Raw genomic sequence first — 123,642 nt, 5'->3', positions numbered from 1 at the left:
AGGTTATTTGGGGAGTCTAAATACAGAACATAGGTGGGCTTTTCTAAATGTCATTCAAAACTGTGCTTGCTGAGTAAATGAGTGAGACATTTACTGTTTCAGTGAACTGAACTGGTGGTTGTGTGTTGGCAATGAATCTCTGCTGAACTGCGAATTCAACGCACACTGGTCCAGGGTCTCAAATATTAAAAATCTATTGTTGTAATCAGATGAAGTACTGATTAATCTCAGTGGTACAGAGTTTTGCTGAGTCATTAGCTGACATGAATGAAGGGCAGTATGTGCCTCATCAAAAAGCAACTATAGTGTAGGAACTGTAAAATTTTAACCAAAAGTCCAAAATCTCTATGTGCACATTCTTTTTGCTATTGTACTGTTCGTGATTTAAAATAAATATTTTTTAAGTATTTGGGAGGGAGTTATTTTAGTACTCTAAGAACACACAGGTAGGTTTGAAAAGCATGTTTATTTTGAACCTCTAAAAAATAACACCATTTATCATAGCTAGAAAATGGAATATGGTTATTTATGGTGAAAGGAGGGTTGTTCATTTTCCCCCAGTCACTCAGGGAGGCTCAAAGAAAAATATTTGTAGCTCCAGTGAGGGCCATGAAAAAACAAACAAAAACAAAATGAAGTCACCCTCCAGCCACAAAAAATAAAGAACAGTCCCTAAGTTTAATGTTTACCCTGAAGATAAAATTCTACTTTATATGAATAAATGCTTCTTTGTGTGATTTTAGTAGGGCTGAAGATAAAGTCAAGTTCATGTTTTGTTGTTTATTAAGTTATATTTCAATGGCTACACTTCTTTATGAAATATTTCAGCATTTATGATTACTTTTTCTATTTGGATGATTGGAAAAAATTTGGATTTTAGTAGCTTTCCATGGCAGATAGTCTCTAAAATCTTAGTTTGCAATGTAATGTTAAATGTAATAAGTTATGTTCTATCTGACAAATGTTTCACCAGCACAATGGTATTTTTGTGTCTTATAGCTTCATGTGGGCTCAGCATTTATGATCATGACACAATTAATAACTATGGTATGTGTTTCCACACTGACAATAAATGAATGAATGCATGAATTATTTTTTTTTCATTGTGCCATGCAAGCAATTATGCTCAGCCCACATAGGCTTACAAGACACCACAAAGTCAAAAACAAGCCAAGGCCAAGTCCAACGTACTCATTTTCAGACAGCATTAAGAAGAAAGAAAATGGATAATGGAGCAAAGCAACATATGTGTTATTATCATTATGTACAACAGAGTTTATGGATCACTCACACAACACATTTACTGTGTAGCACTGAAAAATCAAGATACATGCTTATTTAAAAATATATATCTTGCCCTCTTTCCCAGGTGAAACTGCCAAACTTAAACGCATCAGAATTCAATAATCACTCTAACTTTTTGTCCTCTGATCACCAGAAGATGTCAGGGTTTAGGCAAGCCATTTCATGGAACATTAAATCTCTTTAGTCATCTTTTTCTTTCTTTCTTTCTTAGTCATATTTCAAATTTAACAGTATATTGTACAGACATACATTTCATCATAAAACACCGAAGAAAAATCATTTTAACATCACATTTGAAACAACATCAAGCACGAAAAGAAAAATAACATTAAACAAAAACTGACACATTAAATTGTACAAGGGAGACACAGAGCAGACCAATATTTAGAGTAATCTGAAGCACTCTAGCTTTATGGATGTAATATTTGCCAAAAGGTTGGAGTGCATGTCAGTAGATGGTGGGCCTGCATTACAAGGCCACGTCTTCCAAACTTTGTGTCTATTATAATGTCTATAGATCAACAGAGAAACTTCAACCCAGAATTCCCGTAAGTCATCAGGACATGTGCATGTGGTGTTGCAACAAAAAATAATTTCAATGTTCTGAATTTTTCCCGTGCAGGCAACTATGATGTAATGTGTTTCATTCAGCAACTTTTATTATGCAAAGAATTTCATCATCAGTGCGCAACCCTTTTACGAGGAAAAACACACCGACGTTGTGATTGGTCGAGCGTGGCTGTCAATCAAATAACTGTGTGCGTCATTTCCGTTGTCAGGTGGTGCTGTCGCTGTGGAAAGATGCGATCAGCGAAGAGCGGAGGCTTTTCCTTAATTGCTCATTTCGGTAACAGAGGCTAAACAGCCCGAAACCAACCCGCTGTGGTCTCTCCTGTTAAAGCGAGAAGCTCCGCACATCCACCACAGCGTTTACTCAAGAAATATCCATGTTGTAAGCCGACAACGCAGACTTTACCCGGCGGTTTCGGCTCGAGGTAAGCGAGTTGGCGACTACATTGCTATCCGGCAAAGCTAGCCAGCTGTAATATTACCTACTTTGTTTAAATGGCCTCCCGGCTGCTCTGTAGCCTCCAGCTTGGCGTTAGCTAACCTCGCTCGTCTGTGGTCGTATTTAAACATCAGTGGCACGTTAGAAAACACGCTAAAGTAGTCTGAACCGAGCTAACGGCTGCTCTGTGTAGTTTGCACCGAGAGACCAACTCCTTGTTGTGTTGTGTGCCCCTTTGTGTGGCCGGTGTGCCTGAATCGTCTGTGGTCGAATAATTCAGTCGTCTTTGTTGATGTTATAAGTTTGTGCGTGCACTCAGACGTTCGTTTTATGACACCCAATGTGAATCTACATCGTTAAATAATACTTGCGGTCATTTAAATGGCTACCTAAACCAAGCGTTGCCTGTTACATTAACGCACGCTGTGAAATGCGGTTCAGAATGTGTGATTGTAAACGTCCCAAGACCGTTCAATTGTAATTGTTGTGGGTAAAACACATTAGCACCTGGCTACTCGAGTTATTAGTTGTCTGTGGAGTGGTTTTGCACAAGTTGCAAGGCATAACGTCAGCGTTTTTACTCCACGACTCGTGTCTCGTTTACAGTGCTCGCTGTTAGAGCTGAGCGGTGTCCAGACCTTGTGGTCGCAAAATGGCACCAATCAATGTGTGACAGTCTGCGTGCATTTCTGATTATTTTGTCTTGGGAATTATAATGTGACCTTGTGTACGCAGATTTGGTGTGCGGTCAAGGACGTTGTTGTTGCAATGTTGTAGTCAACAGTGAGAAGTAGGCTTGATGGGGGTAGATGTGTGTAAGAACTGACATGAATGACTGACATTTTATCCAAGCAGCACGATTGAAGCCTGTGTGTGACCTTCGAGTTGCTTTTCCTCTTTGTCCTTACTCTTGTGTTTGATCTATTTGTGGATGTATTGATTTGGATCATACTATCTCTCTGGCTCCAGATTTTGTTATCCACTTCTGTGTTTACTACCTGCTTTCTTTGTCCATCCTGATACTACCTTGATTTTGCAATCAAGCTGTTCTTGCAGAGCCAGACCAGTGGCATGGAGTCTGAGTGGGTGGATCTTGAGACACCTACGTGGTTGTTTTGTTCAGATACTATTTAAGGAGCCCACATTTCTCGTGGGCACCGGCAGCGTGTCTCTCCTCCTTTTGTGTGATATGATTCAGAGGCTGTATCTGTTCTTGTCCTCCCTCCGGTACAGTCAGAGGCAGAGGCAGTCTTGCTTGCCAGATCACTGGCTGTGCAGTAAGGCACAGCAGTGTCAGAAAAGGATAGCTGTGTGCTGTCATTGTGCTGATGTCATTTAGGTCAGCGTGCATTACTTGGTTGCATTGACCTTTGCTTTTTAGATGTGTCAGGGGTTGGCTCCGCAGCACTATAGCTGGTGTTTAGTAGGTAGATGAATGGCCTTGGGTCCATTTGCTGTGTGTTGTGCATCAGTTGGGTCAGTTCAGTGTCATAAGCCCAAAGTGCATGGATTAGTATGTGACTGTTCAAATTATGTAGCTGGAAAGAAAATGCATACAACATACAATCACAAATGACCTTATTAGAAATGTGGGGAATTGCAACAAATGAGATGCCTGTTACAGGGTTCCCATGTTCATGGAAAACCTGGAAAGGTCATGTAAATTCACAATCACATTTTGCAGGCACCGAGAAGTCCTGGAATTAGTAAAAATCTTTGAAAGTTTTAGAAAAGTCATGAAATGTTGTGTGTAGTGAAATTGTTAGAATAATCTGCCATGGATACCCTTCCACCTAACGTGACATAACAGAAATTGTATTTTCTATAGCTGTTGGTGTGTGACGTAGTTCTAATATATGTCGATGTGTGATGTTTTGTTTACTATCACTTACATTTCTTCATTCAAGTCATGGAAAAGTTTAGAAATTTTGTCCCTGAAAATGTGTGGGAACACTACTGTTAGTTTTGCCTCTTTCTGTTTATCTTACTAAATTTAGCAGCCTTTCTAGCACTCCAACAACAATTTAAAATATATTAATCTGGCAGCCCTTGAAGCGATAAATTTGATTCTGCCAACCACTTTGGACACTTGATGAAAAAGTTAAATAATTTCCTTCCCTTATGAATTGCAGTAGCTGATTATCCATTGCACGCTCTCTAGAGTAAGATGCTCTCTTACTATTGGCAGCGTGACTTGGTGTCACTCTGGCTTGTGCCATAAATGCTGTCAGAAAACCTCAGCTCATCAGACTCAGTGGGTGATGACTAGTGGAGATAGAGACAGATGGGCGAGAGACATGATGATGACACTGTCTGCTGTCTGGGATCACAAAAAGCCTCATGGAAGTGAGAATTCATACCAGCCCATACTGACTGCCAACTGTCCTGCCTCCTCTCTGCCCAAAAACGCCAACTGGCGAGTGGCGCACGATTAGTTCTGAAACAGGAAGTAGGCCTAATTCATTAAAAAATATTACATTTCTCTAGTTTGTTCCACTTGCAAGTTTTTTGGGCTTTGTTAGCTCTCCACGCAGTGTCTAGTTTACAAGTTTTATGAGGGGTTTTGGATTTTATTAGTCTGAATCACCTCTCTTGTATAGCTGGCTAAAATATGCACGACACCTCTATCAGTTTGTGACATTTTTACTTCATATTTGTCAATTTGTGTTGCGTTCTTGTGGACGTAACTTTAATTAGGGGATTTCTTTCAGTTGATAAGGTCAACACATCAGAGGCTTGAGACACATTTTTCTCACTGTTATTGTTGTTGTCACCTGTGCGTTTAGGCCTGTCTATCCAATGGAAACTCACAACGACAGCAGGGTGAATCATTCCTCTCGGTTCAAGGCACTACTTCCCTGTTACGGGAAACAGATGGGGTTTCATCACATAGGAACTCAGTATCAGTAAACAAAGCATACCTCTCGCTCTCTTGATTCTGGGAGGTAGGTCTGCAGTGGCGGTTAAAGTAGTTTGTGTAATGATGATGTGTCACACTGTGTCACTGGTTCTTCTGGCATGTGAATCTAGTTCCCTTATCATAGTGTAAGGGCTTGGCATTTTTTTTTCAGCCTTGTTCGAACACGCATGTCCTTTCAGAGGGAGGTCTGCGCAGATAAGCCAGCTGTACAGATTTTGAGATAAAACACGCAGATTAAGAGCGGAAGGATTTTTCTAAAACCACGTCCACTGCAGCAGGAAAAGCAGGAGATTGATATGTGGCTCAATCTGAAGACTCAAATTAAAAATGCATTTGTTTAAAATTCTGTGCCAATGCAATGTGTTTACATGACAGCATTTCCCATTTAAATTGCAGATTGCGGCACATTTGCATTGCCTGTTGGGGTGATTGAATCTGAGGTGTGACCCTCGACGCTAGCAGCCATTATTCTGAATGGAGCCGTAATGGCCTCACATTCACACGGAGGTGTTGGTAAACGGGTGGGAGGGATATTTAAAATAGGCTGGGAGGAGCTGCTCTGAAGTTTACCTTCTTTCTCTTCTGTTCACTAAGCAGTGCACTCTTGTCCAGCCTGTGGTGCTGCTGCTAAATCTCAGGGTATAGTCTTTATTTTTAAACAGACTATTTATGAAACCATTGTTTGGTCACAGATTACTGATTCTATTTTTGGTCATCGGTTGAGAGTTTGTGTCCTTGCAGTCACATGTATGCACTTAGCCTTTAACTTGACTATCTTTATCCTGTGTACTAATCTGATTTATTCCCCTGTAGAGCTCCAGTATGTCCAAGCGGCGCTCGTCGGAGAGGGGGTCTGGAGAGACATCAGGCAGGGCCAGCAAGCTGCAATGTCCTGGGATATCTGGCAACAACGCCAAGAGAGCCGGCCCCTTCATCCTTGGTGAGGAAGCTGCTAGTGTGTTGCACAAGTCCTAAAAGTATGGAAATTAAAAAAGTCTGTGTGGCTGAGATTGCACCTAGCACGCAATTTTGTGAACATGTGTAACCTGTGTGTGCAGGAAACTGGGAAAGATAGTTGTGTGAATGTGAGAGTTGTGGGGTGTCTCTGTGTGTACGCTGCCTGAGACAAGAATGTGAAGAATTTTGCTGATCCCCCCTGACATCCGCCAGAAAGATCTGAGTCTGTGTTGGAGCAAGGTTACTTCCTCCCTCTGGAAAATGCATCTCTCCCATACTCTGAAACTTGTATGTTTTGTACTCCACAACTCCTCCGCTATTTGCTATGCAGAGTGCCAAAGAAAACATTACACTCTGGGTGTTAATGGGTACGTGCACATGCGGCCTTTAATGAGTTGCAGTGAGAGCACACACTCCGGCATGCAGCCTGCCTTTTGGTCATGCAGCTGTTCCTTTGCTTGTCCTTGCAGGGCCTCGCCTGGGCAACTCACCAGTGCCCAGCATAGTGCAGTGTCTGGCCAGAAAGGACGGGACCGATGACTTCTATCAGCTCAAAGTAAGTCTGTCTGGGTTGGCCCACTTTTTATTTCTTTTTCCTTCTTCTTTTAAGCGAGTTAAACTTATGGTTCAATAAAAAATGCGAGCACATAATTCAAAGCAAAGCCATGATATCCCAGTAGACATGTGAACCTTTGACCTTCCTATGTTGGTGTTCATTTTATGGTCGCCTGTTTTAGTCTGGTGCAAACAAAAATCTCAGCCAGGCAATCTGTTTATTGGGGCTATCCAATGTCTGTTTCACATGTGATGGGGCTATAGAAGAGGGGGAAGAAAGGGAAGAAGGTAGCACCCCACCTGGAATGTCGACTTTTAACCCCCATGACCATGTAGTGAGTCAGTGCATGACCCTCCCCTCATACCCGTGACTACAGCGCCTCGGTGTCTGCTGCACAGCTTGTTTGCCTCACGTTGGTATATGAGCCACTCTTTTAAAGCTGCAGACCCCTTACACCATCTCCACTGCACAGATTCTTTATAAATGCTAAGCAGATGTAACTTTCTGTCATGTTTTCAGTCATTTAAAGGGTTTAGTGTCGGGACTGAAGATTAGCTGCATACTAAATGGTTAAAGCTCTCTTTCCGCTGTCTGATCCAGTTTGAGCGCTTGTCTTGTGACCTCTAATGTTTGCTCTGTTCTCGCATGTGTGGCAGATCCTCACGCTGGAGGAGCGAGTGGACTCCACAGGGGAGACTCAGGAGGAGAGGCAGGGAAAAATGCTGCTGCACACCGAGTACTCACTACTCTCTCTGCTGCACAACCAGGACGGGGTGGTCCACCACCATGGCCTCTTCCAGGTAAACTGAGACATGCACACATCTGGCAGTTTAATTACATTTTCTGTTGGCAGCTGCATCGCATACAATCAGTCTGATCATTAATATTATGAGCACAAAAGGTGTATTTTAGTTTATGACAGGGACACTCAACTCCCTTTGCTTGGGGGCCACTTTTGCAGAATGACAAAAGGCCGCAGGCTAGTCGCAGCAGCCCCATGTGTTTTGAGGATTTTAGGACATTTCTAGGATTTTAGGACATTAGGGTTAACTGGGACCGCTGACGTGGGCTGTGGGAGATCCTCCACTGGCACTTTTTTTTTGATAAACACTCTGTTGATGCTATTTTATGCACTCTGGCACCTTATGTATACTAAAAGTACAAAAACACTTCCCAGTATGAATCACTTTATTTTTTATTGTGTATTATAAAATGGTCGGGGTGCCACCTGGCACCCTGTTGGGGGCCATATTCAGCCCCCGGGGTGTAAATTGATATATCACTGGTGTATTGTGGATTACTTAGTGCTGTGTTGGCGAGTATCCTGTATAATTGAACATGATAAAAACATTGCCATGGAGAAGTGTCTATAACTTTATGTTCCGTGCAGAATACAACGTCATGGTGTAAGTACAACTAACAACATGGTCTTATCAGTCCAGTATTAGCAGAGGTAAGCTTGTCATTAGTCTGGCCAACTGCTTGTATTTTCCTTATCTGGGTTGTTTCAAGAGAGAAGTGGGAGTACCATTAAAAGCCATATTTATCTGCAGTCGTTCTCTATTCACAGCCCCATCCGTTTACAATGAATCCCCCTCCCTTACCTGTCCTCCCATCTGCCTCCTCCTCTAACTTTGTTATTTTTCCATCTGCCCTCTCTCTCTTTGTTTCTCTTCTTTGTCTCTCTTTAACATCCTGCCTGTCCCACTCAGCCGGTGTTCTCAGAATAGCAGCATTGAGCCCTGCACTCTGATTCATTTAGGCCTGCAATATTGATTGGGTTATTATAGCGCATCTCCACTGTGAGAGAACCAGTTAATAATGTACACTTTCAGAGGTGCTGACTGCATCTAAAAAAAACTGACAACCTGATACAGAAATCAATAAGAAGTGGTGACTCCACTAAGACTGGAGTTGGAAGAAGAGGAATGACCTTTGTTATTCGTCCTCCACCACCCGGTGTGGAGGGGTGGATGTGTCTTATTCATCGGCCACATGCAGGCTGGTGATTGATGGCCTCTACCCTGCTTGAATCCATATGTCTTTCTAAGCTGAGTGAATCAGTTTGATCAGCCGGCACAGTACAGGGCATCCATTCAGTTTGATGTATTCATGGATGCATCAACTTATATTGATCGGACACTGTTGGAAAGTGCTTCTAAAATGCATTGACAACTTTGTCCACTTACAGTAAGAGTAAGCGTCTTCCTGAAGATAGCAGCTCACACATGTCTTTGTTGTTCTGCAGGATCGAGCCTATGAAATAGTGGAGGACATGGAGGCGAACAAAGTGCGCAAGATGAAGAAGCGGATCTGCCTTGTGCTTGACTGCCTGTGTGCTCATGACTTCAGCGATAAGACGGCAGATCTCATAAACCTCCAGCATTACGTTATAAAGGAGAAACGACTTAGTGAGCGCGAAGCCATCGTCATCTTCTACGATGTGGTCCGTGTGGTGGAAGCCCTTCATAAGGTGAGTCTGAGATGGAATTTGATGGACTACTTCAAGAAAAGGTGCACTTCTGCGAGAGTGTGTTGTTCCTCATAAACCAAACACTGCATAAAAGAAAACATAAGCATGTTTGCTGTTTTTATCAATGAAGAGAGTCTGGATACTACAGTGTCTCTGTCAACTGTCAGAGAAATTGCTTTGTTATTGTAGCTAGTTGCATTATCTCTCATTACTCATCTCCCATGTTCGTGTACCACTCTCCAAAACAAACTGATTGTTTTGATACCAGTGATTCACTAAGAATGACCTGACCAGACATTTTTTCTACTCTCTTCGTTTTCTTTCCTGCATGCAGAAAAACATTGTGCACAGAGACCTCAAGCTGGGAAACATGGTGCTGAACAAACGGTAAGATGAAACTCATTCTCTCGTTCGGCCTTGCCAATCAGTTAGCTGCCCAATAACCTCCCCATTATAAAGGGTCAGTCATTTAGCCTGCCAGTAAGTCATTCTGTCTCAGCTCACGTGTGTGAGAGGGCCTCAGCCGGCCCCGGCAGCCTGTATCCAGTACGCATTTGGATTAAAACCCAAGCAGGGGTCACATTCTCAGACTAAGAGTGAGATCAGTTGTAGGAACCTAGAGTCTCTCTTGTGCCTCTCTGGGTCCGTGTCTGTGTGTTGAGTAAAGGCGGATGATTCATTCCCCGTGGTTAGATTTTTTTGGAAGCAGAGGGTGTACCGGACTCTGGTGCAAAACAGAGCGTAGAATATGACACTGCTTTGTTCTTTGTTGGACAGTGAGCAATGTTATATAGCACACAGGGCCGTGGTGAGTGCACCTCAGGTCATAGAGTGCTGCAGTTCAGAATCAGATAGACCCTGCAGAATGGAAAACTACTAATCTGCAAAGCTCTCTCCAAACACCATAAGCACAGAGTATGAGAGAGATTTTGTGTGGGATCAGGGGGTAAAAAGCAACTCTCACTGTGTGTATACAGCTATTTTATCTGTCACATGCTTTTTTTATTTTTCAAATTTATGAATTAGTTAGAGTTTAGATGATTTAGCTAGATTTTGCATTGAACCTTTGAAAGGTTTTCTGAGGTCTGCGCGCACATTCTTGGAGACGCCGATAATCATCCCACAAAGCCAGCCTTTTTATTTGGAAGGACGTGACTAATAACGACACACACTCTCTCTGTTCCTACGCTTGCTACACACACCTTCACATCCAAACTTGGAGCATGCTTGCATCACGCACAAGTGAGCGTACTCATGGAGTTGTCTCACACTCTTCTTAGTCACTTCTCACGCATGATCTGCAAGTATGAGTACATGCATTGAGATGTCACGTTCCAGGCTTATCTTTAAACCACATACACGCATGCAGCATCTCAGGCATCAGAGCCTGTTGCCCCCACCACAAGCAGCAGCAGCAGCAGCATCAGCAGCAGTAGTAGTGGTGGTGATGAAACAGAGTGTTTTGACCAGGGGAGGAGGGTGGCGGAGAGAGGAGCAGACGAGCGGAACACTCCGTCCCAGCTGGGGACAAAGGAGAGGCCTGCCAAAGGCCCCATAGCTCTGAGCTGACTCACACCAAAGTGCATGTCACACAGACACACATACACATGCACACACAGTCATCATTTATTTACCCTCTACTCTGCTTTTTATCTATTTTTCTTTTAAATCCCAATCCCTTTCCTGCTTCTATTGGCTCTCTATTTTATGCCCTTTGTCATATCCCCCTTTTCTCTTCACTTTCCCTGTCTCCTTTATGCATCATGCTTTTCTTGCTTGCACGTTTCCTCTGTCACTCCACCCTGGATGTGCATGAATGTACAGTCAGTTTGGGAAAAACAATTTCAGATGCAGACCAATCTCAAAATCCCTTCTCCTCCCCTGCCGCTTGTTGTCACTCACTGAAGGGATATGCACCGATGCCATCCACAAACTCAGCAGTTTATGCAAGAATGACGTGATTTCCTCTTGCAGAGCCAGCTGTTATGAAAGCAGGATGTCATAAATCCATCTGCAGGGTCATTGACGGTGTATGTCAGAGCTGAATTGATTTCCTTATTTAAAGCAAGGTGTCATTATTGTTTTTTGATTCTTTTTATTTATTTCCTTTAGAGAGCTGCTCTTAGTTTACTTCACAGAATTGTGTCAGGGATGGATTATACCAGGCATGTCCAAAGTCTGGCCCGGGTGCTAATGGTGGCTCTCAATGCCAATTTTAAATGGCTCTCGCCTTGACTTTCAATATATACTATATGTGGCCTGCTGCACAATATTGGTTAATCAAGCAATATCAATGTATTTTCTCCCTTCACCTCACAATGGCAGGACTATCATACATTATAGACATGCATCAAGTAGGAAGAGCAGTTAGAATTTATGGTTGTTTTTTTTTTCATAAAACAGAATGGTTGGCTAATAGCAGACATTTCCTGCTAAGTAGCAGATGTGGCTACAGCAAAGAGGCGTTAAATCGACAGTGAGGACCGTTTTTTTAAATAACCCATTTGATCTGAGACACAGCTGGCCCTCAGATATTTTCCAGTAATCTAATCTGGGCCCCATTAAAAAAATGCCTTGGATTATACCTTCTGATTGATTATTGTTTTGATGTGCTGTCCTGTGCAAAATAATTCACCCTGGAATTATCCTTGAATTTCTCTTATATTACATTGCTGTTTTTTAAACATGCAATAATATTAGACAAGCAGTGGTCATAATTCAGTAATGTAGACCTTAGAAAAAAGTAAAGTTTGAGGAAGTATGACCCTCCAAATCTTGGTTCTGAGGAAATGATCTGCTGAAGTTGTTCTGCATTTAACCTCCCTTCCCATCAGCTGGTGTATTTCCAGCAAAATTCTGCAGGAAGGGAGGGTAAATCACAGGGGCTGTTTAGGTTTCTGGTTTCCTGGCTTACCCTGGGGTCACATGACCAGGAAGCAGAGATGGTGTGGTCTCTCTTCAGCCCTCAGGGACCCTTGCCTCACGAGGCAAACATGCAATTTCATTTACCCAATCTCCGGTGCAAGAATAGAAGCCTTGGTCGTGATGCACACAGACAAAAGAACAGACTCGTCTATAAAGGAAGCTTTTATGTTGAGGGTCCTTGAAGCATTGCACTCTGTTCTGGCCCATCCTTGTGCACATCACAAAGCCACTGTATGGCTATTGAGACTTGGATCACAAAAGCCATTGAAGGGTCGGATCACATAAGTAGCAGGAAATTATGTGAAACGAATGTACTAAGGGAAGATTGAGACTGGAGCGTTTGGTTGAAAATTGAGTGTTTGAGAGGAATTGGCTCCAGACGTGGCGATGGGAGCAGTGTGTGTGTGTGTGTGTGTGTGTGTGTGTGTGTGTGTGAGATGGAGCAGGGTGTGAAAGTGAGAGAGAATAGGGGAAGCTGTTGACCTCAGGCTTTTTAGAAAGCGGATGTGGGTGAGGAGCGTGATCCAGAGAGGACACAGGCTCTAGACCGTGGCTGCTTTTGTGTGCGCTCATGTGCTCCTGAGTGCATTTTGGTGTGTGCGTGTTCACCATGGGAGCGATTGTGTGGGTGCACTTGAAGTTGCGCTTTTGTGTACATATTTTAAATCTTCGTGAGCTTCATATAGTCATTTGCCAACCCATCACCATGCAGGCTTAGTCATCGAGACAATTATCCCAAACCACAAGTTGACTCATATGTTTGTCAAAGTGCGGCTTTTTATTTTCTCTTTCTCTGCTGAAAGAACACCGATATAGAACAGTCCATAGTCCCTCTGCTTTAATACTGTTAGGTTTCACTCCGCCACAAGCAAACTAAATTTACCTTTGATGACTCAGAGAAACATCTTTATATTGCCATGTTGTTTCCACAGAAACCAAATTAATCAAACATTGCTGGTAACATCAGTGGGTCTTCTCAGACTTGCAAGCGCCAGTGTGTCTGGAGTGGTCTTTTCTTTATTTCTCAGGCCTGATGTAGGAAGATGGCCTTCAGCTAAAACAGCAATGTTGATGATAACAAACACTTTATGTAGAGCATTAGAGTTCACATAATGCTTAATGGGAATCTACAAAAATGAGAACACAGGGACGTGATAAGGACATTAAGCATAATTAAGAGAAATTTCACATTCAAGAAAGAATTATCTACAGTAAACCCCTATAGTAGTGGTTCCCAACTGGTCCAGTCAATGGGGTCCAGCTTTCTCCTTAGTCATTAGTTCAGGGTCCACACTTAAGATAAATTTACTCATATTAAATTTTATTTCACAAAATGTAAACAACACATTGACTTAGAACACAATGAAATAAAATATATTGCAAGAATGAAGTGGGATTACTCCAGACTTATTAAATAATTGGCACTGTGGCCAGAAAGTGCATATTATTGCTTAAAAATCGCTGATGCTGTAAAGGCACAGCATGGTAATAGGCCAAAAAACACCAAATTTCTGTACTTGAAAAAATAGATTGCTATTATAAATGAGTCCCTTAAGTCTGCAGGTCTGTCAAAAATAAAGTGTGTTTTTTACAAACTTGCCATGTTCTCAAGTCTCTAGAGAACTGACCTGTGACCCACTCTTGGACCACAGCCCACCAGTTGGGAATCTCTACCCTAAAGTTTAAAGGCCTTCCTGGCAAAAACAGTCATCTTGAAGTTTCAAACAGTTTTGCACAATCTACTTTACAGTTGTCTTAAAGTTGCAAACATTTTCTCACTGCATGTCTTACCTGATATTTTTAGAGTAGGTGTACAGTAGATTTTATTTTTTAAAAAAGAACTTAGACCGATAATGTCCCATGTCCGACCCTGGGGCAAGTTGTGGCCCTCAGACCACTTTCAAACTGCCCACGGCTTGTTTTTCAAAATATAGTTTTTATTTAACTCAATATTGGTTAATTAAGCAAGATCACTTTGCACTTTTTTCATTTAACTCATGATGGCAAAAAAAATTCGTAGGCATGCACCAAGAAAGAACTACGCAGGCATCACTATTTTGTTTTCATAGACAGATCGTAAATAAGCAAATGAAAAATAACCTAACACCAGATATTGCTAGCTAGGTAGCAGATATGGTCACAGCAAAGAAGCGTAAAGTCAGAAGCAGTGGAAAGTTGAATACCTTTTTTGATTTAGAGATTAAACAAGTTACTTTGTGTCGTTTTCGTGCGATTTATAAAAAAAAAAAAAAAAAAGTTACCCATATGTTTTGAGAAGCAGCTGGTGCTGGTTCCCAGGTATTATCACATTATTTAATCTGGACTCCACTCAAAACTTTGGACACCCCTGACTTAGACTTTAGACAGTTTGTATGTCAACAATTGTTAACCCCTGACAATAGAGACGTTTTTTTTCCCCTGTAGATAAACATGCATGCTTAATAATTGAGAATATACTACCTTGTTGCAGAGAAATTGTGCAGATAATGTACAAGGATCTACTGAATCAAAGATGTTTTTTTTTTTTTTTAGAGAATCGTGAGAACATCATTTAGACCTGACCTTCTGATAGACCTTGTGAATCTAGTTTTAAATTATTTAAGGAAAAGAAAAACATGCATCTTAACTGCAAGTATAACACAGTGAGATGGGAGACTTTCTTCTACCAAGGCCGGGTGTGCATGCTCTGTTTTGCATCTGGCAGTCATGAGATACTGATGTATTTTTAAGGCCCGGTGAACCATGAGATTATTAAAACAACAAGGCATGCTAGTTCTCCCTGTCTCTGTCGGCCTGTGTTCGCCTCATGCTTTGAGCTATGAGTGTGCAGTGTTTCACATTCTAAACTTACATTTGTTATGATGAGTAACACTGTTTTGCCATGGTTTGATAAAGCTGGAGAGGAGAACACAAGAGGGGTTGTTCAGTAGCAGCGGGGATATTTGGGTCATTATTTTATATTAATTTTAATCCTGATTGATAATAAGATGTATAAAAGTTAATTACCAGGCATTTTTGCATGTTTGTGTGTGTACAGGACTCACCGAATCACCATCACAAACTTCTGCCTGGGAAAGCACCTGGTGAGCGAGGACGACCTGCTGAAAGACCAGAGAGGAAGTCCGGCCTACATCAGCCCTGATGTATTGAGTGGTGAGTTTAAAAAGAAAAACCCTATATGTAGCATGCATTTTTTTTTCGTAGAACAGCATTTGTGTCAAGCAAGGACAGTCAGGAAAGTGTTGAAAAGCTCCTTTCTGTCATTCGGTCACGGGGGGGTCAACATCAACCAGTTTTTGTCACTTTCAAAAACTGACAATCCAACAGTCACACCTGTTTTTGCTGCAACTGATCATGTGTACACAGGTGTGAAAACCTTCCTCACTGTCTTCCAGTTGCCACAGTCCATTTTAGGCTGTGAAAAAGGGTTGTGAAGTGTAATAACTGCAAGTGAAGCACGATTGTTTAGTGTGTGTGTGTGTGTGTGTGTGTGTGTGTGTACACACAATACTGTGCAAAACTCTTGGGCTACTTGGAACTTTATTTTAGCAAGGTTATAATGACCATACATATTTATTTCTCAGTAGTCTCTTTACTAAAATACAACCAGTACACAGTATTAAAAATGCAAATATTTCAGAATAAAACAGCCTCATCAGGCTTAAATTGCAAATATTTACTGTGACCTCCATTTACACTTAGCATGTCTTGAACTTTCTTAGGCAGGCAATATGAGATTTACAATACTAATATTCTGGTGTATTTTCACCAGGTAGCATTCAAGACATGTCCAAAGCTCAATATTGATTGTTTGAGCTACCTTTTGTTGTACACTAAATATTGACTTCATTCAGAAGAAGCCATTTTGTTTGGACATCATTGCTGTTTTAAACATTGTACATGTTCTCTGTATTCTTTGTATCTTCGTAAAGGGACTAAGCAATAAACGTATATATTCCTCGTGTCCTCATTACAACTTTTCTAAAACAAAAAAATCTATGGTGGCCTCTTTAGAGTGTTGTGTAACGTTAAGCAGTCTTGTGTTTGATTTTCCGGTTATTAGGCAAAAAAAAGGGGGGGGGTATGTTGCAATCTTGGACTGGCTAAAGGCTAGGAATAGCTTTTTTGTCTTTGTTTGTGTAATCACGGTGATGTTGCATTTTCTCCGTGTGTATGTGTCCGCAGAGGAAGCTTCTTTCCTCTTTGTGTGAAACATTTTCTTTGTCTGAAAGAAAAAAGCAGAAATCCATTTTTATTGTTTAGCTTCACAATGCTCATTCGTCAAAGTAGATGTTCAGACCTGAGCATCACACACCAATCAGGTTGATGCTTGGGCATGCACTTCAGTGGTAGACACCAGTGCCATCCATTTATATATTGATTGCTTGAGCAGTGTCCTGGACGGTGGACAAGAATGAGAAGAATAATCTCAAACAGAAATCGTTGAGCTCCAACCACTCAAAAACTGTGGATAAAACCCGGGCGTGTATATCAGCATAACGTGACAGGCACACAATTAAACAGAGCTTCAGTGACTCATGCACTGATGACTCACTGGAGGGAAACTACTCCCATCTACCCCCTTCCCCTCCCATCCCCATCCCCCGCCTGTGTGTGTGTGTGTGTGTGTGTGTGTGTGTGTGTGTGTGTGTGTGTGTGTGTGTGTGTGTGTGTGTGTGTGTGTGTGTGTGTGTGTGTGTGTGTGTGTGTGTGTGTGTGTGTGTGTGTGTGTGTGTGTGTGTCACAAGCTTTAACATAATTGCCTGCTGCTGTTGCTACCGCCTGCCTGGCTCTAACAACACTGCCTATGGTCATGCACAGCCATGATGCTCCACCCTCAACCGCTCCAGTGTATTCATCGCATATCCACGGCTGATTTAATGGCTCAGGGTAGACTTATAGTCACATTTCACAGCTCTCATTTTAAAAGTCAGCAGTGTGCTGGACATTTCTTGGAAATATGATGTATGTGGAATCATTGCTTGTGTTTGTGTTTGCTCATCTCGTTAATCATTAGACCTGGCAACTGAGCAGGAATTTAACTTGTGAAAGGGTTGATCACCCCTGTGTCATACAGGGTAAAAACTGTCAACAAACAAAATGCTGATTTCAATCTCTGTGGCTTATCTGATTTTGGAGCACTTTGCCATCTTCATTTTAAATGCCACATTTGTTTATGTTACATACTGATCCCGATCACCTCTCCTTCCCGTCTCCAGGTCGGCCGTACCGTGGTAAACCCAGTGACATGTGGGCTCTTGGTGTGGTCCTGTTCACCATGCTGTATGGCCAGTTCCCCTTTTATGATAGCATACCTCAAGAGCTCTTCCGCAAGATTAAGGCTGCAGAGTACTCCATCCCAGAGTGAGTACCTGTCATGTGCATGTGACATTTGGAGATTTATTCAAAGCAATGGAGTCACCACATTTTAAAAACACGATTTATTTGTATTTTACCAAATAGTTTTGCATACACCATCCTTGAGTAAGGTTATTTATGCAGATTTGCTGAGAATTTGGACCTGAGAAAATGGCAGTGTAATCCTTCAATAGTGGCTTTATGACTTACAGTCACATTTTAATAAATAAAAACTGTCCCCTCCTGTTGTCCTCCACCTTCTCAAAGGGACGGTCGCGTGTCTGAGAACACAGTGTGCCTGATCAGGAAGCTGCTGGTGTTGGACCCTCAGCAGAGGCTTACTGCAGGAGAGGTGCTGGAGTCTCTCAGTGCCATCATCGCCTCATGGTAATTGCTCCACCTGCTGGATATTTGAAAAGTTACACAAAAAGTGTTGATTCTCAAGTCATCATTTATTGTGGAAGAGCTGAGAAATAATCACATTTGTGCTGAGTAAAATGTTCTCTAGAGCTACCGTGAATTTTTCAAGATTGCCACTGGTTCTTTTTTACTTAAGATTTGATTTTATAGGCACTTGAAGATGGCATGTGTTTAATTATCCCACTGTTAAACATACAATGATTCAGCATAGGCCGTTTCAAATTCAACAAGCTCGCTGTTGTTAATCATTGTCTTTGTTGCGTTTTTCTTATCACAGGCAGTCTGTTTCATCGTTGAGTGGCCCTCTGCAGGTGGTGCCAGATATTGACGATCAGATCAATCACCCAGAACATCTGCAAGAGGTAAATTATGGGAGAAACATGACATCATTGATCTAAATATGGAGCCTGTGAGCGCCAGAGTAGCTCATATAGAGCTGCTTATTAATATAATTCCCATTTTTGTGTGATTTTTGCCTCATGTTTACATGACTTCTTAAGTACACTTACACAAGGGAACATGTATATTTCAGCCCAGATGTTGCAGCACATTGAACAGAATACAGTTTCTTTCCTCAGGCCAAGGTGATAGAAGAGTCTTCACAGTACGAGTTTGAGAACTACATGCGCCAGCAGCTGCTGCTGGCTGAAGAGAAGAACACTATCCATGAGGCCAAGAGCTTTCTCACCAAGCGCCAGTTTGGCAGCATCCCACCCGTAAGGCGTCTGGGCCATGATGCCCAGCCTGTCAGCCCGCTAGATGCTGCCATCCTGGCACAACGTTTCCTCCGGAAGTAGCCCCCCAGCCACCCATATCAACCTCCCTGACCTCCTAGGGGAGCACAGAGACCTGTGGAGTCCAGAGAGGACTGAGGAAGATAAAGCTCCAAAACTGAACTCACATACAGGAGGCCCAACCTGAACCAGGGTACAGACGGCCCCATTGGTAGGTGGGCTTTGGGCAAGCTATAGGTGGAGCAGGTGTGAGGAGAGCGCCAGAACAAACTGCCAATCTAAAACTTCACTCCTCACATCTGGATCCTCCTGTGAAACACGGAAAGCCCCGGAGGAAGATCTGAACCAAAGGTTCCTTGCCCTCAGGTCACCCACAGTCAGATCTCACTGTGCAGCCAACCTGATGGCACTGTCACACATGGGGCTAATACAAGGCTCTGCCCGGAGTGTTGAAGAGACAATTAACCCCGTATTCCTCCTCCTTCAAGATCTCCCTACTGTAACACTTTCCGCATCAACTCTGGATCCCCTGAGCAATACAGGACCAGAATCATGTAGCAACCCCCTCTCTTCCTAGTGGTTAATGGTTATTGCCTCAAGTCAGATCTCCTGATCACAGATGTCACTTCTCTATACCTCCATTCCACCCTCCTCCCTCACTCCTTCCTCTTCCTCTCTACTGTTATCCTGTATTGAAAAAGATCCAGACTTGTCCTGTCTGTAACTCTGACTTCAAATCAATCTACCTCTCTGTCTCTCTTCTCTGTTGGTAAACCATGCTCACTGTTCTGAGACAAGGGATTGTAACAATGGAGTCTTGATGCCACCAGTGACATAAAGCATTAATGTTTTCTGTCAGTGTGATGATGCTTTGAAACCCTCTCAGTGGTTTCAAACAAATCCGAATAAGCTTTTTATCATAATTACCTTAATAAGTAGCATTTCATCCCTACCTTTGGATTGAAGATACTGAATATCAAAGTATGTCTACATGCATCCTTTGATATTTGCAAAATGCATTGTCTCCTGCTTTTGCTCTCATCCCTGTGGAAATCTGTTTTTAGCATCTAGGCAGCTAGTGTGAGGTACCTGGAAGTCACAATGCCAAGAACTGAATGGGAGACACTGTTGGATCCTCCCTGCCACGGCATATTGATGGTAACGCTTCCTCAGTGCCATTATAGTGGAGATCAGGCACTGTCATGTTTCTATTGCCAAAAATCATGTCTTAAAATTACTCTTAGCCAAGGAAACTGGTACCCACAGCCTCATTCAGAATCAAACGGCTTCCAGGTATTCCAACTTCCCTGTTTCTCTTTATCAAGACAGATCATTGGGTGATCAAGTGTTTTTCAGTATGAATGTGAACTGTCATTCAACGCTTTGATAAGTCTGCAGTATCCATGAGTGTGCACGTGTGTGTTTCGGGCAAATCAGAGTCTGCAGAGCTGTGGAGCTGTTCACCTCAGACAGCTACAGACCCTTTAAGCTATCCTCCAATCATTGTGTTGTGTTATCTGGCCTGCCTCAGTGGCAGACACTGTGAAAACCCGAGCAGGCTTTGCTGAGACGGGGCTTGACTGAATGTTTTAGCCATGAATGCTTTCTTAAGATTGGAAAATATCACACGTCTATTGCCATTCTCAAGCCCTCTCTCTAGCTCAACTTGTACATGCTTGTATTATCTCACCATGTAGGCTCTCTGTGCAGAAAGTCTAGCTGGTGACGGTAATCGATACTGTAATATTTCATAGAGAAATGATCTCATAGGTTTTAAGTTTAGTTGCTGGGTATTCTTGGCTATCGATGCATTCTTGTCTTTTTACCGAATGGTTTCTTCAAACCATGGCAAAGCTACTAACCAGTGACTGTTAGGCATCTGTACACTGCAACTTGCCTTTGCGTATTGGTACCTGCTTTAGGCTATCTAAACCTCTTCCTATTTATATTCAAACTGATTGCATGAACATAGGCTCTGGAATATTTTCAAATGTCTTTACTTCTTTTTTCCTTGTAATTTCATGTTGATTTATTTATTCACTTGTGTAGAAGACCCTACCCCACCCAAAACCCCCAAACCACTGGGGCTTGTTTCACACACTAGGTGCAGTTAATGCCAGTGAAATGACAGCCCCACATGTCTTTGCTCTCTCAGCTTTAAAAAGTGTTGTTAACTCCAACAGTGATTCTCATTTTTATCTTTTTTTTTTTCAGCCACATTCATGAAAGAGTAGCATCTGTTTTTGTGTTTTTCCTTTTTTGGTCTCCTGAATCATTTTCTTGCCATTTTAACCACAACGTCTGTGGTCAACTTAAGCTACACTAATAACAAGACTGACTTTGCATAGTTATATTTTTTACAAAAAACAAAATGATACTCGCACATTATCTTGATTTACGGGAGTTTTTCTTTTTTTGTGTGGTTTTTTTTTTTCTTTTTTTCTGTCATTTACCCAAAAAATCCCCACACAAGGCTGCACTCTCTGGTCAGTATGTAAATATGTACCATCATGACTGCGCCAGTCATACTGTATGTAGTTCCACCTAGTTTGATACCAACTGTTTCAACACATGCCGATTGACGTGCATTATAGGCCACGTTGGCCATCAACCACCACATCCAGAGACTAAAATTATATGTAAAGAGAGCTGCCGGCTCTCTCCCACCTCAATGTGAATTCAATGGGTATACAGCAGTATTGTAGTAGTCTAGGTTGTTCATCAGAAAAGGGTGTCTCATGAACACCTCGCTGAACGCTGACATTAAGTGATCTGTCTGTGGAAAGTGTCTTACGCCATCTTCCATGATGCCCAGCTACAGATTAGTAACTACAGGTTCAATAGACCCGTGATGTAGATGTTATTTTGTCCCCCCTTATCAAAGTATTTCACTTTCTAGCTAGTGGATTGTACCACAATCAATGTTTGTTTTACAGAGTTGTATTGATAGACTGCGATGTGGACTGAAAAGCATGGACATAGTGTGAGGTTCATCTCTGTGTGAAACATGTGACTGTTGCATGATTTTAAGGTGTGCCGGTGCAACTGATGGAGAATATAAAGGTAATTTACTCCCTTGAGTCCTATGGGAAGCTACAAAGCAAACTCGATTGACCCCCTAATTGGATGAGGCATAAAAGTAGTTAATTTTCAAAATATTTGAGTTTTTGTGATGATTTTCACTCCGCTTCTAAAAGTCTCCAGTATATAACAAATATATTGCTGACTGTTTCAACTGGAAACTTTGTGCAGGATATGAAATGTGGTGTAGTCCAAACCCAATGGGATTATGTGTTGTAAGCTGCTTGGTTTGGACACGGGCATCTAGATACAGAAAACTGCGTAATTGTACAGATGAAAAACACGTTTGTATAAAAAACATATTTTTCTACTTCATCAGATCTCTACATGCATGTCAGCAATAAACTTTGATATGGAAACATTCATCTTTTGCCTTTGATGCTTCCTTTTGTTGCCAGTAGGTGGAGCACTTTCTTAAAAAATGAAACTAAAGCCAGCAGTTGGACTGGTGTAATTAACTTTGGCACATGAAGTACATTACACTGAATGTTCCTTTTTTTGGATTTCACTTGTTTCTTTACCATATGTTGAGAGTACAATCTACAAAAAATGTTCAGTTGCTCAGTGCCAGCCATCTGTATGTGCATTTACATGATGTGGTTTCAGGCCTCTGAGGGTTGGACTGGTGTGAAGAGTGAACAAAATTTAGAATAATTGAGTCTCTGTGCGTCTAAACCGCCTCAGTCTTGGGTGAGTCGGGTTTTGGACCAAAACTGGGGTAGAGGTGCTCAAACAGGAAGCCTCATGCTGACTCTGACAGCACCAGGGGATCATGTGGGCTGCTCCGCCAATCCCCCAACTCACCTCAGGCTTTTGAACGCACACACACCCGTTTGAGTGGAGCATTAATTCCACTTGAAATCATGTCGTGCCTGCCAAAAAATACACACAGACACATGAAAATCTCATCATCTGCAGGCCTGACAGATACTGGATTGAATCTGTGATAATGACATGAGCAGTCATTATGCAACACTTTTTTTGGTCCTTTTTATACCCCATACTGTGACTCCACAAATATGATGGAGCAAAAGAGTGTCTACTATCTATGGAAATTAAATCCGAAACCCACAATCACTGTGGCATCGTAGGACAAATAGGAGATGAGACCTTCGACTTCCTCATTATAGATCAGTTTAGTCAACAAGTAGTTAGCAGAAGCAAAAATAATGCACTGCTCAATCACTCAACAGAAGAATAACACAGTTTAGAGTAACCTCTCCCATCCCTCTGAGATCCTAACTTTGTCTAAAGTGGGTCTCTCTCTACTCTGCATCATTACACCCCTCTCCCAACATGTCAAGCTGGGTGGAAAAGTCTCAAGGGTCAAAGTTGCACAGATGCTTTGTCCCCATAAACTACAACCAGCTGGCCTTGAGGAGGTCCATCCTAGATTCATGTGTGTGTCAAACAAACAATTGTCCATTAAAGTTTACGTCAGACATCTGCGATGCTCTTGCTTAATTACCTTGGAGAGCATTTCGTATTCAGTTTCACAAGAAGAGAACAGGCTTTATCCTGTTGGACATGGATGATAGAGGATAAACAGGGATCCACATTTCCAGATGTGTGTATGCAGCAGTATTGTCCTAGCTTTCTGTGTGTGTGTACTTTACTGGTAGCAGTGTATTTAACTGTTAAAATATATTAGAAATAACTGGTTTAAGTGCACAGCTGCATCTTCCTTTTAGTTAATACTCAATGTTTGTATGTCAGAGTGTATGAATGTGTCTCCAGCTGTGTCCAGCGGGCTGAGGTTTTATTTCCCCCACTGACAAGACATTCCAGTTAACACAAAACCAAATGTGTGCTGTATTTAAGAAAAAACAAAACTTGTGACTATCTGCAACATTGAGCAGCGGATATAATTCTCATGGTTGCCTTAAAAGAGGTCACAGGAAGTCAGATGATCTACATCTGAAAGTGTCTAGTCCAATCTCTACTGGGTAGCTCTTATTCGTCTCAATTAATCCTTTTAAACATGAGCACATTTGTTTGATTTCTCTCAAAATATGGGGAGAAGGCAACGAGCAACTTAATAAGACATGGCTCACAAATAAGCAAGAAATTTAAAAAAAATTACAAAAAAATTTACTGGGGAAAGAAAAGGCAAAAACAGGTATAAAACAAAAAAAGTAAGAAAATAGCGCAAAAAGTGCAGAAAATTAAACAATTAAACAATTATAATAATTATAAATATACATACTTGGCATTCTTGGCATTTCCTAGTTTAACTAAAAAATCAATTTTTTATAATACCCACTCCCATTTTGAAAAACTAATTTTCAGGTCATGTTCTTGGTACCTTTTGCAAATTTCTCACAACTTGTTGAGACATTTCTTCCCATGTTGCTCATTGCATTTTCCCCCTTGTGTTTCTGAAAGAAAGGCATGTGAATGAAACCTAACAATACTGATGCTGATCCAGGTTAAAAGTCAAAAAAATAAGCATTCAAGAGAAAAGCATACTCTCAATGACCAGAATAGATTTAACAAAGTAGTGATGGTCTGCCAAGTTTTAGAGCTGTTCCAAAAGTACAGCAAATGTTTCAATCTTAAGCGTTTGTCCCCTCAAATGCATGGATTTGCTCAGCAAATTTCATGACAGCCTCCCTGTTATATAAATGTTTTGGTGAGAGGTAAATATTTTCCTTTTATTTTTGTAAGTGCTCTTATTTTGAAGCCTTGAATCACCTGCTGACTTTGGGTAATTAGTCAGCATCAGCTGTCTCACCAGGAAGCTCGAGAAGATGTCAACACACAGTTTTTCAACAGTTTTTGTTTGTTTCAAACTTTTTGTTGGTTTTTGTAAACATTTTTGGATCATCCTCACTGGCACTGTCAGACCCCCCGAACATTTTCAACACGGTAAGTAACGCAGCTCATCACGCTCATATGTTTACTGTTTGGGGTACAAAGCGTGTTGGAATCTGCTGGGTGTCTATATTTTGAAACCTTGGCATTTAGAAGCCACTACATTTACTATTTTAAGCTACATAACATAGACAGTATGCGAATTCTGCATAAACAGCATTACTAATTTTGAAACCTATTTTGTAATACTGGACAGCTCATAGAATGAGTGGCAGAGTAAATCTTCAGTCCTCTGAACTGAGTATTAGGCAAATAGAAAAACATTAACAATTTTCAGGGAACAGCATGGTGGAATAAACAACGTGGGCATATGTTATTATCTGAAAGACAAATTCTTTTTTTTTTTTTTAAATCACAAAACCTAAAAGATTTAGGGCCTTGAGAAAAAACATTTGAGGCTGGAGCCTTAAAAGTCCCCGCTCTGCTCCATCTCTGCTATAGATTTGGATAGATGTTCTGTAAAATTTCAAATTTGGCCAAATGGAAACTTAGGATTTTAGGATTTATCCTTTGGATACAGTGAATCCAAAGAATACATGTGTGTCTATGATCAGTGATTGTCAAGGAATCCTGCTCTGGCGTGAGAGTGAACAGATTGATCAATCAACCACCCAATAATTATCTTGACCTTCCCATACTACTGAGAAAAAAAAACCAACAAAAAAATCCCTACATAAATCTCTAAAACTAATATCCAGTATACTATATCCAGGCAGAACACTGCACAGGCATTTCAATTTGTTTCCACATTTTAAGATTATAAAGTAGGCGGGAAGATGAGATTAGCAGCATTGTGATTTGTACTTAAAGACATGCTGAACTGAGTTGATTTTTGTTGGCGAGCTATCACAGCCACAAAACAGGCCTGAAAACAGAGTGTGCATACGGTCCCCATATGAGCAGCAAGAAGGAAAAACATCTGTTCAGGTCTTTCTTTAGTCATTTTAAGTTACTCTGTCTTTAGTTCTGCTCCTCAGGTTAGAATGTTGTTAAACACATGATAAAACAGAAGATCTGAAAATGTCAAATGCATTTACAGTATCATCAACACCACAAGACACATAAATCATCTGAAGTGTACAGATATCCTCGTTTTGTCCTTGTTTTTAATTAACTTTGCTGTTCAGTTGATTACCAGGCTCTCTTAAACTACACATTGTGTGACTTTGAAATCAGTGCTCATGTTTTGTTGTACCAGAGAATGTCCTTTAACATGATAACTTCATTTAAGACAATAAAACAAATGAGGAAAGAAAACCACTAGTGCTCATATTCCTTCCACATTAGAGTGCAGTCCAATTCAGTAACAGACAGTGACTTTAGATGTGGTTATGAAACTGGTGCCAGCAGATGCAAAGACTTTGGTGTGGCACTTTACACATGGTGGGCCCTGCAGCAATCAGAGAACAGAAAAATCTAATACAGACAATAATAATGATTTCCTGTGATGAAGTGGCACTGTCTCTCTCAGCACTGAGCTATAAAAAAAAGCAAACATATGCAGAATATTAGGGGTGTAACGATCCATCGATCTGCATCGATATATCGATTAAATGATCAATAGATCCATATCATCGCCTTTCAGGTGCGCCCTTATTTTGAAAGTCTGTGTCACGTCACACAGCGTCTAGCAGGTGATGGCGAGCAGCCGAGAGAAAGATGATGAGGATATATTACTATTATTTACCCGGGAATAGATCATCAGTCTGGAAATGTTTTGTTTTCAGAGAAACTGACGGCGCACGTCATATGTAAACAAAAGCCCTACTGACCTCTTGTGGTTTCAGCAATATTGACTGAAAAAAACGTACATGTAGACTAAAAGATCATTAATTTTCGAATTGAATTTTCAATTGAATTTTCCAGAAAGTGTTTTTAAACAGAATGAACCAGTTTTAATTATTTCCAATTATGTAGGCCTATATGTTTGTATCTTTTCTGTATCTTTATCGGCTCATATTGATAGCAGGCCCCTAAATCGAATCGAATCGAAATCATATTTAAATCGTATCGTGGTAGACTTTGTCGTATCAGCAAATACTGTTTCATTGTCAAAAATATCGATATAATTCCGTATCATGATGAAACCGGTGATTTAAACGCCTACAAAATATGCAATACTGTTTGTGTGAATACCATTTCATAGAACATAATAGTTGTTTTAACTGCAATCGCAAAGTTTGATTAGTGGATTGAATAGTGGATTGTGGATTGAATATAGATAGAAGCGTGCATCAGTTAATACACAGACTCGTGCTTGTGGCATTGTGAGAAGTAAACATTGATGGAGTCGTCCTTGGCTGAGCTGTAACTGCAGCTAGCTCAGAAGTGCTTGGTAAGCTAGCTGTAGATGCGTGATGGCTTCTGCACGGTGAGTGATGTTGGAACGAATATAGTTGCTACACGAAACTGCTAGAAACAAGGTCTATTAATTTTCTTGAATAACTGGGTCATTATTTCTGGAAAGAGACATTGCTTTTGAGGTTTTCAGATTTTTTTTTTTTGCACTTTGAGCACCATCTAGTGCCACCTAGTTCCATTATATCCAACAGAAGGCAGACATCTCTATGGTATCTCCAGCACTCTGCAGCTCACACCGTAACAAGCTAGATTGATAAATGAAAAGTACAGGTGGAAAAAAATGTATTTTTGATATTGGGGTAAACTGTCCCTTTAATTTTCGAGAGAGCCCAGAGAGCTGTTTTCCTCCTTGTGAAAGTGTTTGTGCTGACCTGAACGCCTGCCGTGGGCAGCCTTAAATTTAAATAAGTGAATACCCCAAAGCATAAGACTGTCACTGCTATAAGTTTGCCACTAACTTGTATCTAATCATTGCATTACTTTTTATATTGGTTTTTATTTATTTATTTTTTTGTCTTTACACATAGCACCTACCATTTTGCTCTGTTGTTGTTTGCTGTAGTACTTTTTAACAAGTGAGAAATGGTTGTCAGAAATGTTTGATATCTTTGACTTGGAATTGCAACTAAGAGTATAACGTGAACTGATTTTCCAAAATGACTGCTAACAATTATGATCTAAGTGATATGATGTGAATGCAGCCAAAGCTGCCTCTTGGATCCAGTCTCAGAATGATATTAATCTTTCCATCTTCCTCTTGGAAAAGAAAAAAAACAATTATTTCCTAAAATGTATTGTTGTTTTATTGTTCTTTTCCAAAGTATAGTACGTTTTTCTCCTTTTTTTATCAACAGTCTGATATATAATGTAGGTAAGACTCCAGAAGTCTCATGCAGACCCAGGGCATAACCCCTCTTACTCATAATCATCTGAAACCCATCAGCTCGTTGCAGGAGATTGTTTACAGCTGCTCTGTGTCTCCCGGTGACCTTGCCCTGTTTCTGTGAGAGAATGAAACACTTCTGTTTTTTGTCTCTTATGGGACGACATCTTGGGACATTCATATGCCGTGTAATCAGTCTTTAGTGTGTTTGCGTTTGATGCGATGCAGAGGGTTGTCCAGTCCCTGCATATTTTGACTACATGTGGCTTTATTGGGTGTTGAGAAATAGCTTGCATAAATCTTCTGAGGAAGACTGCAATTGGTGGAGACTTTTTTTCAAAACTTTTTGTCTTTCAGTCTGAGCTATTTTCTTCTTCCTCGTTCCAAACTTACATCTGACTGAGCTCCTTCTATCTTTCTTCACCTTCTCAACTCATCCATCAGAAGCAAAATGGGAAATCCAAAATGGCGCAAGAATGAGTGTGTCATTTTCAAACTGCCCGCTAACTCCGAACATCTGGTCCTAAGGGGAGGAGGGCGACTCTGTCAATGGGAACCCTTGTGTCTCCTGTCAACACCATGAGATCACCCTGCCACAAGGTGAACAAGGAGTTATGTGTGTTTTTAACTGTGTGTGTATGGACTGACACTGTGCATACTGGAATGACGTTTAACAGGCATCGTTAAGACTTACAAATTTGTGGAGGGAACTACTGTAATTTAATTTTTTCTTCACTCTGCCCTCAACATATGTGGCTAAGTTTGTGTATCATAGGTGTTCATTTAGCTCAACAATATCCAATTTATTGTTAGAAAAGAAAAGTGTTTATAGCTTGGATTACTGTCATCAGACTATAAAATTGCTCTTATCCCTGCTTTTTAGGTATGATGTAGAGGGCTTAAAATGTATTTAGGTTACACTGATGTCTCAACCTAAGCTTTTCTTCAACATGCACAGATCAGACTACACACGTGGCAGCAATAAAAACACACTGAGTTAATTAATCAACAAGGGACATCTGGTGCAACAAGATCAGGACATCAGGACAAGATTAGGAATAAGCAAAATAATTAATGTGTATAATGTGTCCTACATTTAAATGGAAACATGAAAAAATCATTAATGAAAAAGTCATTCATCCAAGAAGTGCAATAGTGTTTAGGGATTGTACGAAAATTATTTGGGCGGTGAGCAGGGCTAAAAAGAAGCCTGAAACATCCCCTCAACATGTAAGTAACTGCAGCAGCCTCTCCACAACATGTCAAAATAGTACTAAGTATAAATCAAGTTTAGGTACAATCAAGTCAAAGAGTGTACTGTCTTTATTTTTAATTACTTTCAAATGTGCTAAAAAGTGGAAAACTAAAAGCCATAGTCATAAACCCTTAATCTAAGCTTTTTGTTTTAAATGCTCTAAAATGGTCAGTTTAGCTATTAAGTTTCTAAAAAATTCTGCCCCCAAATGTTAAATATGTGATTACGGCCCTGATTGGTAGAACTGGCTTGATTGTGTACCCCTATTCAAACCTTGATGGACCCTCTAATGTGTGCCATTAAGCGTTAATGCTTCCCAGCACAGAGACAGGTTGTTCTGCTGTTAAAAACCACAGAGCAATAGCAAGTTGTGTGTTTTGAGATTACACAAGTCATGTTCAAGTTATTAAAAAGTTGGTCAGCTTGCGTTGCTAATGTTAAGTGTATTGTTCTCCATTTTAACATGTATTTAGGCTACATGAATTTTAGGCTGCACCTGCAACACTGTGTTTCATACACCTCTGGTTCCCAACCTGGGGGTCCCAACCCCACTGTGGGTCACCAAAGCCTCCCAGGGGGTCATGAGGTCTTTTCGATTTTAAGGGCTGTTAAAAAACTTGAACAGTGGGCCTATCTCAGCATTTCATTAAGTTCTTGATAACTAGATGCAATTATATTTTTTACTTTTAGATGAATGTTCAAGATATACTCTTTTTCTTTTTTAAAACTCACAAGATACAGTGATGACCTGAACACAAGCTGTATTTGCAAAAGATGGCCAAGCAAAAGTAATTCCTTAAAAAAAGAACGCTTTAAAGAATGTATGATTGTAAGTTTTTAGAATCTCTGATGCAGTATTTACAGGAAGTAACCTGCTCAAAATTAATCATATTTGATCATGTAACACAAACTTCTGGCAGTTAGGCATTTAAGTTAATTGTATAGTTTATTAGTTATTCTCTACTGTTATTGTTATGAATTTAATATAATATGAAATGCAGTTTACCTAATGATAGTATAGAAGTCCCTGAAGGAAAAAGGTTGGGAACCACTGTACATGGTCCAGCCAAATACTAGGTTTTAACCTAGGCTTGTTTTTACATTTGGTCATTTGTTACTTGAGCAGTAAGTTGGCTGGAAAAATAGAGACAGCACACTCTTATGTGAACCGCTGTCTGACATTAAACATGCTGAAGAAGAAACTGACCTGAAGAACCTGTGTATTTATAATAAATAATTGAACCATACATGCTGTTTAGACCTTTTAGGTGCTTATAAGATTTATTCCATCACATATTAATTTTACACACTTTGGACTCTGGCAGTTCCAAATTGTAGTCAAATGTTTATTTGAACACATCTATTTCTTCTTTGTTATTGTTAGACATGGAGATTGTAAAGAAAATATTTACCTTTGGCAGTTTGCTGCTCTTGTAATGGTTTAAAATCTTCCCTCTCTTTGCTGCAAGATTTCCTGCGAGACAGCAAAATCTGACTGTAAGACTTTAGGTCACTATTATGTGAAATGGGACACTCCTCGTTTGTTCTGGTGCTGATGAGATAATATATTCTTTATCATTAAAAAAACAAAACTCAGTCATTATAAAATCAAGTGAGAATAATAGATCTGGTCTTACATGGATTTAATGGAAAAGCTGTTTGGTTTTATACAAATTACAAGTGAATGTTGAAATAACAGAATCAGGTTCCTGCCTCTGGGACACTTTTGTGAGGAAACATTAAACCGTGCCATGCAGTCTGATTGTTCTCTTTATTGTAGCTGCCTTTCAAATAAGTGAACATGTACAATCACAGACAAATTCAATTCAATCCCACACTGACCTGTTGTGGGCTGAGGGAGTGTGAGCTTGAGAGCTAAAGAGCTGCTGTCCATCGATGCTGATTACGGCTCTCACAGCTGTCCCCGCTCAGCACAGTCAGCAGACAGATAACTGCAGGAGCTGTGCTAATGTACGCTGTGGAAAATCTCGGGAAAACTAATCTGTCTGTCTGCACCTCTCTGTTTCTAATGACGTTTGGGCTCACACCACATTCTCTCTCAGACATAGAGACATAAACATTAGGGACACATTATTAAAGAATCAGATACTGTAGTTTTTTGATGGCAGCAGCTGCTGCAAGTGTAGAGAAGTCTGACAGTAATGACTATATTAGAAAAATAAAGGTTCCATTCGACCGGATGAATTTACAGTTAAACATAAAATCCATAACCTCACTGGATTATTGAAATTTCTTTTGCCTCTAATATAAATTTTTGGTAGGCACTGGCTACAGTAATCTTGATCTGTTTTTCCGCCGTTTGACCACTTCAGTCCAGACTCAAATATCTTGATAACTATTGAATCGACCGCCAGGGTACAAACTTTTACGTTCACCACAACAGATGAGTTGTTGCTCGTGACCTCAATTTTTAATCTAGCATTGTCAGGTCAAAATGTTTATTTCTCTTATAATTGTATCAGCTGGACTGTGTTTCGTACTATTAAGCAAATGGATGCAAACACGTTAAACTTTAGGGGGTTAGCATTATGATAATGTTAGCATTGTCATCATAAGCAAATTAGGATGCTGATGTTAGCATTTAGCTTAAAGCACAGCTGCTTGCATGGCTGTAATCTTTTACTCTTAATACTGTATATTTACTATCCAGAGACATGATAATATAGTTGTTATAATATGTGCAGTTCTGTACTAAATGTGATCCACCCACCATCAGTCTACAATCAGCCCCTTCACTCCTTGTGTATAAGTGCAAGACCTGAAGAAAATGCACAAGCTTTTTATCAAGTGTTAAAGTGGTAATGTGAAGAGGTTAAAAAAGAGGTGGTTAATGTTAGGATTAGGGTTAGACCTGCATCTCGTGCTGCATATCCAGCCCGTTCTCTTCTGAACTCGTAAAATAGGGCCTCTTTGACCGCGCCTTTGGTGTAAAGACACCTTTCGTGTGCACATGAAATGATGCTGGATGGCATCAGCTGAGGCGGCAGCCATATGGAACTGGTGTTATTATTCACAGGCGGATGGCCGGACGGCTGTGCCCACATGATTCGCACACCGGTGTCGTCATTAATCCTAACCATCTGTGCAAGCATGTCTGTTTGTTGATTTTGCGTTGTTGGTTGCCATGTTCTGTTTTTACCTTATTCCACCATGTGCATTTGTTGACATCATGGTAGTAACGTCTTGGAACATAAACAGCAGATGGTGAAGGATACCTAACTCTTACTATGTAGATGCATAAGTCCACTGCAAAGCGGCAACATGTGACGAGTTGGGATGAGAACATGTTTGCATATCCGGTCAACACAACAGAGGATCTCAAGGCCTAAGGGGGAACATTACATAGCATTACGGTGACGCTAGCTACATAAATGTGTTGCTCTTTATTGTAAAAGACAGAGGCCAAATGTAAAAAAAGGATATGTACCTTTTTAAGTCGCCTTTCTTTCTGCTTTGAAAACATCTGGTCTTGTATTGTCCAGTGTTGTCTCTCAGGCTGAAAAATCAAGCTGTTCTCCTTAGCGCTCCTCTCAGACTTTTTAGGGTTCATGTGTTTTTGAATTTGCATCGTTTCTGTATTTGCAGTGCATTTGCTGTTAAATGTATTTGTTTTGGCTTTCTGCAGCATGTTTTTTCATTTGTAGCATGTTTCCATTGCTTTATTTGTTTTTCAGTCTCACATGTGCTTTCAAATTGGCATCGTTTCTGAAGCTGCGGCATGATTCTCCTTATGGAAATGATTCAGGCTGTTGTGTAGCGCATTTGCCCTTTGCACTATATAGAATAAATTGTGAAATAGAATAAACTATAAATGTAAGGACCTTCTTGAAAATACATTACTAGACATATCTTGTACAAAATAACCCCAAAACAAAACAGTCTGTCAAAAAGATCCAGACTTTTTAAAAGCATTTGTTGCACACAGCTTTTGACCAGAACACATAGGAGCTTTCATAAAAGAAAAAAAAGTAGGTCCACTTTTGCCTCAGGGTTTGTAATTTGACTTTTATCCACTGCTTTCAGCACCTTTAAAAAAAGAATTATGGACCAGTTCTTTTCACATACAAAGTTTAGTCAGCTGAACATACTCAGGAGGCAATAAGTTTTGGCGTCAGTCGTGTGGGCGTTCAACAGCTGAATCATTTACAGAAATCAAGTGATTTTTCTCGACATGTAAGAATGTGGAGGAAATTTAAGCCCACCAGCATTGTGCTGAGAAACCACAAGGCTTTATGCTCATCATTATGCCAGTAAAGACACCAGATTTACCAAAATGTTGAATAAATTCTGACTTTCACATCCTCCTCCTCTTCCTCTCGAGTGCCTCCCACTCCTTCATCCTGTATCTGCTGGTGGCAAACAGCCCTTGGATTTCCTCTTGCTGCCCCTTCAAAAGCGAGCTTTGGTGTGGGCGGTTGAGACACGTCTCTTTCTTTTTGTGTGTGCTGTAAATATTTTCTCCAATCAAAGAGTCAAACTTCAGAGCTAGGGTCTAATCTCTGAAAGACACATCAAACAACAGGATGGAGCAGATGAGTTAAGTGAGAAAGAGAGTGCACGTCTCTTCCACTTAGTCTTTGTAGTAAGAAGGAGTTTATGATTTAATGTATGCTACTCAGATCAGCAAATGTGGATTACACCACATAGCATGACATTTCTCTACATGTATACAGGCTTTAAAGCAAGACTGTGACTTTCGAAAGATGAAATAACAGTTTGTTGCTTGCACAAATGAAAAGCTTAATTCATAAACATCATAAACACCACATGCTTGTGGTGCTCAAAACACTAAAGAAATAAAATGAAAAAAATTGAAAACCTCAACAGCAATGTCTTTCCAGAAATAATTACCGGTTTACTAAAGAAAATCCACAGACCTTAAATTTTTTTTAAAAAAGTATTGAAAGGGCTGGAAGTGAGTGTAACGCATATGGGAGCAAATCTAAAGGACCGTTTTTTGTCTTTTCATGCGGTTCGCAGACAATATTAAAACTATAGAAAAACGCAGGCTAATTTTCCTGGTGTCCCAGGAAGTTTTCTGCAGTTCTGCACAGTATGAAAATCAATTAATAACAGAGACGTTTCAAATTAATATGTACTTATAGCTACATTGCTTCTCAATAACAAAATATCTTTGACAAAAATAAATATGCACTCTTGAAAGAATCACTTATCTGGAAGTTTCAAGTCTGCTGATCACACAGAAAAATTGGATACCAAAGTAATACTTTCAAAAATCGAACACTCTACAGCATAAATTTAAAAAAAAAGGTCAGCTGTACTTAAGTGTACCTGAATTTTTTGGTAAGAAGTTAAACGTGGTATAGTCCTTTTAATTCAAGCCTTCCAAGTGTGTCAAGTGTGATTTAGGCCATAATTTTATCCTTTGTTTGGTATGCGTACTTTTATTTTCAGCTGTTAGATTACAGAGTTCACTGTAAACCACTGAGCATTCTTCATTCTTTGACTTTGTTGCATGAGAAAACAGGAAACAAAAACCCACCTACAACAGTCCCTTTTTTACCTAGTGTTTCTGTTTCCCTGTGAGCCATCACTCTTCCCACAGAAAGCCAAATAGAGTCGGAGGTAGTCATTATAGGCTTCCCAGGGTAATGCTCGAATGACTGCTCAGGTCTATTCTTGTTCTGTCAGGGTGAAGTGGGTTCACAGCGGTTCTTATAGTAGACGCTGGGTGACAAACATTCATACAGGGTGTAATTCCGGTGGTTGTGTCTTCAACCCCAATGAGGCCTGGGTGGAGTGCCACTTACTAAAACCAAACCAGGATTTCCCAAGTGGTGCCAGGCACCCATGGAGAAGAAACAAGTCTGGACCATACTCTCGCAACATGCTGGCCCTAGAGTGAATTCCTGAGGGGTTTGGTTTGGGATCAGTCCCATTCTGGCCGCAGGTTTGCTTTGCAGTTCCATAGTTTTGTGCGGGGCTGTTAACAGTGTTAGGATGGATGTAGGAAACAGGACTGAAGTCTCCAGATGTCTGTTGTCAGTGCAGACTATATGTCCATGTTTGGAGGTGAACTGTGTCTGCTACCTGGATGTTCTGACTGCAGCACACTGTTTTGGTTTTTGGTCATGTGGTGGTTGCTGTCAGTCATTCTTGAGGTTTGGTTAGTTAGTTATCAGTCTGGACTGTATTATGGAAGGTCATTGAGTCTCTAAAAAGCTCACAGCGTGTTTATGTTGTATGTGTGTTCTGCAGTTATCTGAAGATGTAATAAAACAATCTTTCCTGTCAAACATTTCAAACATCACATTTGTGTTAACACTTCCCCTACAAGCATCAAGCTGTGTTAAATGTATTATTCATAAGATGCACTCACTGTTTGAAAATCATTTAACATTTTGACTGAAATAGATGACAGCATGAATTACAGCACACACGGGGTGTGTACTTTGGCTCTGTTTAGATTCAGAAAATTAAGACCTGCTCCTTTCGTGCCTTTAAAAAAAAATGGGCTCTGCCTCTTTGCACACTGATTTTAATGTTAGTGGCGACTTAAGGTCCTGACAGGCTATCATTTCCCCTGAGAAAATTAATGCATTTGAAAAATGTGGCAGCAGCAAAGCTGTATCATTTATGGGAGTGACGCACGGTGTTCTGTGTGAAGTACACAGAAATAACATGGATAAAGGAGCAATTTCAGAAGCCTGAATATTACACAGATAACATCTCTTCCTGTGTTAATTGAATTCAGATACCAACAGAGTTGTTTCAACTCTGGGAACACTGTAAACTCTGCAGTGCCTTTTTTTGTTTACTGTGAGCACAAATGCTTTTACGTTGTACTCATTAATTTCATGTCACCAAGTGACAATAGTCTCATACAGTTAGTGAGTAACTGCATAAACAAATCAACAATTAAGACATCCTTCAGCAAATACGGTTTGCAAACACAAATGCATGTTTTATTTGTATCATATCTACCTTTATAAAATGACATAGTACATGAGCTGACTTTGTCATCTGGAGGATGTCACCTGGGCCAGACGCCTGCAAAGCTGCAGACCACTGTTCTAGATCAACAAACAACAAAATCGGTTGCTTTAATAGGTCATTGCTGTGTTTTTATCTGCTTTTTAGGCTCCAAACACAGGTGTTTTGTAGTGACCTGTTAGTGTGTTTTAATCTGCTTTTTTATGATCAATTAATGGGTGTTCTGTGACGACCTGTCATTGTTTTTCCAGCTGCTTTTTAAAGACCAATTGTGGGTGTTCTGGGTGGGCTCCAAACGTATGTGTTTTGTAGCGACCTGTTTGTGTGCTTTCACCTGCTTTCTATGCTTTAATTGTTGGTGTTTTATAGCAACTTGTCAATGTTTTTCCAGTGGCTTTTTTTGGCTCCAATTGTTGGCGTTCTGTAGCAACTTGTCAATGTTTTTCCAGTGGCTTTTTAGGCTAAAGTTATGGGTATTTTGTGGCAGCTAGACCTTTTTTTTCCAGTGACTGTTAAGGCTCCAAAAGTGAGTGTTTTGTAGCGCCCTGTCAGTGTTTTTCCCCGCAGTTTTTTAGGCTCTAAAGGGAACTGTTTTGTAGCAACCGGTCAGTACAGATAATGACAACATAAGCAATTGTTTTAACAGAGACATTGCTGAGTTTGCTGTTGGCAAAGCAGCACGAAATGCAGTTGTTGTTTTACGAGATATCGTAGCTTTTCTTGCCAGGACTGAAACCCTCAGTGGTGACCGAGAACACTCCTTCAATTTTCCTGACAGTAAACAAGTGGTTGGTCAGACCTTAATGTCCACATCAATTACAAAACTGGCCTACTAACATCTTCAGAATATATCAGGACTGAAAGGACTTATGTCTCAGCTGTAGGCTTGGCCACTGTGTCTGAATAGGTCTCTCTTAAAACCCCATCAGAGGGCTACCGCTAGAGTCCTCACTTCAAGCAAGAAATTGGATAACATCAGTCCAGTTCCAAGATTACACTGGCTTCCTGTGTGCTTTCAAAAGCTGTTGTGACATAAACTACCAAATAGTTTAGGGCCAAAAAATCCAATCTGCTTCTGCATTATGAACTGTGCAGATGTCTCAGGTCATCTGAGACAGGTTTGCTTTCTTTCCCCAGAGTCAGAGTGTAGAGAAGAATTGCATTTCTGAGCAGCACAAGTAGCACAAAACCCCGAGAAAGCTTAAACTCTCTAAAGTCCTAAACTCTCAGTTCTTTTAAATCAAGGCTTATTTCCATTTTCCCAAACATTGCCTGTTTCTTTCCACGTTAGCTTATTTCTATCTTATATTTTATTTTTTATGCCTTTCTGCCTTTATCCTTATGTTATGTGTACCTTGTTGGTAAAAGGTGCTATTCAAATACATTGCCTTTACTTGCCTTTGTTAGTTATGAGGGCAGCAGTGAAACAGAAACTGAAATGTCTGAAGTCTCTCCATGCAGTCATCATGAAACTTGGACTCCCATTTTGACCACAGTAGTAACTGCTTTCCTCCATCTGTGGAAATGCTTTGCACCAAAGCCCAGAGTACATTTTTTTTTGCTGTAGACTCCTTGTTGTAAATGATCCCCAGTACTGTAAAATAAGCTTTAAGAGGGCCTGACTGTTATTTATTATAGGCTCCCACCGATCCCGCTCCTTCATCATCTACACACTAGCCACCTCAGCAGCAGGTTAAGAGGCCTTTATTCCAAATACCTGGAGAATCAGGAGGAGGAGCAGGGATTCTGAAGGCAGTCGGGACCGGGAGGGATTAATGTCCAGAGAGTGGTGCAGGTTCAGTTATAGAGGAGAAAAGGAGTAACTCAGAGGTCAACATCTCAAACCTCTCTCTGAAGATCAGATGAGTAGTGTACTGGTGTACACATTTAGGTGTATATTTCAAACCACTTGCCAAAAAAATGTTGGCATCACACAATACTGCAAACCACAAATGCATAAAAAAATGCAGTGGTTAATGTGTGGTTAGGTTTAGGCACAAGAACCATATGGTTACGGTTAGAAAAAAAATCATGTTTTGGTGTAAGATTTTTGGTGTACTATCCCATCAGGAAAAGCAGCAATGTCTCCGTAAAAAAATAAACGCTCTTCTAGCCATTATCCCAGCACAAAAAGCTGCACTGTTCATGCCAATAACTGCTGGAAACAGCAATGATTTGCTAATTCACAACCAGCTTTGGGTTTTGTTGATTTCGAAAAGTGTTTTGTTGTGGTCTGCAGCTTGGCAGGTTTCTTGTCTAAGTGTCACTCCATCCACCATCCCTTCCACCTTCAGACAAAGTCTCATATACTTCAGAAATGTTGCTATGATATGTATGAATCATGCAAAGCTATCATATTTGTGGTTTGCAGAAGCATACAATGCCAACATTTTCCTCTGGTGACTGTGCTGAATATTTGCACGATGATAATGTATTTTATCTGCTTAACTGGTGCCTCCCTGATTCAACATGTTTATATTCAATGGGCGAATGGCGTGCCGGCAAATAAGTTGATTTTATTTTTCAAATCTGACAAGGTGTCAGCTGTGTTTATGCACTAATATGTATTAAAACTGGCATAACAGCCTGTGGTTTAGAGTTCAAGGCTTCAAGCTGTGTTTATTGTTCCCACTACACACTTGCCTGCATCGTCAATCTCTCTCTCACACCTCTCTCTCACACACACACACACACACACACACCACACACAAACACACACACACACACACACACACACACACACACACACACACACACACACACACAAACTGCCCCATTGCTTCCAGTGAATACTTTGTAGACCTGTAATGGTTTATTTTCTCCTCTCATATGTCCTAAGGTGAACTCAGCAGCGGAGCTCTCCAGATTGCACGTCTGGCTTCACTGAGCCTCCAGGCTAAACATTACCCCCCATAGTGTACTGTCCAACCAAACAGTCGTTGAGTCTATTTCTGGATGCTGAAAATGATGTGATGATTAGTCAGCCCAAGCGAAGAATGCTGAAAATACACATCAGTGTTGACCAAGAACACTCCTTCGTTTTTAAGTTTGTGTAAGAAGTATTTTTGAGACCATTAAAAGAACATGTGGAAACCGAAAAGGCAGCTGGAAGCAAAGCCACACATACTGTACTAAATGAAAAACCTCTTTTATCTAATCAACATTCAATGAAACCTAATCAGAGGAAACTGTTTGGTTTGGAATCCATATAGAGGCATGTTCATGGTAAAGTCATTATTCTTGGATGTTGGAAGCGCTTTCACTCCATCCATTTAATTTCCAGTTTATTCATCGGCTTCATCCTCGTGTTACAGCTAATACTGCAGAAAAAAGTTGGGTCTAAGAGCAAGTGGAGTAGATTGCGTGCTGTGAGGGAGGTGAACTGTCTGGGGGGCGGGTATCACGCAGTCTTGCCCTGCTTGCTTTGTATTCTGACGCCACAGCTGCAGCGCTGGAATGTCACTCTCTCAGAGGAGATGTTTATTACATTTCAAGCAATGAAGTAAAAATGAGATGTCCTTGGACTGAGTTGAGCTCAGCATATAAAAGCTATAAATGTGATTCCTTTTTTAAAATTTTTGTTTTACTCTTACTTTACTAAACACATCAATAAATAGACCACATTTCACAGTTCACCATCTCATTTCTATCTACAAACATCCGGATGACACAAAAGCGCTTAAAGGAACCAGTACAAATGAGCAGGATATTCATGTGGGCAAAGCATTTTTTGTCTGTTTCCCAGATTGCAGGTCACTCATTACAGGAGTGATAAGCATCGCACTGTGCTGCTGCTGCATAAACTCTGGGGGATTGAACAGGGAACTGATGTATGAAGTCTTGCCCATTTGTTTTCTTCCAAGCATGCAGCGTCAATGTAAACACCCTGACACTGCACAAGCTGATTACAAGTGAGGCAGATGGTTTCCACTCTGAGGGAGTCATGTTTTTGCATTCCTCTGTCATGGGAGAGCTGAAAAATGCAATACAGCACACATGCACGCATGAATTTCATATGTGTGTGTGTATGGGGGATACTTACATTTTTGCCTTGGTGGGCCAATTCTGAAACTTAATGGTGGGCCACGAGCCAACAGCAAACACCTATTGCGCTGTATTGTATCACATTGTTAAGATGCAAAATGGTACTAGGATACCAGGTTCCCTTGATGGAAATGCCTTTCGTCATTGTACCAATCAGTACATTTACAAGCACAGAAAAGTGGAGCTGCGGTTATAGATTGATTAGGCCTTTTAATTGGACTACTGTCCTTGGCCCGGTATACAAGCAGCTGGGTTGAATCAGTTTATTGACGTGAGTATGTGCGAGTCTGCCACGGTAGGAGACAATATGCCCCCTTTCAGCTAGTTGTTCTTGGACTTTCCTTCGGTTGACCTATTACATCACATATCAAACAAGCTAGCAAGTAGCAAACAGGTTGCATGCCAAACGGCAACGACATGGATAACTTTTTGGCACTGTACATTTTGTACGCACTCTGTGCTTTACCTGGTACCTTTGTCTTGTTTTGTTTTCTTCCCTTCTTTTTCTTCTTTTGTTTTTCCCAGCCAACTTTCTTCTCCACTAGGGGACTAATATAGAGCATGCACAGAATATCTAGGCCAGTTCAGAATGGGTCTTGCATATTCAAAAATTAAGGGTCATTAATCGTGATTTACCTTTTAATTTTCCTGATGAATTTAAAAAATCACTAGAAACATGGGCCCCCGTCAGACATTCCCGCATGAACACGCACGCACGCACACACGCTCGCACGCACGCACACACGCACGCTTTCATGCAGGCACGGTTCACTTTTTACACTCCCTGAGCTCTCAGGTTTTGATGTATTCATTGTGCTTGTGGGGACCTTTTATCAAAAAGTAATGGCTGCGAATGGAGATTGTCAGGGTGGATTTTTTTTGTCTGTTTATTAAGTGCTGTGTGTGCAGACATTTGGATCCTTTACTCTGAGAAAATTGTAGATCATAAATCACCATGACTCCAATCTGAGCCTTCAAAATGAGTCTCACCATTCTCCATAAATATATCATCTTACTCTTACCTATCTATGTGACAGACATGCTGTCATGCTAGAACAAATGGTTCATGAACTCTGTGGCTCTACATTTTGAATGACAGTAATATATTCACGGCTACGCCTGAAGGAAGCAATAGATTATTGTAAGAGGGTCCTTTGATATGAGTTGACTGTGCACAAAAAAAGATGAGATTTGTCTTGTACATGTCAGCTCTTGCTCCAGTTCCTCACAGGGAGGAGTAAGTCATTAAGTACTTAAGATGATAGCTTGGAAAGGTGTGCATGTTTCCACTGAAGATCAAGACTAGATGCTGACAGATAAACATTTTTGGGAGGTGCTTCACTTTGACACATTGCCATCGGCTCGCATCAAAACAAATTTCCTGCTGTTCTTTTATTTCCATTTGAAGAAAGGTGGGTCTCACTTACCTGCAGGCTAAAGAAGTTCTCAGTGAGAGCAGAGAATGGAAGGACACCTGCTTCCCAAAACCCCCTGGTCTTGAAAACAGAACTTATGACAAACTTGTTCTGGCACATTTACAAGCTGTTCATTCCCTTTTTGACACCATTCTGCTCCACCAACTGTGCGATGGTGTCAAAGTGCTTGTTTTCCAATGAAAAAGCAGCTCAGCTTGTTATCACAAGTGTCAGTGTGTGTTGACTATAGCTGCAGGGGTTTGTTCCGGTGAAGAGGTAAATGACCAGCAGGCCACAGCGGTGACCACAGTCCAGATGGATGCCTCTAACCCGAAACTGTTGATTTAGCCAACCATGAGTCAACAGTTCCCAGCAGAGAGGGACGGCAGGATGGAGGGGACAGAGGAAAGGAAGTGCAGTGGTGATGAACGATTACATGGGGCTTAAGCTCCTGGGGTGGGGGCAAACAGGAAGCGGATGCCTGAGTGATTCAGAAGCAAAAGAGCGACCAACTGGTGCTGGTGTAGACTGCTGTAATTATTATAGTGTTGGTGGTTGGCTGTGAGTGTGTGCAAGATTTTGTTGTTAGTGTGCGTAAGTGCTTTTGAACATATGAAGTAATATTCCACTGAAAATCTATCTTTAGAGTACCAAATATGCAGCCTGCAGGCTTCCAAAGTTTGAAGTTGGCTCTTTAGAAATTAGTTAATGAACAACCAGAACAAACTATTCAGTCAACCTAAAATGTTACTGCAGCCTGATCACTGACCATGTTTAAACAGCTCAGTTTTTTTTAAATAGCATGGACACTTAAATATATATATTCAGTGAGAGCATATATATATATATATATATATATATATAAAAAATATATTTTCAAAAAAAAGCTTTTATCACTGATAGTTTCAGAAGTGGGAATTAATAACACGCGCAAGTCACAAGCAAGTCCAGAATCTAAACCTTCAAGTCTCAAAAGAGTCCCAAGTTACTAAAGTGAGAATTAAGCAAATCATGTCTAATCCCTGCTAAAAGACAAGTCAAGTCATTGCTCAGGTCAAAGGAGACACAAGTTCAATCATATGAAATTCTGATGATCTACCACAGTCTCCACATTTTAAACAGTTAAGTTTTACTGTCATCATTAACAAAAACTTTTGAAGCCAGCCAGCTCTCGTTTCCAGGTTGTCAAATACTGATGCTTTGTCAGGTCCCTAGCATCTGATATCGACACTAAAGGCACCCTTTAGTGTCTCCATGAGGGGCACCAAGCTTTAAACCAACTTTAGTGTTAACCCATCCATGGCAATGCTTCACACTGAGAGCACCTGATGTAGTATGGAGAGCATGAAAGTCGGCATAGGGTGCAATGGAGAGGATGTGGATGGGTCAAATAAAAGCAGACTTTCACCCAAGAGACTGCAGTCTGTGTGGCATGTGAAACCAAAAGTCAGTATTGTTTTAATATAATATGTAATTTATGTACAGCTGTCACACATTAACAGCACTGGAGACATATTTATGTCACGTCACATTACGTAGCAAATGTTCTAATAAGAAGAAGTAGAAGTATTTTACTATGTTGTCGAGAAACTGTGTTGTAGAATACACTGAAGATGTAGATAAATGGAAGGTAGGAGGATTATACTGCAAGAATGCCATAAAAAGTTTCAATGGAAGTTTTAACATGTGCTTTTGCCATGTTTCTGATTCATTTTTGAGTAATTTTAACTGTTGTGAATTCAAACTGACTTTAGCTGCTGTCAGAAAGCTACAAAGTTGTCAGAGAAACATAAAACCTAACAATCAACTTCTGAATTTTTCTTTAGAGTATTACTTTATGCGTACACCACCGTCATCCACCTTTCACATCTGCTCTTTCACTCTCCGCTCTCCTAGCCTGTTGGGTCCTGTCCTCAGAATGTGCTGTCAAATAAACCTGAGCTCTGACTTTCAGTGGTGTTGACTTCCAACCTGTCTCAGCTCTGCAGTCCCCATCAGCAGCTGGGTGTGCAACTGTGTTATTATCTCGATTACACTCCTGCAGCATACTCCTCCGGGCTCCACCTTAATGAAAGGGAGGCAGAAAAGACAGCATCTAATGGCTCTGGCCTGCATTATGAGACACGCTGTTCCTAAATACATACAGAAACACATTTGCATATATGTATTCTGCATACATATCCTGCTGAAAAAACTCTCATACAAATTCAGACACACAAACACATACTTATATTTGTCCTAAGAGCATTTTTACACCTATATTTATTTAAAAAGCATATTTGCACTGTGCAGCACGATGTGTGTAGTAACATCAAATTCATAGCAGCCCCAGTTAATGTTAGACCCTTCACTGTGGGAAAAGCATGAATGGAAACCGATTGTTTGTTGACATATTATCAATGCCAGTTTCTATGTCATTATGTGCAGGCTTTTGAGAGTGCTGTGCTCCCAGGGCTGTACAATTGCTTGCGGTTTACAGAAAAAGGCCGGCCTACCCCACATTTCTGATTGATGTTTCACTTCAACTTGTTCTCAGCCGTCATAAATACCAATGAGGGCTTGTATTTTTAGCCCATGCTTGTGGGATAATTCAAGCGTGATTCTAGAAAGTCAATCTATCACTCTGTGTGTGTGTGTGTGTGTGTGTGTGTGTGTGTGTGTGTGTGTACAGTGCATGTAAGGATAGGAATGGCTGCTTTTATAAAGGGGATGACTGTGAGGCTGGGCATCCTTTGGGAAATGTGTGGTTCCAGGATGTATATCATGGAGGCACAGGCTCACAGGGATAAGGGGCTGTGTGGGTTTATTTGGCACCTGATTGGCAGATTGAATCCCAGGAGGGCTGTTGGTCAGTGGGAGAGACTGGCAGGGTGAATTACGGTACAAATATTGTCTGTTTTCATAGTCAGACATTTGAAAAAACTCACTGCCATCGTTTTTCTGTCTGTGATGCCTTAAAACAAACCCAGTGACCTCCCTCTGCAGATACTGCAACTACACACAAGGAACTTTAATGTCTCTCTTTCTTCAAGAAAAAGACAATCAGTCATTAGAAGCCTGTTTGTGCCATCAGCTATTTGTAATCATGAGACTCTCACAGCTTAAAAAGATTTTTGCCAGAATGAATTGATGATACACCTTCATGCGTCTGGGCCAGAGCCTCGAGGAGGGTTGTTGCACTCAAACAAATGACTCTTTAATTTCTTTTTTTAGAGAACTTGTTAACTGGGAGGCACTGGGCCCATTAAAATAAAAAATCCTTTGATATTTTTTGATAATGTGGGACAGTTGTCTCAGTGTGAATGTTTTGATGTCAAGATCTGATGTGGATAACCAACAGTTAAAAAGCACAATGTAGTACTGTGTTTTTGTGTGATTTACTAGCAAGCTTTGACGCAATAATGAGTTAAAAGAAATAATGTTACTCCCATGATGCAGGATGATTGGTTCCTGTTTACTTGAGTGAAAGTAACCTAAAAAAGTTGCAGTAGATTCATATAACATAATATTGCCAGCATCCTGCCATTATTAAGTGTCAATGCCATTACTAACCTTAGTGGTATATTACCATTACATTTATAATGGTATTATACAGTATAATATAAGGTGTAATATTGGCTTCAAAAAGCACTGTGTTTTACTGTATTTTGAGAAGACTGTACATTACAATGTAACAAAGACTATGTCATATGGTATACAAGTAGTCTTTTTTGGTTGACTGAAATATTAGGTAAAGATGAAGAAAAGGTTGAGTTCAAAGGGATGATGGGGGTTAAGGGGACGGATAAAAAAGGAAGGAAGGTTGGTCAATGTCATGAATGATGGGATGATTTTTGAGGCTAAAAAGGGGTTAAGCGCGTGGAGACTGGTGAAGGTCAAACAGAGTTGTGGTGAGACTTATGAGTCCATGTGTCAAAACTCAGGATGGGGGACACATCTTGATAAGCTCTGTGCTTCATCATCCCCCGGGGGGCAGTGGCAGCATTTGCCATTGTCCATTTTAACAGTCGCCTAGGGCGCCATCCTGAAGGGGGGGTTAAAAGGGCAGACAGAAAAAAAAAAGTTCAAGTGAGTCGTCACAATCTGAACAATGTTCAATTCGACCTTTAATGGGTGATGTTGGAGTTATAGTAGAGTCAAGTGCACATCTGAGAACCTTTTTCTGTCCATTTACAGTTAACCCACCTAATAGCCAAAAAGCCATTAGAATATAGTGAAGAGTATACCTACTTCTTCTCCTGTAACCCATCCATCTGCCAAGTGGTACACCTCATCAACTACCACTACTTTTACTGAGAGGAGTGTATATATATATAGACAGAGAGAAAATGAAATGGGGCTTGCAGGGCATCTTATGTGCTGGAACCGCCTCTGTCCGATGTCCAGGGGTTCATACCTATGACCCTCTTGTTTTGAGGTAGTGGTGCTAGCACCCGAGCCACTGTGCCGCCTTGCGGTGATGGAAGAGAGGAACCGGTTTTGGAGAGAAAAACATAGGAGAAAGGGGAAGACACACCTATATAGTTCCCAGCAGGTGACTGAATTCATGAGATCAGCAAGGTGCAGGAGATTTGAATTAGTGGAAGAGAGGAGCATGGTTTCTGAACGGTTGTTATAATAACTATATTAAGGGAAAGTATAATGTAGCAAGAACATTATATTTCTTCTATGAAACAAACTGTAAGCATCTCAGTCATATTTAATGTGTCATACCGCACCTGAATATCTCAGAAACTAAACTGCTCTTTAGCCCCCATAAAACACTGGTCCAGCCCCCTGGTTTCACAATTAGAGATGAGAAGGTGGAGGTGGTAGAGTGTCTCAGATACCTTGGACTTTCCTTGGACAATAACCTCAGCTTCAATCAGCATGCCATGGGTAGTTACAGGCGTTGTCTACAAAGACTTACAACTATCCATAAATTAAACCACTTCTCTGTTCAACCCCATTTTCTTCTTCTCCTGTACCGTAGAATTATTGGGGCAGTTAGTTCTTACGATGCCATCTGTTTTTGGCTGGACCGCATCATGCGAGGCCAAGCCCATAAACGTGAAAGTCTGCTGTGATTGAGTGCTGAAGTTACACCACTGATGGGAGTGAATGATTACATAAGTGCTGGCGTTTCTCCATTGGCTGTTGCTTTTTCGAAATGAATGGACGCTGACAGTATAGCCACTGTTGATTAAGTGCTGTTATATAGCCAAAAATGACCAAAGGGGCAGGGCAGACATGAGTTTATGCAAATTGGTCACATATAGTAGGGCTGTATGATAGTGGCCAATGGCTGTGTGGCCTCCACCAGTCATGCAGAGAGTTACATATGGGAGCTGAACAGGGAAGGATTGTATTAAATCAAGCAAGAAGGAGCTGATCAGAGGGGCAGCCCCAGAGAGAGCAGGTGTGTGAGTGCATCTAGGTATTGCTCATTTTAAGATTTATTTACATGAATTATGGTTGGACAGTAACAAAGGGGTCAGCACAAAAGTCTGCAACTGAGTGAATGCCGCTACTTCCTGTTTCAAATTAAAAGCACTCTTGCACTTCATACATGGTTCAGCTGTATGCTAGCTTTTAGCTCATTTAACCAGTGAACTTATGGTTTTCCAAACCCCAACCTATCTGATTGTGTCACCTAATCCCTGATACTAAAGGAAGGTACTCACAAACACACATAAACCAGATCCTCCACTCCACCAGTAATTTACCCCCCTTCCTTCTGGACGCAGGTTCAGACTACATGTGCAGAATAGCCAGTTGAAAGCTTTGTTCCCACAGCCATGATTTTACAAGATATGCGGTCTGTGGTGTGTCGAATGCCAACCGATGTGCTTGTCTCTTTAACATAAATTCTGTAGTTCTTCTCTGTGCTATGTATGTACGTACTATGGAAAAGAATTTCCACCTTGAGGACAAATAAACTCTGTCTTATACTCATACAACAGGTAGACAATGCTGCCAACAAAGTTGAATTCAAGTTGTCTTGGAGAAATTAATAGTCTGAGATTAGTTACAGACTTAACTTGCAAAATGTCCAACAATTCATTAAAGAGATCATAAATACAAAATGTATAAATGGATAAGAAAAAAACTGTATTGGTGCCACATGCAGTTGCAACTTTTGTATAAGCTGCTTTATTTGTACAAATGTTTACCAGATGTGTAACAAATGTGTGAACACCTCATTTACAATATGTAGTGAAACATGTGTAGGGCAGTCCAACTGATAGTTTAACACTGAGAAATGAGTCTTGAAGCATTTAAGTATTATTTGCTGATACCAAAAAGTCAATTATACATTAATAAAATCACAAGAGGCTTTTAAACTGTTCTGAGTATTTTTTCCTCCTTAAAAAAAAAGTGTTGCCAATTTTCAGGCCCATTGTGGACAAGAAACAGATAAGTATTCGAAACAGGCTGCAATTCCAGTCTTGTAAGTTGGCCCAAATTGTTTATGTGTAAACTAAATTGGTACCTCTGAAAAGCCCCGAGGCACCTACACTGCAGTCTGGAGCTTCCACTCACAACATGTGTGGTGTTCAACAGTGTTCTGGTGCCTGGACACCAGCGGCGACAGGAGGGACAGGAAGAGCTAGAGAGTTGAATTGTAGTTCAATGTTTTGTTTAAAGCTGTATCTGAAATCTACAGCAGATTCTGGGGTCTCTTATGTCTCAACTTGAGGAGTCTAGTCAACCAATGGTTAATGTTACACCTAAGAAAAAGCATGTTTGTCTGTGTGATCTGATGTTACATAAAATTAATTGAATTAAGATGCATGACCAGCAGAGAAATCTGAGCTTTTGTCCATCTTTCTTTTTGTCTCTGTTGTTTTTCTTGCTTCTTACACACAGACATTTGTCATTATGTTTCTATTTTTCTTAAGAATCCATCTGTCAACGTGTTTGGAAAGTGTCAGTTTTGTAACACTGGAGCTAACAGGGAGGCAATGGAGGATTGGAAGCCAGGTCAAGGGTGGAGGCAGGATTACAGATGTTAGACTGGGGCTGAAGAAGCAAAATACTCTGATAGTGGCAGCCAAACAACGTCACTGTCATTTTGACAGTCAACAGCTGCTTGCTCTTTTCCTCTGTCTGTCTCTCTCTCTCTCTCTGTGTGTGTGTGTGTGCGTGTGTGTGCGTGTGTGTGCAGGGCAGACAAGCAAACTGGCTCCAGCTTGCTCTGGGACTGATGCCTTTATCAAACCATAATCACTACTCTTGCTGCTTTTAGTGTCAGCCTCAAATCTGATACTGTGTAAGTGTTAGTGGTCATGGTTATGCCTCATAATATTCTCTGCTGTTCTGTAAAAACAGCTGTAATCTCTCATAACATGTTGGCTGCAATTTTCAGCTAATCTTTTGATTTCAGTGACGTCAAATAGAGCTACTGACAGTGTTATATGAATTGTGAAAAAGAGAGTTTTGCATAGAAAGTATGTTTTAGTAGTTTATAGTTTAAGTATTTTCTCACATCCTGTCATGTTCTAAGCCTTAATACAAGATGACTACTAAACATGCAAACACACAACTCTTACAACTCTCTTTGACATGGTCTTGTTATGTGTGTAAAAAATGTTTTTATATCATTTCTGGTTGTCATATTGGAAAACTATAACTAAAGTGATTTTAAAAGCTCCACTGTTTTTGTTTCCATCTAAAAATGGAAACTAGTGTTTCAGTAACCAAGCATTACCAGTCAGCTTTCAGCAATTTTATAAAGGAAGACATAAACACAGTGCTACATTGTTCATGCTTATTTTGGGGTATATACTTAGCATCATTTACAGTTCCCTGTAAAAGAAAGCCCGTCATTATGCCTGGTGTGTAAACGGATGGGGATTTTTGGTGTTGCTAGGAGTGGTGCTGCTGGCAGAAATGGCCAGAGGTGGAAATAATTTTTCATTATCTTGGCCGGCAGCTGACCGTTTTTCTCTCCACTGGATGTGACTCTCTGTGCTGCATGCAGGCTGACAGTGAATTAATGTGACTGGCTGTTAATAAACCTGTTGTTCGGGACCTAATCTGAGTTTATATAGGAATCCACTGCAGGGCTTTACCACTATATCCTGTATATCCAGCACTTCAAGGCTGCCGGAGGAAGCTGGTCAGTCACATAGTTTCCACGTAGTACATACTGTAGTCACATGCACACAAAGAGCTATTCTGAAAAATGCAAAGCAAAACGGGTTTGTAAAAGAGCTTTTTCATTTGTGGCCTCATGTGCAGAGTTTGTGAGGTTTTTCAGATGTGCGCAGCTTCAGCAATAGAAACATTGTTTGAGAGGAATGCCAGTCCTCATTTAAATCAGCATCTGCACTTATGTAACATTTTTAAATTTCTTATGTTTAACTACTTTTACACAAGTCTAATCAAGGATTTTCATCGAAAACAGTCCAGCGTTAAAATGATGCAAGAAGCTGAATCCTTTTCAAGCAGGATTAATGTCAGACTGAACTTGAAATTGGAAGCCACACTACTGTTTTTTTGAGGCTATAATGGTCATTGTAAAGAAAGCCAGACTATTAGACAAAAATTGAGATCCAAAATTTGTTTTTGGCAGCAGCTGTGGTGAAGTAATATTGATAATTGGCCAATTAAATCACACACAAATGATTTCCAAATGATGGCAAACACTAATATGAAAACTGTCCAGGTCACATGCTTCAAAGATGAACCTTTCATTTATTTTTGGGTATTAATAATGAATCTGTATATACTTCCTGTTATTTTGCATTGTTTATTGTCTTCACTATTTTACATAATATAAGTCTTTACTTAGCATGTTAGCTAAAATAATTTGAGACAAGAAATAGGAAATGCAGTAACATAATCTTGATTCATATTTGATAAGCGCTGCCTACTTTGACAGTTCATCAGCAGGCGCAATGACCAACTGACCACACTGCAGTCTGACTTAATTCTAGAAAATGCCATCAGAGGCAGCAGGAGGGACGTGATTTTGTCACCTCTAACATGTCTCATGTACTTCTTTCAGCATATAGTGATAGTTTCAGTAAATCTAACACAAAGTTATTTTGATTAAAGTTACCACCTGTAGCTTTAACCACATCAGGGGATTGCCAATGTCAGTAGGAATCATCCTCTGAGGAGTTGTTGAGATATTTTAGTCTTGTCCAAAGTGTCCAACAAACTTTGCTATCCCCTGAGTAACGCCCCAAGCATGGCTATAAAATGACTATTACATGCAATGGTAGAAACGGCTTACATTCCTACATTATCACCTAAACAAGCAAATAAAAGCAGAGCGTAGACTTTCAGACTTTATTTGTATTCATACGCAACATGACACTGCATGGCACTGTTTCCTATTTTGCAAGGAATGCTCACCATTAAAAAAAACATGAAACCTCACTGTTTTGATTTAATTTGATAGCACCTAACTTGACACTAGGATCATCATCATGATAAGCTGAGCAGGAGGAATGTGAGAGGTTCAGCTAAAGTACTTGGATCCTCATGACATTTGGCAACTTGCTGTCACGCACTGAGGCGAAAAAGCGCGAGAGGAGGTAGGGAGCAAGGGAAACTATGTAACTGAGGAGGCAGGGAGAGCCACGATGAGATGCCAAGGAGTTGCGATGTTTATGTAATTCCCCCCCCTCCTCAGTTTTTGCAATCCCTCCGTTCCTCCTCTGCTCGTTTAATCTCTGTCAACCCCTCTGTGCCGAGTGACAGGCAGTGGGGTGAGGGCGAGGGTAAACACCAGAGCCTTATCCTAGTCCTCATGGTGGACGTACCACTTCTGTGAAACCCTCGACCATTTCCTGTCCTAGGCTTCCCGCCTAATACCAAACAGACCTCTCCCTCAATCTCCTTTCTATTCAGCGCACTGTACGGGTGTGCCGGAAATGAGGTATTACACTGTTTTCTTGACATTTTTCCAAAAGCTTAGGTAGTGAACAATATGATATACTGTAGTGTCACACTACTAGTGTATAATATTTAAAAATAGCAAAGCACATAAAATAAATCCACACAAATGTTTCTAGTAAAGTTGACAACCCAATAAACCCAGAATTAATGTGGACATTGTACATTTCCACAAACCACAGATATGCAATATTTGTAAATTATTATGTCGCAGATACAATGAAACTTAATATTCCAACAACACAGTGGTTATAAATTTAGGCACCAAAAGCACTTGGTCGGGGTTAGGAGAAGATAATATTTTGATACACAAAACTGGTTTTGTTGTATATTGGTGTCAAACAGTAGTCTGCAGTGGTCTTCACGTTAACAGCTTCAGCTCCCTGTCACTAGGTTCAACACAGGAGCTGCTGGTCTACCGCTGCTTTGATCAGTTAGTTCGTTTGTGTTACTGTGTGACTTTAGGGAATTTAAACTCACCCTGTCAATCACCAAACTAACAAAATAACAAGCACAAACTAACTGTTTGAGACAGCGGTAGATGAGCAACTTTTGTGTTCAGCAATGTTAAATCACTGTTTTTCTCAATGGATTCTGGTTTTGAAGAGAGGGGCATAAGAGCTTCTTTTTCTCACTGGAAATCACTGTCTGACATGATGGTAAAGCGATGAACATTTTCTAAACGTAGCGCACACTCAGTATAGATGTACTGAACACTACGGTGAGGATCACACTGAGTCAGTCAGTATGTACCGTATACCGTATGTGCTTGTCAGTCTATACATGCGTGCTTGTGTGTTTCTATGAGCCTACATATGTGCATGTGATTTATTATTTATACATGCAGAGGTACTGGAAAATCACAGCAGGAAGGAGATCAGACTCATGATCACAAAACAAGCCCCGTGCAAAGGAGCTCCCTGCTCTGGGATCCCATCTGTCCCATAAAGAAGCTACCGCTGGTTGATGCCTCCAGTGAGCTTTTTTATGTGGGGGCACTGAGGGCCAGAGAGACATGTGTTTTCATGCACTGGAAAGAGGGAGTGGTGGAGAGCACCTGAAGGTGAAGACCTAGACAGGATCCATCTAGGTAGCTGAGGAAGCTTTAATGAGCAGTTTGTGAATGCCAAAGTGTTTGAGAAGCTTAATGATAACCTACATTACAAAAAGGACAAAGAAAACCTCTTTGTCTTTTGCTGTGTATTTTTCTGTTATTTCTTCATCATCATTGTCACTTGACGTAAGCTTAACTCCTTAGCAACATGTGTTTGCAGTTTGATATTTCAGTATGTTTTTGATTTAAGAAGGAACAATGCTAATTCTCCCAGGGCGCCCTCCTAGGATATTAATTTCAGTGTTCAGATGAGTCATCTATGGCTGGTGTTTTTTCTTTCTCTTTCCCTGAGGTAGAGCAAGGAAGATAAAGCTTTAATTATATTTTTTTCCATGTCTATTATCAGATTATTAGCTTTCTTGAGAAATAAAATGCTTTCCTGTTAGTGAATTGTGATGTGTTTGCACTTAAGTTTTTTTCTCTTGAGTTTAAGTGTTTCTATTCTTGATTTTCTTTGTGATCTGACCTTTCCAGCCTCACATCAAAGGACTCCACACACCGTTCATTCACACGGTGTCCCAACAGTGTAGATCACCAACAAAAGCTCTGTGTGGCAACCTTTGGAAAATGAGTGGGTGAGGCGACTCAGTCATGAAATACACTGCAAATATTAATCTAGGTTAACGGCAGTAGTTGGCTTTTGTTCCTGTGAAACCACTTTGGAGCATATCGCCTCGCTTAACCCTGGCAGCAAGCTTTGTGAACGAGTGCTATCTTGTTTAAATTTTCCCACCATCCCCCCTCGATACTCACACACACACACACCTTCACTGCTTTTTTTCATCCTTTCCCACCTGCAGACAGACCCTCCCTGGCTATCAGCCGCATATCTCCTCCCTGTTTCCGCCTCTGCAACAGCTTATCATGATATGCGTTGTGTTTACATTGAGCAGCACACATGCTCAGGTTTGTCTGACATGATCCAGGAAAAGTCTGCCTTGAAATTGTAGGTGCCCTGTAATTAGACCGCTCTCATTTCTCTTTAAGCCTCATTTTCACCTCCTCTCTCTTGCTTGCATTTTCTTTCTTCTTCTTCCTTCCATTCCCCTACCCCGAACTTATCCACCCTCATCAGAGCAACCCAGTGCTGGAGTATAAATCAGCCCCAGGGACAGGTGGACATCTGCCAGCCATGAGGAGATCCAGGCAGGAATGTGATCACTGATGCAGCTCAGAGAAACATTTATATGCTGGCACTAGAGAGGCTCAGCTTCTCCCAAAACCTCTGCTCCAGCCCCTACACCTCCTCTTTATTGATTGAGTTGAAAGCGGGGGTATTGGAGAGATGCCTTCTGCTTTTGTTTTGTTTGCATCCAGGATTTTTTTGAATGTGGGGATAGGGAAAAGCAGAAATTTGAGACAGTGGGAGGATGTTTGATTTGGAGTGATGAGCCAGAAAGCCCTTTGGGTCCAATGCAATTTCAACCAAAGTGTGTCACATTATTTTGTGGCGGGCTGCTCAGGTTAGCAAGTGGGTTTATGAGTGAAATATTTGGGATGGAAACCAAGATGTTCTTTCATGTCCCAGCAGGGTGTAGAGCAATAACAGCTCCACGAACATTGACCCTCTGGAAGAATAAAAATGCTTGAATGAATGCTTGGTTTCACTCTCTCCACTTTTCTTCCTTATTTTCCCATGAAGAATTGGGGTAATGCAAATGAAAAGTGTCACTATGCCCTCCCGAGTGTATGGCTTTAATAAAAGTTGGTCAAGACGGAGCTCGCTGGCCACCAAGATTTACAGCTAATCCCACTGACATGGTACGGCTCTCAAAGTTGAAGAAACATTGGTCGTAAAGCTAGTCACAAAAGTATGCCAAGCATGAGTTCAGAATGTGTGCTGTGAATTCAAATGTATGAGACATATAAAACATCTAGAAATGAGAAGATCAGTGTTATTAACGTTGAGTCAACTGTGTGGTCGATCATTGGTGCAATCTCCCAGAGGAGCTTTTCAGCTCGCAGCTGTAAGCAATTAGCATGTCATCTCCTTCAGCATGGGAGTTTGACATATTATTGTGATTACATGTTTACCACGTTTTGTATGACACTGCATTCACCAAAGCCATATAGCCTTCTCATTATAGCTGTACCACACTAGTTTTTGGTGGAACGTGACTCGATTGGTATGTAGGAAATGCTCATAACATTTCTGTATTGAAATTTAAAATATAAAGTGATATTGAACTTAGTAGATTCTTCATTGTATTGTAAGCATCATGGCAGCACAAGACCACTGTTGAGACACATAACAGTACATTTTGCAGCATCAGACATTTTGGAGAAGCTCTTGCTGTCAGCACATTGTAATTTACATTGCATGGTCAAACTTGCATGATACTAGATGTTGAATGTCTAGAGTAAAGTCTGATGGAGCATGTCAGTATAAAGCATGTTCTCGTACTTTAAATGCTTGTATTTTTCATTCACACTCAATGGAACCAGGATTAATGCATTTCTAATTTTGTACATGTTGAAAAAATTAGGGTTGAGGCGAACAATTGGATGAAACAAGTATCCACCAAAGATATTGTGCTTTTTATGAGTACGTACAAGAGTAAAAGGGGCCAATTTCCATACTCATGATGAAGGAAAATCTCCCTTTGGATAGCTGTGTTCAAACCAAGCGGCAACCTCCAAGTCTGAAAAATGAAGTCGATTGGAAGTGCCAAAAACTGCAGTTCATCAAATGACCACTTGAGGCTGGATCCAAAACAGAGTCAGTTCCCATAAACCCAGATGTTACAATGCCCAACTTTACAGCAGAAACAAACATGTTTACAGCCTTTTAAACAGTTTAAACAGTTTAACAGTTTTGGTTCATGACAGCTATACAGGGACTGAATTTTTATATTTTTCACACATTAACATTGTTTAATGCTCAAAGCTGTGCATATATAAGGTTGGGTTGCTTGAGTGACAGGTTGCGTACCAGCAGTGTCCTCGGCGTCTCATCAGATCCCGCCCTCACTTGCACAGCTCCATCCTGTCATCCAAATATGGTCACTTCTGGCTCCAAAATGCTTAACTCAAGGCTTTCAGACTGCAGTCCAAAAATCAATGGGTGACATCACAGTAGCTACATTGATTACTTTTACAGTCTATGGACTCTTGTGGTCAAAAATGATCTAAGGCTCAATTTAAATGTCATTCTTTAGATCGATTTCAGTAAATAATAAATACAGCAATTTTTGATCAAACCAAATCAATTTCAGTTATAAAATAACGTCTGGTTTGGCCCCGCCCATTTCACTTTAAACTCTGCCCGTTTCTAATTTTAATTAATTTCAACTCCCATTTTGAGTACAGAGATGGTTAGAAATAACAAACACAGATAATGGCGGACTCACTCATCCCTTTTGAAAATGGTCATTTTAAAGCAATATTTTGACATTTTGGGATGTACGCTGTTTTGCATTCTTGCAAAGGGTTAGATGGATACTCTCTCACATCTATCGAGCAAATAAATTGCCAGCAGCCACCTAGCCTAGCTTTGCATAAAGACTGGAAACAGTGTATTTCTGATGCAAAGCAACTCAGATGTTTTGAAGACATGTGAGCTTAACATCAGCTATACATTCACAGTATCAGTCCATGTGTTGATGTTGTTGTTTTCCTGTCATGCTAAACTGTGCATGGAAAAACTTGAGCTAATTTGTCTGGCAGTGCTTTCTGCCTGTTCCCTTAACAACAGAGAAAAATCCCCCCACCCACCACGCACGCACGCATGCACACACACACACAAACGCATGCACGCACACACACACACACACACACACACACACACATACACACAACCCCTTCTTTCCTCCCTCCCCTCTTCCCCCGAGCTTGCCCTTTTTAGGCTGTTCCTCTTTTTTCCATCTGAAAAGGGGGATAGTATGACAGCTTTTCCTGCTTCTTGTGGATTGGAGCCGGGAGAGAGAAAACTCTGTTACTCACTCCGTCTCCAACTTTGAGAGGAAGTTACCACCTCTTCCCCAGACTCTGTACACACTCGGTGAGGCAGACACACACACACACACACACACACACGCTCTTCAGGACTTGACCACAGCAGGAACAGAGTATCAACTGAAACAGTCAGGACTGCTTGTAATGCTGTGTCTTTTTTCAAAATTTGGAGGGAAAGGGGGCAGTTTGCCCGAAGCTTTCTGTGTGGACTGAACAGTTTCAGAGAGACGATTCAGCACAGACCGGTGAGTTTGACAGTTTATTTCATTGTATCTGCAGTACCATAGAAACCCTGGTGAACCGCAGCTTTTCTGTCAGTGTACTTTTACAGCAGGGGAACCTTTTTCTGTAGTTGAGTGTCTGCAGTTCTAATGCATCACCTGAACTGAAACATTTGACAGGCTTGTTTAGAGGTGCGTGTGTTTGGGAAAACTTCCATGTGCTATAAACTATCAGGTTTCCATTGCAGCAACTCTAGTAAGTTTTTACTCCGCATGGAATTAATTCCCTGTATTATTGTTTACAGAATGAAATAATACATTGTGGTTAAATATTACAGAAAAGTTAATACCTTTTGGTCACAGCATCGTAAACACATGATAAACCCCTTTTTTTGCATGATGTTGACCTTCTTTTACAGTAATAGCTACCTGTTACAATGTAGCACTATGTCTTTGTCATTATCAGTCCTGAATGAACATCCACATTCATACAAGTAGTGTCAGTGCATCATAGTGTATTCCTTCTAAATGTGTGTGTTTTCAGCATGCATTTGCTGCCAAATAGGAGCTGATGCAGCACTTACAGTTGAGACAGGACGGGAGAGCCTGAGTGTGGCTTTCCTCTGCAGCTGCACATTATTGGCTAACCTTGAGGTGATTAATTAGTCGTCACCTTGCTACAATCAAAGCAAACATCCTGTTGCTTTTTGTATTTTTTCGTCTGGACAGAAAGAGCAGAGCAGGATCTCAAAAAGAGGCACAAAAAGTGCACACATGGTACATGTGGCTCTGTTTCTTTTTCAGCAGACAGAAACACTCTAGGTCAGCAGTTGACCATATGCTTCAGCTCCCATAGCTCCTTCTGTCTCTCCGCTGGACGTTTGTGGTTAACACCTCTTATCAGGGAGAAAGCGAGATGATGGGTGGAGACTGGATAGGGCTGGTTGCTCTCCGGGGTCTCCTTTAATTCACGCACTCTGAGTGGGCTGGCAGCACTTTAGCTGTGCCTTCTCAAGTCAATCAGATAACCTTCCCTTTCATAGGATGAGTGCGAATGCTTGGTTAAGTAACCCCTTCAAGGCTGGCTGTGAAGAGCTGACTTCTGTATGACCTCTCTGAGCCTATATTCATGCCAGCAGACTTTCCTTTCTCCACTGACTCACTTATCAGTCAGCCTGCCTTATCTGTCCAGAGGATGGTTGTTAACTTACTCTATTTACCTGGAGGTCAGAGGTCAGACTCAGATTTGAGCTGCTTGTCTCTACTCCCAGGGTACCAATCTGTTTGCAGAGGGAGATACAGAAAGTTTCAGACTACACATAGAGGAGATAAGTCAAGAGAAAAGAACCCCACATAGACAGATTTACGCAGTGACAAGAAATGAACACAGTCCCTTGCTAGGAAAGGGGTCAAATGTGCTGTTATCAAAATAATGATGAAAAAAGTCTTATAAAGCTAGACACCAGTATATGCAATTTTGCCATATTCCATAGACAATGAATTTGTCTGATTTTGAAGGCTTACATATGAATTTTATCCTGTTGCAGTGTTGTCTTATCACAAAATAGTCTCACGGTATGTTCTCATAGTTACATGTATAGAGCAGCTTCTTTAATTTTGATGTACTATGGCTTAATGAGAGGGTACTTAAAAAAAATCAATTATATTGGACTGTTGTTGACCACAGTACAGTAATAACAAAGAGGTAATATGTGATGAAAGTAGAAGCTCAGCATTTTAGGTCTTAATGTATATACATAGAGTATAATGTGTCTCTTATGTCCCAGTTACTTGGACATGCAGAAATTTCTGCATCAAGACTTCAGTGCTGGTCGCCCAGGCTCTGTGTTGCAGCATTGTACAGACTGCTTGTGCAAACAGAGTAAATGGAAAAGCTGCCACACACATAAATTAAAATGAGTTATGATTTTATGTTTTCTCCCTTTTCCCCAAAACTCTTCAAGGCTATCTAAACACAGTTTTACTCACAGTTCAGCCATACCATTTGCAAATCTGTAGCCCACCTCACTTATAAACCCCAGCAATCTGTGCTTTTGTAGAAAATAATAGTCCAATTTTTACCTAAATCACACTGACTTTAACTGACCTATGAGTCTAATTGGTCTCAACTTGAGACCAAAGACGGCTGTGTCGTCACAATAGAGATGAGTCAGCTGGAAGAAAGAATAAATATCTATCACAAACAGATTGTGAGCAGTTAATGTCTGAGAAGATGAAATACTGTGATTATGGATTTCATGGTGCAGATTCATTCAATGACAGCCATTCACCCAGATTAGCTTTTTATCAGCTGATCTCTTTGAGCACCCTTTCCCAAAACAGAGGGGTCCATGCAAACACATGTAATTGTCACTGCTGCTGCAAATAGTTATCTCTTAGCCAGTTTCTGCCATGCATTGCAAACTAAACAGGCATTTTTTTTAATATAAAAAACAGTGTGTTGGATTGTAGGGGGATACATAAAAAGTATGCTTTCCAATGTGAAAAATAATCTATAAAAAAACAACAACCCAGAAACAAGTGTGGTTTTGTTACGTTGGAATGAGTTGCTTTTATCTACATGGGGAACAGGTCAAAGTAGTCTGCCTTGTTGTACCGCCATGTTTCTACAGTAGCCCAGAATGGACAAACCAAACACTGACTCCAGATAGGGCATAGGTTCACATTTTAACACTGGCCACCTTAGTTAGAGGCCCCTCTACGATGAGCGGTGTTAAAAAACAAACAAAAAACCCCACATATTTTTTAGATTTAAAAATGTTGTATGCAGTGGTTTCTTTTTCTTTTTTTTAACAGTTTAAATCTCTGGGTCCATTTGTTTTGGAGAGAAAAGGACCTCTGTAGATTTTTCAGCTCCCAGTATAACCCTCCTGAATGTCTGGATCTTAAAATATCAGAGAAAAAAAGGTATCACACATTAGCAGGTGCTGGGATAGCTTCGGAGAAACACTGATTTGTGACCTGAAACTTTATTCAGAGTTTTTGCTGGTTTAAATCACTGGGTCTCTTTGTTTTGAAGAGGAAGAGATAATTTGGCTGCCGGTAAAAACCTCCTGAATAATGAGCACTGAAGGAATTATAACCGGGTGAAATTTCAGCTGGTTGCATTCTGCAGTCTTCACCACTAGATACCACTGAATACCCCTTAATCTTACACACTGCCCCTTTAAGGTGTTTTGTTAACTATAAGTTTACCTTACAACATTTTCAATAGTACAGTGGGCATGAACATATCCTAAAAGGAGAATCTTGTTTTTATCTTTTGAATAAAGTATCTTAAAATACAAGGTGTTTGCTCACTGCTCTGCCTTCCATCATGCAGTAGGTTTGATCAACACCCCTTTGTAAATATACACTCATCCAATGCAAGAGTTTATAGATAACTAATTGTTTACTCCATGCACTTTAACAGTGGTTCTTTTTGAAAATGTGGTCCCGTTCATAAACGTATTATTCAAATATGAATGGTGACGTTATGAATAGATGTACATGAAGATATAAACGACAAGATGTTATGTTCTGCTTACCGCAGCTCTAATCTTTGAAACATTAAGTAACCAGGAGGATATTTTACAGTCATAGAGAAAAGGGAGTTTGACGAATGACTTGTCTCAGAAACTGTGTTTAGCAAAGCTCCCGTCAACCACTGATGCCTTACAGAGCTCAGGGCTTAATGCTTTCTAGTAGGAGCTTCCCTGGTCCAGACACTCCCCTGTTTAGGCTCGGGCAGATGTTTGACATGCTAAGTCCAGTGGGTTTGCCTGAGCTTACACTCCTATCTCGGACACACGCACACATGAGAACACATGTACAAAGAGGGGCAGAAGCTTGAAAACACTGACAAATGCACTTGAGCACACACAGAGGTGATGGCCTTTTATTTTGCTTAAAGGATTACTTCAGTCACAAAATAACCATTTATATATCACATTTTCATGCATTTTTTTCTTTACGATTTCAAGGTAATATGGCATGAATAATTTATAATTATCTATATATATATATATGTTTATTTTATGGGTGAAGTATTCCTTTTAACTGAGGTCAGAGAGAACTCTATATATTTGGTATAACTCTATATATATGGTATAAAACAAGTCTAGAGCCAGGATTAAATAGACAAAAAATCTAGAATGATTTAAAGTCATTGAAGATCAGAGCCAATGACAAAGCAGTACAAGGATTCTTTTTTCAAGACTGTACTCTTGTTTTGATCGCTCCTCCAGCCCCACAAACTAAGAGCCATCATATGACATTTCATTCATCAGCCACAAAAACCAAATGACAGTATCATCTTCCCATGTGATAGAGAACTTTTCAGTAGAGATTTGTCTCTGCTCTGAGGGTCTATTTACTCGCCCCTAATGTGTAACTGTGATGCCCTGGGCTATTAGGACTGATGACAATACTGTTTATGTTTTTGTAATTACTACTAGTCATTAATAGAGGTTAGCTGAAGTCATACAGGCCTCTGAAATGTCTTTTAAATAGCGGAAAACAGGAACCAGCTCTGACTTTTCCTAAACAAACTAAGTTTCTGTCACAACAACATATCCTAGCCGCCTAAGCCTCGTGGAGCTGCATCACGTTCATGAGTTGCGTGGAGTAAATGCTACGGACCCAATCACACAAAGGGCAAACACGTGTTTTGTGTCACAAAGTAATCCGTAGGGCCCATGTAATTGATACAGTATGTGGCGTTGGTGTGCGGCTGGATGGTGGCCCAGATCAATGAAAAGGGTGAGATCATGGCTCTATTTTTGTAGCTCTTAAATATGATCTAACGTCCACTGTGTTTTTGAGAATCATGGAGGAATGTTCATATTAATCAATTTCAGCATACAGCAACATACAGTCAGTAGGTGCTAACACATAAACACACACACAAGTAAACCCTGTCAGCAAACACACACACAGCTGTGGTTCCACTGTAGCTTCCTACTGCCATGAGCGCTACTTGATTTGCTTGATTGGAACAGTGATAACATCAGTAGGAAGATGGCACATGGGATATCTCCTCTTGATTTACATGTTAAAGCATTTGGACTCTGTCTTACATCAGGAGCACATCTGGGTGCTATTAACCACTTGCCCTAACCCCCAGCTCATTCCCATATCTCCATTACCCTCCCATTACCTGCCATGCCCACAAAACATGCTCCTCACAGGACAACCACTGCACTGCGGTTCAGTTTTTATGACATGAGGATACACAGGGATTCACTGGGGCAAGGGTTATAGTTACTCTGAGCAGAGCTGGCGTCACATTGGCACACTGAGTCATATTGAATTTACAACCCCCCAGTTGAAAGGTGCAGTATGTAAAGTCATATGACAACTTGCCGACAATGCCTGACTGGTTTGATTCTGTGTTTAGTCCTTGAAAAGTTTTTGTTTTCCTTGAGAGCAAAGCTGTTGTTCATTGAGTCAAATAAAGAGCATGCCCAAAGCCAAATACATCAACACATGACTAAACAAAGCTTTCTTTCAGCTCTATATCAAACACTAAACCATATTTAAGACGTTTGGATATGACTGAATCATCTAATGGAACAAAAATGTCAAAGTTTGAATGCCATACAAACAACACAGGTTTAGATCTGAATTTATTCCCAGTTAAAACCCACTTGAGAGGAAACTTAATAAAAGTTGGGCAAGTTCTAACTTTTCATCCACTGGAGCTGTTTATCTCTGCTGCTGGCAGCACATTGTAGTTCAGATTAGGGTAAAATATTATTTAAAATGTGTTTTGCTGTTTGATTGTTGGTTTTTACCTGCAGAGTGTTCGATGGATGGGTGTTTTAATCATTAGGGATAATTTAATGTTTTAGACCCCTTAACTAAAGGCCAATGCTGTTTCAAAAGCTCTTTTTGGGCAATCTAAAAATGATGAAAAAGTTTCCCTCAGGTGTTGACAAGACAGTCTTTTACCCGTGAATCTGTAGACGATTGACATTTTCTCGATTCTGAACATCTCTAGGACTTTGTGTTCTTGTTATGCACTGTTGAACTTGGAAGCAGCAGCTGACGAAATGATCTGCACTCAAGGACCTCTGCTTGTTCTTTGCTTGTCTTCATTAGCAGAAGTCCCTGAGTTCCACAACAAGTGAGCAAACTCTATAGAAATGCTGTTTTTATGCTCAAAAATGAACTGACCACAACTTATTATGCTGTTTGAACCGGCAGGATATGCATACTCCAATTTTTTAACCTTTTGCTGAAGACTGGGATGAAATGCAACTGAAATCTGCACCAAGGTCTGGACGATATTTGAAAGAAACCTGCTCTGAGATGACTCTTTTGCTTCTCATCCTGCCTTTGACTGTAGTCACTCTTACTTGACTCTTTTTACAGAAAAAAAAAAAAAAAACTCCAAAGGGATTCGCAAATACCTCTCTCTTTGACCTAGGTCCATTCGAGGTTAACCTCACCTGGTGCTCCATATCTCTGTCCTGATGGCTACCACATGCCTGTCCTGTGTCCAAACACAACAGTTTTCCTCTCAGTCAGATCTTCTGGCAGGCCTTGACAAGGGAGGAAGCAGCACTAACTGTCCGCACAGCTTGAAACTAGAGATCTTTATGTCAAGAGGAACTGGGGGAAAATGCACTCTTGCTTTCTCCAGAATTGTCACATCCTTTGCAACCCTCGTGGATGTGAATTTAAAAAAAAAACTCACTGCGGCTTCCACAAGAAATTACCTTCATCCTGTGGAGCTTCATGAATGCTTTCACAGACACCGTAAACAGAGATCTCAGTTTGGACAATGTTTCTATTTACAGAGTGGAAAGTAATCGCCTGCACCTCTGCTATCTTGAAGTTCCATTATGTTTTAGGACTTTCTGGCTTGATTACAGGTGTGTGATAAATAGCTGGTAGAGATATCCAAAGGATATTTTTGTGATAAAGTTTCAGACTTTTTGGCAGTTTAAAGGTTGCTGTTAACCTTTCATCAGCTACTGAAAGAATTTCTTCATCAGTGAGAGAATGACTGAGCCAAGACTGAGCTTTGATTCAGTATATTTATTTAAGGGAAACACGCCGAGTTTTAGAATGTGCTCTGCGAGCCGAAAATAGTGTATAAATTACCCAGACTGGCTTTTTTGATGCTGTGCATCATTAAGACCAGACTGTTTTTTTTGTTGTTTTTTTTTTCCAGTAGCAGCCACTGAATCAAAGTAGGAACGTTTTAATGAACTTAATCAAGAACAAAGACAGTACGCTATAAATTGTATAGCAGTGTCTATGATCTCCCTCACCAGAGTCTGTGTGTGGACTTAAGTATAAAAACAATGAAATGTGATTACATTCAAATCTGGCTATTTTCATTCTGTGAAGCTTCGTCCCAGGCCAACCACAGAAAGACCATCTGTAGTGCCAGGAATTGTTGCGGCTACGCTGAAATTCTAGGTATTGAAAACATTTCTTTCCCTCTGCGGTTCGGCGTGTGTCATTACAATGAGGAAATAACACCGACTCTCTCCCTTGTGTAATCTGACCTTTTCATCTTATGTGTATAAATCAAATATGGCTTGACTCCCTGCATGAATTCCGCTGAAGGGTTATGACTTTGATTTCTTCATTGTTGAAGAAGCGTATTGTGGTTGGATGGTTTATGAAACAAGTATTACTGGTGAAGTATTTGGAGAAAAGTGCTTCTATTCTGTCACAGACTTTTGCTTCAGAGGTCTGGCCCTGTTATGATGAATCAGCCAGCTGACATTTGTGTACAGAAGCCAGCTCCATCATTCTGGCATACTTATCTTAGACAATGGCAATGATGCTAAAGGAAGACTCTGAGCTGGATGTTGTCTTTGCGGAAAGGGACGAACCCTGTGGGAAGGAAGGGCCATTGTGGTTATCTCCAAGTGGATGACTACGAAAATATCACACGTTTGGAGTTTTTCTTCCACTCAGCTCCTCAAACTAAACCAAAGCAAACAATGCTCAGTCAGAAATAGTGTTTGACCTCTTGTCAGGCCACCACACCACACCATAATGTGTTTATGCTGGCTTCAGTCTGAAGACACTTTCTGCTGTGAACTTACATAAATAACTCATCGCTGACTGACAGATTTTTGGGTAGACTTAGCTGAGTTAACCTTTATCGTTTCTTACTGGTGTTATATTTTGTTTTGATTTAATATGAGATAAAGAATTTCCCACGCAGTTTAAGCCATATAACGATGGGTTCATTATTTGATAGTTAACAGCGTACAAAGTTCTCAGGAAGGGGATGCCTGAGCGTTTGACCTCAGGATACGAGGGAGGAAAGACAAATGATGAGATAGCAAGGACAAAAAATAGGACTGGACATTAACGTCAGAGGAGCTCAGATGTGGCACAAACACACGTGGTGCCAGATCAATAAAAAAATGGCGTTTTTGCTTTCTCTTCTGTTTCATGCAATGTAATCTAGGTATATGAATATTAAATAATAAAAGGTGATGAAAAGCTTGTAATAAATGCCATAACTGATGAGTTCCAAACAGAGTTATTATAGTGTTGTATTTTTCATTTGTTTTATTTTATTTTGTTTTTTGTTTTTCATTTTTGCTTTCAATTCAGTTTAATTTCAGTTAGTTTCCTGGGTTTTTTTTGTTTTTTTGGTGATGAATTTGACTAAATTGACAAATACTAGAAGTTAAGAAATGAAACTAAATTTTTCCAATATGTTTTGTTTCTATGAGTTAGTTTGTAAGTACACAGTAACATTTCAGTTAGGCTTTTTCCTTTTCTTTAGTCCTTTTTATATTTATTTCAGTTAATTAAAATGTTTACCCAGACCTAAAAAAAAGTGTTTTTGAAAACTGAAGTTTTGTGCAGGTTTTCCCACACAATAACACCATATGGTGTTTTGATTCTTGAGATATTCTCGCTTCTATGGCAAAGCAGTTGGTGTGAATGCGCCCACCAGTCAACTCTCCCCCAAAAAAGTTTCAGTTTAGAGTGTGAAGAGTGAAGTGAGAGGCTTTGTTTCTTTGTTTATTTGATTTTTGCCAAAGTGCATGGTCCTAGCCAAAGTGATGAAATGACTTAATATCATTTAGAGTTTGATTTATTCTGTTTGCTTTTTTGAGCCATTATTTTTGCTTCCATTCATAATATTTACCACTAGACAGTTTGGAAGTTTGAGTAAAACACTATTGGACAAAATTATACATCATATTGCTAATGCATGACTCCTTTGTCATAATTAAGGTGTCATATTCAAGGCTGTAGGGTAGGGCAACATCTGCAATAGAAAAACAAATTGGGTCACTTGGAGAAAATGACTGAAAGTTGAGTCATGAAATCAGTACAGAGCTGGGGAGGAGAGGGTCTGTTAATAATTTCCTTCTTGAGGTAAAACAAAAAACACAACAAAACAACAGGGCGGGATAATTAGTGTTTAGACAGGCTTTAAACAGGTCTCCAGTTGTCGTTAAGCACCAATAACAGATGCCTGAGTCCTGATAAAGCTCAGGTTTGCTGCATTCCAGTATGAGAAGAGGCCAGTAACTGTACTGTAGGTGTCCAATCATTAGTTTGACCTTGGCTTAAGGAATGACTGTAGTCATTCGAGCCGTTCACTTTATTACCCTTGAGACAAAAACAAAATATCTCATTGAAAGCCCAGGTTTGCTTGGATAATGATGAATAGATTCCATTAGGAGGGAGGGATCAGGCTCTGCGGGAGCACGGAGATGAACTTGTTCATAATTGAAAAGAAAGGAAGGAAGCTCGACAGGAGGACAGCGCGCAGGTCCATCCCCATGGTGCACTGCAGAAATAAAAGACCCATCGTCTCGCTCCCGTGGGGACCGAAGAGGTGGCCTGGAAAGCATGTTACCATAGTGACAGCTCTGTCACTTCGCCCCCGAGCGCTGTCTCAGTCAGGCGCTCTGTAGTGTACATAGGATCTGCCAAGAGTCAGCAAGATCAAAATCTGCCCTGGAAAGCACAGAGGCTCTGTTAAACCAACTACAGCTGGGAGAAAGCTTTTTCCTAAACAGGGCTACAAGTTAGAAAACTTCACAGCGCAGCATTTCTCGCAGCCCTCGATCTCCCACCTGGCATGTTAACAAACCCGCTTTACATTATAGGCCTTTTATTGAGCACAGTGATTCTGGTTCTTGTGTTGTAGGATTTCTGGCAGTTTGTTGCACTTTGAGCTGCACGAGATGTGAAGGCACTTTGGCATAGCAGAGAAACTTCAAATTTTGTCTTATTAAAGCTACAGAAGGTAACTTTTGCAAATATAACTTCATGTCATATTTGCTGAAACTGTTGGGATATCCTTACAGTAGAACATGGAAAGATACTGTGTGAAAAAAAACAGGTTCCTTTAGCTCCTCCTAGTGCTCCAACTGGCATTTGCAAGAAGCCACTACGCTTGAAAAAAAGAAGTACCTAGAATAAGACCAACAATGAAAAGCTTGCTTTCATTTGTATTTTGTATGTCATTTTGTGTTTACCTATCTTTGCCATGTATGCTGTTGTTGGCAACAATGGGGTGGGGGGGGTTAAGGTGTGGCTGCAAAGCATGTGCATGAGCACTGATTGACACTGCATTAGAGACTCCCCCTGGCTCTGGTTGGTTGTTCAGGCACTTATGATTTCTGCAAATGCCATTAGTAGCACTAGAAGGAGCTAGAGGAACTTGTATTTTTCAGAGATTATTTCTCTCATGTACCACTTTCAGGATATAGTGAAAGTTAAAGCTCAGACATACATGCATGCAGTTCAATCCGTGGTGGGCTACAATGGGCTTTGCCTCAGCAGTAAATCGGGGGGCTAGGAGGTGAGTTCACCGTCAGTACAGTTGCTATTCGTACATCCCGCATGGTCACAAAATAAGAGGTCCATGCGGAATCCAATAAACATAAGTGGATGCTGACATTTATGTCACATGGACCAAAGTAGACCCTCGTGCACATGCAGGTGCTATGAAGTGGTCCTCATAACAAATGTGACAGTTATTTTTTCTCAAAGCTACCTATTGTAGCTTTAAACCAGCTGGGATAGTTCACTCCACTTAATCTCCATTCCTGTAGCAAAAGATAGCATTGTTCAAAAGTCTAATTGAAATTTGAAATCTTCTCTTTTTTTTGTATCACAACATGTAATTTATAATGATGTTGCAGCTATTGTGCACACCTAACCAATTTTTTAGAGGAGGGCAAAACTCTTTATGCACTGTCAACGTCAGAGAAATGTTACTGACTGTCTCATAATGCAGTCCAGTACGACAACAGCACTAACTACAACCTCAATAATAAACATATTGTTATTAAAATCTTCCTAAATGTAGAATCTGTGGCAGACCTGTTGTATTGGATTGCATTTCACAGTATAGGTGTACCTTATAAACTGGCCATGGTGCTTGCATTCCTGCGTTTTTTGCGGTATGTGCATTTTACCCTGTGCAGACTCAGGAAAGCACAGTCAAACCAGTGAATCATGAAAAGCCTCCCTCTAGTCTCTTGCTGGACCGTGTATCCTGCAATAGGCCTGTCGTTGTTTGCATTGCAGACGCCTCACTGGGTTTGGATCTAATGTGGCCTGACGTCTATGTGTGTGTGTGCGTCTGTCTGTGTGTGTGTTTGCTCTTGTCTCAGGGTGGCCAAATGAACTGTTTAGCCTGAGGACCAAAGATCACAGGCCCTGATCCTACAGCGAGGGAGAGAAAGAGAGAGGAGCGTGACCATTTCGCATCCACTCTCAAGCTTGTCATTACACTATGAGCTGGGACTGAAGCAGTGCTTCATAGTTTCATTTTGTGGTAAGTTTTAAATGCACTCAACTTTTTGTTTACTTCTGCTTTTACATAGGAATGTTTGCTGTTGTAAAGTTCATTAGTGAGCCACAATACACATATGGCTTACATGTGTGGTTTCGTGCTTGAATTTTACTAAAAGCTACATCGTCAAATAAGCAGAAATGCTGCATAAATCACACCGTGATACAAATCAGGCACTGAGGTTATCAGTGGGTGCAATTTGGAGGTAAATGCAAACACAAACATGTGGATTGTGCAATTTGAGGACATCCATACGATCTGTACATTGGATCAGTGACATGTGGTTCGACTTAGAGAAAAGTGTGCACACGTAAGAGTGGGACGGCTTCAGAGTTCATCATTTCACATGAGCAGGCAGCCACAACACAAAGCACATGTTAGAGGGGAACGGGGCTAATATTCAGCTGGAAGGACTAAAATCACCTCTTTTTATTTTGGTCTCTCCTCTGTTGCCATCAACACTCTTATGAGTCTCATGGTGCAACACTGTGATGTCATCAAGTCAGGGAGATGGAAAATGTTCACAAAATGGCAAAGCAGAGGGAAAAAATGTCAGCTCGAGTCAGCAGGAAAGGGCTGCAGGGTGGAGGAGGAGGGGAGGTGAGGAAGGTTGATTGAGGAAATACAGAAAGACCCAGCAGCACAACACAACCCTGTTTCACTATTCCATGCAAGCAAATCCAATGAACATTGTTCTTTTCCAGATGAAAAACAAGCTTGTTTCTCCTGACGACAATACTGTTAGAGGAGTTAGCATGAAGGTTACACATAAGAATGTAGATAATTGATAAAAACAACCAAGCAGGTTGCAAGTGAGAATGATCTTGCATTTCTACCTTATCTGGTGCATGGCTCTTAAGGTTTAGGGAGTCTAGAGCTCTTGCGAACATACCAGCAGTGAGCGTGTCTTTGTCTCTGGGGCTGCCCAGCTTCACCTCTTCAGTGGATACACTAGCATGAGCACTGCAACTGGCACCACAAGCAGTCTTCGCTGAAGGTTGAGGCTTCATGGTTCGTCCCCAAAGTCAGTTAGTCTGCTATGTGGCAGATTATTTTAGCTGAGAGTATACTTTGATGAGAGTTGGAGGTAGAAATTGTCTGTTTATATCAAAATTAAAACTAAAGATCACCTTCATCTCTCCTGAGCAACCATGGCTCTGAAGGTTTTTAATTTAAAGGTGAAGTGTTAAAGATTTAGGGAGCTGAATTGTCTGCAGAGGTCTTTTACTCGCCACAATAAACAGAGCAGGTCATTAAAGGCAATGAAAAAACTAGATGAAGCTGTTTTACTTAAAGAAAGGTGTTTTTCCAACACTGCTTGTTGCGAAGGGCCTGCTAACTATGGTGGCCAACCTGAAAACGTAAATGGCCTTATCTAGAGCCAGTGTTTGGTTTGTCCATTCTGGGCTACTTCAGAAATATGGCAATCTCTGTAGAAGAGGACCTACTCTATAAGTAGATATAAACAGCTTATTCTAAGGTAACTAAAACACAACAGTTCTTATTTTCAGGTGAATATAATCTAAAAAACCAAACCTATTGTATCATATTCCATTTTTCCATTATATCCCCCTAAATTCTCCACACTGGACCTTTAAGAAAGACTTCCTTAGGAGTCTTAGTCATGGCGGCAAACTGGAACAGTCAAAAACACAACAGTGCTCCTCAGACTGGCAGTATGCCAGGATGACAGACAGCTTAAATGTCAGGGACACCAAATCCAAACAATATAAGTCAACAACACACTGCTCTTTACCTCTGAGCTCCACAAATTGATCTGGGAGTCCCATCAGGCAGGAAGGAGCCCTTTGCGGCTACTCGGAAAAATTGACTCTTAACCTCTTTTATGGAGGGCTGTCATGGTTCAGAAAGAATGGCGGAGGCAGAGTGCCATGTGCCAAATGCGTTATGATGATCCCAGATGAAGCCAGTACTTTAGCAGGACACAGAGGAGCTTTTGTTCGACACTTGGAGGCTTCATCCCACCCACCCGGGGGCATATGAAGAAGTACTGTGGTCAGTGGGTTTGACATGCACAGAATGTGACACTGGGGGAAGGGTGCTTGGGAAATGTTTTAAAGACTTTTAGCACCTTGAATAGTATTAATCGAGTGTCTAACTGCATTATACACCAGAGTCAGATGTGTCATATGTTTGTTGTTTTTTAGGTGTAAAAAAATCAAAGTGAAGGTCACCATGGATGTGAAAAAAAAAGAAATGGACCTCCTGAGCAACAGCATAGCTGCATATGCACACATCAAAGGTAAGTCAGGCCCAGCACAGTATCTACATCTACATCATTCATGATCTCTATCCAAACAAATCAAGTTCAAAATTTAAAGCAGTATTTCACCGATGTAAAGAGAGTCCTCAACTAGGCTGTCTTTGCAGCAGAAAGATACAGTTACTTTTGAAACTGGTGATACATGACCAGCGGAGACAGAGAAAAGGGTGCTTTTGCTCAAGAGGTAGAAAACCAACAACTACCAGAATGCATCAGGCCTTACCAGACACTCCTGCTGGTGGGTGACGTGATGTAAACTGGCCCGAGAGAAACAATGGCAGCCGGCGATCTCGTTTTACAGTTAAACAGTTTGCTAAAACGTGGCTGAAAACATCTGAGGCGAGAAATATACAGTGCAGTAACAGAATCTTGGTTTATATTTGATCAGTGCTGCCTAGTTTTTTTGTTTGATCTCTGTGTTTGGCCTTCCGTTTTCACTGTGCTGGAAGCATTATGATGCCAACTTCCTGTTAACAAACTCTCACTGTTACAGTTAAACGTGGCAATTAAATGTTTTCGGAAATATTTTAGGAAAAAAGTGCAGTAACATAATCTTGATTTTTGTTTTACCATTTGATCGGATTTTGGTCTGATTTGTAGAGAAAGAGAGAGGGAGGAGTGACTCTTTTGATCACTAGTTTACTCTTTGTCTACGCTGTTGGCGGCAGGGTTTGAGGAAAATGTGAAAGTACAGCCGGTGGTTCAAGCAACAGCGTGAGAGCTGGCAAAACTCCTCCAAATTATATAAAATATGTCATTTGGAGAAGTTTCTCTGTGGATGAAGAAGGGATGTCTTGGCACTGGTTAGATGAAGAGCACAGTTTATCTACACATGCTTGTTTTGATACAAAGCTCGTTAAAAATCAGTGAAGTTTCCATTTAACTCTTTCTGACATTTTTCATTTTCGTCCCCTCCTTAGCAAACCCAGAGAGCTTTGGCCTGTACTTCGTGCTTGGCGTGTGTTTCGGCCTGGTGCTGACGCTCTGCCTCCTGGTCATCCGCATCTCCTGCAAGCCAAGGACCAACGTTGCCCCCTCCACGTCCGAGAAAAAACAATTAAAGGACATCAGCGAGGAGGATGAGGAGACTGAGGACGATGATGATGAAGATGGGGATGATGTAGAGGCACCTATCACTTTGCCCAGCACAGAAATCCCTGTTGGGAATCATACCAGCCAATCAGATGGGACACTGAGTGTGAATGTGTTTACTTCAGCTGAGGAGCTGGAACGAGCACAGCGGCTGGAGGAGAGGGAACGAATCATTCGTGAGATCTGGAGGAACGGCCAGCCTGATATCCTTGGGTCGGGGACAGGGACTATCGGGAGAGTGCATTACTACTAAGAGACATGAGGCTTCAAGGAAGACACTGTCAGCTCTTTGAAGGGCAGACATAGACTTTTGGGTGGGCTTGATGTCCCTGAAGCCTGTGAGACTTGTGGTAGATACAATGTAAACAGGACAGTAATGATGTGCCAATACTCGGCTCTGACAGAGCTGAACTATATAATATTGCACTTCCTCTGTAGTGATGTTATTTTCAACTGACTGCATAAAATGAAACCAAGAGGTGTCTTAATGACTGATATGGAAAAGATGCAGTATGAATGTGGGAGCAGATGGACACTTGAAGTTTATTAAAATGTATGGCGCTTATGACAATAATGCACACAAAAGCTCGGTTTATGTATAAATGGAAAAAGAAAGCATATAAAAGGGCAATGTATGTACTGTATTTTGCCATGAAGATTATTTGAGTATGTGGGGAAACAAAGACACTCTCAGAAGTTCTGTTAAAGAAAATTACATAGTTTGAACAAGCACATATCAGCCAATTTTGGAGGGTAAGATTACACAGTGACAATTAAAATTGGAGTGTTTAATTTATGAGTACATTAAAAAAAACATGTCTGTGTTTTCAGGGATAATTCCACCAAAGGAAATGACAAAATTAAAGTATTATGCTAAAATGGTTTGGTGTTGTTTGTCTTCATATACTGTATGACAGAGCTCATTTTCTGTCCACCTTTTGGCCATGGATTTATAATCAAGATAAAGAGAGACGGGGGGGCACTTGCTAATAAGATTAATAAAGGTCATTCTCTGTCATTTGTTACTTCTACTTAATGTTTCCCATATGTGCCTTTAAAACGGTAGAAATACAATTTTCTAATAACAGTTCTGGGAACTCTGAGAGGACAGCAAATGTTTTTACAAGGCTCTGGTGGAGTCAGACATTTGGGTTGAAAAAGATGTTGCGATAACAGGGGATGGGATAACTTAGAATGAAATTAATTTCCTTTCTCCTCTTTAGAGTAAAAAAAAAAAGAGCCTGAAAGCTGAAGGTAGACATTCCAGATTCATGATAAAGTATGTGAAAAAGCATTGTAAGGCAAGAGAAATTACTATTTTGTTTACAGAATTGAATGGGTTTCAGATTTTGGTGTAACACCGGTTGTGACGTCTCGAGCGCACCGTTTGCGTGAAGGCGGTCCGGTTATGTTGCAACACCTGCTCGCCAGTGTGCAGGTTCCCCTGCTTCCCCTGCTGTTGCTTATTTACCGGTTAAAGTCCAATTATGTTACTTAAGGACGATGGATTAAAAATAAGTAAATTAGCTGAAGTTTATTTGCCGGTCGTGTGCCGGTATTGCCATTCACACGTTTGCCTTCACCTGTTGACAACTTCGCAAGGCTGCGCCTCCGTTTCCTTCATCAAGCTAAGTATCTGCTATTTTTCTAACGCGTGTGTTGCCTGCGCTGTGTTACGTTGTTGTTTATGTGCTTTGCAAATGTTTTTAGCCACGCATGCGGCGATCGAGGCTCCTCATCTATCTACCACTTTGACCCAGACTTCAATATCTTACCAGCTATTTGATGGAGTGCCGTGACATTTTGTAGCCTACAGATATTAAAGAAGACCACCAACTAAATGAAGAATCCTAATATATTGTTTCTATGGAAGTTCTATAAATAGGCTATTTGCAAACATAAGCCACTCTCCCACAAAACAAGAAACCAGTGAAGTAAGTCTCAAAATTGTTATGTTATCAAATATAAAGTCTGGAGCTGCTCCATTGACAATAAATAGGAGCCTGATTTTGTTGAGCATTATTCTACTGTTGTGTCCTTAGTTTTGAAACAGAATATGTGTCATCTTTTCTTTGCCAAATTATAGTATCAGGAGCAGCTCCAGACTTTATACCCTATGACATCACAATTTCTTTATTTAGCATTCTAGTTTTGGATCTGGGGGAAAGTTGTCCTACTAATATTTTTCAACTGTCTTGGACTGCACAAATAACATATATACATTACACACAAAAAAGTGTATTGTTCCCCTTTTAAGGAACCTCAAAGAATAATTTTAAATGACTTTCTTGACTCCCTGACTAGTCACAGCGCCACAAGCAGGTCAAATTGGCACAGACACTCCTGGTTCCCATAGGAAAATGCATCCTAATGACCATAGTGATCCCCAGACTCTTCGCTAGTGCCACTAGCTGTTTGACTTTTTGGGTTTTAGTTGCAATATCAAAATGTTGTGCAGACATTCATCTCAGACAATGTCAAAATGTCAAAATGTACAAAATAGGGGGAAGTAGCTGTATTTTGGGTTTAGTGCAAAATATCAAATGTTCACTAAAATAGTAAACAGAGATGGTACCCCAGATTCAAGATTATGTTCCATGTCTAAAGTGATGACTTTAACCCAAAACTGTATCTTTCCCTAACCCTTACCAAAGCTTGTCATACTATACCAGAGTGAGAAAGCAATATTTTTAATGGCATCGCAAGACTTACGCAAATCCAAGGTTACTATTTAGCCACGGCCCTAAAAACTTTAAGCCTTTTTAAGTTGAATCTCTTTTGACCCTGCTGTCTTTTTGGCATGTTTTGATTCTGCTGGCTGGTAACTTCTGCTGTTATGCTGTTAAAATTTGTCTGCTGACTGGATTTGCTCTTACCCTGTTAATACTGTGCACACCTGCTTCTGAGTTCTTGTCTTATGCTGTTTATATTTTCTGCTAACTGAATTTTCTCTGTACTGCTAATGCTGTGCATGCTTGCTGCTAATTTCTTCTTTTATGCTGCTGAAGCGTGCTGGTTGTTAATTTCTGCTCTTTTATGCTTTTGATACATGCCAGGTGCCAATTTTTGATAACTTTGTGCAGTGTTTTTGCAGTGGTTGTGATTGTGAATTACTGAATCTCTTCCCTGTTGTCGCCGAGTTGTTTTTTCCTCTTGGCATGACTAAGCTTTGATGTTTTTTATAGGGGCTTAATTGCTTTTGTGGCATATTTGCCTCTGTGTTGTTGACTTTTTTTTCAAGGGAGCTTCTGGCTTGTAAACATGACTGTTGTCCTGCACACAGCCTATTTATATATGATTACACTGTAATATTGGATTCATGAGAAACATAGCATGACTATTGTCACATACAAGACAGTCATTTTCATATTTCCTACACATTTGGCTTAGTTTGAGAATTGTTTCAACTGGGTTTGTGTGACGCTTTCTTCCTCTGTGCTGCTACTGTTTCCACAGTTACACTGATACGTTTACATGGACAAAATATTCTGGGTTTTTCTCACTTATTCTGAAAAAGACAAAACTCCTACTAAGCTGTTTACATATCTAATGAAAATGATTATTCTACTATACTCCTGTTTACAAGCAGCTGTGCAGACACTGATTAACATGCATGCATCATGTTAATAGATGAAATAATGGGACTGCCGGAGCTGTCTCTGCCATTTTGCCTCTGTGCCTCTGAGTTTTCAATTAGTGGCGGACTTGTTCCACAGTGAAAACATAGCCTCTCTCTTTTTTAAGATCATTTTTTTTGTCTTGATCACAGATGAGTTAGAGATAGAAAGGTCGGAGTAGTTAGAGAGATCGGATGACACGCAGCAACTTGCTGCCAGTCGGAATTGAAGTGCATGCTGTGCCAGAGGCGTAGGTGCTAGAGGTCGCCCCACAGCCTCCTTCTTTAATTCCTTTAACCACCTTCTTGAAAAGGTGGGTGTTGGCGATATTTGCATGTATCCAAAAACCTGTTGATATCTAAGTCTTTTGTCATGTCTAAAGGTGAATGTGTTTCTTCTTCCAACCAGAAATGTTGACTCTTCTTTTGGGTATGCATCTCTAGCCTACAGCCTGACAAACTATTGGCAGTTTGGCTTGTGTACAATGCGTCCTAAAACCCAGCTAATATCGGCATGTCCCAAGTCTTAATAAAAAAAAATGCATTATTTGAGAAAAAGGCCTAATTTGATATGTATTTAATTTTTTAAATCACAATTAATTGCAGAATTTAAATAATGAATTGCAATTCATTACATTTTTTAATCATGTTTTCAACTCCATTATTTTGCATTACAAAACAGTTACCAAGTCCATATTGACAAGGTAAAGCAATTCTGACCAGATAGTCTTGATTAGGATTCAAATAACAGCAAAAACCTGGGACTAACATAAAGTAGGCTTGTCCATAAAGAGGATCCTCATGGGTACCCACAGAACCCATTTTTACTCAGATATCTTGAGGTCAGAGGTCAAGGGATCCCTGTGAAATGGCCACGCTACTTTTACATTCCCAAAACTTCAAAGCATTATTTATCCCCCTTCCTCAGAAGCTAGCATGATGTAGCTGATACCACTTTTAATTTCTTAGGTACTGTGTCAAACGATACCAGTATCTTCACTCTGATTTTACGACTTAACTCGGTACAGCCTCGTAAAGACAGGATTGTTGACCAGTGGTTAATGTGTTTTATATGGACCTTAATTGTATCCCGATTAATGCGTTAATGCTGATGGCCTAATTTGAAACAGAATATGTGTTTTACACGACCTATATCAAATTCAGGAAATTGTCATATTTGGAATAATAGTGGAATATTGTTGTGGATGTCCTCATTGCTGCTACACGCAGCTGCCCTCACTGTACTGATGCTAATCTGCTGCTAGTCTCTTCTACATAACATTTCATAAGAAAAGCCATCACAGTTTATTCCCTAATTGGAGCTGCTTTGTATAGGAGTGGCCACACAGGAACCACTTGCTTATTTCCTTGGTTGTCTGTGCTGTCTTAGAAAGGAATGGCCCACACATAGTAGAGTCGACATAATAACTGAAGTCATTCTCTGTATCTAATGTGGTTTTGTGGGGAGTGAATTATTCTCACTTCCAGAACTGCTGTTTTGACTTTGGTGACTTAGGTAGCCAATATCAACTCTGCATTCGTATAATATTTCTATTTCACTTCCACGTGAGTTGGCTGATGGAAATATTGTTTGGCTGCCAATAAAGACTTACAGAACATTGATGAATTGCCCACGCTGGGCGAATGTTTGTCCTGGACATTATCACAAGTCAATCTTTAGTGGTTTGGTGAAGTTATAAAAGTATGAATTATTGGCATCTCTATAAAGCCTTACAAAAAGGAAAATTTACTAAGTACTCATCAGTGTATGGCATGAGTCCACATTCTTTCTGTTGGCCAACATGGAGGCAGAGAGTCCTTGTACTGTGATGGTGGTGTAGCGTTGCGCAGAGGAAGGTCTTGGTAGGTGATGGAGGCAGGCCAAGAACTTATGCTAGAGCCATCCTCAAAGAACAAACTGTGCTGGAGGAGCAGGCAGTGTCAGGTTTGCCTTGGGGCCCGTTCTGTTTCAGATGGAGCCCACACCGAAGTCTTCTCTGTTGAGGTCTTGGAAAAGCCTCTCATGTGGTCACGGGCTTTCAGAAATCAGTGCTGTAGATGGTGTGGACTCTTTGAAGTAGCTGTGTGATTACATTTGTATAAACCTCTTGTGAGTGGCGTCTACCTTAATCGTGGGATCCAAAATATGTTTTAGTGGGCCCACAGTTCAATATTTTGAGTAGTGTCTTTTTCATTTTACAGGATGTAATCAAGATGTAATTAGAAGGAACATGTCTTTGCCTTATTGTAATCATACAGTTCTCAAACAATACATTAATAAAATTAAGTGAACATCATCATGAGGGAAATCCAGTTATGGAAAGTCATAAATCTGAACCACGACAAAGCGTGTGAATGATGAACATTGTGCTACAGGCTCTCTTTTGTGGTTCCTTGGCTAATTTCAGAAACCACCTTTTACACATAATAACATCTATTGGCTACATTCATGCTATTCAACCAACGCTTTTGTTAATCCCATTTTATTATCATGGCCAAGTTTTAAACTGTTTGAGTCTGAAATTGCACAATCAATTTAACTCTGAGGGTTATGAGCCCCCTCAGTTAAAGTCTTCAAATTAAAAAAAAGCATTTTTAATATGCAGCAGGTTTACTGCCATTTCTGATGAGGTCATGCATATGATTTCTTTTTGCATCCGTCCAGTTTCTTTCTTTGACAAAGACTAACTGTTCTTTGTCATTTGAGCTCCTTTTTTTTCAATTTCTATTTTTAACTCTGAGGGGTTTTTTTTGTATTTGACCTTTAAGCTCCAAAATACTTTGTTTCTGAACACTCTACAGTGCCATCTTACTTCTCACATTCCTCCCATATCACAGTGCACTGAGTCTTATATTCATACAAGTGGTGTATTATTATTTATAGTAGTGCCTGTAGTTTACACACAGAAAAATGTTGGTTCCTCAGTGGTTTCTGAGCATGGGTTAAGGTGGTGTATAACACCGCTGCCTCTCCAAGAACTTTTCAGCCCCTGTTTCGTTCTTTAGAGGTTTTCTGATGGCTCTCTACTGGTTGTTTCCCTGGTAAACTCAACTAAACTAAGCTGAAGAACCAGTAGATAAACTTTTAAGTGCATTTATTGTTCTTTAGAGGTTCTCTTATGTTTTTTCAGCTTAGTTTAGTTTAGTTTAGTTTATTGGGAAAAGGATTAAAACACTACATTAAAAAGCCTACAAACAGTGTATTTCCAGATGATTACCCATTAAAGCAGTGGCTCTAAACCTATTTTCCCCCATGTGCACAGAGATATTCCAGGTTTGAAAAGGTAATGTGCTGTGTTTCTCAGTAAGCATTTAGTACAGGCATGATATGCAGCTTATCTCTGAAGAAGCACAAAGGGATTTTGTGCACCTAGTGATGATGTCAATTGATTGACTTGTCCATGGTATAATCTGGTATTATCCAAGGTCCCCAGACTCAAAAACTTTATAGTGCTTTATCATATGTCTAAAGGTTGTATACAGCACTATTTGACAAAATTTGCTGTATTGCACCATCAAATTATGAGTGCCATATACCACTAAAATGCTCTCCTGTGATTATGAGCCAAATAATTGCTTTTGGGATCTGTTTTACACCATTTTTTAAAGCAGCCCCTATCATCACTAACATTATTGAATATTTTAGCAGCCCCTCAGTGAAAAAGTGAAATCTTCTCTTTGGTTTGGTTGTACAGAGTGGACATTCATTTTTAATATTTTGCAAAAATATAGTTATATAAGCTGACCCTTTTGTTTGTTTAGTTTCATTTATTTCACCCCTTGTCCGAGAGGGAATGTGCCCTTAATGACCGTTATTCAACACAGTTTTTAAAAATAGTATGTTCCCATGGAAGTTTCAGAAGCACCCAGTCCCAGATGAGTTCCAGATGTCTTCCAGATGTGCTCTACAGTGGGGCAATACTAGTGGGCTTAGACAGGAGCACACTACTAACACTACCACTACCACCACTACCATTCAGAGCCAAAACCAAATCTATACTCCTAACTCTGATGATGACAGGGTCAAGTTAAATAGCTCTCCTTATGGTGGGTGCAGAGAATTTCTCAATAATTCTCTTCCCACGTTCTCTGCATCCATTGCGATGACTCATGATGTTCAGGGTTTTCAGAGTGAGTCAGTTTTTCTCGGAGTGACACGGGATGCCTTTTCCACTTAATGGCAAAAAAATGTGGCTGACCACAAGGTCTTGCTTAACCCCTGAGGCCTTTCAAAAGCATTTTTTAAGATTTTGTTTCATAGAAGCACAAACTATTAACATTAGTTTCTTCAAATCTTAACACAGTTGCTATAGTCTGAATGAAATCTGTTGTTTGTTTTCTAATGTGAGGGCACAATTGCCTGTTCACTTCTACCTATTCAGCATTAACTGAAAAGTTTAGCGCTTGTCTTTATGTATGATTGTCATAGACTGCCCCCGAGTGGATTACAGCTGCATTACATTCTGATGTAGAAAATCACCTGCATTTTAGCCTGTGTTTTTAACAGTAGTATTTCAGGTGTTAACTTTCAAGTAACAATGCCCTTTTGGATGAAAACTATATTTAAGTCTTTGCAAATAATATCACAATATTTCCTCCTATGTACAGCTGCATATATTACATATTCTGCTGTGGCATTACTTGTATAAATGTTAAAAGTAAGGAAAAATCTATGGTAAAAGTAATAAATGTGACAGTTGAAACAGAACAATGTAAAACAAACCCACTTAGGACCAATATTTGTGATTTCCAGCATTCAAATATGTAAAAATTGAAACAGTACATTAAAAGTCTTTTGGAGGTTCAAGTTTCTACAGTCCAGTGCAGGATTAGCTTGATCCTATGTCCAACTATGCTTTTTAAATTAGCCCTCGCTTGTGAGTCTGCAGTGGGAAAGCTCACTTGTCTTCTCCGTCCCCATTCCATGTCAGAAAAATGTTTGTCTTGTTTAAATTTGCAATGCAGCCGACATGGCACAGTGTCAGACAGACAGCCCAGTCACTATCTGCGTTGGGATTAATGCTTCATCTTCAGACTTTGTACTTCCTCCTGTATGGGAAAGACATTTTTTCATGTCAATTATACCACAGTCATGTTCTTAGGAGCCACAGCTTCTGTACTCTTTTCTTGTGGCAGCAGGCGTAAAGTACGAATGCATGCAAAACTCACTGACCTGCAGGGCTACTCGTTTGTTTCTCTCCTCCCTCAGTTCTTCTTTCACTTCCTGCATGTCTTGGCTGATCAAAAGAGACAGAAACAGAGAAGATGAGACTACAGACATGGGTATGTCTAAATAGGTCAAGATGAACACTTCCTGTCAAGTCAAATGAATAAATGAAGGTATATGAATTTAGAATGTTACTTTTGTAGTGGTGGTATGATGTGGAAACAGAAATGGTCTTGATCTTGATCACTCTCAAGTAGTGCTGCAATCTGCAGCTCCTCTCAGAGCTTTATAGTGAGTTTCAGCTCATTGTTTCGCTGTTTAGTTGGCAACTTTTCTGTTTTGGTTCAGTCTCACTGCTGCACTGTTTTTGGGCCGCAGCTGGCAGCTGTTGTTAGCCAAAAGCTCTATAAACTCTGTACTCTATCTGCTTAGCACCAAACACCAGACACACTGTTAGCAATTAGCTAGTAAACATAGTGGAGCATTTATTACCTAAAGAGCCAGATATTTCCCTCAGGAGATGATAAATAAATAATAAATAATAATAATAATTATAATGATGTCTTACAACTCTTTACCACTTAAAAGCTGATGATATATCATCTTGTGTTTACAACTTATTGCAGCTGCCCCAAAGTGGCCAAATAAAATCAATGCATGCATTGCATGCTTAAATGCAAAACTTTCAGACTTAAATGGCACAGTGTACAGCACTTTATGCTCATCATCTGAGCAAATGTCAGCTCAAAACAAAGAAAATGCACCATACACTGGGATTACTGTGAGGAATTAAATATTATCCTACAAATAACTTGCCAAAACATCTAATATAATGCGATCATTTCATAGGGGTCTCCATCAGAAATTTTGCATGTCAGCAGGATTGTCTTATGGGTCATGTAGCGTCTCAGGAAACTTTAAGGCACCAAAACGCTAGATTGACAGCATGCATACATGAATATTATTATGCAACATTGATTTGAGGAAGTGGCCATGTTCACACTTTTTTATGCAAAAGATTTTAGTGTTTGTTGATCAGAGTAACTAATAAGAGCTCTTGTCAGGTTAAAGGAGGTTGGAGCTTTACAAAGCATTATATGATATAAAGAATATCTATGGACCCATAAAAATGATAATAGAGTAAGTGCGTGGTCACAAATGTGCAAAATTAACATTTGAGAATATTTATCTCACGTTCACTTCCATTCTATGCAAGCAAAGGGGCACATAAAACATTCGCTTCCAGTGGCAAAGCAAATTTGCACTTTCAACTTTGGTGAACTTTGACCAGCGTCATGGCAGCCCAATTGCAAAGATGTAAAAGTGGTTGACCCCGCTTGACTGTCATTGGCTGCAGTTTTCTGAGAAAGTTATAATGGAAGAGATATTTATTGTTGCTGTGTCTAAACAGCTGGTATTGTATGATACAGGCCATGAAAGATACAATCTGTCCCACATGAGAGTTGCTGCCTAGGGGGCAATTAGTCGGGAGACAGGCATTGAACATAACCAGATGGAAAATGTACCAATGACATCGTATTTTGCTGTGTTTATTAGCAAGCAAGTTAACGTTTGTTTGTTAGATCACATCTGACACATTCAGCTTAAACATCACCTGCAGGCGAGTGAATGCATTTGCTCATGTGTTAGTGACAGTGCCCTCAACGCTGTAACACAACCAAACTAACTTTACTGTTCTTTTAAAAATCCCACAGATAAACTGCATCAGTTGCTTAGGTTTTAAACACACTTTGAAACCAGTTGTACTCACTCGTGTCGTGTCTGAAGCAGCTCCAGAGCCATCCTCAGCTCTTTGATCTCGTCATGCAGGCTCTCCACAGTTACTTCTCCCTTATGGCTCGCAGTTCTGCCATCCACAACTAGTTTGGGTGGTGCTGGTCTAACTGGAGGCGGTGTCTTGGGTCGAGGATCAGGCTTTGCAGGCGATGGCAGGAGATTTTCTGAACTCTGTGATGAATTAGGTGTCTTTGCATATTATCATACAGAGCACTAATAGCTTATTAATTGTTTTTTTTTTTCTGAATGAATAACGTGTTGTGTTGTATCTAGTAAGCAGTCAAAGTCACAAACCTTTTGCAGGCCAGGTAATTTCTCTGTCTGAAACTTTTTTGGCGATAGTTCTGGTTCTGTCTGGTCAGTGGCACCCTGGGCCTGCAAAGGATCATAAGCAATGCCTTCACTGAATATCATTCCTTACAACCATAGACTGTTTATCAAAGATGGACAACATGGCAACTCCTCAAAAGTGCTTTGATTGCCCCCTTTTGGCTTGTTGCAATAAAGGTTATGTACTAAGCACCCTTTATGTTAGTTGACATGGGACAAATAAAAAGATTGGTACTAGTTTAACATTTCCCCCCAAAAAAAGATCTGTCATTTCATATACTTCTTATCATGCTGATGTCAGTTCAAGTGTTCAATTTTCTGAAAAGTGTGGTTAGTTATTTGATGCTGTAAAAAGGAGGTCTGATGACATGATTGAGAGCTGCCTGTGCCAATGTGTGTGCTTGGGATCAATTGCGCTGCTTGTGATTGTTCAGATGGGAATATGTGCAGGAAGTCAATACTGGGGAGATCACTTCTACTCAGCCTCTGGCTCCGAATGATGTCACCAAGATGGCAGCAGCCGTATCCAAGATATTCTGGCTGTGTTTTTGTACAGTGGGAGGGAGTGGAGATCCGTCGTCCATCTTTATATTCAGCCATTGCTCATTGCCTGCCTCAAGAACTCTCATTCTCCAACTATGCTTACTTAAAACCTAGGTCTGTCTTTTGGACAGCCAAGTACAAACCATAAAAGGATACTTTATTGAATGGATTCCTTCATTTCCACGAATGACTTTTGATAAACCCTCAGAGATCAGGCCTAAACTTGATTTGGCCCATGGGCAGATCATGAAAATATGGGCCTTTTCTCTTGCTCAAACTCGACCTGTGACCTGATTTGTTAAGAGTGCAAGTGCAAACACCTCTCTGCAAAATGTTTGAGTCCAGGAAGTGAAAGCCTTTTCTCTAGCATTTATCACTCATGGCAAAGTTTGAAAAGTGTACTTGGTTATTGAATTGAAAGTTGTCCTGGAAATAAGTTGACATAGAAATATGTCAAGACAGAGAAAACAAACTGGGCCTAGAAATGCAAGATACCACTAAATATGCTCAGTTCTGTTTCAAGTACTTTTACCTAACAAGTATGCACAAGATAAAGTAGGGAGTTGCCTCAATGTTGCAACTATAATCTCAATACAAAGGTCATCTACAGAAATGATGGGTAGCACAACAAATGTGGTTTGGCAGCAGTTCCTGCCTCAGTTAAGCATTCATTATGCAACTCTCTACCTCTGAATTGTTAGTGCTTCAGGTGAAAGTTGTAATATTAAAAATGATAAATCAATATTAATCTGTCTCTGATGTGCACATACTTGTGCTGCTGTAACCAGGCCTGATGGTAGTCTCCTTTGTGGCGGTTTGGCTCTGTTTGCTGTGGGATGGCACAGCTTTTCGGTCTGCACATCAACTCCATCAAACTGGTTGGTCTCTTTCTCCTCTGGGTGTTTTGGTGTAACAGGAACCACATCGCCATTTGTTCTACTGGAAATAAGAGTGACATTTCAAATGATTTTACTTTTTGTCATTTTTTGATTAAATTTCATTAAAAGTGGGGAACATAAGGAGGAAAAAAACCCAGAATCTCTCAAAAAATTCTCCCGTAGTGAAATAAAACTGGTGTATCAGCTGTGGTTCACATTTTTTAAAGAAGAAAACAAAAATACTTTGAATGTGGTTTCCAGTTTCCTAAATTGTGATGGGTGCAGGTGCAGAGCATGACAGTTGAAGTCTTGAAGGCTGTATGTCTTTTTTTTTTTTGTTTTGGCACGTGTTTCACTCTCAGAGCTCATATGCAATGATGGCAGATCCCCAGAGACCCAACTTAGCTTTGTAACCTTAAATGCATTGGCTTGATCTCATATAAAGTTATTTTTTTAATAATCAGCCTTGTGGTGTAGGCCTAGAGGTTTAAGTTTTTTTGTAAAAAAAAAAGGACTGAGAAGGATTCTTTAAAGAAGCTGGGAAGGTGTCCCTTGCAAACAAGTTTGCTAGGAAGCAATTTTCGGAAAAAAACTCTCCATTAGCAGCCCCCTCAAGACACGGCTGTTTTTGTTTTTCTCCGTTTTGTGTGTGTGTGTGTGCCTATTTGTGTGTGTTTTACTCAGGAAACAGGAAATGGGCTGCTCTCGTCTGTTTAGGCCCGATTTGACTCATCCCAGAGTTTCCACTGAGCCGCTAAAGGTCGGGCATCCTGGCATTCTTCTTTTAGGACACCATGGCAACTGGTGGCGACAACCAAAACCTTTAACATCTAAAGGCTCCGCTCCCGGTGCCAGACCAAAGAGGAGAAAGTGTTCCTGACATTTCCTAAAGTCCTTTAGCTTTAGAAAGGTTGCAGATGAATCACTATTCATGTCCCTGAGTTGGAAGACATATTCTCTAGTGAGTCTTTAGTGGTTTTGCATGGAGATTAGTCGCAAGGCACGACATCAGAGATTCTCTGGCATCACTTACTTGGGTAAAACCTTGTTGGGTTTGTCTTTGACTGGAGGCGGGCTGGGTTTGTGGAGGGTTGGAAGCTTGACTTTGGTTGGAGGATTGCTTCTTAGGTCCTTACTCTCTGGTTTATCATCTGTCAAACAAAGTCAAGCATCCACATCATCATTTATCTTTTATAAGGATTGTGTTACAATAATAGTCTAATAAATTATAATAAAAGTCACTGTCATTCATACCTTTTGTTGTCTTTGCTGGACCTTTCTCCATCGCTGAGGTGTCTGTCTTAACTGACAAAGCAGAAGTGAATGAAAAGTTACCGCAAAGTTGCATTTGGCATTCAAGAAGCACATCTGCACTTCAGATAAAGTATTTAAGTGTTTCATTTGCTGCACACAATGAAGCAGTGAAATCCTATTTGGATTTCATGTGACAGATGTTGTCACTTTGAGTCCATTGGCTAGCTTAAAAATGTTTCCCTAAGCAACTTCTTTGAAGGTGCTCTCAATCTGCAGGTCCCAGGTGTCATTATGTGTAGCAACAAGAATATGGAGCAGGTTGTCAGTAAAAAAAAGTGGGCACGCTTGACAAATCTGCTTTGGATACATGCAAGATAGCTTTCACACCTCATGCAGGTCTGGCTTCCTCTGCGATGTATGTAAGCACTGGTACATGTTTTCCACTCTGCTTATATTGACTTGTAGATTAGAGGTTTAAGACCAACTGGCTGAAAGCATATTGTTTTTTTCTGGTTTATTATTTTTCTTCAAAATGTTTGTAATGTACCAATGATTAGAAGTTGTGTGTGAATGCTGCTAAAGAAATAAAACCCCAATTGGCCCCGATAGTGGCACTACAATTTATTATTAACTTTGAACAGTCATAACTCCTACACAATCAGTTGAACTGACTTAAAAGTGGACAAACAAGCCCAACCATTTCTGTTTTCCTAACTCAATTTTTCACCAATTTGCATTTATGTAATAACGAATAATTTTGAAATCACTCAATAGGGGCGCCACCACTTCCACACATGTGCAATTGCCTAAAATTTGCCATAAATCAGTGACAGTTTGTCTAAATATCAGCAAACTCAATGGATGTATTAATTAAGCTATTGAAACCTGTCCCCAAAATGTTACTGCAGTTGACCAATAGGGTTGACGGTGTTGTCAAATAAGAGTGTGGCCCAGAATAGACTTGGATGTAAATAAATTAGCACCTATCCGGTCATCATAAAACCTATCAGTTATCTTTAATGCAGGTATCATAAACTGTCGATGGTCCTTTGCAGCGTTAAATGTCTAATCGTCCATGCTGGCTTGAACCCTGTAATGGCTCTGTCAAAGACTAAACTATAATACTGCACGTAAAAAGCTGCTGGCGTGTTTATTACTCAAAAAAAAAAAAAAAAAAAATCTGTTTGTGTACCCCAGGAAGCCTCATGGGTTTTATTTGGTGGTGAAAAAAATGCCTCTGGTATTTTAATAAACTCATCTAGTTTATCAACAGCTACATGGGTAGAGATGTGCACATCTCTGGAACAGACCAGGTCACAGCTGTATACAACAGTACCGCAGCCCCCAAGGGTCATAACAAGTTAATCAGGGACAGTCACTCTACTTCAGCTCGAGAAAAAAAAAAGAGAGAGAGTCTGTGAGACTGTGAGAATAGATGCTTGAATTGTGATCCTCATTGAACTGACGGTAATTTGAGGGATTTCTGTTTGCTATAAAGGTCAAGTTCTCATTTCAAACAGAGGAGGTTAATACATCTGGTTACAGCTCTGCTAAGTAAATATAAACACAAGTAGAAGAAATAAAACTGTTCTAATGCACGGCACTAAAAACAAAGAGAGCAACACTTTGTATAGCCCTCAGACTCAGAGATGAGTAACTGACCGAATGAGAACACAGGAAGCCTACCTTGAGTGTTCAAGCATTGTGCAACCTTTCCTCCCAAACAAACCATCCACACAGCAGTAGTAGCTCAAGTGTTGCTTCTTGTCCTGGTTGAGAAAATCCCTGTGACAGAGCTCTCCTCCTCCAACCCCCCACCCCCTTGTTTCCTCCAAGACTCCTGAACTGTGTCACATGACCAGCCTAACCATCCCCCATCTTGTTATAGTCTGAGACTTCCTGTGTAATTCTTGTGAGTGATACTGTGTGGAAAAACATGCTATAGTGAGTGTAATGTGAAGTGCAAATTATGAGATTGTGCTGATATTCACTTCCTTCAGGTGACATCTTTGAATAAAGCCGAGCACTTTGTACTTTGTCTATATGAGCACAAATGTTTTGATGAGCATGCATTTTTCCAACCAAGGAGTTTGAAGTCTAAATATGTAATTTTTGACATTTTTATCTGTTATGTGCATACAAAACATTTGCAACATGCACCACTGATAGCACTCCTCAGCTGAAACTAGAGTAGAAGCCACATCCTGCTGTGTGTGGCTCACAGATTTGACTTTTACATCTTAATGTTTCAAATGCTATTAATGTTCATTCGCCAAGGCTGTATACTAAGGATTTTTTTTTTACTTGTTTAACTGGAACAGATTTGTTGTGGCACTCGATGTCAGCTTGGTGACAATACTCCTGTAGCTGTCTGGTTTGATTGTAAAACAGAATTGTGTTTTTAAATTTAGAATTTTTCTGTGATGAGAATTTTTTGAGTGATCACTCAAGGTGCACTGCAGGACAGAGAATATCAGCCTATCTAACATGGTGATTAGATCAATACTTGTAGTTGTGATATCTAAACTGACTATGTCACAGATAGCTTTCTTTTTTAATGAAAAAAAACAACAACAAAAAAACTGTTCACTGCATGTCATTGAGTAGACGCGGTGGCAGGAGATGTACTTAAAAGTAGCAATAAAATGGTTTAGAAATACTACTCTGGAACAAATGAACTTTCTAAATAAAATACATTAATTATAAGAACAATACTACTACTACTACTGCATACAATAGTAATAATAATATTAATAATATTAATTATAATAACTCACTTCAGTAAAAGTACAAAGGTATTATGCTAATTGAAATGTATTGAATAATATAAGCACTCATGCAGACCGTCCCTTTTTAAAGTCACTTGCATTATTGTTGGATAAACTGCTGTATCAGCATTACTTAAATGTTGCTGCTGGTAGAGGTGGGACTAATTGTAAGTACTGAATACACTGCTGGGTAGCTTAATCTATAAAAAATGAATTATGATTAATAAGTTGATAATATGTTGTATACATATTTGGAATCATTAAAGTAACTAAAGCCGACAGCTGAGTGTAGTGAAGTGAAAAGTACAATAGTTACCTCGAAGTTGGTGGAGTAAAAGTATAAAGTGGGATAAAATGGAATTACTTGTGTGAAGTAAGGACATAAAAATTATATGTAAGTAAAGTAGATAAAAATGAAAGAAACAGAAGTATAATTAACCAATGTTGTGAACTGATACATGGAATCATACTGAAAGGGCTTCAAGTTGCTTAAGCAGAAAATTGAAATAATGACAATGATTAGGGGACCATACTGGCTGCTTTTATACCACATGCTGAAAAGCACCCAGCCAATACTGCTGCCAAATTCTCCAGCAGTTAAAAAACAGTCCAAACTGTCAGCACACTGCCAGGCTAAACACCACTGCAGCCAGAAGTCATGACTCAGAAGAGGACTTCTTAAAACATGAAGACCTAATGTCAAACAGCGTTTGCTCCTATGCTCCTGTGTTTGATCAATTTTGATCATACTGTTCTCTTACCTGAGAGTTTCTTGTTAATGTTGCGTGCAGGCGGTTGGCTTGCAGTCCCAGACTAGAGGAGGAGAAATGGAAAACTCAATAGGTTGGCAAGAATGTCCCCTTGTGAATTAAAGACATCTCTATTTCACACACTCTTTCCACTCAGGGAATTTTCAGTGAGTAATTCTAAAACAGAGGATGTTAAAGCCGATCTTGACTCACTGCACACAGACTTGCTAAAGTAACACAACAACCAGCCAGCTGCAGATACTTTGCATTTTGAGCTATTTAATAAAAATAAGGAAGTATAGAAGATATAAATTACTATAAAGCATGTCCATGGCTTCATGGTAGCAAAATGCAGCTGTCAGATCTTGAACATGGGGAGATTGCAGTCCAACAAGAATATTTTTGAGGCTGTGTTTTAGTCCACTCACTTGCAGGCTGTCCATTGGTGGAATCAGCATGACAAAGTTATCTGGAAAGAAGCCACAGCGTCCGTTTAGCTCTCCCTCATACCAGCCTTCATCTTCTGTTTCCTTCAGATGGAGATTAAAGAGTCACATTAAAACACAGCAAACATGGCAGTGCCCTTTGGGATGCCAAATTACTGCACAAGAGGTTACCAGATGGTCAAGCAAGACATGACTCCCTTATTATCAAATTATCATAGAGGGTATTTTTGAAAGTTCTTTTTCCCTCTCTATACGTAGGCCAACTGCTACATTCATGTCACCAAAACATGTACGTCACTGTGCACTGTGACATAATTTCCTTGAAGGTTATAAACCAGTTTGACTGGAAGACCAATATGATACACCTGCAACTACTTTGTAAGAAAAGCAATTGCACCTGAGGGAGCCAGTAAGTATGACATCATGTGAAACCATTTTAGAAACAATGCTAGAATAGTAGCAATAAACTGTGGTCAAACCTTGTTCAGTATCACAACAACGTCTCCTTTTTTCAGATCCAACTCATCACTCGCTTTGGCCTTGTAGTCAAACATGACTTGGCAGCACTCTGCCACTGAGGAGACATAGTATAAGAGATAATAGGATTACCAATCTTATAGAAACTGAGCATTATAGTACAGTGTGGAAGGATTAGGATGTTTCAACAATGATGACTAATCTTATCAGCATTGTATACAGTTTCACGTTATTACCTCAAAGACTAACTGGAAAGAGGTTGTGACAAACTGGAGATAAAAGTTGTAAACCTTGATCCCCGGAGGACATTCCACTCTGACGTAACCCTTTGTAAGGTGACTTATCAAGCCACATTACTGTAACTATTTATAGTGAACCCCACCCATAAACCTTTTTGGTAAAGTACAAGAATTACGATGTCTGTGTGTAAGTAGACCTCTCCAGTTGCTTTTGAAATGTTCGAAAATCAAAGGTATCTTACATGACCTAAGTGTTTAGTCCACAATTGTGCAAACAGTTAGAGAACTATCCAAAGCCTGATAGCAGTTTATAATATGACTTACCATTTCTTGCTTTGTTCCTCACACTTGTCCTTTGCGCTATCTTTTTGAGGACAAAAAGTACATTAAGTAAAGAGTAAACAATGCATAGGTTTCAGAAACATTATTTCTGCAGTGCATACCTCTTTGTTGAACACTGCATCACTTAGCTTGGGTCTTGCCTTTCCCTCGCTGTGCTTGCCATCTGTAAAAGGAGTAAAAAGAGTTGTCCCTTTTTGCACTTCCTGTTCAAGGTGGAAATATTGCGTCTTTATGCTGCCTCGCAGTTCTGTATAAAAGGTATGATCGCGAAATGAGGGGACAGAGTTGTCTCACCTTTGAATTTGAGGTAGAAACAGCGTTAACAGAATCAAGATCTAAGTAAAAGGGACAGCTGGCAGGACAGGACCATGAATGGAAGTGATGTTTTGACGGCATGTTTTGTTTGTGACCGTCAGGAGACTTAAAAAGTTGCTGATAGCAGTTAGCAGCTAATTCAAAGAAAAAGAACAGTGGAAAATTCTAATTGCAAAAATAATGATTTCCGGCGGCTTTTAACCCTCTAGCAGAGGGCAAGATCAGCTGCCATATAACAGGAATGGTAAATAAGTGTTGTTTTTATGTTAAGTTATGGTTATTTTTTAGAAAACGCTGCCAACGCGTATGTCATATGCCACACTAGAGGCAGACTCTGTTGTGTTAAATGTCATGTCCATCACAACTCTTGCTTCTGTGATGCCGACATGCTGTCTAAAACCAAACACTGAAGTGACACGACGGTGACATTTTTTGGGTTCTGTGGAAATATGCAAAGGAGGTGTAAAGAAGGGACTTTGTAGTGGCCCTATTGTGCAATCACTGTAAAAAAAGAATCACCAATAATCGATTATAGAATACTTGAACAGAAAAATGAGTCAAAAATGTAAAGAAAAGTTTGGGCTTTACTGACCTTTCGGGGAAACAAAAATTTCTTTGACGAAATTTGATGGAAAAGCTCCCACTTTGCCATTTTTCACCCCCATCCACCATCCATCTTCAATCTGTTTTGTAGATCATATCAAGGAGAGACAGCAAGACAGTATGTGAGGAAACATTTTAAAGACAAAGTTCAGTCATACAATACTTATTAGTGCTCATGTTAAAACATTTAACGTCCGGTGTACATTCCAGAGATTACGATCACTCTGTTTCAGTTCTCTGCATATTTGACGGCATGAACGTCCACGTGAACTCTCAGAACGAGTCAGATCAGTTCATGCATTTCTGTGAAGCTGTAATATGTCGGGGAAAGGTGCTTTGTCTTCCTGGCGGCCTAATAAAAAGAGAATGCCCAAACAATCAATGATTACCTTTTGAAAAACCCACTTTGTTTACCCAGGGCAGACTGGCAGAGCAAACATTTAACCAACGCCCAGATTTACATACAGTGCCAAGGTTTGGGCTACTGAGCAGCTTCGGCAACCAGCAGGAAAACGCCTAAACGCTTCACAGAGCATCACTGTTTGGTTTATTGATTTCAAATGTGAGTGCTTAGATAAGTGGGTGGGGGGTCTCTACCTCTCTGATGATCTCTATCGTCTCCCCAACATCCAGACTCAGCTCATCTTCATTCACGGGGCTGTAGGTGTACGCCACCTCGCATTTCCTTGTCTGTTTCATCCTCTTTGCTACAGAGACAAAAGAATCACCAGCCACATCAACAGACGGATGTAAAGTTAAAGATCTATTTGGAGAAGCTAGAGCTTAATAATTGTGTGTTTAGTCTGATAGGAATGCAGAGTGGTCAAGTCTCAACAGGATAGCACTTCTAACACGTTTAATCCCTCAAAGACACAGTTTGTTTTTATCTGCTCCTGATTTCATACGTTATAATTAGGATTTGTGTGGAGAGGATGTGGTAAACATGCATTTACAGTTGGCTTAGTTGCAGCACTGTCTTGCTCAGTGCATGCACCACACTAACCTCAGTTTGAAACACTTGTGTTTTTAGACCATGAAAATTTAAAAAAAAAAAAAGTGAATAGCACTGTCAATTATTTTCATTGTTTATTTTTAGTCAACTTGAGCTGCAAGCTCAGATAAGAGGTTCAGATTGCCATATGTGCAGATGTTTCGACACAATGATTATTCTTAGTATCTGTTTGACTGACATATCGTGCCTCATGCTGCATTGCCTGAAGGCAGTAAACTCTGGATCTTAAACGCAAGTTTACACAAGTTTAAACAGTATACATATTTGCAAATGAATAGTTTCACTCCGAATGTTGATATGAACCATTTAAAGTAATCAATGCCTCTTCCCAACAAAATGATGAATGAAAAGTTCACTCCAGTGTGGCTAAATCTTAGATTTAGGAGCAGATGTTGGCTTATAAAACTTTATTTTACTATAAATTTGTTTGATTTTAAGTATTGGCTCATACTCTATTGCAAAAAAGTCTTGGGTCCATAATGTCACACTTGTGCTATAAAAAAAGAACATTTGCAAGACTCTGAACACATGTAATATCACTAAGAAATTCAGTAAGCCATATAATCCCACAGTGCAATAATAGTCTTTAAAGGTCCCATATTGTAAAAAGTCAGATTACCATGTCTTATTTAATATAAAACAGGCATAGGTGCTGTATAAATACTGTGACAGTATCAAAATGCTCAATCCACAGCATAATGCACACAGCCTGTATTCAGAAACTGTACCTTTAAAGGAGCTGTCCGGATTTCTGTGAATTTGTGACGTCACAACTATAGGCTAATATATAAAAAGTAGCTCAGAACTTACACATAGACTTTCTAAATGGGTTCCTTTGTATTTCCTGTTGGGATGTTTTGCAGTGAGTGTGAAAAATGTATTGTTTCAGCCAAAGAGTGAATGCTGGTATATTCAGACAGTTTGAGAAAAAAAATGTGTTTTTTGAACATTAAAGCATACGTATAAACATGTTCTTGTAGAAAACTAAAATGCAAGTATGAACATGAAAATGAGCATTATATGGGACTTTAAAACCCATCACAAGCTATTGGACAGTGTAAATACTTTCTGCTGTCTAAGCTGATAACAGTGAAGAAAATGAAGAGTGCAAAGAATTTAGACTTTGCATCATACTTTTTCTAATGCTTCGTGGCTCCCTCTTGCTGTCACCTATCAAATAGACCGGCACCTCCTGTAATGAAAAACCAAAATGTGGCATATTTTAACACATGTGGATGAACATAAACACACAGTGCAGTAACACTACAGTGCTTTGGGGACTATATGGTGTTAACAGACCTTTACAAAGTTGGCAGGGAAGATGCCTCTTTTTCCTCTCAGCTCCCCCTCCAGCCATCCGTCCTCGCTGGCCTTGGTGACGTTTTTGACCACATCCCCTGTCCTCACTGTGAGCTCGTCTCCCATGGTGCCCTCGAAGTCGATCAGCACCAGCACCTCTACAGTAGCACCGTAAATGGGGCAGAAAATTAGATTCTTTGCACAAAGGCTGGAGTGGTTGCTTTGCAAGTGATGTGTCCTGACATTTCAAAACTAAGACAAACATCTAAGTGACGGAGGCTGGAGAAGGATATGTGTTGTGAGTGAATGTACACTACTACAGATAATCTGTACAGTATTGCTTTGTCCTTGATTATTTCTTACAAGAGGAAAAATATATTTTCAATGTCAGTTGTTCCTACAACATAAAGAGAACTTAACAAAAGAAAAAAAAAACAACAGATGTACAGAAAAGTACATAATATAATCTCTGGTTACATACATTTTTCAGCAAACACAAATGCATAGTTATGCTATGGTATCCATCTACCAATACCTTCATTTTAAATGTATGCCAAATTAAAATACTCAAAATAAAATAAATGGCACTTTGTACAGACACAAAACAATTATTTTTTTTCAATCTCAGAATCCCAGCAAACAGATATCTAACCAGTATATAAGAAAAAGCAACAGCACCAACTCACCCATGGCGTCTTTCTGTCTTTCTCCCTCGGATTTGAATATGTAATTCCTTTACAAGCAGCAAACAAACTCACGAGTAGAAGGAGAACTGAAAGAGTGTGGCTGTGTTGTCTAAGACTGAGCGATATGGCAGCCAAGGCCCTTCTTCCTACTTGTCAAACATTAACATTGGGCAACTTTTCCTGAGGCTAGTCACAGCAAGTCGACAGCAAGGAGTAGGATGGGTCATACAGTGCAGAGAGAGAGGGAGAGAGAGAAGGAGAGGGAGGAGGAGAGAGGGAGGGAATGGGGGAGAAGAACAGGTAAGACAGGTTTATAGTGAAACAACAATGCACATTATAAATGAGACTTAAAATGGAGCATGACGACGTAGTTCATCACAAAAATGACAGATGATAAAAGTCAGCATTCACAAGCAGCACAGTCATATTAAACCCAGGTCTGTTGTGCTCTTTCATACATTTTCATGCTGTTTGGTGTGGAATAGCTACAGACTTTGAAGACATTCAAACTCAATACTTAATGTGTGTTAGCTGGGAGGAGTTGTTGAGTGTTTGTGTGTGTGTGTGTGTGTGTGTGTGTGTGTGTGTTGAATGTTGTTGTTTTTGTACATCTCCTGAGGCCAAGTGGCTGGCCAGTTACAGAAAGCAGAACCAGGGAATGCAAGACTGAATTTCACAAACCAAAATAAGACATGACCAAAAAAAGTAACAATAGACGTTTTTATTGGGGCATAAAATGTACTTTAATTGTTACATATAGGCTGTAGTTGTAGTAGGGGAGATTGGGTATGGTTGGAACAGCACCAATCTCACTATGAAGGAATGACTTAAGAGCCCTGTAATAAATTTGCTTGTATGGAGAGATGTGACAGTAAATGATTGTTATTGCAATGTTATGCCATTGTTATTGTTTACAAATTGCTGAAGATGCGTATGTTATGTGTCACATTAGAGGCCAATGCTGCTGTGTTATGCTGTGTGGCATGCTGTTTAAAATCACACGGGGGCGGGGGGCGGCATGATGCTGCTGTTGTTTGGTTCTGTTAAAAAATGCAAAGGTAGTGCAAAGAAGGGACTTTGTAGCGGCCCTATAGCGCAAAGTCTGTGTAAAAAGGACTAATAGCTGACAGGATGTTGTGACACCTGTTAAAAGTGATCTATCCCCAGTGGCACCTAAACACATAGAGATTACTCTATCTGCCATGTGGCATTGAGCAGCCTGTGTGGGCACTCACAGCAGTCAAAAAGGCAGCAAGATGATGCCTTGACTGGCACAGACTTGTAGTTTGGATGTGCTCTATGTGAGGTGCTGAGCATTTGACAGGTACAGGTTGGAGAGTTTGACCTTAATAGGAATTGGCTATTAGTATATATATAATGTATTTATGTATATTTTCGTGTAATTGTGTGAATTTTAATTTGTCTCTTATTGTTAAAATGTGTGGTTGTTACAACACATCCTGGCAGTGGGATAGGTTGTAACCATGGAACTCTGTGTATTTGACATTTATTTGGAATTCTGTGTTATAGTTTAAGAAGTTGGAAACATTGTTATTTGCAGTAGACAAATGAGGGTACTGTGTGTCATAACCTTACAGCCCCAACACAAAAAATCAGTGAGTTACAAGTGCTGGAACAAAGAGTGTTACAACAATACCGGATCTCCCCATAACTCAGGCTTTCTCCCTTCCTTTTGCTAAAGTTAATATGTTAGGTCACTAGGCACAGTCATTTCTCAAGTACTTCCTCTTCTTTCCCAATGAATGTTAGTTAAAGTCTCTCTTAGTCTAGTCTTCAACATTGTATAGGATAGGACACTGACTTTTTTGTCCCATAAAAGTTTTCATCATGACAAAAAGTACAATCTGTGCCAGACAAATACAAACTGATATCAATGCATACAAACTGGACAAATGCTAATTAAATAAGTATAGATGAAATAAATGAATAAGGCATTCATTGTCTACTAAAACCTTGGTGGACAGAGTAACAAAATGTTTTTAAAAAAGGCATTTATGTTTAAAGTGGGTCACCTAGAAATGTTGAAGGGCAGAAGTTGCAAGTCAGGGTGGAGATGATCAGTCAGGTGATTGTTTAATGAAGGGCTACCTGGAGACTCCACTGACTTTCATGGCTCTGAGTGCAGGTGATCTTGACCTGCTATTGAACAGAGTAGTAACCAAATCAGGAGGAGTCGCCACACCCCAAGATGCTCTAAACTATGGCAGCATAAAAGAGAAGCTGCACCATGTGCATGATGCAGAATACCCTGGACAAAGGCTCTAGTAGGCTGTACTTGTCATTCAGCTCTTCTTCTTGTTATCATATTCACAGTACATCCACCTAATTGTAATATGTTTATGAGTAGACCTGCGGGTTGAGGAAATACTGATCAGGCCCAAAAAAAACAGTCTGGATCTGAGGGCTGCATATACTAATGTGTGAATGGATTATTTGGTCTGAAGCAGAAACTGACAGGGGCATCAAAGGCTTATCCATGTAGTAGTTGCTGTGCAGCTGTGATGCATTCATGCATGTACAAAGCCAAACAACGCAGCCCTGACCCTGGGTGCAGACAGGGTACCCTTCACTGTGACATGAGTGTAGAAAGGCTGAAATGAAAACAGAAAATTAAAATGCATCAAGTTCATGCCTCCCATGAGAAAAAACTTAAATTGTTCTTATGCCTTTCTAGAAATTGCAATAAAGAAAACATCAAGGCGACCATTAAAGTAATCAGTGTCTCTTTAATTAATTTACAGTCTCTAACAAAAAACAGTAACAACACCTATGTAAAAAACGCTATATTTCCCAAGCAGGTAACCTTTAAACAACTGCATGTGAATCTCAACATGTAGGCCTGCATTGTAAAAATAAGACCAGTGGATCCACAGCAAGGCACAAAATTTGTAAAATGCAATTTTATGGGCAGTTAGATGAACAGATGTGAGCCTAATCACTGAAATAATATTTTTATTCTTATTTTTATTCACAACAGACTGAACAACTGCTAAGTTTGAGCCTCTTTTATCAAAATGTTGACACAGTTGAACACAATTTACACAATTAATTAAATCATTATTGGCTAGAGAAAAGTTTGCAAACAGCAAATGAAAAACACAACAAAAATCTATAGCAATTCCTTTACAGACAAAGTCGAAATCCTGCCTAGACAAGTACAAAAACTATAATGAATGTCTCTGGAGAAAAAAGGTATAATCACTATCAATATTACATGTTGATTAGTGCTATCCAACACCAAGCAAAGAGCTACTGTAATATATAGAAATGTTTGACAGAAAAATGTTTAGTGAGTAACATATTAAATGTACAGGTAGTTATCCTTAAAATAACAGTCACCTATGTCGTTAGCTAGTATTGTAGATCTGTTGGAATCTGTATAATTAAAGACTAAAGAGCATAACCTGTGACCCCATACAGTTTGGTCCCATATCAGATCAGGGTCACTTCTAGAGTGTTGTTATGGCTAAAACAGTGATTTTTTTTTATGTCAACATGAGCTACAGTGTACTTATTGCTGTCATTTTAATCCAGGCAAGAAACAGCTCAAAACAAACCTGCTTTGAAGAAAAAAAACAACAAAAAAAACCCCAGATTATTTTGTAACCTATAGACAACATATATCTTCATTTGCACAACTATAAGGCACAAGCTGATTTGATCTATGATGTAATTGTACGTTATATTGTACGTTAAAATTCACCTTATCCACATAAAGCAAAAAAGTATGACATTTTTATGAGAAACAGCAATTCACCCTTTAACAGTGCTTCCACTAGTTATGAGTTTTATCCTAATGTGGAAAATTGTTGTGCCAAGTCAAAGTGAGTATCCTAAGATGAAGTTAAAGCATAAAAGAGTCTTAAAACATTTTAATCTGCATTTATGAATCCACTGTGGTGGATCTGAGTCAAATCCCTTAACAACACAAAAGAAAATTAAGATTTCACGACTTCACTGCTCAAGTATTCATCCCGTCCATTTCTCCTTCTTTGTGGTCCTGTTCTGTCTCCTCTTCCCCGGAGTCACCTTGTTCCCCGTTGATCTGGAACTTGTCATGGGCCCATTTGGGGCTATTGGTGTTGGGGCCCCCAGTGGCTTTGCGGATCATGAATCTCGCTCTTCCACGTGAGAAGCTTCCCCGTCCTCGTCCTCGGTTTTCCACCCATTTGTGCTCTGCTTCCCGTTCTCTGTCATCATGCTGAAAGAAAAAGAATGGAAGTATGTAAAGACACAGTTGTAAAAGTACATACATAGGGTACAGTAGACTAAATGGCACCATGTGGTTAATCAAATGGTGAATGAAGACATTAATTGGAAAAACATCTTCCCTACCAAGTAGTATTTTCTGCTTTTGGGAGTGTACTCTGGGTCCCAGTCTTCATTTTTTGGATGTACTGCCATGTTTGCCATGTTGTTACTTTGTGAACAGTTTCCCTGATAATTGCCTCTGTTCCAGCCCCTTCCACGAATTCGGACTTGCTGTAATTGGACAAACAGACATGGAAATATTTAAAGCTGTAAACAGCAACAAACAGGCCCTTGCAGCATGTGCACGTTGGGGAGTACTGGCAGGATGCCGGACAGTGCGAGAGTGCATTTCTGTTTTAGGGCCCTATGAAGCCCACTAGCTATGGGGCGAGCCCACTCACTGCAGAACATTGATAATTTCTACAGTTCTGATCAGTGTGCCATCTTAAACCCCTCAAAAGTGCAATTGTGTAGCATAATAACAATTCTGACACAAAAAAAGGTTCTGCGCAGTATAAGGCACTTCTGTGTTCGGGCCCTAAAATGTAACAAAATCATTGATACACAGCAAACTGAAATTCAATCGGACAGTGTACCTTGACACAACTATTGTCAAATTATGCCTCTTTGTCAACCCAACATCATGCGTTAACTTACAAATCCTCCACGTGGTCTTCCTCTTTCAGCTGGTCCTGGTGACTCTCTTTGACCCAGTCGGGCCCTGTTAAAGCCTTTATCTTTGGAATCAGACTTGCCATGAGGCAAATCTTCTTTTTGGGACTTAGAGGATGAGGAAGACGAGGACGAACTTGAGCGAGAGCGCTTCCTCCTATTTTTCCTAAAAGGAAAAACAGGACGAAGAGAATCCTTCGTGGTGAACTCTTAATGGTACAGGGTGAACAACAGTATTAAGCATATTTGAAGACATTTTGAAGCAAGTACAGTGCAGTTGCACATACTTTGATTTCTCACGGCATTTGGTGAACTTTTCCTCAGTTCTCTCCCTATTAGAATCTGGGGAGTCTCCCATATCTCTCCCCTGATCCTGGGCATAATCTCTGTCATGGGTGGAATATTTTTTACGGCGCTCAATATCCAAACGAAGGTCCATTGGGTCACCCTTCATTTTTTCTCCGCCATCCTGAGCAAATCAGAAAAAGAACACAACGTCGTGGACAGACTTTGGATTAGCATGTAGATGCTATCAGTCTGCTCTCAGCCAAGCTGGTTTTTAAACTAAACAGCGCGGTCCATGGGTAAAGGGGGGAAACCCGAGTAACAGCCAGCTGGCGTGAATAAAACCAAGCCATTCTGGAGTGAATTTTCCAGTGCACTTAAAGGGCCAAACCAGTAGTTTTGCATGTTTCAAGATTACCTTTAAGTCTGAACCATTCTCCAAAGCATAGTTTGTAGAATACTTCAAAGCAGCTATCTTGGTAAGAAAATCAACTTGACAAGACTTCAAAATATGTTTCAGATAGGCAATCCATCACCGTCAATATTTAGTCAGCTGTATTTTGTGTTACTGCATTTTCAGTCATCAGAGGGCTGCCTTTTGAAAACCTTTTTACCAGTGTGGGAAAGTCTACAAAGAACAGCACCAGTGTATTAAGCATCACACTTGCTTGGCGACATACCGTATGTCACATGACTTCCATGACATTTTGAACAACAGAGCCAAAGAGACGTTTTTATCAGGTCCATTTAGGTTTTTAAAGTATTTTCGCAACATCCCTGTTAGTGCACAGTGATGTATTTCCTATTTCAAACAAGATTCAAGTCACTGTAAGTTGATTATCATGTTGTCTAAAAACTTTAGGGTATGCTTTGGGAAATAGTTTCTGGTACCTGATAATGTATTCATACTTTGTAGTTGTTGAGGAACTGGCAAAACGACTAGTATGGTTCTTTAATAATGGTGAAGAAAAAGAAGATAGGATTGTTCATGCTAATTTAGGTTTTCGCAGTTTAATGTATTGTGGTAGTATTTGCGCCTCATTTTTATAAAGTCTTGACCATATGTGTCCATGCGCATCAGTGAACTGTTGTGAGGTTTTACTCAGAAAGTCAAGCATTTATATAAGCACAGATGCATAAAGTGCTTGCTGTTGTTTATTCTCGTTCCTTATTTCTTAAAGAATACTTACGAAGACATTTGCTTAGAGTCCCTTGAACAGCTTTGGCACAGTGGCTTCCATTTCTGAGTTATATGATTCATTAGCCTTGGTGAGGCTTATGCCCAGAGTCTAAGCAATTCACCATGTATGGAGGCGATATATAACAAACAACAAAGTCAAAGTGCCTTATTTTGCATTTGCATTTCTTAGACTGTGCATCTCCCTTCATGGAAAGCCACGGGCTACCAGAGAGTGCAGTCTAAAGGCATCTGGCTTGCTCACTCGTCTGCTGTTGTTTGTTTTTCCAACATACTTCATACTGCAAAATGTTCAGTCACCTTGTAAGTGCCATCCTCTGAGCTTTTCATCGCCTCAAAAAGTTGAGAGTGTTTCTTAAAAGCTCTTGGTGAAACATCAATTCGCCTGTGAGAAAGAAGCACAGTTAAAACAGGATGATGAAATGAACAGAGTACAGGAACAACCATTCTGCAGGTGCCAAATCGGAAAAAAAAAACTGCAAGCTACATTGAACTGCAGGGACGACACAAAACAGACAAAAAGAAAAGAAAAATTGGTGGGAAAATAAAACTGACCTCCACCGAGCACGAGAACAAATAAGCCAAGATAGTCTGTTGATTTTCAGGTAGGAAAGGGGAGAAAAATACCTGAAAGCTGTTAAAAGAGGAGGTGAAGCCACAGCACACTGAAGGTGAGAGGGTCACTCAATAGGCGACTCTACCTGTGTATCTCTGGGCTTTTTCTTGGCTTCATCATTTCCTTCTCTGCAGCGCATCTTTGGTACATGGTGAATCGCTCGTTTAGAGTCATTCCACAGGATGGAAAGTGCTGAGCTGTGCAGGGAGACAGGAAAAACATCTGTTCAGGTTGTTAGGGTTTGTGGTGTCTTTTTTTTTTGTCAACTCTGATGGTGCATTGAAATTAATATTCCCATGTGCCATACTCCTATATTTTTATACAGTAAGTAAAACATTATTGCTTGAAGGCCTTGTTTTACAGTCCACTTAAAAATATAATGCTGCGTTTGCAGAGAAACTACAATTGCGATAGAGTTGCATGTCACTGATTTATAAAACTTAGTGATGACTATGTTTACTGGCCGATGCAACATGTAGTGCGATTGAAAACAAATAAACAAAACAGGGAGGGCAGGCAACTGTAGGCAAAGCCAACCAATACGGCACAAGTGCCTTTAATTTGGGCTGTTTATAGTAGTCTGAATCAACCAAACTTGGAAAAACAAGGGACACTTTCAGTCCCAAGAATAGTGGGACTTAAAATGGAGAAGTAAAAACGAAATTTAAAAAAACAACAACTGAGAAACAGCAGTAGATGTGGATCTAAAACCTCCATCTTCAGTCTGGGTTAGTGAAGTCGACTAATGTTAATTTTAAAGATGCCTTGAGTTTGATGAAATTACAGTGTGCTGTGATAGCTTCTCTGTGTTTTTAGCCACAATACAGATTTTTAATTGTGTTTCATCATACCTCTGAAAACGGTTGACCTGATTATTACATTAGTTGGTAACGTCAGCCTGACAGTGGTGCATCCATGTCCAGATTTTAAATATAAAAAAGACTTATTCTCAAGTACATTTACTCACCCGGTCAAAAACAGGAAGGTAGTCATTTCAGCCGTCACACAAAAGAGTAATAGTCCACTAGGCTCTTGTACACTTTCATTGGCACGCTGAGTAACATTAGTGCCTTTAGAATTACTGTTGGATGAGGTACTTTGTAAAGGTGATCATGACCACACCAGGCAAATCAGTTGTTGGAAAAGTCACTTTTATTCATTTTGTATCATATTCAAGAGTCATTTCAATTTCGCAATGATACCTGCTGCCTGCAGGTTCATCCATCCCTTTTATGTAGTCAAATTCCTCTATTTCAAATTTATGCAGTGTATGAATTTATCATTTCCTGCCCTCCATCTGAATTTCGCACGTCAAAATAGTCATGTCACAGTCACAAGCTATTATTAAATTATTTCACTCTTTGCTGTTAATAATGTGAAGACTCACCTTTAATGTGGTGAACGATGGTGACAATGTGTTGAGCAAACAGCTCAGAGGGACTCCTCTGTAACTGTGCAGCCTTAACATGCTGAAAGATAGAGCGAAACTCCTGATCCTTTTTTGAGGCCTGAACAAGATCCTGAGACAACTGTCGCTCTTCAGCTAAAATATCAGAGCTGAAAATGACCCAAAAAAAAAGGAAAAAAATTAGTCTTGTTTTATTGTATAAAAAAAGACTAAAAACACAAATCATACTCCAAATTGCACAAAACAACATTTAAACAAGGAAACTTTTGCAAATCATTTTCTTAGTAAATCAGTATATATCGGCATCCTATTATTTATTATTGCAAAGTCTCCAGCTGGATGTACAGGTACGGCTACTTGCTCACTGAGGAGAGACCCAGTTTGCGACCAGAAATCATTTTATGATGCTCACCTGATCAGGCTATCTCCAAGAAAATCCATTCTGACATTTAATTTTGTTTCTTGTTTTCTTGAGGACATGAAAGGCGAGTCCTCTCCCCTGAGCTCTCTGTCAGAATTCCTCCTTGGTGGCAGTGTAGGAGATGCGGTGGAAGGAGATTTTGCCATCTTCCTGGCTTTGCCACTCATGTTTGGGGACAGTTCCTCAAGTTTTCCTGCTGACTCACTCTTGGCAAAGGCAGCAACCATGGCCGCTGCTTTATCCTGCTTTCGACTAAGATGCATGTCCTCTGTCATGGTGTCAAGGTCACTGTCAGCTACCTGTGAATAGGCCACATTCTGCCATTTGCTAAAGCATTCATCAAACAATCCCCGGGCTGACTGGGTGACCCTGATCTTTGACTTAGAGGACTCGTCCCCATTGTGCCAGTCTTTGTGAAGTGATTTTGAATGAGGCTTGGTAATCATCTCCTCCTCTTCCTCCCCGTCAGCAGACAGAAAAGGAGAAGCTTTCAAAAAGCTGCTCAGGGACACCTCACCATCAATGTCCTCTTTGTGCTTTCTTGACACAGAGTCAGAGAAATTCGTGGATGGTTTGCCATTCACTTTCCCTTGTTCCATATCCACATCATTTGCTTCTGTGCTTCTGCCATTTTCAAAAGCTTTAGCTTTTTTATTTTGCTGCTCCTCCAAAAACCTAAACAATGACAAAGAGATAAAGAGCCACATCTAACTGGGCATGCGACTTTTGAGACAACTGCAAAAATAAAGCCAACTGATAAGCTGACAACATATGACAGATGTCATATGTTGTCAAGGCAAATATTTCGAATTCCCCTAAATAATATTATTTTAGTTTGTTATGGCAACCACACTTAACTACCCATAGATGGCAAAGCCAAGAGGATTCTAGGATAAAATTACATTCAAGCAATAATTTCTAACATTTTATCTGTTATAGCTTCCAAAGAAGAATAAAATCAGTCTTACTGTCTGAAGGCAATGGAGATTGCTGTTTTATCTCCATCCAGGTATTCCTCACTGGAGAAGAAGTCAAAGCTGGAAAGCATTGGATTTAGTCCTTCATGTGAGGGCTTTTTTGTCATCGTTGAACTACACACCGTCTTCCATGAGGGGGCACTATTGCTGTTGTCATTTGTGATTTTAGGGGAGGGACTAGACTTGTTATTAGTTTGGCTGCTCTGACCAACAGTAACAGCAGAGCTTGCCAGAGGACTCGCTCTCTTTGGACTGCTGCTGCAGTCTGTCAGGCCCTGCCAGGTCCCCTCAGTTTTCCCACTGCCTGTGGCTTCTTTGGTTTCTCCTGCCAACTCACCGACAAGCTCCACTGCCTCTTCATCTCCTCCTCCTCCACCCTTTTGGACCTCCTTGGAGGCCAAGAGGTCCTCTTTTACATCTTTGGAGTTTTGATTAGTCAGCAACAAGGCTGGTGTGCATTTGGGAGAGGAAGAGTGTGAAGAAGAGGAAGAATGCTGCGATTGTCTGGATAATGGCGAGGAAGATCGGTCAGAGCGGTGAGAGTTACCACAAGGGGGGCTTCCTGAGCGTTGCTGGAGGTTGTGAGAGCGTCCTCGTGAATGGTTTTGCCGCTGTTGTTGCTGTTTCTGAGGGTACTGCTTGTAATTCTTCCAGTTGGGGCGAAAGTTGTTGTTATTGTTATAGCCACCTCCCCCACCACCACCACCACCACCACGCTGGAAGCGTCCACGTGGGAAGTAGCCCCGCCCACGGCCCCTGAAGTTGTACGGCCTCCGGAAGCCACGGTGGTAGCCCCGGAACTCACGGTTGTTCTGCTGGTATCCTCTTGGATATTTCTTCTCCCGGTTATGAGGTGGAGAACGAGATCGTGACCATGACCGAGACCTAGAGCTGTTAATGAAAATAAGTGGGAAAAAAGCACTTTGCCTCATTTCCAAACAAATCATCGATATACATTACAGAAATGTAGTTTTGAGTGGTTTCTGAGCTACCTAAAACTGTAAATCACATTTCTCTGATGCAGTCTCTCAAAATGTAACATTTTATGGACGAATAGACACACATGAGATCATGGCCCATCGAAATTACACAAATGTAGTAAAACCTGGTCAGTATTCAAAATGTTTTTGATGTTGGCTCCTATTGGAATAAAGGATAAAGAACGCTGTAGTTTACTAAAGGTTACTATGTCTTTATAGCGAATCATGATACCAGCACTACATGAACACAAACAGTTTCTCAGGAAACAGGATCTCTCAAAGCAAAATGTAAGCTGACAAACAAAATACGTCTCAGAATGCCACCTAAATCAGTCTGTTTAGTTTTCTTTAACAGACTCCAAGTCAGGCCTAACATATGGAAAATACACACATCCATACACCACATGATATATAAAGACGTGCGGTTGCATCCGGTATCAATAAATCATTTGGAATTGGCAAAACATATGTAAGTGTAAAAGAGGCCACACGAGGAGCACTGCTTTGAGAAAAGGAGATTCCCACAGTGAGATACTGTTGGGCCAGGCTGCAGGGTTGAACAAAGCCACATGGGGGCTCTGCTGCACTTCTCATAAAAAGCCCTGCATCGTCATCTCAAACTTAACACAGTCCTAAGATCATAACCACGACACAATATGTTCTCTTCTTCAGAACACTGTTCTAATCAGCCCAACATGCTCCTTTTAATCCTGACCACATGTCAACACAACATCCACAAGTTTCCATGGACAACTTTCTGAATGTAGCAAATCGACTGTCAGACATCACACAGTTCTACATTGTGTCTGTAATGTTCTGTTACTATTTTCTCAACAGCAGCTTTACTAAAACTGCCTGTAATTAAAAAGTAGCTGCTCCGCCGGTTTTCCTGTTAAAATCTTATTATATAAAGACACAATGAAATATGGAAGTATATCCCTCAAATAGAAACCTACAATACATTGCAGAACAATGATCTTAATTGACAGAGCAAAGCAGTTCCACACTACATGCAATGACATGCTAAAGCCATATAGAAAGGCTGAAAAAGCTCAAGACTCACCTAGTGTGTTTTTGCATTGGAATACAGAGTGGGAAAAGAAAGCAGCGCACTGAGCAGCACTGCACACTCACAGCGCGAGCTACAGATACTACATCTCCTCTGGCCAACTCTGGTGGAGCAGGGAGTCACATGGATCATTATGAGGGAAAAAAAACTTCTACTTCAATCCTTTGACTCTATGTTTGCCAGCTACTCTGGCTGTTTAACCAGTTAAGATACTTTGATACTTTTTGATACTTTTTCTGACTGTTTTGAGAAAATACTGCTGATATCACTCAATCTGGTCTTAACGAAATATTTCAGCAAGATACACAATCATTTCTCTTATTAAAAATGCAATGAGTCACTGAGGAAAGTCCAGAGTGAGTGTTTTTGCTGTGACATAGTCTATATGTCCATTTAACCACTAAGGTGAAGAAAAAAGCTCCAAGATGGAGCAGTTTGTCCATTCTTAGTCATCAGACTTGTCAACATGTTGAATCTGTCTTGATATAGGAAAATACATAGTCTGTTGCTTTTTTGAGTGTTTTTATTTGAATCTGAGTTTATTAACAACATATGCAAATGTGTGCATTCAGGCGTGCATCGTTCTAGTGTGACCACAAGCTTATTTGCACTTATTGCAAGGTGGACTCAGAAAGAGCACACCATTAGATTCCTTCCACGTCCCTTTTTTATGCCAATTTTAATTCGTGCTGCAACACTGCCAGGAAATGAGCCGCCCTGCCATTTTTATTGCCATGCCACAGTCGTCCTGCCAGAAACAGCAAAGGCATTGGAGTGACGCCTTGCTTTTTCTTCACATCATAGCCAGCAGATAACCCCACAACCAGGCCATTTTTTAATGTAAGCAAATCAACCAGCAAAACTCGCTGCTGTCTATATTGAACGCTTGATAAAATATTTTCATATACTGCTGAGGTGGACTAACATGGAAATTTTTGTACGTAAAGCAAACTGCAATAACATTGACCCTAACTTAAGTAAATTCACAAACCAGCAGCTGAGCCCTTTCTCAAACAACAATTTCCTCTTGATACACAAGCTGTCTCCAGAGCTTGAGTCTGACCCAAATCCATTAATACTGCACCAGCTTTGTGCATTCATGAGAACCAAAGTCATAAAGTCCAAGACAAGACAAGGTCTTTCTGATGAAAATCAACAAATATGTAGCTAAAATGCTTATTATAACAGAACACAGAGCTACTTCCTGACATTCCCACTGTCACAACTACTTGAATATATATTTTCTATACATCAAATCTTGGCACATTGTATGAGTATCCCTTTAAGAAAAGAGTTACTAAATAGCGTTTGAGTGGAAAAGGAGATTAGCATCAGCATTGATCAGAGGATGATCAATGCTGATGTGTAAATCGAGACAGCACTTTGCCTGCTGCACCTGCTGCTTGTTTTCCCTTCATCATGACAACCACTTCTCTTGGGTCACAGTCTTTCATACAGGGTTAAAGCAACTTAGACATTCTTCATTTATATCTATTGTGTAATACCTTCAGTAATCAGCTATTAAATCTTGTTTCGATAAGTCTGGCCTGGCAACACATGTAGACATCTTCAACAATCTAGCAAAATGCAATTGATCTGTAGACCACAGTGACATAATACAGCCAATAGATTGTTTAGAAAGTAGGATTATTTATAAAGTAGAACTCTACCGGTAGTGACGCTTCCTTGACCGAGATCTGGAGCGACTTCTGGAGCGAGATGTTGAGCGGGATCTTGACCGAGACCTTGAGCGGCTCCGAGACCTTGAAGCTGATTTTGTGGATCTGGACATCACTGCAGCCAGCCCACCTCAAACTGTCAAAAAAAAAGCGTCATGCAGCCAGCTTAGGATTTTGGAAAGCTAATACAGCAAACAATACACATTAAAAAAATAATTAGTTATTCAACCACCTTTTCAAGACACTGGATGCATAGAATGGATATTAATCATATCGGTGAACAATAGAATGAACAATTACTGAATAAAAATACAGTTTAAGAAAGTCTAGAGTCAAAAATCCATGAAATACAATATCCAACAGAGATGCGTCATGCGAGAGTCACTTCAAAAGAAGCCTTAACACAAAAGCTGACTGAAGAAACAGAACAGCTGTGAAAAAGGAAGAAGGCAATAGAGTAGGGCAACCAAACAGAACCAGTTTTATTTAGTCACTGATCATTTGCATAGAGGGCAGTCTTACGTCAGTCATCTGACTGGTGAGCCCACTATGAAATACAAATACAGGATATGCTTATCAGTGAGATATATCATCAGTAGAAATACAGTATATTGCCAAGAATCAATAAAAACTGGTTGCAAAAATATTTGTTCTCTTGTCACTGCTTCACAAGAAAAGACAGTTTTCAAAAAAAGGTGAAAAAGGGAAAGCCAGCAAGTCTTCTCCAAGCCTCACCCCCGTCAACATACTATCTTAAGTATACACTATTGCTGTGTCTCAAGTCAGATACCCTCATTTATACACTTACATGAAGTACACTGTGTGCCTATGCAGTGCACTTACTTGCATAGTGTGGTAAAATGTTTCCATAAATGTTTCCACAAATCAAACACACAGCTTTGAAATGACAGTCGCTTTTCTTCCTCTGCTTGGGGAATTTCAACCGGGACAGGCATTATCGCTCACTTTGATGAATAATTGTCACTGTCCAAAATATATGCTTGATCTATTTGCTCACTTGGTGTCTTCTGTATTTCTTTTTTGTATGATCAACATGCTTTCAAATATTTGCAGCATGTCAGGCATCTCTCCACAAATATAATATCTAAAAAAACAACAATGGCGGAAACATCAATGTAACATTCATAAACACCCACTGGATGAGAAGTCTATTAAGTTTACTTTTGACTGTTATAAGTGCACCATGGGAGTGCTCCTACTGCACTGCATTTTGCCATACTTCTCAGTGGAAGCGCAGTCACACACTCAAAATAATAGCCTAAATAGAAGCACAGAGGTGTCCAGTTTGACTCATAGAATATGTTTCTGCTAAAATCTGAGCACTCCACCAATGATGTTAAGATTACAGAATGTTGTATGCACAAATGACTGAGCTGATCATTTTGAAGAAGCAATGAAGGACCACATCATGCTTCTCGGATAGAACGGCCCTCTGCTCAGCAAATGCTGCTAAGTGTATTGACACATCACAAATTTAGTCTTTACAGAAAACATGAGACTGGCCTTATCTTTTCTTTGTTTTTTGTTTTAATATGCCTTGACATTTATGAAATACTGTTAAACTAACAACTGACTATTCCAAAGTTCAATGCTTAAGGTAAGGAAAATAGTACATTTCCTCTGTAGTTACTTCACCATGTCACATTTGCATGTGGTTAACGATCTGTCACCAGAAAGATGCTCACTTTGGACTGAATGCTCAGTCAACTCAGATATCAGTATCCTTTTCACTTCATAGTTTCTTCTTGACTCCTCTGTGTAGTAGGAGCATCTAGTTCTCTCCAAAGTCCACGAGGCATTATCTATGACATATGATCCTCAGAGCACAGTAAATGCCAGGGATCAAATAATTGATCTTTCATTATGAGAGTCATCTTCAGAGACTTTGCAAGGAGGAAATTGCCGACTACACATGAGAGGGATTTAAAAACCAGTGCACGCTATCACATGGTGGTCCCAGTGTGCATCCTAGCTACTATTTTGGATTGGTTTGAAATGGATCCATCTTCCCACCGCCTCCCTCCTCCTCATGCTCCATGAACTTCCCACTCTCCTCACTCCTGGCAGCTTGTTGGTTTTGGCTTTGAGGGAATAATTTCCTGAAGGTCCAGCCTCAACAGACTGTCAATTTAGCTTACTCTGCACATTTCAAGAATGGCATGTGCCTCTTTCCAGCACAGCTAAACAGTAACTTAAATAAATTCCAACAAATGTCTTAATTTTGCTCCAGGATGTTGGCCCTGAAGGTGGAAAACTTTAATTGTAATGGGTTTTCTACATTTGTTGTAAAAGCTGTAATGACATGATTAAAACCAATAAATCTGTTTTACATATCTTTAAATGGCTGAAAATAGTATCCTTAAAACCTCAGAGTTTCAGCAGAAACTGTGTACAAAGCAGCTATACAAAGTTAAGGTTCCCTAGTCAAAGTAGTATTACATTAGAGGACTGTATGTACAGTAACCACGTAGGAAAGTGCCCACAAAACGCTGTCTTTGCCTTTTGTTTTGACTACAAAACCTGGCTGGTTAAATTGAACAGTGGGATCTGTTTTGATAGCTATTCTCTGAACGTTCAATTGATAACCAGCTGCAGCTGTCCGGCTCCACACTGTGTAGTCGGCAGCCTAATCACTGAGATTTCAGCTTCTCTAAAAGGCTGGCCTAAGCTCAGTCTTTAATCACTCACTACTAGATTTGCACAGACAAACACAGTTACTGACACACACACACACACACACACACACACACACGTCTTACCATACTTGTGAGGACTTGCAACGATTCCTCAAACCTTTTCTGTCATGCCCAGATAGTACATGTTCACCCACCCCACATTTTTTTGTATCAATCATTAACAATAATTGAGGAAGCAACTATCAAAAGGATCCATGCTGATTTTGATGGGATACAGCATGATAGCATCAGCAAACTCTTGGTTGTGTATTTTTCATACATAAATCATATTCATTCAACTGAATCTCACACCATATCTCCCCCCCCCCCCCCCCCCCCCCCCACACACACACACACACGCACACACACACAGACACCCACACACACACACACACACACATTTAAAGAACCACTGCCTAATGTCTGCTCTGTCACCTTTGTGTGGAGGAAGATAATTTACCAATGACATGACAGTCTTTGAGATATGGTTTCTCACCTTATTACCACATCCTAACTCTGAACTTACCACTTCCAAACAGCCACTCTCTTGCATGTGCTTTTTAACCACTGAAATGACTATTAATACTATTACACCTGTCAACTTGTTTCAAATCCGGCACTTGATAATGCAGTCACAACTGGCAGCACTAAAATAAAAAAAAAAAAACATCTTTCTTGGTTTAACGTTGAGCCTCAGTCTTTTTAGGTTAGTTTTATCACTGTGTCTCCTTGTTATTGATTATCTAATGATTGTATCAGCAGGTGTAAGATTTTGAGATGAATGGAATCATCATAAAATCAACCACAGAAAAACCTCCCTCACAAAAAAAGTCATCTTGAAATTCTTTGATTTGTTTGATAATGGACAGTCTCACATTATAGTCACATTATTTAACCAGGAACCACACATTATTTAAAGGAACAAGATGTGGAACCAGAAAAGCAGGTTGCTGTGCTGAAAAGATACGTTTTAAATACTAAAACAGAATGAAACTGACAATGGTCCTCACATGGAAAGAAGTTCAAGAACTTGCACACACACGCACATGATTAAGTACCCCCCCTTGGTAGGGAGCGACAGCTGTGTAATCCTCATCAGCTGTTTATTTCATGTAACGGCAAAAGTAGCTCTGATCAACAATGGTCCAGCAACACGATACATAGCTCAAAGCGTATGAGGTGAAACACTCCACTCAATCAACGGCCCTATCATTAAGACTTGAATGCCATAGGGGCAGCTGGAATCACATTTGCTATCTATATGTGCCCCTGAGACACCCTGTTCGCTATTTCAGAAAAGCCACAGCAACTGTCATTGGCACAATCTTTGGTTATTGAAATGCTGCAGTCGATCATAGTGTTCCCTCAAGACACTTCACATGCTGAGGCAGTTAAAAGATAGCAAAGCCACTGGCAGAGGTGCCCAACACAAGATAAACCTCTCAGCTTCCTCCTTTGTTATTAAATGAAAAAAAAAGAAGAAAACTTCTGAGAGGCGTATTCATTCAGTTATGTTTGAATGAGTATTAGCTGACTTTTGTTTGTCTTCGGGGAGCCACTGTAACTGCTTGAGAGACAAATAGATGACCTCATGCACAGGTTTCCTGCAACATTATTCTTTGCTAATCGCCTACAGTGACAGATGAGAACAACATTTAGCCTGGCATTGGACACAAGTTTCATGATAACATGATCCCAGTTGCAGATAACTTTCTGATGAGTAAGATAGTTCAGTATCACATTATCCCAAGCAGGCCCATAGAGGGATTTGTGCTGGGTTTAATCATTGTGAAGGTCCAGTGTATAGGATTGTGGGGCATATATGTCAGAAATGAAATATAATCTGCGTGTTTTATTTAAAGTATAATCAGCTGGAAATAAGGATTGTCATGGTTTTGTTACCTTAGAGTGATATCTTTATATCTACATAGGGAGCGGGTCCTTGTCCACAGAGTCCACTATATTGCACTGCCATGTTTCTTAGGAGTGTGAATCAACAAAGGCCCCACGACACAATATCACTACGATTCTTAAGTCAAAATACAATATTCAGGGTTGGAAATTATTTTTTTGTCCACCCGCCACTGTGCCTCTCAATATATTACCATTGTTTTTGTGGCTGGTGAGTAAAGCAAATTTAGCAACCTCTTTCATATTTCAGCAGCATTTGCTGGTGCTAATTTTCAACCCTGAATATTATTACAGTGTATTGCGATTTTTAACATTTTGCGATATGCTAAGTATTGCGATAACATATATTGCGATTTATGAGTTTTTTTCAAACTGTAAGGTATGTCCCCACAGAAAAAAATATGTCAATATTCAAAGTTTTAAATATGAAGTTTATCATTTCAGTCATTTTTATTGCAGCAAAATGTTTCTGCTGAGCTGAAGAAATACTTAATTTCCGTTCTAGTGGGCTACCAAAGTTTTAATTTGTATTTGCAATATTGTTTATTAATATTATATTAAAAAAATGAATTATTGTGTTTTATTATTGTAATAAATAAAATGTTGATAAATAGAATACAAGAATGCCAAAACTAAAATCAAGACAACAGTTGAGAATTAAAATGAAAATAAGAAAGTGAAAAGGCAGCTCAGATAAAACCAGATTATGCTTTTTGATAGAAGAATGTTTGTGGGAGAGACTTAAACGAAGACAGTGACTCAGACAGCCTTTTAATTTATGTGAAAAGTTCTAACAACAGTAGTCAACAGGTAATAAAACTGTAGAGTTTTATGATGTGTAATGAGGCCACATTTGCCTGGAAAATGGCAGACAGAAGTGTCACTGAGGCATCTTCACACTGACATGCTTCTCAGCTGTCTGTCATCACCGCGTTTGTGGAACTCTGCTGCATACAAGAGGGAACTCATCAGCTAAAGGTCCACTCTATTTCAGTCAGCTGGGAGCAGCGACAGTCGATGATGACATAAAGTGGTATATGTCCAAAATGTGTATCGTTATTGTTTGTGTCTTCCTGCACCCTTAAACTTTCCAGCTTTAGACACGGGTAGTGCTTATGGGTGGAATGTTGTACAACCAGAATACAGTCATGTCTTTTCTAAAGGAAAGTCAGTGTTGGCAGCACCTCCAAGCCACACACACAAAGCAAGTTGATTAAGATGGTTAGCATATCATCAACAAAGACGATGGCAAACAAAAGTGAAGACAAAACTCCTGTAATGCTACTTCAGTATGTGCCAGCATTCCTAAATATGGGCACACCTTTTCGCTGTGTGTACTTTTGTGCAGCTAGTGTTTGTTTAAGCTGATCAACCACAACCAGGATCCGGCAGCTCAACAGGAAATTGCATGACAATGTTTTTAACCTTTTTTTTTCGCATCACTGGATGCCAGAAATAGTTCCACGTTGGACCACAAAACCAATTTTAGATAAGCATTTACAGGAATCTTGAGTCAAAGAGACAATTCCCGATGCTATATACAGTATGACTTGTTGGGCTTGGTTTAAATTGTAGCTGTTTACAGTAGGCGGAGGGACGGCTGGGTGAAACCTGCAATCACAACAGTCATTCAGTCATTGGGGCGAACCACTAAAAACAACTGGTAAAGTTAAACAACTGAGCTGGCCTTTGAGTCCTCTGGTGGTCCAAAGCTGCACTTTTAAAATCACTATTAATGTTCAAGATATAACTGTTGACTAAGACTGCTGAGCTACTTGCAAATTATTTCACCCTTACTTCACAGATATTTTCACTTTACACACTCAGATGACATCACTTACTTCAATGAGAGCATATCAAAGCCGTTGGGGTCATGTCCTGGATGGGAGAGGCAGTGCATCCTCTTGGAGTTTCGTCATGTGCATCATAACGCACAATGACGCATCAATTAAGTGTGACGGAAAATAAAAAATCTATCAAGAAGGCGAACTTTACATCAATTAACAGGAGAGCTTGACAACTGTGCCCCCCTCTGAGAGTAAAACAGCTTACTGAACAAATGTTGACACTCTTCCAGTCGATATTTGTGCCCAGAAATGGCATTTAGAAGCAGGATTTTGCGACAAATGTGTCAAACAGACTTTTTTTGGCATGAGTGATCCTTATGCTGTACAACGACTGTACGCCTCGTTTTCAATGCTGCTGTCATTTTGACTACATTATTATCTATACATTCATTTCTGCTCTTGACCAAATGTTTGCCAAATAACTGCAAATAATAAACTACTCACCGGTCGGCGTTGTGGTTCAGTGTCGTCGCGTCACATCCAGGCAGCGCGGTTCAATAATGCAAAGTTTAAGACAATTTCTTCCTTGTCTTCTGTGTGCCTGCACTGTAGTGCCCAGTTTATGTCAAATGTGTGTGTGCATATGCGTGTGTGTCGGCTGGAGTCTGCGGTGTTCAGAGAAAGGGGGTGTGACTGTTGCGTGCAGCTCAGAGGTTCAGATTTCCTTCCGCCTTCACCGCCGTCTGCCAGAAGTGTGGGTGCATCGCAGTGAACGGGAGCGGAGTTCAGTAAACCGTTTGAGAGACACTATAGGCTCCGCTGCCTTTCAGTGACATCATTCTGTCATAGGAGCCTTATTATCCCTGATGAAAAGTCACTGTAGTAACCGTGTTCATAAAGGGAACAGCTCATGGGCATTGCCACTGTGTCAGTGTAAGGCTGGTGTTAACCCGTTCAGAATCCAATTATGTTCCTAACACACAAAATATTGCAATGATGGATTTCTAATCTAAAAGCACTCATAAATCATTAGTAAATATTCTTTAAAATAAGTATACTTATTATGTGTTTTTTTCTGTCCTTTCCAATGAATGTAGAAATCCCCTAGTACTGTAGTTAAAATGACAGTAAGTAGTCCTGACAGATGGTTTTTCAACATAAAACATAAGCCATTCATTTTTCGTGAGCTCATATCAGTGAGTAAAGTGATGCTTTTAAACACATTTCTTATATTTTGGGCTGTAGCCTTTGTCTTCATGAGTCAGAATATATAACAGTTTTTTTCACATTTAAACAGTATCTGTTGTCCATTCCAATGGATGGATATTTTTTGAAAAAATCCTGGGTGAAAACAATAAATTTTACATATAACATCTCTGTTTATCAAAATAAATACATAAATAAATTACAGCAATCCACTTTATATGATATGAAACACTGATTTGTTTTTAGACATACTATCAAAAACGTTTGTGCATTTGATTGGAGTCATATGACAGTAAAAAATATCTAAACATCCGAGTAAAGTTATGTCCATTTATACAGAGTGTGGAGCTGAACAAATGAAGTGACATTTATTCTACTGTTATTGTTGAAATATTGTACTCCAAGGTGTTTGTTATTAATAGAATATCTTTTCCTTACTCACCTTGGCTGGTCACCTATAAGTGGACAGCACATTTACTGCACTAAAGTCCAGTTTTTATGAGTAATATGTATACTCATCTGGCCATGGATTAGGTACCTCGTACCATTAAATGCAATCCAATACAGCAGCCCTGTCATTACGTTTGCCTTTACAAAGCTCATAATCATGACATTGGTGCAAATGTGGAAACAGTATTATATACCTGTGTTTCATTGGGTCATAGTTAAAGCTGGAGTAAGCAGAACTCAAAAGACGGAATTTGAAAATACACCCTCTTTCGGCAGCGGTTGTCCCAAGACCCTCCCACCACGACCACGGGTATATGTACATGCTTCATACAGTAACCCAGCGTTTCCAATATTGATTCATTTAATCTTATTTTATTCTAGAATTACACACTGTGCATTCGCACATCTCCTTTTTGCCCTGCTTCCCCTCTGTTTGTCAGACCAAAATAAGAAAATAATTAGTAACCTACCATTAGCAACCCCAAAGGAGAGCAGGCAACATCTTGGGAGACTGACTTTGGGTCAGCGGCTGTAGTGGCTTGAATTCGGGCAGCGCACATCTCCCAGCGCAAGGTTTCAAAGCAACCTGTTGGCCAGCCACAGAGCCAGGTCTTAAACTGTTATCTGACCTGGCAAGGAGTAGGGGCTGTTTGGTCTGCTGGAGCTGGGGTTTGCACTGGCAGGATTCGTGTTGCTGCGCCGCTTTGCTCTCAGCATGGTTGCCCATAGCAGCAGCATGAGGGAGGCACAATATATTACAAAACAACTCAATATGACGCAGTCCAGTTCAACACCTTCAAAGCTGGTTTAAAACTAAAAAATAAAATGAATACATTAAATTTAGTATTAGCAGATATTGGCATTTAATTGTTTGTTATGAAATCTGTTCATTTTAGAGCAATCCTATTTTGAATATGCCTACCAGTTTCATCAAAACTGACTGGCAATGAAAACCAAACGTCTAATAAATTGCAGTTGTATTCATGACTAATCCAGTGGAAACACTAGATCCATTCAATGCTGGGAGTACTCATGAGTTACAGATCATCTGTGTCGTGTTTAATAGAAGTGTTTGTAATTCAATGAGTTCTTTTTTTCATCTACTTGGATGTGAATACCAGGAGTGGTTTAAATTTGAAATTGCTGTTTGCAGCTGTATCTACATTTCTCTCTTCTATAGGCTGATCTGAGGATTAGATCCCTTATCTGCTGGATAAACTGCTTTTGGTAGAGTTTCCTTTGTTGGCCACTGAGGGTTTTATGACTCAAACATCTAACATACTGATTCATATGATTCGTTGGCATCAGTTCTCAAACCTTTATGCTTATCATTTTTAATATTAGGAGTTTCTTAAATTATTTCATACTGGTGGCACCAAAGCTTCTATCCCACCAACAAAATTTCACTGGTATGGATTTCAGCGGAGGATTTTAGTGGCTGGTGATCTGTATCAGAAGCTTTCGCATCCTGCCAAGATTAAATTTTTGGGAAAATTGGCATGAAAGTGTTCAGATTTACAGACAGAGTTGTATTGGTTTGAAATGCTGACAAGGTTACTGAGGTTTTGCTGCTCTTTCATTTTCTCATCAAAGCCTGCTCTATAGAGCAAGGAATTTTGGATGACTGTTTGGGGACTATGTGTGAGGATAATTTACCCTGTAGGCTATAAAAAAAATAATCAGTGTTATTCTGTAAAGTTTCTCTTTAATTATATTTCACTCATTTTACTAACATGTTAGCAGTGTTTTGTGAGTCTGTTTATTGTTGTGAAATTGGAGTCCCACAGGGCCTTATTCTAGGATGTCTTACCTTTTAGTTTTCTTGGCTTGTTTTCAATATTAATATGTTTTACATTTATAAGAGCTGATGGGATTGAGTTCATGCGGCTGCTATGTACACTTTATTTTCTTCCCTGGAATGTGCTATGTAAAAAAAAACAAAAACAAAAACTGTGTCTGCATTACATAGTAGCCAACAAAAGTGTCTACCACAGAGTCACCCTTCTTTCTCACTCCTTGTGGGAACAAAACAGTTGCTAGTCATCCTGATAACAGAAATAAAAGTATGATGTGTTTTTATATGCATACATTTAACCTAACATGGATATCATTTAAGGAGTATTGCCACCATCTATCATTTCTACCTCGACATAGCCAACTTACTGTCTGCAAAAACAACATACTTTAGGATTTCTTGACTTAAGACATCCTCTTGGATTAGGACCTTTGATCTCTTAATAATTGCCATAAATCTTAATGGAGACCAGACAGCATTTACAGGGTGATAATATTCTTAAAAGCTGCAATAAGAAGGACGTCTGTGATGGATTTACAGGAGCTTAATTTGAGATTTATGTGTTGTATGTTATATTACAATTATCTGTACAACTGCTGGTCTGTATTGGGGTGGTGCATTTATCTAAAGTGTCCAGAGAGCACTTTTCTAATGACAAATGTATTCTTTTTTTCCCCTTCACACTTCCTCTATGTTTTGGTTGGAGAAGTGAATGAGGATACAGTATATGAAACACATTGTTTATTCTTTTGTTAGTTCCTGTAAATTGGCAAACCAATCCAGTAGCTCAAACCTTTTATTCAAATGCTGCAAACTGTTAAGCTACACACGTCGAGGAAATATATCTTTTCATCAGACATCTCCCTGTCTGCCCAGGCTTCATATGTCATGCCAAAGTACACCAGTGTTTATTTGCAATGTAAATACATTCACCCATAAATAGCTAGGTGTGCACATACCGCTGATAGATCCTGTAATGTGTCTCTGAAATGCTCATTTGAATAATTCAAAATATCTATACTGGGGCACTGACACAGTAGATTGCTCAAGTCATAATGCAGGCAAAGTGGAGTTCACAAGTATCAATGTGGTTAGAAGATGCAAGGGAGATTAGACAGGAAGTAGCGTGTTTGTATTTTTGTTAATTCGTAACATCCAGCGAATGTTTTTTCCAGCGAATGTTTTGCTCCCCAAATTTAACTGGAGAGTGAGCACTCCTCACTTTCATGGTGCTCTCAGGTACAGGAAGTTGCAGACCCAGACTCAGGGTGAAACTAAGTGAGATGGGGGCAGCTGTCCAGAGGAAATGAAGCTTTGCCCGGTTATGCTTCGACATGTTATCTCCTGCCTTCTGCTTACAAATAGAGAATTTACAGCTCATAGCAACTTAACACGATACAGTTTCAGGTTTTTGTCTGATATCTCGGGTCAGCAACAAATGTTGTTGCACATATACAATGTGTTGTTGAGGCAGCTAGCAGACATTAGCACAGAGAGCTCACTTGGCTTGCTTAGGCTACCATATATGAACGTCGCTATCACCCTGAGCATTTCGCTGAACCGCGTTCAAACTCTATATGAAACAAATATGCATATTAAACAGCCAAATCCAATACGACTGACAGTCGGTGTACAGCCCTACAAGCAAATACCTGCAAAAATAGTGACATTTCCATCATCCTCAGCCTGACATCATATTTCCTGCTAATAAGCAAATGCTAGCATGCTAACAAGCTCAAATAAGATGGAAAAACACAGTAAACATTATACTTGCTCAAAAATCAGCATCTTAGCATTATCATTATAAGCATAGAAAAACATGGTCACATTAGCATTTTGCTAGAATCCCCTGTGTCCCAGTACAGCCTCATCTAACTGCTAGCATGACTGCTGCTTAATTTATCAGAAGCAAGCAGAGAAAACAGATGTTTTTAATAATGTAATGCTCACAGATTCTTTTTTTTTTTAATGCAGTGTCTTTGTGAGGAAGTTTTTCAGAATTCTCTGACTAATAATCCCTTGACTCCTATAATTACTCCCACAACGTACTGTCTTGTGTTCTACAGTTGGTCCAGTTTTAGTGATTATTATGTCAGCCATTTTTAAATTGGATTAGGGTATTTCCTCTATTATAAAATGTCACAACCTTTTCCCAGTCCACTTATTTCTTCAATGCAATAACATTGCCTTAAGCTGAATACAACATTTTTCCAAAACTACGAAACCTATTGCCTGCCAGTTTGTAATCTTCACACTGTCTTTGCTAAAAGTCAGTCCTGGGATTGTCTCTGCTTTGGCACCTACAGTTTGCCCTTTGGCCCCTTCCCCATCCATCTCTCTTGCCTGCCGGCTCTGCATCATATCGCCTCTGTCCAGACACCAGGCAGGTTATTTTGGGAAATCCCTCTGACACTACTTTCTCCCTCTGTGCCGGGATAAAAGGGTTCATACTCCCTCTACTTTATATCCTTCCCACCTGTTGGTGCTGTCCATCTACTTGCTGTCATGCCTGGACACACCAAGCTTCAACATTACTTCTAATTGCTGCACCTTAAACCCCCCCAGGGGTGATGGACTGCGGAGGATTTTGAGCTACAAGTTACTGCCTCTTTTATAAAGACTGCAAATGAGAGGTGACTTGGTTCTCAGGATGTTTAGCTGTCATGGAGTTAGTTTTATTAATACTTTATAACCCTTCCAATATTCATATCCCATTGAACAATAATGGAGAAAATATTTTGCATATTAATTATTGTATTTCACAGGGCTTTTTTTTAAAGTATATTTTCAAAAGTAACTCTTCAGTTATACTATTGTATGTGTTTTTGTAGATCTTTTGAATCTCAGCAGTATTTTTAGTTGAACAAAGACATATTGGCAGAAACAAACAGCTGGTTGTTAGGCCGTTCCTCGCCAATCCTTTTGCATAATACAGTCCCATCTGTTTGTTGTTACCTCTTGTAAAGAGCCAAACTCCTTTTAATAATGCTGTTGCTGGCTGAATCCTGTGTAATTTGTGTTTAGGGCACCGTGGTGGCAATTTTAGCAATTAATAGTTTCAAAATAAAGTTGCAATTGTTCAAAAACTCTTTTTGTCTTTCACAATAGCCATATTCAGATCCTTTCACTCCATAATGTTAAACATCACTGCTTGTGAAAGCACATGGCTGGATTCAGTATGACTCAACAGAATGAGTCTGTGTCAAATCCCTGATTGGTTCCAAGTTCTGTGTTGATTCACTTTGTATGATCTACAACCCTGGCACTAATATTTAATTGCTTGCTGTTTTTTACAGCCATTGTGCAGACCACTGAGATCCAAGAGATCAACTTCAGAAGAAAAATAAAAACGCCTGTTTTGAATTTAATGATCTGAGGAAATAATATTTTCTGGCAATCACCAGCTCAGATGTTTCAAAGCAGTGAGAATAGTATTCAGATCATTTGCTAAAGTAAACAATGTAAAAAAAAAAAAAAGTTTTGTTACAAGTAAAAGTCCTTTATTCAAAAGAAAAAGCACATAAGTATTATAAGCATAACTGTTTTTTGTGGTATCATGTGACAAATAAATGATTGATTGATTGACTGATTGATCAAAATCCAATTTTACGGTTGCAGCTGGTCGAGGTGGAGCTATTGATATGATTACTCTCCTTTATATACTGTTGCTGCCAGATAGTTTGGTCTGTATCAATATATTCATATACAAATGTTTTGTGATGTAAAATCTTAATATGAAATGAAATTTAACTACACAATAGCTGCAACATTAATATAGTGGATTAAAAGGCATATTAAAAGGCAATATTTATTGTTTGCACCTTAAATATGGTAGAGTGGAAGTACAAAGGAGCATAAAATTGAATATTTGAATAAAGTACAGGTACCTCAAAATTGTATTTTTAGGTATAGTTAGGGTCACAATCATATAAGATTTTGTCTCAGACAAATATCATGATGTCATGATAAGGCATGACACAGATATCATAATTATTATTATTATTATTATTATTATTATTATTATTATTATCAATTAAAGTGATCTTTAAAGAATGAAAACTTGTATACCATTTTTAAGTGAATGTGTAAAAAGTCTCCCTCTTTTAGAAATAAATAAAATAAAGCTTAAAATTCACTGGTTGCACCTTTTTTTTAAAAAAAAAAAAATAAAAAATACTGTAAATAAGCAAATGTACATGGTATGCTAACTGCTAATTTTTAGAATTCCCTGAAACTGGTATACTGCTGCAGCATTTAATACAATACTCAGTACATGTTATCATACAGTTAATTTCACTAGTGTTTGTAGATACAGTAGTTCTTGACTTGGCAACCTGTTGAATTTAATAATGATACACAGGAAAATCAGTTCATGGAATATGAGGTTGTTTCAACAGTTGCGAATACTTCAACACTTGTATCGCTGTCAAATACACCCAGTGTTTATGATCATATATATTTCACGATTTAATCTCCAGTTCGTTTTGGTACCTCTATTCAGATCCAGCTTTCCCACTCCATAAATGATCTATGCCACCACCATCTGCACTGTCCTTTGCCAACACTACAAACGTCAGGTTATCTGACACCTCTCCTACACACCATCTCTCTTGTCCTCTTTGTTGTCAACACAGCTGACCTAACTGGGTCTGATAAGATGGACGTGTAAGCAGGACAGCTGCCGTTGCCTCCAGAGGGTTCCATGACCCCCATCCAGAGCCTGTTATCACATTCTAGACGTTTCTGTGGGGCTTCAATACCACCATTACCCATCAGACCCAGACCCAGGAGAGAAAGGTGGGAACCAAAAATGGGACTGCTTTCTCAGGGGGCTTAATGGCAACTCTGATTATGAGTGAGTGCCTGAGGTTATTAGTGGACAAATAAAGGGAACCAAAAAGTCGTAAAACTGGTGCACAGCTGTAAAACTGTGCAGTTGTTAGAAGTTTAATAGCAAGGACAGCCTGTCCCTGACATGTTGTGGTTTTAAAATGTCGAAGATAATATAATGAGTTAGTTAGTAGAGAGATGGTACAATTGTCTTCGAACAACATATCTTTTTTTTAAGTCACCAGATTGATGTAAAATTTTCATGCTTATGGACTCATTCATTTCTGATAAAACATTTGTGTGATCAACCTATTAGTAATGGTTTTATATAAGGGTGTGAACACAAAACAGTACTTAGAAAAACATCTTTTACTCTCCCGATGTTGTTGAGGGGCAAAATATTAGACAGTCATCACAGCTGTAAGTAGAGGTGCTTGGGGTGCTGCAGTACCTAAAACTGTTTTTACCCCCCCAGAATTATGGGATATCTGTGATTTGTTAACACAATGTTCTTTTTTTGATGCTGCTGCTGTCCTGTATGCATTAGTCTTTAGAGATTGTGCTTTGGCTATACGTGTTACTTTCTTGTTTTTCAAGTCTGGTGTGCATATCTTTCAAATAATTGTTTTTTTGTATCTAGGTTGGCAATAAGCAAGTTGCCAACCCAGAAAGTTGCATCTTTTCAGTTGCTCTTTGTAAAGCAATGTGTGTAGGAAAGTGCATATTCTTTTCTACATATTTTGTGAAAAAATTGAGACAGAGAGGGGCCACAAAGATTAAAAGTGCAACTTCATTTTATACAAAACACAAAAGCACTACTGCCAGTTATCAGACAGAATTGTCAGCTTGTTACACTCTGTAACTTGGTGGAGTGGGCAGTTTTAAAGGCATGGATTCAGGCAAGAAAAAGGGAACATCCAAAAGCTATATGGGGAGGCTACTGACACATTATTTACAGTTGTTTCACA

The 123,642-nt window shown here is 40.0% G+C and overlaps 4 protein-coding genes across 9 annotated transcripts; 2 read left to right on the top strand and 2 right to left on the bottom strand.

The window, feature by feature from the left end:
* Positions 1-2,100: 2,100 nt before the first annotated feature.
* On the top strand, positions 2,101-22,101 carry stk40 (serine/threonine kinase 40). Of its 2 annotated transcripts, none has more exons than XM_042489874.1 (11): positions 2,101-2,300; positions 6,048-6,174; positions 6,662-6,747; positions 7,404-7,547; positions 8,996-9,220; positions 9,555-9,607; positions 15,183-15,298; positions 17,365-17,509; positions 17,771-17,890; positions 18,201-18,285; positions 18,502-22,101. In XM_042489874.1, exons 2-11 carry the CDS (start codon positions 6,057-6,059, stop codon positions 18,718-18,720), a joined length of 1,311 nt encoding a protein of 436 aa, XP_042345808.1. In that variant the 5' UTR covers positions 2,101-2,300; positions 6,048-6,056; the 3' UTR covers positions 18,721-22,101. The 2 variants fall into 2 exon arrangements, with proteins under 2 accessions (XP_042345808.1, XP_042345809.1); XM_042489875.1 differs by having other exon boundaries at positions 18,489-18,630.
* A 2,409-nt stretch (positions 22,102-24,510) lies between these two features.
* eva1ba (eva-1 homolog Ba (C. elegans)) lies at positions 24,511-72,379 on the top strand. Of its 2 annotated transcripts, XM_042490040.1 has the most exons (5): positions 56,464-56,547; positions 56,674-56,746; positions 68,344-68,507; positions 70,694-70,788; positions 71,730-72,379. In XM_042490040.1, exons 4-5 carry the CDS (start codon positions 70,722-70,724, stop codon positions 72,152-72,154), a joined length of 492 nt encoding a protein of 163 aa, XP_042345974.1. In that variant the 5' UTR covers positions 56,464-56,547; positions 56,674-56,746; positions 68,344-68,507; positions 70,694-70,721; the 3' UTR covers positions 72,155-72,379. The 2 variants fall into 2 exon arrangements, with proteins under 2 accessions (XP_042345975.1, XP_042345974.1); XM_042490041.1 differs by lacking the exons at positions 56,464-56,547; positions 56,674-56,746 and adding an exon at positions 24,511-24,606.
* Positions 72,380-79,270: 6,891 nt separating this feature from the next.
* sh3d21 (SH3 domain containing 21) lies at positions 79,271-94,559 on the bottom strand. Of its 2 annotated transcripts, none has more exons than XM_042489714.1 (17): positions 94,423-94,559; positions 93,737-93,894; positions 93,572-93,629; positions 92,023-92,132; positions 91,415-91,505; positions 90,609-90,670; positions 90,490-90,529; positions 89,929-90,023; positions 89,432-89,533; positions 89,016-89,067; positions 85,487-85,537; positions 85,266-85,383; positions 84,125-84,290; positions 82,776-82,856; positions 82,456-82,652; positions 80,691-80,754; positions 79,271-80,566 (listed from the first exon to the last, which is right to left on the bottom strand). In XM_042489714.1, exons 1-17 carry the CDS (start codon positions 94,424-94,426, stop codon positions 80,534-80,536), a joined length of 1,482 nt encoding a protein of 493 aa, XP_042345648.1. In that variant the 5' UTR covers positions 94,427-94,559; the 3' UTR covers positions 79,271-80,533. The 2 variants fall into 2 exon arrangements, with proteins under 2 accessions (XP_042345648.1, XP_042345647.1); XM_042489713.1 differs by having other exon boundaries at positions 84,125-84,293; positions 94,423-94,557.
* Positions 94,560-97,149: 2,590 nt separating this feature from the next.
* thrap3a (thyroid hormone receptor associated protein 3a) lies at positions 97,150-115,098 on the bottom strand. 3 transcript variants are annotated; one of them, XM_042489733.1, is made up of 11 exons: positions 114,898-115,098; positions 107,991-108,135; positions 104,263-105,162; positions 103,286-103,969; positions 102,853-103,022; positions 101,551-101,662; positions 101,150-101,234; positions 99,654-99,835; positions 99,352-99,532; positions 98,779-98,925; positions 97,150-98,644 (listed from the first exon to the last, which is right to left on the bottom strand). In XM_042489733.1, the coding sequence occupies exons 2-11, from the start codon at positions 108,110-108,112 to the stop codon at positions 98,405-98,407; spliced, it is 2,823 nt and encodes a 940-aa protein (XP_042345667.1). In that variant the 5' UTR covers positions 108,113-108,135; positions 114,898-115,098; the 3' UTR covers positions 97,150-98,404. The 3 variants fall into 3 exon arrangements, with proteins under 3 accessions (XP_042345667.1, XP_042345669.1, XP_042345670.1); XM_042489735.1 differs by lacking the exon at positions 114,898-115,098 and adding an exon at positions 108,232-108,416; XM_042489736.1 differs by lacking the exons at positions 107,991-108,135; positions 114,898-115,098 and adding an exon at positions 106,315-106,401.
* Between the last annotated feature and the right edge of the window lie 8,544 nt (positions 115,099-123,642).

This window comes from Plectropomus leopardus, chromosome 7, assembly GCF_008729295.1.
Source record: "Plectropomus leopardus isolate mb chromosome 7, YSFRI_Pleo_2.0, whole genome shotgun sequence".
Taxonomy (NCBI): Eukaryota; Metazoa; Chordata; class Actinopteri; order Perciformes; family Serranidae; genus Plectropomus; species Plectropomus leopardus.
Note: the sequence above shows the minus strand (reverse complement) of the source record. Positions and strands in the feature narration are given on the sequence as shown.

Excerpts from the sequence above, each read along its gene's own strand:
- thrap3a (XM_042489733.1), bottom strand. The coding sequence starts at position 108,112 with ATGTCCAGATCCACAAAATCAGCTTCAAGGTCTCGGAGCCGCTCAAGG. Across the intron at positions 105,163-107,990 it reads TCAAGGAAGCGTCACTACCG|CTCTAGGTCTCGGTCATGGT; the intron begins GTAGAGTTCTAC and ends TTTCATTAACAG. Across the intron at positions 99,533-99,653 it reads AAATGCCGTGAGAAATCAAA|GAAAAATAGGAGGAAGCGCT; the intron begins GTATGTGCAACT and ends TTTTCCTTTTAG.
- sh3d21 (XM_042489713.1), bottom strand. Across the intron at positions 85,384-85,486 it reads TCCAGCAAAGACAACAAAAG|ATGATAAACCAGAGAGTAAG; the intron begins GTATGAATGACA and ends TTTGTTTGACAG. Across the intron at positions 82,653-82,775 it reads AATTACCTGGCCTGCAAAAG|AGTTCAGAAAATCTCCTGCC; the intron begins GTTTGTGACTTT and ends AATTCATCACAG.
- stk40 (XM_042489874.1), top strand. The coding sequence starts at position 6,057 with ATGTCCAAGCGGCGCTCGTCGGAGAGGGGGTCTGGAGAGACATCAGGC. Across the intron at positions 15,299-17,364 it reads CAGCCCTGATGTATTGAGTG|GTCGGCCGTACCGTGGTAAA; the intron begins GTGAGTTTAAAA and ends TCCCGTCTCCAG. Across the intron at positions 17,510-17,770 it reads GCAGAGTACTCCATCCCAGA|GGACGGTCGCGTGTCTGAGA; the intron begins GTGAGTACCTGT and ends ACCTTCTCAAAG.
- eva1ba (XM_042490041.1), top strand. The coding sequence starts at position 70,722 with ATGGATGTGAAAAAAAAAGAAATGGACCTCCTGAGCAACAGCATAGCT. Across the intron at positions 70,789-71,729 it reads TGCATATGCACACATCAAAG|CAAACCCAGAGAGCTTTGGC; the intron begins GTAAGTCAGGCC and ends TCCCCTCCTTAG.